This window comes from Choloepus didactylus, chromosome 13, assembly GCF_015220235.1.
Source record: "Choloepus didactylus isolate mChoDid1 chromosome 13, mChoDid1.pri, whole genome shotgun sequence".
In the NCBI taxonomy this organism is placed as follows: domain Eukaryota; kingdom Metazoa; phylum Chordata; class Mammalia; order Pilosa; family Megalonychidae; genus Choloepus; species Choloepus didactylus.
The window spans coordinates 78,683,622-78,827,800 of NC_051319.1; the positions used below are offsets into that span (position 1 = coordinate 78,683,622).

A 144,179-nucleotide genomic window follows, 5' to 3' on the forward strand; every position below is an offset into this window, starting at 1 on the left:
CATGTTGTATAAATTCCAACATGAACCCACATGAGGGCAGGCTTGTGACCATGAGATTCCCCCTTGGGACACTTCCTGGATAATTCTCACTCAGAGCCAAGGTTAAAGGCACCAAGCTTCCTGGCTGTGTCCCTTCCCAGTGGTGGATTGGAGAAGAGCCCTTCAAGAGTCCTGATCCAGGAAGAATTGTCAGTTTGCCCTCCCTCCTTATGCAAGCCAAAGGCTTTCTGGGCTTGGCAGGTGTGCCTGGGGCAGCCCGAGGCTTCAGTGCTCATGTGAGTTTCTGTCTTCAGCCCTCTCCTTACTTTTAGCAATTGTGCATTTCAATTACCTACCTTCCTTTCTTCCCCCTCTTTTTTTTTTAAATTTAGCCTTACATTTAAAGTTTATGGTGTCTTATCCAGCATTTCTAGATGTTTGTAGTGGGAGAGTGGCCTGCCACGTTGTCAGGAGCAGAAGTCTCCACTCTACTGTATCGGTCTCATTTGGCCCCCAGATACACAGTAAGCATTTGGGGCACAGCCCAGGACTCAGCCTGGGGTGCATCCAGCAAAAGGAAAAGGCCCAATTCCTGTCTCTGGAGGTTCTGGTCAGACAGAGGACAGGGCACACATGAGAGTGAAGAGGAATAGTGACCTACTGTGTGCAAGATCCCGTGTCAGTGCTTTGCTTATCTACTCTTACATATAATTTATTTAATCCTCACAACAACCTTGTGAGGTGTATTGACAGATGAGGAAACTGAAGCTCAGAAATGTCACTTGATGGCCCAAGGTCATACATCTAGTAGGTGGCTGGACTGAGAACCCAAGTCTGCCCAGCTCTGAAGCTGACCCCCTTTCCACTGGCCTGGGCTCCTCCAGAAAACAAGGCCTGGGTGTGCTTGGCTGGGGAAGCAGCATGTACAGAGTGATCCCTGTGGATGAAACTTGGCACAGCCGTGTCTGTGCATGCGCGTGTGCAAGCTGACAGTGGACATCAACGAATGGTGGATAATGAGGGGATTTCCCCGTCTTCCCTTTTCATGATGGTTCTAAAAATTCAAACAATACAGAAAATTATGCCTCTTGAAGTGGGCATTGGGGCTGATACTCGCATGGGCAGAGGGCTGTGGGACAAATCAGTGTGTGGTTGGGGCCGGTGATTCAGGCATTGTCTTCATTCAAGTCAGCCTTTGGAGATACTGGTGATGGAGCACAGAGGCTCAGGGTTGAGAGACAAGTATGTGTGTGGAAGGGAGGCTGTGGGGCTGGGGATAGGGTGTGCTGAGTACACTCCAGACCTCTGCAGGGGTGGTAATTGGCATTTTGTTGAGGCACTCCCAAAGCACCCACCACCAAGGACTCCCACGCCTGAGCTTGACAGATTGTGCCTCCCCCTCATACTACTATTCAGAAAGTCACGTTTCTGTCTCTGCTCCCTGGCACTATCCCCAGTCCCCATGCAATCTTCTCCTCTACACTGGTCGCCTCTTCTGATACCAGGAGGTCTCTGTCACTGAGAGGTGAGGCTCCAGCTGGTGTTAGTGTCAAAGCAGAAGGAAGCTGCTCAGAGCAGCCCAATAGCACACTTCACCTCCAGCCTCGGGACTTAGAGGGGCCCTTAGGCTGTGCTCAGCCTCAGCTTTCCCAGGCAGGCAGGGGCAGGAGTGTCCGGCGCTGCCCCGCTCGGTCCCCGGTTCCCGGCCGGCGAGGGGAAACAGGGAAGGAGAGAGAGAGATGCAGACTGCGCGAACTAACCTGGTCATGAATCACGACTCGAACCACACGGCAGTTGTGAAAGCAAGCCCTTTACTACAGCTAGATGAACATTCTGTGTTACTGGTTCCCACACGGGGCACGGCGCCTCGTGGGAGAGCAGCCTCGATGTGGCCGTCAGGCACGGCTCCTTGTGGGCTGTCTCACCCTACCCCGTCCGGGTAAGACCTTTTATACACAATTAACAACCAATAAGCTTCTAGGCTAGTATCGCGTATACAGGATTTCGATTGGTAGGAGCGGGTGGCGGATACATGCGTCACTATGCGGAAACAGGATGCAGGCGCCATCTTGGCTCACTCGATGGGCGGGGGTAACTCTAGAGCAGGCTGCAGCGCATACGCTAGGCCCGATTCGGGAGGCGGCTTTCCACACAGGAGGCTGCACTGGGAGCAGGGAAGGGCCTGGGGGAGCTCAGCCACTGGATACAGTGGTTGACCAGGCTTCAGGTTCTGGAAGATACTCTGCTCACAGCAGCCTTAAAGCTGACACCTCCGGGAGGAGTTCTGTGCCTGGAGGGAAAACACCACATGCAATATGAGCATAGAGATTTAGAAAGTGGAGTCTGATGGATGGAACCCAGATGGCCATCAACAGATAAGTGGGCAAGTTCAGTGTGGCATGTCCATGCAATACTAGTTAGCAGTGAAATGGAATGAAGTTCTGTTATGTGTGATAACACGGGGGGACTTTGAAAACATGCTGAGTGAAAAAGCCAGCCACAGAAGACCACACATTATATGATTCCATTTATGTGAAATGCTCACAGTGGGCAAATCCATAGAGGCAGGAAGTAGATTCATGGTTGCTTAGGTTTTGTGGGAGCAGAGAGATGATAGCTAACGGGTACAGGGTTTCTTTTTGAGGTGATGAAAATTTTCTAACATTGACTGTGGTGATGGTTGTGCATATCCTTGAATATACTAAAAACCATTAAATTGTACACTTTAAATGGGTGAATTATATGGTATGTGAAGTATATCTCAATAAAGCTGTTTAAAAAAGAGGGAGAGGAAAGAAAAAGACAGTGGACTCAAGTCAGACAGACCTGGATTCAAGTTCCCACTCTGTCCCTTACCGGCCTGACCCTGGGCAAGTTCCTTAAATTCCCAAAGCCTCAGTTCTCTCACCTCAGAATGAGGCTGGTAATAGTACCTACCTCAGTAGGCAACCAATAAATGCTACCTATTGTCATTATTGTTGCTGAAGAGACCCCTGAAGTCCATGAAGCCGTGTTTTGTTGGCTCTGGCCTGAGTGAGAGAGGAAAGCCCAATAATTCTTCATAGAAGCTGAATTACCAGTACTGGTGAGACAGTGACCCTTCAACTTTGGGAGGAGGGTGTAGTTTTATGTGGGTTTCTCAGGGTGATTTGAATTTACAAGGGCCTTTCCTAAATGAGGGCTGGAGAGGAGCCTGGATTGCTGGGGTCAGAATCCGAAGAGAAGGCAGGCAGGCAGGCAAGCATGCCAGGACCCCAGAGAGAATCAGGAGAAAACCACCAAGCTCAGTGTTTGGAAAAGGATAGCTGTCAGAGCAATTAGGCAAGAAAAAGAAATAAAAGGCATCCAAATTGGAGAGGAAGAAGTAAAACTTTCACTATTTGCAGATGACATGATTCTATATGTAGGAAATCCAGAAAAATCTACAGCAAAGCTACTAGAACTAGTCAATGAATACAGCAGAGTAGCAGGCTACAAGATCAACATGGAAAAATCTGTAGTGTTCCTATACACAAGTAATGTGCAACAAGAGGAGGAAATCAAGAAAAAAATCCCATTTACAATAGCAACCAAAAGAACCAAGTATTTAGGAATAAACTTAACCAAGGACACAAAAGACCTTTACATAGAAAACTATAAGAAACTGCTAAAAGAAATTGAACAAGACCTAAAAAAATGGAAGAACATACCATGTTCATGGATTGGAAGACTAAATAAAGTTAAGATGGCAATTTTACCTAAACTGATTTACAGATTCAATGCAATACCAATTCAAATCCCAACAACTTACTTTACAGAAATAGAAAAACCAATAACTAAATTTATTTGGAAGAGTAAGGTGCCCTGAATAGCCAAAAATATCTTGAGAAAGAGGAATGAAGTGGGAGGTCTCACACTACCTGTCTTTGAAGCATATTACAAAGCTACAGTGCTCAAAACAGCATGATACTGGCATAAGGACAGATATACTGATCAATGGAATCGAATTGAGTGTTCAGTAGTAGACCCTCGCATCTACGGACAACTGACCTTTGATAAGGCAGTGAAGCCAAAGCGACTGGGAAAGAGCAGCCTGTTCAATAAATGGTGTTTGGAGAACTGGATATCCATTTCCAAAAGAATGAAAGAGGATGTCCATCTCACACCTTATACCAAAATTAACTCAAAGTGGATCAAAGACCTAAACATTAGCACCAAGACCATAAAACTCTTAGAAGAAAATGTAGGGCAATATCTTAAAGATCTTGTGATAGGAGGTGGTTTCTTAGACCTCACACCCAAGGCATAAGCAACCAAAGAACAAATAGACAAATGGGATCTCCTCAAAATTAAACACTTTTGTACATCAAAGGACTTTGTCAGAAAAGTAAAAAGGCAGCCTACACAATGGGAGATGATATTTGGAAACCACATATCAGATAAGGGTTTAATGTCCCGAATATATAAAGGAATCCTGCATCTCAATAACAGAAAGACAAACAATCCAATTAAAAAATGGGCAAAAGACATGAACAGACATTTTTCTGAAGAGGAAATACAAATGGCTCAAAAACATGAAAAGATGCTCAACTTCACTGGCTATTAAGGAAATGCAAATCAAAACCACAATGAGATATCATCTCACACCTACCAGAATGGCCATTATCCAAAAAACAGAAAATGACAAGTGCTGGAGAGGATGTGGAGAAAGAGGCACACTTATTCATTGTTGGTGGGACTGTAGAATGGTGCAACCACTCTGGAAGACAGTGTGGAGGTTCCTCAGGAAGCTAAATATAGATTTGCCATATGACCCAGCTATTCCATTGCTAGGTATATACTCAGAGGAACTGAAACTTAAGACACAAACAGACATTTGTAAACCGATGTTTATTGCAGCATTATTCACAATTGCCAAGAGATGGAAACAGCCCAAATGTCCATCAAAGGACGAGTGGATAAACAAACTGTGGTGTATACACATGATGGAATATTATGCAGCTGTAAGACAGAACAAAGACATGGATCATGTAATAATGTGGATGAACCTTGAGGACATTATGTTGAGTGAAGTTAGCCAGAAACAAAAGGACAGATTCTGCATGGTCTCACTAATATGAACAGACATTAATGAACAAACTTTGGAAGTTAAAAGCTGACACCACAGGCGACCAGGAGATAGAAACAGGGCAGAGACCAGCCATTTGATGCTGAAGGACTACAGAATGTTTAGGATTGATTGTATAGATCCAGAAATAGATAGCATAATACTGTGTGATGGTAGCACGGTATTGTAAGTACACTGAACAAAGATGTCTGTGAGTAAAGCTGAAAGAGGTGGGATAGGAGAATGTATGACACCAGAGGTAAAGATAGATGATAAAGACTGGGGCTGTATAAAGTGGCAAAAACTGGAGTGGCTAATGACTGTTACTAAATATACAAATATAAAAATGTTTTTGCATGTGGGAAAGCACATGAATGTCAACCATGTAGAGAGTTGAAAAGGGGATGGTATTCAGGAAAAAATAATCAAAGCAAATTGGAGTCTGTGGTCAACAGTAACATTGTAATATACCTCCATTAAATGTAACAAAGGCAATATGCCAATGCTAAATGTATATGAGAGGGGGATATAGGGGAGGAATATGGGATTCTTGGTAGTGGTGTTATTTGCTGTCCTTACTAGTATATTGTATTGTATGACATGTTATTTTTCTTTTTATCATTTTTTTTCTTATTGCTAAAAAAAAAAACAATTTTTCTTGTAATCAATATGTCCAAGTGCTGATTGTGGTGATAGATGTACAACTTTATGATGATACCATGAACAACTGATTGTACACTGTGGATAAATGTATGGTATGTGAATATAACTCTATAAAATTGTAGGAAAATATATATAGGAGTAAAAGTGTTGGAGAAAACATGGTGAGAGGGATGATGCCTCACCAATATGGACTAACTACAATGTGTAAACTCAGAATTGAATCTTAGAACACAGCCTAACGTGGACATAATAATTGTAATAGTCCCTAGATTGTAAGCTCTTATAGCAGTTAACTCTATCCCTGAATTGTAATGCCTATCTCTAAACTTTGAGATGCTGATCCCCTAGCATATAACCTGATTGGTCTCTGGAACAATGCATATCTCTGAGACACCTGAAACTCAGAGCTAGAGCTCGGCAGATATGAATGTCAGCATTAGTGCATACAGCCACTGTCAAAAAAAAAACAAAAAAAAACTGAAAAAGAGCCCAGACGTCAATTAGTGATACGAATGAAGCAGGTCTGGTTAAGACCAGGGCAAGCCAGGCCAAAGGGTAAAGGTTGAAACTGATTGCGTTTTAAAACTTCAACTTCCATATGAGACCAAGGGAAGAGAGATCTATTTGGTACAAGATCTAAATTTTCTAAACGGTACAACTCTACAGTCGATTTGTTCAAGCACCACAGTTGCATGGAACTTTAAATAGGAAGTGAGATATGGTAGGTTAGTATAGGCTGGAGTGAAATAGTGACACATCCCAGAGTAATTTGGGCAGATAATAAAAAATATATTTACAGCCTCCCCCTCCCCAGCCCCGAGGATCTGGGGGAAGGTGCGGATGTGTTGCACATCCTCACCTGGACTGGTGTTGATGTTGTCACAAACATTGGGACTGGCAGTTTGATGTGCTGAGCGCTCTATCATGGGACTTGCCCTTATGAAGCTCGTTACTGCAAAGGAGAGTCTAAACTTGCATGTAATTGTGCCTAAGAATCTCCCCCTGAGTACCTCTTTGTTGCTCAGAGGTGGCCCTCTCTCTCTCTAACTGAGCCATCTCGACAGGTGAACTTGCTGCCCTCCCCCCTACGTGGGACCCGACTCCCAGGGGTGTAAATCTCCCTGGCAACGCAGAGTATGACTCCCGGGGATTAATGTGGACCCGGCATCGTGGGACTGAGAGTATCTTCTTGACCAAAAGGGGGATGCAAAATGAGACAAAATAGTTTCAGTGGCTGAGAGATTTCAAATGGAGTCGAGAGGTCACTCTGGTGGACATTCTTATGCACTATATAGATAACACCTCTTAGGTTTTAATGTATTGGAATAGTTAGAAGTAAATACCTGAAACTACCAAACTCCAACTCAGCAGTCTGGACTCCTGAAGACAATTATATAATAATGTAGATTACAAGGGGTGTCAGTGTGATTGTGAAGAGCTTGTGGATCACACCCCCTTTATCTAGTGTATGGATGAGTAGAAAAATGGGGATGGAAACTGGAGGACAAATGGGGTGGGATGGGGGATGATTTGGGTGTTCTTTTTTCACTTTTATTTTTTGTTCTTGTTCTGGTTCTTTCTGATGTAGGGAAAGTGTTCAGAGATAGATTGTGGTGATGAACGCATAACTGTGTTATCATACTGTGGATGGTGGATTGTATACCATGGATGATTGTATGGTGTGTGAATTTATTTCAATAAAACTGAATTTAATTTAAAAAAAAAAAAAAAAGGATAGCTGTCCATCCCTGGGGCTGCACGGTAACTGTGATTCGGGCATGTTGGGGCCCATAGACTCAGCCTGGGAGGAGTACTCTGACACTCACTTGGGAAGGCTGATGGGGTGTCTTAAGGCCATAAGAATGCCGCCTCCAAGGAGGCTTGGGCTGTCCACATCACCCCCTCATCCCAGGCAGCTTTTGCCTCCCCAGATGGGCTGCTTGCCTGCTAGCCAGGAATGACCACCCTTGTCTGGACACACGGGGAGGGAGGAAGAGAGGGAGCTGGTGGGAGATTAGGGGGTAGGGGAGTGTCTCAAGCCAAGAGGACCATGCTAGTCCAGAGGCCAAAGAAGACAACGAGCATTTTCTGATACATGAACTTTTATTCAGGGCTTACTTACAGGGTGAGAAGTCATGGAGAGATCATGATGGCTCTCTCAGGCTGGGCAGGCATCGCATTTGCAAGGAAGGCCAACAAGCAATGCAAAGAGGACAGAAAGCCTTTTATAAGGGTTTAAGACAAAGGCCTTCATAAGGGTGGGGGGAGCATAGAAGCAGGAACAGGTCACTCTGACCTGGGGGGTGGTGCAGGAAGGACTAGAATAACACTTGAACAATTACATTTTGCCCTTTTTGTGAGACTGAGAGCCCCTCACTTCCTGCCTGCTTCCCATAAAGTTATATTTTAAGGTCAATTTACCCTTTTTCTCTTTACTGGTTTAGAAAGACAATAGGTTAAACATTCAGCTGCCTAGGTCATGCAGACTGCTGTGCACCAAAGATCTGCAGGCCTGTTTTGCTCAGGCCACAGCTTGCCACAGGGAGTCTCCCCCATCTCCCCTATCTGCCTTGCAGTCTATGCAGCCCATCTGGGATGCCTGCCCCCTCCTTTTCAGTGCAAGGTCCTGGCTAGAGGAGGACACAGACCCCTTCTCAAGGGGGATCCCTTTTGGGTGTGGGTGCTCACCCTACCCACTTTTCAGGCAGCACAGTTCAGGCTTCATGGGCACCACCACCACCACTCATCTGGGAGAGAACACATTAAATGAAAAATACAAAGCCTTTTCCCTGTAAAATAGCTAATAGCAAATACATATGCACTTGTGGCAGGTTCCCTGCCAAAAGATCATGATTAAAAACATAAAACAAGTCACTCCCACTCACAGTACTGTCAGTCCCCTCCCCTGCTTTACGCCCATCCCTCATTGTAAGTTACCATCCTCACTGCACACAGGAGGAAACTGCATCCCAGAGAGCTACGATCTGTACCCCAAGGTGCCAGAGCTAAACCGTGGCAGAAGTAGGACTCGAACCCAGGTCCGTGGACTCCAGAGCCCTGTTCTCACCCAGCACACTGTTCTGTGTTCTGGGGAGCACCAGTGACTGACACTGAGACAAGGGGCTGCCCTGCTGCTGTGAGAGAGCCCTGAGCTGAGCACATTCCCTGGCCATCTGAGGCTCTGCTTCACCTGTATTGCATCCCCTACCATAAATCTGCAGCATCAGGAACTGATTCAAAATCAACAACTTGTGACTGGAGCCCACACTTGGAGCTTTCTTAGGTGGATACTGTGAAAAGTGTGAGTGGGGCAGGCAGCCTGGGTGAGGGGGATTATGTTCCTAATCCCAGTGAGGAGAAGGGCGTGCTTGGCCCTCAGGCCAGTCCAGCCACAGGAGAGGGGCTTTGAGCTCCTTGGCTCACAGGTGCCCATCAAGGCACATGCATCCCAGGGGGCAAGGGATCTTGCAGCGTCATCTACTGGATTTTCTTTCTTGGGCAAGCACAACCTGTGGATTCCGTTTGACCCTTTCCTGAAGGTGATAGTTCATTTTCCTCTGTTTCCAGTGGTATGAGGTACATTTAGGTCCCAAGGTCTGTGAGCACACTGTGGTAGGTAGAATAATGACTCCCAAAGATGTGCTAATCTCCCAAGTCTGTGAATATATTCCCAGCCATGGCCCAAGGGAGTCTGCAGGTGTGGTTGAGATGGAGCGATGATACTGGATTGTCTGTGTGGGCTCAATGTGATCCAAGGGTTTTCCTGAGAGGGAGGCAGGAGGGTCAGAGTAAGAGGAGGAGAGGTGGTGATGGAATCAAACGTTAGAGAGAGAGATTTGAAGATAGTAACTACTGGCTTTGAAGATGGAGGAAGGAGCCATGAGTCAAATAATGCAGGCAGATTCTAGCAACTAGAAAAGAGAAGGACACAGATGCTCCTGTAGAACCTCCAGAAGGAAGAATGTCCTGCTGACATCTTGATTTTAGTAAAGAAGAGCCATTTTGTACCTCTGACCTCCAGAACTGTAAGATAGTAAAACTGTGTTGTTTTGAGCCGCTAAGTTTGTGGTCATTTGTTATAGCAGCCACAGGACACTAACACAGAGACTGTGACCCGAGGTTAGGTTAAATGGGATAACGAGGAGAGGGCCTGGTCCTTGGTACATACTAGAGCTCTTCCTCCTTCCCCATTCCCAGTTTTCACATTGAAATGTCCCAGACTACTGTTCCTGCAGTTTTTGTATAGGTTTACTGTCTCTTCCCTTGCTGTTAGCTTACACTTTGCTGGTTTGTCTTCTCCAGCATCCACCATCCTCTCGGCATTCATTTCCCATGGAGATACATCTAACAGCAGATCAGGACAAACAGAAGGAGTCTCAGGTGAGTGGAGTGGCAGTAATCTTTGACTTCCTGACGTGGGATGGTGCCACTTTTCTCCTGTGGAATCATGATTGTGAGCCTTGTGACAACTATTTCTCTCCATTTGGCTCAACTAGTTGCCTAAACTAGCTCTGGCATCCTGGCTGCGCCCCAGAGAGCGGGGGTTGGCAGAAGGCGAATGCCAGACAAAAGATGGGTTATGAGTGGTATCAGGGAACAACAAGAAGAAATCACTCTTCTTTCATGCCTGTATAGACAGCTAAAAGAGTTGTGGGTTCTGTGAGCTTTTTCAGAAATACTTTTTTGCTTTGGTGGTCCTCGGGGCAAGCATGCGAAGATGGTTTAGCTGTGTGATTGGCAGTTGACTTTGCTGAGAGAAACAATCCTGCGATGATGGACAAGGGATGGGATGGTAGGAGGCACTGAGCGTTGGTGTTTCATTTTTTCTAAGGCCTCAGGCAGCTTCCAGGTACATGCCAGCTTTCCTCTCTGCGGGCCTCCTCCCAGAACCTGATCGATCCTCACGTTTCCAGGCCTTTGAGAAACTTAGAAAAACAAATCAGCTCTTTGTTCAAAGAGGAATTTGAACAAAGGAGATTTGTGGCATTACAAAGCTGCTGTAAAAGAAGGTGAGGCCAAGACAGAAAGGCAGACAGACTGAGACAGAGGGACCAGGAATGAAACTTAGCTTCCTGGCGTTGACACAAGTCTGATAACAGGCTATTGAGCAAGTTCTGGGCCTCAGTTTCCCCGTCTGCGACCCAGATGTTCACCACGAGTCCATCTGCTTCTGACTTGTTCGATTGATTGGTTCCAGGCTGGAACATTGTCCCAGGCCTGTGCTTAATATTACATTACAGTGAGGAGGCCTCAATCCATTCAGAAACAAAGAGAAAGTATTTCATGAATGATTCCATAAAAGTTGTCCTAGAAAGTAAGAATTCCACAGAGATAATTAGCAGACAGTTCTCAGAATTTGCAAAGAGACATAAATTTTCCCGAGAATTCCAGATCAGGATGTGGCAGAGAGATGTCAGCCTTTTCAGAGAGGCACCCGACAGCATTGGCTCCTGCCTGCACCCTGCTCCTCCCAACCCTCCCCTCAATTCTCATCCAGACAAAGAGCTTTCCTGGGCCCAGCCCCCATGGGAGGCTGCGGGTCTGACTTCTCAAGAGCTCCCTTGAGTTAACCGGCTCTAGAGTAATGGGCTGATCTTTTGCAGCAAACAAAAATTTGGTCCCCTGCACTAGACTGACTCCTCGAAGAACTGAATCCATGATACCAACCCCACCACCACCACCACCCTTGCCAGTGTTTAATTCAAAATAAAAACACCATTAAACCATAAATTAGGAAACTTGGTGATGGCTGAAATGAAAATATTCTTTTGTGGATTTGCTGATTGCAAAGTTCTAGGTACATTTATTGACATCAAACTATTCTCATTTATTTAGGGTGCCTGCTTTGCATCTCAAACCTGGAGTGTTTTGCACTACAGTGGTTAAGCTTATGGGCTTTGGAGTCTGGGAGAGCTGGGATTCAAACCCAGTTCTGTCTCATACTCGCCGTGGGACCTTGGGCAAATTTAACCTCCCAAGGCTCAATTCTCTCACTCTCCTAGAGGGGCTGATGACAGTATCTTCCTCGCAGAGTTGTTAGAGCTCCAAGCTGTTGAGTCCTTTCTGTGCCAGTTTGAATGTATTGTGTCCGCCAAACGCCATTATCTTCGATGTAGTCTTGTGGGGCAGACGTTTTGGTGCTAATTAGATTTGCTTGGACTGTGCCCCACCCAGCTGTGGGTGATGACTCTGATGAGATATTCCCATGGAGGCATGGCCCCACCCATTCAGGGTGGGCCTTGATCAGTAGAGCCATATAAATGAGCTGACTCAAAGAGAAGGAACTCAATGCAGCTGTGAGTGATGTTTTGAAGAGGTGCTACAGCCAAGAGAGACACTTGAAGAAAGCACAGGAGCTGCAGAAGAGAGACATTTTGAAGATGGCCGTTCAAAGTAGACTCTTGCTCTGGAGAAGCTAAGAGAGGACAAATACCCCAAGTGCAACTAAGAGTGACATTTTGAAGAGGAGCTGCGGCCTGGAGAGGAACGTCCTGGGAGAAAGCCATTTCGAAACCAGAACTTTGGAGCAGACGCCAGCCACATGCCTTCCAGCTAACAGAGGTTTTCCGGACGCCATTGGCCATCCTCCAGTGAAGGTACCCGATTGTTGATGCATTACCTTGGACACTTTATGGCCTTAAGACTGTAACTGTGTAACCAAATAAACCCCCTTTTTATAAAAGCCAATCCATCTTTGGTGTTTTGCATTCCAGCAGCATTAGCAAACTAGAACACTTACCATACGTATGCCTAGCTTGAGTCTCATCTCATTTCATCCTCATGCAGGCCTCAAGGTGTGTGCTAGAGGAGGGAGCGTAAGAACAGTCTTCCTTTATAGATAAGTTATGGACTCAGAGGAGCTAACTCACTCCACCCAAGATGACACAGCTAGAAAGTGGCAGAGCTGGAACTCAAATCCAGAAACTGACTCTGGTACCCTCATTCTTTACCACTGAGATAATACCTGTCAAGCACCCTGAAAGGCCCAGTCAGTGATGGCTGATGTCAGCTAATAACTAATCACTAATGAGTCAGTCCTTGCACACAGCATGTGCCCAGTGCAAATGAGTGAATGAACAGATTGCTGTGCACCAAGGTCAGCAAACCCAACCCTGAGGAAGGTGTCAGGTCTCAGGCATAAAACCTGGATTCCCGTGCTCCTGAGGTGACCTTAGGGACCGTCCAGGGTGGGACTGGGCCATAGAATGCCCTCTGGATGCCTCTACCACCCTCTTCCCCTTCCTCCTGGGCAGGCGGGCAGGCAGGCGGGCAGCTCTGGCGTTTGAGCCCGGATCTGGATCCTGGAGGTGGGCATGGAGTTGCGTAGATTTAAGGGGTAAGTTCAAAGCTGAAAGGAAGCGCTCTTAAAAATGAAGGGCGGCATGAGTGTTGCGGCCAAAGGAGGGATGGTTGAAAATTCCTAGTAAAACTTTACTGCTTCCGCATTTCCCCTTCTCTAAATCTTCCCATGAAAACCATGTGTCTGGGGGCCCGTCTTGGCCCAGTGAGGGCAGGAGCCACCACTTTCCAGCTTTGTTAGTGCCGGCCCATGGCCCTGGTAGGCAGAAGGCCTGCTAAATAGGGGCCAAGTGCCAGGCCCGTGAGCAGGGAGGAAGCAGCCGCGAGAGTCGGGATGGCACTGACGCTGCCCTCCAGCACCGGACAGACTGCGTCAGGGCAGGGGAAGCTCAGCTGTTGCCCTTTTATGCATATTGACTTAGTAGAGGGCACACATGTTAAAAGTTCACTTTCTCCTTTATGGGAGTCTATAAAACGGCTCTTAAACTGGAGTCCTAGGGCTTCATGAGACAAACACAGGGTCAGGCTTTGGGGAGGGTGCAGTGCTCCCCTCTGACTTCAGTGTGGAAGTGTGAGCCCGTTTAAGAAGTTCTTTGGGCTTGGAGCCTTGGAGCCTTGGCGTGGCTGATGCAACCACAGCAGAGTCATGCCAGTGGGCAGAGGGGTTGGGGAGTGGAGGGTGCCCCGAGGCCTAAGGGCTCTTGCTGGAGAGTCCGTGGTGAAGGCTGGCTGGCCTGCGTGGCTCTCTGGGGGGTGAGAGTGAGAGGGTGGGCCTGTTGGAGTTCCTGAGATCCTGGGGTTTCTAAACAAGCAGGTATCTGTAGGAGAGGCCACATCCTAATCCACAGGACTCAGGCCAAGTGAGCTCAGCAGTAATGTCCCATGGTGACCAGGGTCCTGGGGTGGGCTGTGGTGTTGGAGAGAGGATGGAGACCTGGGCTGGACAGGAGGGCAGCCTGAAAATGCAGCCTCTGGTATCTTTGTTTGGCCCTCTGAGCCACCAAGCCCATAACACAGCCCTGTACACATCAAACAAGGCTTCAAGGATGTCCCAGTCAGCAGGTGCTGAGCCTTTCCAGGCTTTGGGTAGCCATTTGCAGCTCAAGCCTCGGTTTCCCCATGTGTCAATTTGGGGGGCAGTCCTAACCTCTACCTGCCAGCCTCTTGGGGTTGACAGCATGTAATAGAGAGAGATTTGGGGATGGTGGGAGAGGCGTTTTGTGACCCAGCCGGGTGACCCTGGCATTGAGTCCAGTGCCTGGCATTCATTTGTTCGTGAGCCTCTCACGAGTGGATGAAGGAAGGTGCAGAGCGCCCTCAGAGAGCCTGGCCACAGCCACTGGGTCCTGCTCCATGTGTCTCGGTGCACGTTACGGCTGCGGCTTTGAGCAGGGGCATGTGGGCCACTCCTGCTCCCGGGCACATGTGTTGGGGTGTCTACCCAGCACCTGGACTCCCTTTAGCTGTGCTGACGTGACCCCACAGAGGGCTGTGCTCCTCTTACCCCTCATGGTGCCAGGCCTTGGGTGGGCCTGGAGTGAAGCAGTGTGTAGATCCCCTCTGGGAACTTGGGAGTGGGAAGTTGGGGGAGCGGGGCCAGGGCAGCCCCTCAAGGGCCTATCCAGGGCATGAAATTCCACTCAGCCAGTAAGGTCTTGAGTGACCCTAAGCCCAGATTCAAACAAATCCAAGCTTTCCTGAGAGGAGGAATTGTTCAAAGCTAAGTGAAAGGCTGGAAGGAAAACCCAGACACCTTTAGGAAAGAACAGTCATCCCTCCTGTGAAGGGAGAGGCTGGGCCCCGCACCCGAGGGCCAGGCTGGCTTGGACGTCAGGCAGAGCTGGTTTTGCCACTCTTTCTCTCCTCCTTGCTCAAGTCCCTTCTGTAAACGGGAGATATGTCACTCACTGTGAAACTGTCTTGGGGGAATTAAATGTAATGGCAAATGTGAGGCACCCAGCACAGGGCCCGAAATGTAGAGATGGTCGTTAAATGGGTATCGTCGTCTCCACCGTTCGAATTTTCACTGTATTTATTGCAGCACAGAACCACTTGATCGTGGAAATGCCTTGGCTGTGGTTTTTGCTCCATATGTTTAATCAAATAGCGTGAACAGTCTGAAGGGCTCCATAGACTCGATGTCCCGGAACAGAGCTGCCCTGTACCACCTTCCGCTGCTCTGGAGACTTCCAGCACTGTCCAATCTGGCAGCCACAGCCATGTGTGGCCACTGAGCACTTGAAATGTGGCCAGTGCTGATGAATAGAATTTTTAAAGTTTTATTTAATTTTAATTCATTTAAATAGTTGCATGTGGATAGTGGCTTCTTTATTGGACAGCAAAGTTCTAGAAGTTTCCCTCAAGCTCCTGAGCCATGACAGATCCAGATGGAGATGGACAGACAGACGGCTCCAGCACGGTCAGCCACATATAGCGAGGCCTGGGCCCCAGTGGTGCCTGGTGTTAACTACCCCACACAGCAACCTTGAACTTGACCCACATGGGGATGAGCCAGTTGCTCTCAAACACTGACCATGTTTGGATTTATCCAGAGCAGGTACATGGCTTCTAACAGGTATGGGTATAAGAGCAATAGAAATTTATAGCCCACATTTATTAAGCGCTTGTGGCTAACGCAGTGCTGCCAGCTCTATTTTACAGGAGAGGAAACCAACCCGGAAGAAGTCGGTGGCCTGCCCCAAGCCCACACGGCAGTGTGCCCGCCTCTTCATGTCCCTGCCAGTTCTTCAGGCCCAGAAATAAAGGACAAGGCAGGTTGTGTCCTGCAGGAAAGCCAAAGTAGAGGCTCATGGCCACCAAGCTGTGTTTTCCCCGTCTAGGGCACCTCGACAGTGCTTCCCCAATTAGAAGACACCTGCCCTCCGTCCTGTCATTTGCTCCTGACAGCGCCCCTGACCGTGGGGTGGCCAGCACAGGTAAGAGCTTCCGGTTTTAGAGAGCAGGTGGGCCTTGCCCAAGACCCCACGGGGAGTTGCCAATCCACCAGCCAGCCAGGGTGATGCTCGGGGCTTTCTGTCTCTGAGCCCAGTTCTCCCACCACCCAAATTCACCCTGCCTTGCTTTGACTTCCGGTGACCAGTCCCTGGAGTGCCTTCCAGAGGCACTGTCCTCCAGAGTGTGGGCAGGGCCCAGCGTGGGGTGGTCCTGCCTGGCGGGGCGGGGCGGGCTGCAGGGGCTGGCCGGCCTTAATAGGCACATTGTCCCCGGGCTGCCGAGAGCGCGCCCGGCCACTTCCTCCCACGCTGCGCGCTGGATGAGCTCATGTCTGAGGCTGCGGGCGGCTCGGGGCAGCAGGACCCGGCTGCAGGGAGGCCTGCCTGCCCAGCGAGGCCTGCGCGAGCTGGGGTCGGCAAGTCATGAAGCGGAACGTTGTAATGAGCGACGCCGGCTGGATTTATGGGGCTGTGCACGTGCGCCTGGCCTTCCTGCGAGGGCCTCCGCATGGGAACGAAAACAAGTCTTGGCCCGAGAATGGCGCGACTGGGTCTTAACAGGAGCCCACTAATTACTGGAAGGCCTGGCCAGGACCCCAACCTGGGGAGGAATGGAGCTTGGCGCTGGTGCGTGTGCCTGTTTAGGCATTGTGGGAGCCCTGGGTGTCCCCCCAGGAGGCACGCGGGCCTGGGCTCCCCCACTTACCAGCGTGTAGCCTTGGATGAGGCATTGCTCTCTCCTCTCCTCACTTTTCCTCATCTGTAAAATGGGATAACATGCCTTGCAAGGTTGTTTAGAGGCTGCATGCCAGAGTGAACAAGAGCATGGGCTGTAGTTGCCCAGTTCCTGGTTTTGAATGCTGGTTCTTGCTGTGTGGCCTGGGTGGATCACTTCACCTCTCTGATCCCAGCTTCCTCGGCTGGAAAACAGGGATGATGATGTTCACTCCACAGTGTTGTTAAGAGGGTCTGTGAGCTCTGCAGATTCCTTCCTTCACCGTGCACTGCCCCAGGATCTCGAAGGCCCTGCCTCCATTGTGCACCTGCCTCTGTGCTGGGGTGGTCTGGACAGCAGAGGGCACTCACCTTGTCAGGGGCATGTTGGAGACTCACAAGGCCACTCTGCCTGGGCTTGTGACCAGAGCCTCTTTCTACTGGTGTAGGAGCCTGGCAGGCCCATGGCTCAGGCTTATGACTGAGCTGGCAGCAGGACCCAGTCCTTCCATCCCAGGAAGGGGTTATGAGGAGACCCTGACTCAGGTCATGCTGCTGGTGGCCCACCAAGGACAAATGCCCTGTGGCTCTCACCCTGGCCTATAAAGTTTACACACCCAAGCTCACCCAAGCCATGGGCCAGGGCTCTCCAGCTGCAGTAACTCACAGGTCTGTCCTGCAAACACTTCCCAATGTTCTCCCTATTTATTGATAATGTGGATTTAGCATCCAGCCAGAAAGGTCCCATGTCCACTCCCTTTTCTGGTCAGAAGCCAGGGAAAGCAGAAGCACCAGATGCTATGTGATCCGGGCTGTGGTTAGCAGGTGTGGCAAGAGGGTGCTGGGCTGGGCCCTGGTGCCAACATCAGACTTCCCTCTAAAGCTACCTTGTGCCCACATGATGCAAGAGATCCAGGGTGGTGGGGGGCTCTGATCTCACCAGGGCTAGAGTGTCAGGAATGTCCTCAGGGTGGGCCTGAGGGGAGACCACATGCCCCCCAACCTTCCCACACCTGAGTCAGGCACTCTGCCCGGTGGCCTGTGGGTCCCAGCAGGCTCAGCTTGACCAGTGACTCATGCAGCCACCATGAGAGGGCATCTGCCCTGCCCAGGCCCTCTGGTAGAGGCACTGAGGGTGCACCTTTGTCTTGCTCACCATGGTATCCCCAGAGCTGGGCACAGAGGGCTCAGGGAATGTGTGCGAGTGGACGCCACTCACTGTCTGCTGGGGAGGACCGTCACCTAAATGCAGGGAAGTGGTCCAGTGGGCACAGTGCTGTGATGGGGAGAGGAGTTGTGGGCAGGGCAAACCACAACAGGGCACCCAGCCCAGGCTGCCGGGTCAGGGAAGGCTTCTTGGAGGTGGAGGTGGGAGAAGGGGTGGGGGAGGGGGAGGGGGAGCCTCAGGGCAACGCAGAGGGCTGAGTAGGACTCCAGATAAGAGAAAGCAGTAGCATGGTCCGGGCCGGGGAACCCGCGTGTGCTAAAGGCCACAAGTTAGATATAAATGACCCATTACAGAGTAGGGGAGGAGAGCGTGTGAGGGACAGAGGTGTGAGGTGGGGCTGGAAGGGTGACCAGCCTTTCTCGATTCCCAGGCCTATTGAGGCAGCTTCCAAAGTTCCCTGGGCCTCAGTTTCCTTATCTATAAAACGGAGACCCAGATACCATCATCCCAAGCTTCCGTGAGAATTAAACTGAGCAGTGTACACACATGTGTTTTGCATGCTGTTAAGGGCCAGGTGGGGTGTGGGAATGGTTTGGGGGGATCGTGCTGCCCTTGAAAAGCCGTGGGGTGACTGGGGAAATGCTTGAGGAGGCCAGGAGGGCATAGGTGAGGGCACTTGGGAAATGATGTCTCTTGGGTGGAACCTCTGGAAGTCACGGACACCCTTCCAGTTGTTCGGGTTTGTCCACTTTGAAGTCCTGAAGGGGCTGTCAATGGCTGTTGACAAATATGTTATAAGCACTTGAGGTTAAGCGAAAGTTCCTTATAATTAACCAAGCCCTTGCCCAAGGGACACATTTCCCTGTGGAGAAGTGTGCCAGCAGATCCAAGTACATTTCCTCCAAGGGTTCAGACCTCCTCAATGTGGGACTCTGCAGCCAGGACCTACGTGGGACCTAATGAGGAGCTGCCGGCTTTCAGTTATGCGCCTGGCCCCGGCTCTGCACCACTTGACTGACAGCTCATTACCCCGCTGCCGTTTTTGGGCAGTGGAACTTAATCTCCCAGATGGGAAGCAAATCAATTTGCCCATCGGCCGCAGCTGAGCCTACTTGAACTCAACTTTAATTTATTCTCTTAAGCTTAGGAAGCCTTGTTCCTTCAAGGTACAGAAATATCAGGTTTCCCAGCTAGCCTGGCCAGGGAGTACACAGGCGAATGTGTCGAGAGGGGTGTCCCTGGGTCCTGGCCAGGGTGGGGGTGGTTGGTGGGGGCTGTGCCTGGAGCCCGTTACCCAGGAGCCGGACTCTCAACGTGAGGGTTGCACGAGGGAATGACAAGTGGGCATGACACCTGATGTCCTCAGGTGCAGAGTCATCTCCCAAAGGCTCAGAGTGGGAAGGACCAAAGGGTCTTTGGAGCATGGGACCCTACCAGCCTCCTACCCAAGGGACAGATATGACCTCCTGCTTCAAGCACTGTGGGGGGCGTTATTCCCCATTGAGGTTATCACTCTGCTCTCAGGGCTTGGGGGACAACAAGGATGTGGTTCTGGGGCTCTGAGGTTTTTGGCCTGTTTAAAAGGCAGTCGTAAACCTAGGACCTTTTTTCCCTGTGACCTTGGAACACTTTTCCTCCACCTGCCCTGCAGATCCGGTTCCCCCGTGAGCACATTCCTCGATGTCTGTGCTTTCAGGGACACCCAGTGTGATCGCCGCATGCTCGTGTCGTAACAGTGCTGTCCTCTGCTGCTGGCGCCCCATCTCCCATTGGGCTCTGGAGGGGGGTCCCAGGTGCCCTGGTCTGAGGACCCTCAAGGGGGCTCTTAGCAGATCCGCAGACAGTCAGATCGGCCAAGGAGGGTCTCTTCGTGGAGACGGTCCTGGTGTTTTCCACTCAGGTTCTCAGGATGTTTCTTTGCATGTCTCTTGATTCTGCACTTGGCTGACACAGGGGGTCTCTGGAGTTTCATCATGGGTAGGTGGTGAGTGCGCGCGGGTGTGTGTGTGGGGGGGGGAGTGAGGAGGAAAGTGCCTTCTATGGAGAGAGTGTATCTAGGACATTCCCATTCTCTGCGTGTGACAAAGCAGCCCAGGCCCAGTTGGCTGTTAGGGGTCAGGGAAAGGCCAATCTGTTTACACACCTTTACCAAGGAGTGCGGAGGGGCAGCGAAGGGGCCAGGGAATAATGAGTAGTTTTATTGCCTCACCTGTCAGGAGGGTCATGCGATATTATTTTGATATCAGGGCCCACAGAAGCAAACACAACAGGCCAGGTTATAAATGAAAGAAAAAACCAAAGAATAGGCAGCCTCGCCCTGGCCATTGAGCGTGTCTCTTTCTTCTCAGCCGGGGCTGGGCCCCAGGACCCTCCTCCCTCGCCCAGCGCCTTCAGGTGGGTCACTATAAGGCTGCACCAAGGCCAGCTCCCAAGATAACAGGCGGTCAGCACTAGCAGTGAAAATTAAACATCTCTGTTGCTAATGAATAAATCAACCCAGCCAGCCACCCCTCCTGCCCCACAGCTGCCCGTCATGAGTGGGGAGTGGGACCACCGCAGGTGACTGACAGTGCAGCAGGTGACTGACAGTGCAGCCTAAGGGACAGGAAACGGGGCCACCCTGGCCGGCCCACTCAAGTCCCACCCTCCTGAGAAAGGCAGACTTGGTAGTACCCAACAGCCCTGGGCACGGGATTGGGAGGGGCGTGATGCTGCCTGAGAACAGGACATTGACTGCTCATCTCTTGCCATCCTTCCCCCCTTTTTTTCTTTTTTGCCTCAGTGTGAGCCAGTTTCTCTGTCAGGACCAACTGTAGCTGTGGCCAAATACAGCCGCCTGACCTTGGATGTGAGGGAGGAATTCCATCAGATAAACAAATCCCTGGATGGACAGCTCCACATGAGGGGGCAGGGCTGCAGACCAGGGAGCAGGGCTGCAGTGGCTGTGTTCTGGCTGAGGGGTTCAGACCTGGGCTTCTCAGTGGAGGAACATAGGAAGCCCCCTGGCTGGGGCTGAGAAAGTGGCCTACCTGCCATCTTGCCACATCCCACCTGTCACCTTGCTCTCTTGGCCTAGAAGATTCCACCCCCTCCTACAAATTCCAGCCACGGATGATCTCCCAAGAAACCCTCCTTGAGCCCTCTGAGTCAGGGAGCAAACTCCCTCCCCTGAGCTCCCAAACCTGTTTAGAAGGCACTCCTCCGTGGGTCCCCTATTTTCCCAGACAGAGGCAAAGTCTCTCCTGCCTCTGCACGAGGCACCCAATCTGAGGCCTCGTTCATGGTAAACAGTCAGTAAACTCTTGTTGGCCTCTGCATTGCTTTAAATCCATGTTTCTGTTTGTTTGTTATCCCACGGTTTCTATATATCCCCCGCAGGGCTGGCCCCCTGCCTCACTTAAGAACAAAATATTGGGGGGAGGTGAATACCAAAGGAAGGTCCTGCTCCAGGGTGAGTGGGGAGAGTTCTGGTTGTAGTCGGACAGAGCTGGGTTCAAACCCCAGCTCTACCATTCATAGCTGTGTGACCTTGGGGAATATGCTTCCCTTCCTGTGTCATAATTTCCTCTTCTATAAAATGGGGATAGTGTTACCTACCTCGTAGGGTTGCTATGAGTAGATAAATTTGATGCATGTAGGACAAGTGTGTGCATGTACACACAGACACACATACAGAGAAGTTGTTTTTGTCAGTTTAGCCTGTGTTGGAGCCATGGAGCTGTGCTTGATCTCAGATGTCATTTAGAAAGGCTCATGGAGGAGTACTGAGGAAATCATATTGACAACTCAGGGCAGAGCCCTGCTACCTACCGAGGGCAAGGATAGTTTCCTCAGAAACAAGTGGGAGGGGGATTTTGCTGCCTTGGACCACTGTCAGATCACAGGGTGCATGGGCCTGAGGTTGCAGGGAATGGAGGGGACGCAGGCACAGTAACAGTGGGATATCAAGGCAGCTCTGCTCCATAGCATTCGCTGTCAGTCCAGCTCCAACATGGCTCACAGTGAACGGGAGACCTGGGAAATACCAGTTTCCTCTCTAGAAACTGGGATTTTCCTCCTCGCAAAATAATTTCAATTTTGGTAAATTTCACTAACTGCAGACTTTGGAATAGAGTGCAGTTCAAGAGATTCCTTGCAGTTGCACCAATATCTTAAAAGTCATGAGCGTCCCCCTGCCCCCAAACATGAGGCTGACATCAGAGAACAATTTTTGATCCTAGTTTTAAAAACTAACTGGGTGGTTTAGAGATAATGGGAATCCCAGGCAGTTTGTTGGCTCTCAGTCCCTCAGTTTCATTGAAAAGTTATTTCTTTAGTGAGCCTACATCTCAAGCACACGGTGCACTTTGGATTATTGTAAGTTTAGAAATATTTAGGTGATTATGGTAAATAATTCATGCAAACCCTGACAAATACAATTTATTCTTTTGTGCAATCACAAGAGCAGAAACTGGCTGCACTTTCTCTATTTACTTCCCAGTCCTCTCAGCGACATCTAGTGGATGATCTTTGCCAAATACAGAATTTGGCTCCCTGGTGTTCCTTCTCCAAAGGCAGGGAAATGCGATTCACAGGAAACCTTGTTTCCATCCAGATGTTCATCTGTTTCAGTCTCTGAGTTAGAAACACCACCAAGGACAAATGAACTCTTTTGTTGCTGACTAGATGGTACTGTCAGGGACCCTATCCCATGGTGGTCATTGCACTTGAATCTGGTTGCCACTTATTAGCAGGGTGGCCAAGGGCAAGTAACCTCTCAGCCTCAGTGTTCTCAACTGTAAAATGGATCTAATAATAGGATCTGCCTTATAGGGTATTTCAAAGACAAGATGAAATGATGCCATAATGGGCTCAGCACAGTGCCTGGCACACAGTAAATCAGTATTTCCAGCTAACAGCAGTCATTGTTTCTTTCTCTTCTCTCTCCCTGCACACTGCAGATTCTCCCTATAGAACAGTGCTTTGGGGTGGATGGCTGTACTGCATAGTTTGTCCAAGCAGGCAGTTTACAGAATTACATGCGTGTGCTTGAAAAGACAATGCAAATTTTTTTCTTGCTTTTTTTGGTCAAATGCTAGTCAAGAAATAGGAATACGTAATCTAGACCCAGCAAACATCTTGGAAAAAAGAAGTTAAGTCTTAGCACCTTATATTTAGAAGAAATTTGGAAAAGTCATCTTTCAGGTTTGAGTTAGAAGTAGTTGCCTTTTTGTTGAAAAGGAGATTGGTCACGATGGTTTAGTATTTCTTTTTTTATTTCATTAGGCACAGTTTCAAAAGGAAAAATGATATTTTACATTGATTCATGATATGCAGTGTACTGCAAATTTCTTCCTCGTTAAACTCTGTTTTAGAAGTAGGTACTTTTCTTTTTAAAGATATAGGAGTCTTCTGTGCATTTAACAAATTTAGATTAAGGCAAAAGTGCCCTCTTGAAGTAAAAAAAATGTATTTGGCTAACATGTTTTAGCTACTCTGGCCCAGCTGGGAACTTTCTAAATAATCTATAACCCTAAACACCCTCAGCTGTGAGAAGGCACCTAAAAGCTGGCAGCACATCCTGGGACCTGGGTGGTGCCAGAAAGCTTCAGGCACCCTCTTTCCTGGCCTTCTGGGATGACAGGCCCAACACAGAGGGCTCGAGGCTCCTCCAACTCCTTCTGGCAAGGGGCCCAGGGGCCTCCAGGCCCAGCCATTAGCCAGAGAGACTGTCAGGAGGCAGGAGGAGGTGGTAGGAGAGAGCTGTGCTGAGAGCCTGGAGACAGCCCTGCCACTTGCTCCCACCTGGCTGTGTCCATCCACTTCCCTATTTGTGAAAGGGGAATAATCCCCCCTTGACCAACTATCACAAAGATGAAGGGGGAGACTGTCCGTGTACTCCCGCTGCAAACCATGAAGGGTCTGAGGATTGCCCCCCCCCCCCCCAGGCTACAAGGGCCAGTGTGGTGCTTCCTGGGAGTGGGCCACCCCACCCGGACCCCCCACCCCCTCTCTGGTCTGAGATGCTTAGCACTCAGTTACAGTAACTCAAGACACAGCAGTCACAACAACATTTTAACATTTTACTAAATCAATTCACACAAATTCCAAATTGCAAATATAATTCAGGACAACAGGTTCTGTTCTGTTTTTTAAATCTTTCATTTTCAAATCCATTATTAAGACAGTAAGTAAACAAAAATTAGGTCCATTGCAAATTCATGATTTTTCTTTTCTTCTTGAGGGGAAAAAAAAAAAACATTACAGTAAAAAGAATGCCACTGGATGTACAATAAAGCACCACAACACACAGTTACAAAATGGGGCTTCCTGGATTCTGCCATATGTAAAAGACACTGCTTTTTTTCCACTGCTCTGTGCCGATCAGGATTTCATTAAAATAAAACTATAAAATCTCCTAGGTTACACTACAAGTCAGACACGGTCTGGAACACAGTGCTTAACAACAGTAATGCCAACTATCAGTGCTAACGTAAAAACATTTTAGAAGGTCAAAAACAATTAGACTGAAAACCAAAACCTTATTTTCCCTAGATGAGCAAAATTGAAAATGAAAGGGTTCCCGCCTCCAATAGGAGTGAAGGGGATTTTTTCTTTTCTTTCTTGCAAATTGGAGGCGGGGGACACGGTGTGGACCGGTGCTGCAGCTCCTCAGCCTAGTTGGCATCCAGCTTGGCCATTTCCTGCACGTAGATGCCTATACTCTCGCTGTCAAAAAGCACGAAATACACCGTTTTGATTGAAGAGGACATTGTTGACACAAAGTAACTGGAGATGGCCTTCAGGATCAGCTGGGCCGCTGTCTGCTTTGGGAAGCCGTTCCTGTGGGAGAGACAACAGGCCCTCAGAAACCTGGGGGCGACAGTGGCTGCATGACCCACCCCTCCCCATACCCCCACCTGCCCAGGGCCACCTGGGCTACAGTTTGCCTCATGTGGGGTCCCGGTGTCTGTGAGAAGTGCTGGGCCCTTCGCTGCTCAGGCACAGGTGCGAGGGAGCAGGTACCTCTGGACGGGAGGCAGACAAGTGGGCCGAGTTCTGGGGCCTGAGGGAGGATGTGCCCAGTGCCTTCAGAGAAAGGAGTGCCAGGAAGTTTTCTGAAAGGCAGCCGGCAGGTGTGACAGAGTATGCTTTTAAGGTGAGTGGTGTGCTTCAGAGGAGCGTGAGCTCCTGCATTTCTTTTCCCCAACCTCACTGTGTCTAGCACAGCGTAGGAGACCCCACAGGGTCCTGAGACATTCCAGATGAGTCTTGGCTGGAGGCTGGGGGTTGTCCAGGAAGGAACTGGCCTCCAGCCACACAAGAGGTTCCTACTGTCTTCAGTTTTCATGGTGCAGGGTGGATAGCCAAGACCCCAGCCCCCACACCAGCTTGGCCCACCACAGACTGGGTGTCAGGGGGCTGTGGGTGCAGGGGAGAAACCTGGGCCACGTGATCTCCTCACTCCAAGGGAAACAGCCAGTTCTTCACACCAAACTCACTTGAATTTACTTGTGGCCATTTAAAGTAAATGTTGTGTGGCAATTTTTGTACGTAGGGGCTCAGAATTTAAACAAGAATCTAGAATCAGGACTGGAAGAACCGGTGTTGCCGCCCTGTGTGCCAAGGGGTTCCTGGTCAATGCTGCACATGCACAGCCTGGGTGACCGGGGCGGGGGCTCTGGAGCCAGTAGCCCTGGATTCAAATCCCTTACTGGTCCCAATCACAGTTAAGGATATGAGGGTGGGAGTTGTGGGCCAGCTTCTGTGGGGATGTCTTTGTTCATCTGGCAGATCTAGAGTTTTCTGTTGTGCTGGTCCATGAACTATCAGCCACCTGGGTGCTGGACCCACCTGGCAGTTTGGCTGGTACTCTCAATGGGGTACCTGCTGCCAGGTGGACAGGTTTTCAGATGCCTGGGGAGTGGGATTTCTTGTCACCCTTCCAGCCTCGCTCATGACATGCCAAGTCTGGCTCATCCGCTTGGCTCCCTTGGAGAGCCACTCCTACTCTACGGTTAGTGCTTACAGCATCTCAGAGCATTTCGCTCAAGAGAAAACCATCCTGGTGGCTCTAATCATCAAACATGGCTTTACCCAGCTCAATGATGGGGCCCTAGTAACTTCCAGATTCTTCAGAAATGGAGCCCATTTGTAGACAGTAGGGGGTGTCTCCCAGGGCATGTTCCCAGCCTGTATGGAGGAGCCTGCAGGCGATTAATGGGGTGTGACCCAGGGTCGGGGGTTCCATCACATATGGCTGCTGCTCCTCATACAGTGAACCTACAAAGCAGGCAGCATACGGGACATCACCACTGAGGAAAGGGAGGCTGAAAGAGAGCTTCAGAGATGATCGGGCAAGGATGGTGGTGGTAGCTGTCTGCAGCTTTCTCCGAAGGACACCCCTGTGCTCTATCACTTCTGGCTGACTTCGCAGGTTCAGTGGTGGTCTCACCAGGGAGGACAGGATGGAGGGTGGCGGTCACAGCGCAGGAAGAAGGGTGCCTCGCTAGGAATGGGGAGGGGCAGATATTCCATGAGGAAGGGCTCTCTCCTCACACCCATTTCCCTTCTCGGAGCTGACAGCTTGGTCTAGGGATAAGCTTTTCTTACCACCCCTGGCACAGCTGCCTTGACTATTTTTACAGGAGCTGCGGAGCACAGAGTATAGGTTATTCTGAACAAGACACACCTTGGCAATTACTTAGGGGAGTAAACTTGGCCTTCCACTTTTAGGGGTCATTTCTATGGGCGTGTTCCTAAGGGAGTGCGTGCAAGTCTTTGGGGAGCCCAATTCATACCCCCTGTGGGATGCAGTAGGGGGGACGGGCTGCCATTCCTCCACCCAGACCCTGTTCCTGAGAGGAGGGACCAGAGTCAGCTTTTGGGGGAGGCTGTACACGCAGGGTCACTAGAATAAGGGCCCATTTTAAGTGTCTCACAAAGAGCAAATGTTTATTTTCCTGCTGTAAATACAGCTGCTGCCCAAAAGACTGATCAGATTACAACAACCCCCATTAATTTCATCCCTGGTGAGAAGAACTGGAGCAGGAGGGTGTGAGCTGCCAGACAGGCAGGAGTGGGGCATGTCTTCTAGCTCCAGCAGGACAGGGAGCTGGGCCCACAGCTGGAAGCAGCTTGTGCTCAGCTGAGGGGCTCCCAGGGGCTTCTGAACTGGGAAGAACCCAGTCGGGGGATGTGACCTGCGTGGGGGCCAAGAGGGGCTGTGAAGATCGTGCTCTCTGCAGGTAAAGCCTGAGCCCGTGCCCCACCTGTTCCACATTCCAGCTCCCAATGGTGCCCTCCTGCCTACTTCCCTGCACAGTCTGTTGTGTGACCTGATGGCTGCAGCCTGTCTCCTCTTGTGCTCCCCAGTACCATCCCACCTGAGCTGGCCCCAGTGCAAGCTTCTTGAGTTGCCACCTGCTGCTGCTCTGCCGGTGCCACTGCACACCTCCAACACTCACTCACTCGGGACCCAGCCAGGTGAGAAGTGGTGCGATGCAGACGCACAGCACGTGGCCCTGCCCATCTGCCCCTGCCCATCTGCCCTTGCTCGGTATGAGACCCAAGTTGTGCCCTGGGGCACCAAAGGTGCACAGTCACTCTTACCTATGCCCAGTGCTTTCTAACACAGACCCTTCTCCCATGACTCCATTCCCCTGCAGTGGACCCCTGAAAAAGGATCTGTGACTTCCAGTGATGCAATGTTCTTTCCTGTTGCTCTATATCAATAGTTCTCAAACTGTAGCCCGTATCACAATCACTGAAGACTTGCCAAAACACAGATCCTGGCTCACCCCAGTTTCTGATTCAGCAGGTCTGGGGACCACCTTTGAGAACCACTGTTCTACATGTAGCTAACAATGACTTTATAATCTGAGCTTGCAGAGTGGGCCCAAAGGTTAAGAACCAGCCAATGGGGGAGAAGGGGAGGGATTAAAGGATTTGGGCCTGCAGTGCCCACGCTGCATGTCCTACTATTAACAGAGAGCGGATGTTCTCCCCCACAGCATGCCTGGCCCTGTCCTTCATGCTGTACAGGGTGAATGTGAATCTGGATTTGTTTCCAGGAAGACCTCATGTTGGCAAACCTATCCCTCTCTTCTAGGCAGCCACAGGGTCTAAAGAAGAAACCTGGGCATGGAGCTGTGGCCACCCTGGACCACGAAGACGAACAGCAAAGGTAATGGCTTTCCTAGAGTGGTCAGGTGAGGACCAAAATGGTCTCTAGGCTCCACAGTTAGAAGTCGGTTTGTGACAAACTGGAACGTACAAGCAGATGATCTAGCAAGAGTGCTTTACCCGTGGAGCCCTGAGCCCTCAGGTCAGGGGCAGCTGAGGCACAGGCAGTGACCTGGGCAGCCAGGCTCAGGTCTGCCTCTGACGCATGGCGGCTCCCACCCCTCTCCAGGCAGGAAAGCAGAGCAGCAGGTGCTCAGGCCCTGGGGCCACCCAGGCTTGGGTTTGAATCCTGCCTCTGTCTCTGTGCCTGTTTCCTCACCCTGTGAAATGAGGTAGTCAGAGGACCTATTATGGGATGGCTGTGAAGACTGAACAAGATAATCCATATTAGGGACTGGGACATAAGAGTCCTCAGTCAACAGTAGTTATTTCAGAAGGGGGTGGTCTCAAAGGGTCTTTTCAAGGGTGTGTGCAGGGGAGAACTGCCTCCCTGACCCCAGGCCCCATGGCAGCTGTGACTGGTGGCCGTTACCATCACTGCCCCACACGTGGTTACGCTGGGCTATGATGTGGGCCTCCAGCCCCCGAAGAGCTGCTGTCTGTGTCTGTGATGCCCAGTCCCCTCAGAGGACTGGAAGCCATCACTGTTGGCTGGCCGGGGTGTGAAGGGACTATGGAGGGGCTCCCTGCCCAAGCGCTGACTGCATTTAGGAAAGACGCTTGCCTTCTGGCATCTCATTCATCATCTTGGCTTCTCAAAGCTAGCTGGGTTTCTTTCTTTGTTGCATAACCAGAGTCTCTCAAAGTGACCATTCCTGTTTGGTCAAATCTTTGTGTTTTCCTTCCCCATCTTAGGCTTACTGCCTTTGAGGCCATCACTCTGTCCTATAGCCATGCTGTGGCTGCCTTCCAGACCAGACCAGCTGCCACCTCCTCCAAGACACAATATAGCCCTAAGCAGACTAAGGAGATAGCTGGAGCTTTCTTCAGCCACTCCAACTGTATCTGGAACTGCCTTCACCAAATGTCCTGGGCCTCAGTTTCCATAGGTGCAAGGGGTCCCCATGGGCAACCCCAGTCTGGTGCCCACTTGGGCCAGGGGCTGTGCACGTTTGCCTGCCCCACTGTCCTGTCTAGATCTGTACCAAGGGCCACACTCCAGAAAAGGTTTACATGCTTATACCTTCTGCTGAGCCCCTCCCATGGGTGAGGCATCTCCATGCATCCCTGCTCTCAGTGAGCTCACCCTCCAGAGACGGGTGGGGCAGGCATGGGGAATTCAGGCTAAGAGCAGAAAGGAGCAAGTGGAGTCACAGGGGAAAGGCTGTGTCATGTGGGGGAACCTGGGTCAATTTTCTGGAGGAGACAGACTGGGAGCTTGCCCTCAAAGGCAGGGTAGGAGGAAAGGTGGGCCAATACAACGGTACAGTCAAGTTAATTGTCTTTGCAGTTTGGGAGATGGGTAGGGCTGGATGTCTTGGACCCTTTTCTGCTAGGATTAGGTCCTCCTCCCACTGTTGTGCTGGCTGCTCCCCGGCCTTTCAGTCTGCCCATGCTCTGTCTGGCTTTTAAGCCTCCAGGGGTAAAGACCAGGCCATGAGAGTCCTGGTGGGAGAGCAGTGGATTGCAGGAGGGAGATGCTGACGTTCAGGAGGGGAGGATGAGGGATCCAGCATCCCTGATGGGTTCTGCTCCTGCAGCTGCAGGGGCAGGGCAGCCCAGCCCCAAATTGGTCTCTTCCCTTCTTTCATTCCAGGGCTCATTCACATGCTTTGGGTTAATAAATCCCCCAATTCAAAGGCCTTTGAGTTGTTTCTGTCCTTACATTTCTCTTCTCAGGCCAGTTCCTAAGGAGTACAGGCTGACGGCTGTTTCTGTGTTCCTGGGCAGGGCAGGGAATTTCAAGGTGTTTCCACAGGTTTCCTATAAAATCCATGCACACAGAAAGTCTGCAGGCAGCAGTCTTTTGGCTGAGTGAGAGGAGATGGGAGCAAGGGCCTGTCTGACCCCGGGGAACAGGAGGCAGGGTTTCCTTGTGCCTGACATCATGGCCTCTGAGGTCAAATTCTGCCTTTACCAAGGACAAGCTGTATGACCTCAGATGACTTACTTAACCCCTCTAAGGCTTCCGTATCTTCACCTTTGGAGTAGAATCAGCAACAGTGCTCCCCCTGAGGAATGTTGTGAGATAATGCAGATAAAGGGGTCAGCCTGGTGCTATAAATGGTCGCTTGAAAAAAGCAAACTGGCTTTCCTTTTAAGCTCATAAATCTAAGGAGAGTTTAATCAAAGCCCCAAACTAGCTATTCCCTATGTATTGGCTCTCTGGAAGGGGTCTCCCCCTAATGTCAAACAGAGCTGAGGGAGTGTGGGTGTCAATAAATAGTGCGACCAGACTGGGTGAGGACAGGATGTCCAGATGCCAAAGGTGTTTTCCAAGACTGGGGTTACACTGCGGGGTCTCACTCGCCCCAAGTGTGCTTTTGGGTTTGTCTGGGACCAGTGGGCTAGAGGGAGCCGACTGGGGGTCATCCCTCCTGAGATGCCAAAGATGATGGGCCTCGGCTAAGAGAAAAAGGTCCCTAGTTCTTTACCAACATGTCTGTGTTTATGTTGTTTTAATTCCAACATGACTTTTATGTCGGAGACACTAGATGCCACAAACAAGCCGTTTTATTTCCCCTCCTAAAACCCACTGTGAGTTACTGGCCAGCTCTAGTGTAATCCCACTCTTTACTCATGAAAGAGAGGGCAGCTGTTTACACGGCTCTGTGGGGCAATGTCTGCCTGGCAGATGTTGGGCCCAGGCGGCTGTGCACATGTGCTGCCTTTGGCATTCCACCCTCTTAAAAGCTTTCAATTTATTATTTTTTAAAACTTTTTACTCCATGAAAAATGTAAATAAGTTTGTAATAACACATGCTCTTTTATGGGAATTACTTTTATGCTCCAATTAAAAATCTCCCCATAGCCATATGAAAGAGCGTGAAATTATTGCCTCCAATAAAGACTCCTATTGCCTCTCTCTTTGGAAGCACCTTTCATCAGAGGAGATCAAAGTGCAACCAAAGCATTAATTAACTGTGCCTCGTAACTGTCTGTGAGGAAGGGCAGTCCTTGTAGCCTCGTTTACTGATAAGAAAGTCCAGGGACAGAGAGGTTGACTAATTTAGTAAAGGTCACACAGCAGCACAGTGGCAAAGAACAGACTTTTTGTGGGAGGTGAGGATAAGTAGGGGTGGGAGAAGCAGGAAGCATGGTTATTTAATCTCTGAATCTAAAGCATTTGGAAAAGAATGTCTTTAATCCCTCTGGGACTGGGCCCTGGCACCTATAATACAGCTCTAAAAGTTCCAGGGAAAGTTTAATCTTCTGGGTGTTTACTGACCCTCTTATGAAGTATTGCTTATCTTTGCCAGGTGCTGTTAGAGCATCTAAAAGCCCTTTTAATTGACTCTATCTCTGTTAGCTTTTCTTTCATTATGCATTTGAATGATACCCTTTAAAAATGATATTCATCATATGCTCTTGGCAAACGAGAATGAAAAAGTATAGTTGCTTAAAACGTAGACAGCAATCTGAAACAATGCATGTGTGATCAGGGAGTCTTGTCAGCTTTCAACTGGGTGCATTTGGGTTGTCCCTACACTTGGGAGTAAAGTTGAACTCAGTGCAGAGCAGAGTGTATGTTCACGTGCAGGCATGCATGAGTGTGTGGGTACAGCATGGTTTACACTCACCCTGGGGACATGCAATTGTTCTGGCACTACAGCTTCCTTTGCCAATAGGCTCAAGGAGAAAGCCTGCTCTCACAGGGCAGTGTGGACTGAGGGGACCCTGCTCCAAGGAGCACCTGGTCAGGAGGCCCTCACTTCCCAGAACTGCAGGGCTAGGAAAGGGGGAGGTGAGCCAGCCTACAGCTCGCTAACTACTGAGAGACTGCCAGGCAAATGCTCATTCTGCTGTCAATGGAGGTGGATAGTGGCACCAGAGGAGAAGTTCAGGCATAACCAGAGATCTTTCCCAGAGCCAGGGACTCTGGCAGGTCCTGCTGGTCATATGCAGCCTCCTTGGCCCACTGCAAGCCCTAGGGAATGGTGGCAGTGCCTATCTGCCTGTGGGCAAGGACTTCTGTTAGGTCTAAACTCTGCTGGAGGAGAAATCCCAGTGTGGCTTGACAGGAAGCTCACCCAAGACTAGCTCTGTCACTGTTAGAAGGCCTGCCTGAGATGAAAACAGCAAACTCTACTCTCTATCCTCTCATGGGTTTGGAAGGAAAGTGCTTTGAAAGGAGAAGTCTTCTATACTACAAGGACTGGTTATGAGGACTGTGACACGGTTTCACCCAGGAGGGCAGTGCAGCCTGCTCGTGCCCAGCCTTTACCACAGGAAGTGGTGCCGTAAGATGTCAGCCTGCTGGGAATCTGTGCTGCCGCTGTACAACCTTGCTTTCCTTGAGCTCTGGGAGGGACTGGTGGGCAGAGACCCCAGAAGGTTCACCATCTGGGATAGGAAGCCCCAGGTATGGCAGCAGCTACTCTGTCCAAACCAAGCCACCTGCCCATACAGAACCCAGGGTTATGACCCCCCCCCCCCACTTAGTCCCAAGATACAAACAGCTGTAGCCTCCTGAAGGCAGTTTCCCTTTGCTTTAGTGCCCAATCCAGATCCCAAGCCCTCTGGAGGCCTGCAACTTGGACCCTTGGCAAGGAGGACCCTGGTGATGTAATGGGAGGTGGGACACACCTCATAGGCAGGCTGTCTCCACAAGCCCTACATCTGGATCATGACAGAGAGTTCTCAAAGCATTCTCCCCTCTAGGAGCACCTTTAATTTCCAGAGCAACTGTGAGCCACTGCGTGGGGGATTATGATGTCCATCTTATAGAGCAGAAGATTGGGCTCAGAGTGGGTATTAATTTATGTACCATCACTCAGCTGGTTAGTAGCTCAGCCAGGACTCGACTCCCGCTCAGGCTCAGTCCCACTCTGAGGGGCAGGAACCTGATAGACTATTTACTGACATTTGAGGGTGTGCAACCAGGTAGGCAGTCTGGGGGTCACTACTGAGTCCTATCTACCCACCAGTGTTAAAAGACGAGACTCTTTAGTGGTGGCCCTCTGGGTTGCATAACTGTCTTAGGGGCAATTGTGCAGCTCCTGAAGGGCTCAGTGAGGCCTCCTGGGGGTATTTCAGGGATGGAGGTGGGGTTGAAGCCTAACCCTGTTTCCCAGTTCCTTCACCTTATTAGTGGCCATCAGGGTCACCTAAGGTGGCTAGGATAATAGGATAGAGGTAGGTCATGTTTGGGGAGGTGAAGGATGCATGGGAATAAAAAAGCAGGGAGCTCTGGCCAAAGAATGCTACAGTTTTGGATACAGAACTCTAAGTTGTCTACAGGCTGGACTGGGGAGGCTCTCTCTCTTTTTAGTATCCCTGCAGTCATCGCTCCTGTCCTCCTGACTAAATCTGACTGTCCAAGACTCACTCCCTGAGGCACCATCTCTGACAGTCCCAGAGCACACTGAGGTCTCTTCTGTGAGGACACATGCTATCACAATTCACGTTGCATACTGTCCTCAAGCCTCGTGTCTCACTCTGTCTCTCAAAATGCTCCTCGTTGTTGTGTATTTTGGCAAGTGCTTTCAGGCAGCCTCACAGGCTCTGCACAGTCAGAACTCCACAATTATGGGTGAGTATACGCGAGACATATCCACGACTGACACAGGAACACGTGTGCACCCTCACCTGCCACTGCCAATGGATGGAAATGCAATGGATTTCAGCTTCTTATCATCTGCCAGGGCCAAGCAGTTCTTCACCGTCTTTTCCAGAAGTTCCTCACACTTGTCCACACCCCAGACTGGACTGTTACAGTGGATCACAAACTTGGCGGGCAGGCCATGGCCGGTACTGACGGCGGCTGGAGGGGACAAGACAGCAATAGTGAGTTCGGTACCTCTGTACAGCATGTGCGCAAAACACCAAACAGACCCATTCTCCAGCTACAGTGCATTTTCCTGGGCCCACCTACAGCTGTGTAATAGGAAAGGACCCAGGTGCCTACTGTGCTGTCATTCCAACATAAGTTCTGGGGCTGGAAACTGCTCATCATTTGGTCTTCTCACTCAGGACGACACTCATTCCAAGACCCCCCCTTGGGAAGCTGGCATTTGGGATACATCACCAGAATTTTGGCCATGATTATAGAAAGCCCTCTCTCTACCCTCAGAAAACATGTGGGGTTCTCCCAGAAAATAGAACATTAACCATCCAACTTGACTGAATGTGTCAGAATGTTTGTGGCCACATATTAATTGCCTTTTTTGGTCTTCTACCTCCTTTCAAGTGGATTCACGTGCAAATAATTATGAAGTATCTATAAATCTCCTAGACACAATTCAGGATAAACCTATTAGGAAAGCAACACCTTTTAATGAGTGGCTAAGCAGTCTTACTAGTGTCACTGCTGCCACTGATCCCTGCTAAGGACAACTTTTGATGGGCTGTGTAACTAACTGAGCCTGCATAATTTTGCCAGAATTAGATTTTTTTTTTTTTTTTTTTTTTTTTTAAGGATGGAACTGTTTCTATTCCTGGAAGAGGAGCCATTTTTGGCTATCCATCTCTGCAGCAGACCCGCCTGTCCAGGGTCCCTCTCAATCTTTACCCCTTGTCAGAGTTAAGAACCCAACTTCAGGTCTGGCTGCACACCAGGAAATGTAACATGCCAGCCCAGTGTCTCCCAGGATGTATTCCAAGGATCCGTGTTTCCTAAGATGCTCTGCAAAGAAGAGGGCCCTGGGTCCATGGTGGCAAGCGCAGCACTGTGTGGAAGCACACACAGGAGCATGTCAATGTCCCCACACTACTGCTACCATAAGACACCCAAGACTTCTTTTGTTGTTTGGCCAAGTGTTTCCTAAACCTACTGGAACTACAGAACCCATTTTTGAGGAATACCCATCAGTACTTTCCAAAAGGTACAGGTTGTTACAGTCATTCTTAATAGATATTGAAGAAAGTGATTTGTGGGTGGTATCTCTTGTGATGTAGTAGAAACAGCTCTGAACTAAGAGTCTTTGCTCTGCTCCCTGACTGGGTTCAAGAACTCAGGACTGGTGCCAACCTATAGAAACCTGGGAATGGGGGCTTAATTCACTGGTCTGTCCCATGGAAGGCACTGCTAAACTATGCATGGGAAAAGACTAGAAAGATACATGTTAACAGTGACTATCTTTGGGCAGTGAGGCAAGGTTATGTTTTATTATCTTCATTATACTTTTTAAAATATTTTAAAACATTTTCTAAAATAGCTCCTAAAATCAGAACAACAAAAATATCTTAAGCCATAGTAAATCTAATGAGTTTGCATAAGCTGAGGCTCAGGTTTCACCAGCAAAGTTAAGTGGCAGAACCATGACCTCCCCTCTTCAGACCATGTACTAAGAGTCATCCACTGGGCTTAAACTTGGCCTGGTTTGAGAAGCACCAATGGGCAAGGACCTCTGGGCTGGAAAGGCCAGGTGCCTCTAGCTGTGTACCTAATGTGTGTGGCCTCCCTTGTATATTGTGACTCGAGTGGTAACTGCCCAGAGGAACTTGATAATGAGTGGTTCCCGCAACCCCCAGCATTCCATGCCCTTTGCAGGCAAAACAGACATGGCAGATAAGAGGCAATGTCCCTCTCTCAGCCCTACTGGGCCCCCTGCTAGCCAAAGATGAGCCGTCGAGGCCAGTGTGGGCACCGGGGAAGAGGCGCAAGGCCTGGTGAACCTTCTGCTCTGCTCAGCCCTGGGCCCTGAGTGGGTGTGAGATAGGACGCTGTGTAGAAATTACTGATTTCCTTATTTAATTGAGGTTGATTTTTGAAACAGGATTTGAAAGACAGGATGGGCACTTTGGGATCATCTTGCAAGAAGAGAAAACTGGAACCCACAGAGAGGAAGGGGATGGCCTGTCCTCACACAGCTGGTCAGGTGAGTTGGGTGACCCCCTGCTCTGGACAATCAGGCCCTCAGCAGGTCCCTGGCCATGCATGTCCTACTGACCACCAAAAATTACAAAATTCTCCCCACATCAGATTACAATTATAAGTCAGCATTTTTCCTTGCCCCTATCAGGAAAGGTGTAACTGACAAATGAGAAATGCATATTTATATTTTTCCAATTAAAAACACAGATGGCTGCTGAAGAGTATTAATTTGAATCTCTCACCAGCAGTTTTGCACATGGCTCAGTATCACCATTTGTAATTCTCAGCTCTTAAATTCCTGAAAATTTGAGGTCTAGACATCAAATATTTAGGAGCTATTTTAAGTAATAAAAATTTACAGTATTTTGCAGGAACCTCTCCCGACAATGTGCATGTGATGAAATTCTAGGTTGTAAGGCTAACAGGCTTTCCTACATTTGCATCACCTCTGAATTCTAAGCTGTCTCCTAAAACGGTTTCCCTAATACTGCAAGTGCCACACTAAATAAGCACAGCAGCTTCCCCACCTCACCTCCAGCTACTTCCAAGGGCCCATTCTTTTTCCGGAGTTCCAGAACAGCCTCCACAAACTCCTTGCCACCTTTCTTCTCCAGCGTGTTTCCTAAACAAGGATAGGGCTAGATCAGATGGCCATTCGTGTGCCTCTGGGCACACACAGATGCTTTAGTATGTCAAGTGATTACATATTTCAAATGATCTAACCAGCTAAATTTCCATAAGGCTGCAAAACAGGAACTAAACCTTGGCTGAGTTAGTAAAGTGAAATTTAGAAGGGATTTATCAGCAGCCAGTTACCTCTCTGTGACATTTTGGTTTCACATGGCTGTCTTTGCTGGCTGTTATTTGGGTTCAACTTGGGGTGATCTTAGATGTGCCAGGCATGTAAGACAGGACACGCCTGTTCTTTGCAAGCCTGCCTGACCTGCATACTTCTCATTGGCCTGAGAAGCCAGATGGTACTGCTTCGAAGGTTGCCTCCTTTGGGTTTTCTTCTCTGTATCTGGGGAAAACCCACCAAATAAGGAGGTTTTAGAGGAAGCATACCATGCTCCCATCAAGCAGCTAGCTCTCTTCTTGGCAACGGGCCCAGAAGAAAGTGTTGAGATCTGGCCCCCTTTGGACCAGCATAATCACCATGCTTAGCTCCTGTTTTGCAGCTTTGGTCTCATATGCAAATACAAAAAAAAAAAAAAAAAAAGGCCTAACATAGTATTTCCTTAATTATACTAATGATTCAGAATCATTTTAGGTAAAGAAGAACATCAGAAGCAGAGCTTAAAGATGAACTTGCCTTATAGAAAGGCTTGGGAAGAAGCATGTCAACTGCTCAGAACTAAATTTTTAAAAAGACAAATCCAATGGAGGTGGGAGCATTGTGTTTTCTTGATTTAGGGTACATGCTAAGTAGTCAGTTCCTGCTGTGGAAGCCAATTTCCCAAACGAGATTACCAACCCCTGTAAGATCTTTGGGTTAAACATCTCATGTGGAATAATGATCAGCAATAGAAGTTAATAACAATGTTATCCTTTTAAGTTTGGCCAGAATGGCTTCTGATTTTTCCTTAAGCTCTGATTCCTCAGCTTTGCACATTTTAAAGAACTTTTCCTCAGGAGAGGATAAAATACTCCCCTTAAGATTCACCATTTGTCTTGGAAAATTCAAGGTGCACCTGGCACAATTCTGATAGGGTAGGTCAGGGTGCACTGGAATGCACCAGCCCAAATTCTCTTTGGATTCACCCTGTAATGACTAAGTCTAATTATCTTAGAGAGACCTGCCTCATTTGCATGCTTGTTCGGCATGGGTGAACTAACCCTAGAAAGTGTCTAGAAGGAAAGCAAACAGCCCAAGCACTGTCACAAGACAGAACCAGAGCTAATGGTGGGGCTAGACCTGTAAGCCACCTGTCCAGCCATAGGAAGGGTGGGTGCATGAATGAATGTGACCCATTGCCCACAAGGAGCGCTCAGCTGAGTGGAGGCTGGGCTTTTGGAGAGAGATTAATTTAGGGTCCCTGAGGTGGGATCCTGTGCCCCCTCTTCATTAGCCAAGACTGCCTTCATACTGTCGCCTGTCTTGAACAGCAGCAAAATAGCCTTTACGTGGCTGAGGCATCGGGAGGAAAACCATATTCTACTTTCAGAGACTTTTCATCTGCTGCTGCTGTGTGTTTCTGTTAAAGCTCAGCATCAGAGATGGCAGCTGAATGGAGCATATGCTTGAGGGAGGAGGCTTGGGGCCTCGTCATTCAGTTACGTCCACTAGGAAGTAGTGCCTTTAAGACACAACCCAGGTTGAGTGACACCCAAATACAGGTTCACCTGAGATATCCATGCAGCTGAAAAAAAGGAATCTGGGGTCTGAATCAGCTAGAGGGTCCCATGTGCTCTGTCCCTGCTGCCCCTGACCTAGCCTTCCCTCTTCCTCTAAGGGACGTAAGTACATATGCCACAGCCGGGACTGAGTAAGGTCCTCATTCTCTATCACATCTACTCTTTGGTGAGAACTGGGCTATTTGGAAAGTAAAAGAAAATTAGTACCATATTAATATTATCAACTACTTTCTTAAATATAAAATATTTCTTAAGAAAATGGGCTGATTTATAATTAAAGGTGTTTTATCTTAGGAAGAGTGTTTACTTTAAAACTTTTACTTATCATTAAGTATTGCTTCAATTAGAAGTGAAACTTGCAAGTTAAAATACACTTAATGCATTTCCCAAACTTAAATTCAACCCTAGGTTGCAGGCAATCAACCCACTCAGGACTTGACTCCTACACACACATATGTATGCACATGTTCATGTAGACACATGTGTACTTTTTAACAAGAAACAGGCCCATTTTCAACTGTATTGTCAACACTCTTAATGTAAGACTCTTGTTTTTTAGGCTTAACTTCAGGGTTAATCATGAAGCAATTGGCTTATTTGCCCCCAAGCATAAACATGTGTTACTCCCATGAGAACAAGAACATTATTTCATGCTTAGAAAGCAGGCATAAGTATCAGTGTTCAAAACAGCCTAAGCGAAAATTTAGGCTTGGACAAATGTCAGGCTAAGCCTGTGGTCTATTTCACTGTTAGAAAGAACTTTTGATGGGTAAAAGTTAATCACTGGGGCTAAGCATTCCTGCACTCGCATTCCTTCTTCCAGCAGTCTCAGGACTCAGGAATTCACACCAAGTATGAGAGATGGAGTGATTACATCCTAGCTTCCCCCTTTCCCCTCTAACACATCAAAGTGGGAGCTGGAACCAATTCAGACCACGTATGAATCTGGTTTATCACTGTTTTGATATTGTAAAAAAAAAATCTGGGTTCAGCTAGTTTGGACTGGTTCACTGGGCAGAAAATGCACTAAGGTGGGCTTTGGAAGACCTGGATTCTGGACCTGGCACTCTCTTTCCTCCTCTCTGCCAGCTCTGGCAGTGTTGGTGAGTGATGTGTGGTGTGCCCTTGGGCAAGCTCTGAAACTCAGGTTGCTCATGTGCCAACCAAAGCTGATAATCCCTGCCCTGTGCCTATCGCTAGGCTGAGAGCAAGCATTGCAGGGAGAAGCAGTAACACCAACTGGGCGCTTCTGGGTTAGCACAGCTGGTTCAAGCCTGTCTCAAAGGCCTCCAGCTCTACATGGTGTGGTTGCCCCTGCTGGACACACGCCTTCCATGAGCCCAGCAGGTCGCAGACTTTCTCCTCTCCCTGAGCCTGGGAGAAGTTTCATAATTTCCATCTCACTAAATGTCCTGGATGGTAGGATGAACCCAGGCCTTAGTCACTCCTGGCTGAAAGAAAGACAAGCCCTTAGTTGTTCGTTTATTTCCTTTTCTCCAAATAAGTACTTCCCACCCATCAAATTTTCACTTGGCTAAGAAAGGAATTACCTTTCTCCTAAGCTGCCTGACTTAGGAACTCTTAAACTTCTCCAAAATCTCGTGAAAGGAAAGTTTATTTTAGTTGCCTGATTTTATTTTGGCCTGGCAGACTTGCTGAAGCCTTTCTGTCCGGTTTGTTTTGCCATCCATGTCCGAAATCCAAAATGCCCAGGAGAGTAATTAGCCCAATTCCCAGTGGTTGGGGAAGATGTAAACAGCAGTCTTTCGTAGTGATACTAACCAGAGCTAGACAGCCACAGATTGCTGAATTCTTGTACATCTAGTGCCTGGGACACTAGAAAAGCCTGTTACCCTCATCCTTCAAGATGACTTCACTTTTGTACTCGTTAGAAATGTAATCACTGTCTTTGGAAGCTGGTGTGAGTATGCACTGAGTACTATTCCCAGGACACCTACTGTAAAAATCATATACATAGACAATAGACGATAGCAAGATCACATGGTAAATACAATCAGAAGCCAGCACAACAAGGTGCTTTGCTTATGTTATTTAATACAATCCTCCACAATTAACACTATTTTATAGTTGGAGAAACCAAGGCCCAAAGGAGTTAAGTGACTTGCACAAGCCCCACTGCCAGTAAATGCCGAGGCGAGGAGTCATGCTCCTTCTACCTAGCTCCAACCCTGTGCTTTTTGCCATTACACCTGGATACCTTCTCATTAGATAAGCCCCTCAGTGTAGTCCCATATAAGCGGACACTACGTGGTACTCATGCTGGCAAATCTGCAGCTATGGGATCCAGCATCTCGAGTGCTCTCTCTGCCTCACCCCACCCTCAGCTGTTTAGCGTGCCGGAAGCCAACTAAACAATGCATCATCAGCTACCAGGGGAGAGGAAGGTGCTTTCTGGTTCTAGGATAATATTTCTCAAGAGCAGTCTAGGGACACCACATCAGAATGGGGTGATTTTCTTAAAGCCTGAGAACCCCTGGGTGTGGGAGAGTGCTCTGAAAGGGTACACCATGAGAACCTGTGGCTTTAGGGCCATTTTCAGGATTGGGTGTGCTTCTGACACAGACAGAGGTGTGTGTGGGCAGAGACCCATGCACAGCATTTGTGGGTGTCTCTTCCCAGAGGACACAGAAGCAGTCTTGGATGCCACTCAGCCAATCTGACTGCTTCCTCCTGGAAGCTGAAATAGTCTATGAACCCAGTTTCCAACAAAGCCTGTGCCTCTTGAGGAAAATGAATAAATGATGTTGCTGAACCAGTTCCCAAACCAGCAGCACCCATTTGTGAGCTGTGTGATGCTTCCTGGCTGCAGGTAGCCAGAGTTCTATGTTCACAACCCAGGGACAGGAGCCCTTGGGGAGGTCAGGACAGCTGGAAGTGTGAAATGAATGCAGCCCTGCATAGCTGTCAAAGATCAAGCTGTCTGCAGCGGCCGACTGACCATGCACACACACACTCGGCAGCACCCGGCTAGGCATTACCTACTTCACCACCGATGTAGAAGTCAGTGTTTGTCGGGTGAACGACAGCATCACTGTCGATCGAGGCAATGTCAGCCTGTACAACTTGCAACTATAACAGGTAAACAAATGTATATCAACTCTGTTGGACCGAGACCCACACACAGGCACATTTACTAACGCCCCAATGGCAGGGCTGGCCTACCTGGTCGATTCCAAAAAATGAGCCAAAGGGGCAATCAGTCCACGCAGTGTGCGCACATGTGGATGGGGGTGAGGAGAGGAGGAGGAATATCAAATGTGACATGTTTAAATTAAACATTTGAATGACAAGTCCAAAGAAAGAGAAACACACACGAGATCATTTGCAACGGTTAAAAGAAATAACAAAACAACGAATGCCCCATTTCACTTCGCAAAAGCCTATAAAACTGGCACCCCACTGAGAAGACTACTAAAACATGGCAGTCTGTTTTAAAAAAATGTGGACTATCAGGCCAACCAAAAACAACAAGTTTCTCCATTTTGTCCACAACAGTCAACTTGCAGGCTTTAAATTTTATTCTTGTGACATGCATCTTGTCTACCTTCAAAGGATGTCTCTTGTAAGCCGAGAAAATAGAGGGATGTGTAGGTGACTGGGTTTGTTTTTCCCCGCAAAGTACGGAAATATTTTCCCAGGTCTGCCTCTTATCCTGCCCAATCCTACTTTAATGTATTTTACGTTTATGATGTACTCTGGTTAGGATCCTTGCTTTTTCTAGCTTGTGCCCTCTTTTAAGAAATTATCTGTAAAGGGCAGTTAGAGAACAGGTTTGAGTGGAGGCTTTCCTGAGTCCCATTCCCATGTCTTCAGCCCACTCTTGCAGTCAGCGTGTGAGATCGTGCCCAGGCTCTAGACTGCATGTCTCTCCTAGTAAGGAAGTCTGCCATCTTACAAAAGCAGCAGCACCTAGGAGCTAAAGGCACTCAAGGGATGAGACCACCTTTGGGGGCCTGTGTTGCCTGTTTCACATAGCAAGGCCCTCTTCCATGCCATGAGCTGGCAGTTGAAGCCACAGAAGTGGGACACCCAAGAGGTGCCTCTCAGCTTGCCCTGACCATCAGCCCTCCTGAGCGGGGAGACACCTCCATAGGAAGTGCTTCAGAAGCAATACTGCCCTTCACTTTCATATCATCCTCTAGCCAAATAACTCATGAACTCATTTCTAGAACTCATGAGATAACTCACGCTGTCATATACTATTTTCAGTTGTAGAAAAGTTGAAGTGACAGTAGGTGGTAAATTTGGGGAAAACCATTTTGTTCGCAGATTATGCAGAGCTTAATGGTATACTAATGCAATTTAACAGTCTCCCTTTCCAAGTGCTTTCAAGCTTTGTTTGAGTGTCATTTCTAATCAAGGCTTAAATGGAGAAACTATCATTTTGTAGTTACCTGAGTTTTTTCAGTTCTAAAAAAAAAAACAAACACATTAAAAAAAAAATCCCCCCAAGTAACCAGCAGTCAGTTTGATCATTATGGAAAAGAATTTAGACAACAGTATATTTGCAACTGGAGGGGAAAGGAGCCAATCACACTTAATGGAACATATCAGACCTTTTCCATCTGGAATGACTTGGAGGAAGTAGACATTCAATTTCTACCTCAAATGTCAATGTTGAATTTGGGCATTTGGCTTGACCACTCTGAAGTTTGAGATGCTGCAGAGCCTAAATTCTGGGTTCCATAACTTTTCATCTGACAGCTGGTGGTGCCGAACCCCATCCCCAATTACCTAGGTCATCTTTAAGGTCAATGTCAGCATTGGTAGGATTGATTATGGCCTCCACCTCAAAGCCGGCTAAATTACTGATTTCACTGTGAATAAGGTTCAGCTGAAAAGAAAAGCATGAGGTGGGAAATAACAGGACAGCCGGGAAGTCACAGAAGTGAGCCTTGGGACACAGATGAAGGGTAATGGACACTCAAAGAGCAGGGGGCACAAAAAGGGGAGGGAGTTGCTGGCTAAAACGAATCCACTGCAATGTAAGACTCAAATGCTGCTCAAGATGCTGAAAGGAAGCAAGCTAGGCTGAGAGTTCAGAACCTGTTGAGTGATGCTTGAGGCAAGAGAGAGGCGTAAGCCACATTGGACCCATGGATCGACTTCCCTTTAAAGGAACTTGTAATATGGGGTCCTCTTCTTTGAGTCATAGGATGGTATAAAAGTCCCATGTGGTTTGGGTGAACCCCAAGTAGCTCTTTCAAGTGGCTACAGGTCTGTAATGCTGTCCTGTCACTGTGACTACTGGCTGCCTGCCTGCCTGCCCTGCCCTAGTTGGGGGTGACAAGGAGCTAAAATGGTCTGTTGCTTATTAATATCTCATTTTTCATGCCCATTAGTCATGTAATGCTGAAGTTCTGGTAAAACCCAAAAAGAGAAAAAGCAGTTCTCTGGCAAGACAATGTGTCTTTTGAACTGTTTTCACCTTGTTGGCGGTTACTCTGAGGCCCAGGAGCCAGCTTATTGATCATTTTCCCTGAGTGAGTTTTAGGACTATCCAACCAACTGGTTCTTTCTGAAGAGCCAAGAGAACATCCTCCCTCCTCACTGTCCTTTTATTCTGTTGCCACAGCACCCCCAAGCATCTGCATATGAGGATACCTGAGTTCCAGACTGTGCTGTCAGAGGGGCAAGGGAAGTTAACTAGCCTAGGGCTGCTTTCCAGGTTCCCTCTTTTCCCCCTTCCTGTTCTTTAGGTATAAGTGCCTGCAGTCAAATACACGCTCCATTCTTTTAATGAAGATGCTCATTCTTCAGGGACACAAATTCATAACTGCTGCATCAAAAAGAGATGTCAAAGCAGCCCTCAGCAGAGCAAGTGTCCAAGACTGATCCAGGCTGGGAATGTGGACTGTGGCCTGCAGGGCCCTCACTCCAAGAAGACAGCCATACGCAGACACTTGGCAGGGAGGCTCCTGGCAACTGAGCTCCATGTCACTGAATTTCTGGAGCCAAACACTTCATTGAAAACAAAACCAAACAAAAACCCTGACACTCTAAAAGCATGAGAAATATAAACTCACATTTCTGATTCTCAGAAGCAGCCAATACATTCTCACAAGAGGACCCTGCTTAAATTAAAAGTCATCCTTTGTGAGAAAGAAATTGTGGCAATAAATTTGGGCCCTGCCACAGGGTGGTGGGCGTTATTCTTAGCTAAAGACTCAGAGGGAGAAGAGGAACACATTTTCAGTACTTGGACTTTCCGTTTATTGTTTCTAGCACTGCCCGGTGATTTCAGGCCACCCACATCCTAGAGGCTGAAAGAAGCCCATCGGGGGTGATCTCCCTTAGCGAGGTCTGAGAAGCACAGGACCCTGGTGCCAGGAGAGAGCCACAGAAAGGAGGCAAGAATCAGAGCCGGGGCAGCAACTGCTCCGGGTGAAGCGGTCAAGGTAGGCACAGACTGGGGGGTCTCAGGTGAGGCAGAGCAAAGGTTGAGGATGCAGAACAAGGTAAAGGACTCTACTGTAATATTATTTAAGCAAATCCTGCTTTAAAAAACTCAAATTACGCCAAGACTCCCTGCCCTCCCCCTCACCAAAAAGTAATCCCCACACTATGTGAAGGGGCAGGAGGTTGGTGAGGGAGGAACAACATAAAGAAAAAAGCGGAGAAATACTTCACTCCCTGCAGTGGTAGATAAGCGTACTTTTAAGACATGTATCAGATTCCTTTTTTGTTTAAAAAACATACATGTTCAAATTCTTAAAATTCACACTTTTTTCCCAATTGTACTTTTCCCAATTGTATAAATGCCTCATTGGAAAATCACCTATTCAACTAGCTTTCTGGGAAAGCCCCCACTAGCCTGCCTCTAGTTCTGTCTTGGGGAGCACCACTTCTCTGTTCTGGGGAATGGGATTCTCTTGGGAAGCTGTGGAGTTGCATGGCTCTACTGAAGCAAACAGAACTCAAGTTCCCTGGAGAATTCCCAGTTCACTCTGGGCTCATCTGCCTCTGCTCTGACCAGAGGCAGCCCCTGCTCTTGGAAGCACGAAACAGGGAACCTCAAGGAGTAACTTCTCCTCAGCATGGAGCATCTCCAGCTAAGTGCTGCTTCACTTCCTCACTCACATCTTGCAGATAAGACTAGAGTTGTGAGTTTCTAACTGTGCTTTTCCCTGCTCCAGGATTCAGCGGATGTCCTCAGGATATGGGAACTGAACCTCAAAATGGTTTTGCTGCTATTAAATATGAACAAATATGCATTTTAAAAAATTCCACAGGACGAGAAAGCATGTGCTTTGGGGAGGGGGTCTTTGTGGGGGTGAGCAGGAGAGGTTGGAGAGGGGAGAGAAGACTGGAAAATTGATTCGGGTACATGGGAAAGACCAGTGGGCAGAAGCCAACAGTGATCACGAACAAAGACAGTAGTCCCCCTGAACAGAAGAGCCCATGGACAGAGGGTGCAAGTAATCACGTATGTGCATGTCTGTAAAGGTTCCCACCATCCAATAGGTCACAAGTGAAGAGGCACAGTAGGGGAAAGACAGTGCCCAATCATAGGGAGACCAGGGCCCCTCCCACCACCCAAGTGAAAGCCAACTGCCGTCTCAGCCAAAGGGGTGTGTGGCTGCCTGAAACACATGGCCGAGAGGCGGCATCTGTGGGTTGGGAAATCAGATTTCTGGGAAGCTATGAAAATGCTCAAGATTAGGCTGATTTGGGGGGAGGAGGAGGGTTGTTAATAAATTTCAGAATTTGAACAAGGTGATTACTTCTTTGTTCCATTGCTGGGAAAGATGGAAAACAGTTTTAAAGCACAGCAGAGGGAATTTAAAGTGGCTGTGTAGATTGTTGGCCACTGGAGAGAGTGACCAAAGGGAATTGTCAGCAGCAGAGCAGAAGGGGGTCCCACTTGGCTGCCAGAGCTAGGGGAAAGGGACTTAGCCAAGTGACCTTCATGAAGACTTCCAGCTCTGGGATTTGATCATCCTAACCTCAGATGGCTCTGCTAAAGCCAGCCTCTGGGGACAACAGTACCCAAATCTTCCCTGTCATGGTTATGTCCATGTTAATCCTTATTCTCTACTCTTGGTGTGAGATCATTTGTGTATATGTTTCTTAAAGGCAGGGAATGTATTGCCTGCTACTTGCTCAGTGCCATACTATGCCTAAGGCATTGCTACGGTTTTTGTAGGCAAATAATAGATTTGAAATTGGATGTCGAGATCCTCGGCTATAATTTTGAGATGAAATGAACACCCTCTCTTGCCCCTTCTCTTAAAGTAGGGCTAATCAAAAGCCCAGAGCTCAGGTTCTAGGTCCTTGGCCTGGCTTGGACCCAAAGGGAAGGGAGGCTGGTGCCCGCCATTTAAGGCAGACCAGGAGGCAGTTTGCTGCTGATGATAGGGAAGGGGCCCGAGACTTGGGACCACTGGTTAGATGTCCAGGCTGCTTTGACATGGCCTATTTGGCTATAGTAAATAGCATAATCCTTTTTTTTTTTTTCTTTTACATAACAGGATCAGAAATTCGATTTTAGGAAATGAAAGTGATTTTTGAAGACTAAGTGATATGCTGATTTTAGCCCGTACTTGTCCAATTTTGGTGCGCTCTCATTCCCTCAGGGATGGAAGACTGATTGGCTACATACGGTACAACCCTTTGCTTGTTTCCAAAGTCCATTTCAACTAAGTGGGATGGAGAGGGCAATGTTTTCCACAGAATTTGTTCTTGAGTCCTCATGGAGAATGACATTTTCCCTGTGTCCCACTCGAGGGCCTCCTCCTGCCTTGCCTCTGGGGCACAGGGGCTCCTTCATCCGGGCTGTGCTGCCTGCCCCATACACATCCCCAGGCTAAACTCCTCGGGATCTTTGGGCTTGGCAGTGGGATCTGATGGGCTTCAGGCTAGAACGTGTCTCACAAAGAAAGGGCACTCATCTTATGTGTGGGCACTACCAGGAAGTCCAGCTGTTGAGTCACTCGGCACAGCTTCATCAGTTTCCTAAACTGTCTCAGAAGCTAATCGTCAGACATAGCGGTATAGGGGCGTAAGGAGCCATTTCTTCCTTCCTGCTGCTTCAAAATCTCCCTCTCTCCTTAGAGTCTCCTAGCCCCAGGAGAAGGGAGCTGAGGCCAGAGGGAGAATGCCCACAGGACCCTGCCTCTGCTTTTAGTGGCAAAGGGCCAAGGCTGTGACCTGATATGTCTGGGAGGTGTGCAGATTCACTCACACCCTTGTTTGCCTGCCCAACTGCTCTAAATATTACAGACTCTAACAAGGAAATGTACATTATTTACTAGCGGTTGACACAGACTTAGACCAAAACACATTGGGAAGGGTTTTTGGACATAGAAGTGTTGGGTTTTAAAACCTCTGTAAATCTTTTGCTTTAAACCACAAAGCAAAAACATTAGGTGATTCAGATTCACAGCACTGTGTTGGTTTTTTAAAACAACTCAACAATGTGTGTGAACATTGGGTAAAATCATAGCGTAATGAGGGCAATTACTCCTGAGACTTCAGTATGTGAAATACAGCATCATCAGCAACAATTAGCTCCCAGGCTCCTAAGCCCTGGACACATATTCTCCCATGAGTAGCTTAGCAACCAAGCTTTAAAGAGCTGTAGTCAGCATGATATATCACCCTTCTCTACCCCTTGCTTGCTGGCAATAGTCAAGCATTGGTTTCACTCTCACAGATGAAAAATAAGATTCCTGGAACTCAGGGTACCATACAGTCATCATTCTAAAGTATCGTTTTTGAAACATTTGCTAAAATCCAAGTAAAATAATGTCTAACATTTTAAAATGTGCTTTGTATAAAAATTTATATGGCTCTTTCCCCTTTTGCTCTATATGGCACATCTTTTGCCTGACAGTAATAGCCAATATAGGGCCAGAAAGTATTGCTTCAAAAATGAGACTCCAAAATAGAAACACTCCTCTAATCCATGCTGCAGGGGTGTAGGGTTCCAGAAAGGGCAGCTGACACCCTAGTTTCTAACACTGGTTCTCAGACTGACATGAGAAACCGCTTCACTCTATATAGCCACATTTGGAGAGACTAAGCTAAATAAAAGGCACCTGCAGTGAATTTGGGGGTACCTCCTCCCAGGTTTGAACCTTGGATCAATAAGTTGGAAGCACATTTAACCAGAAGGGCAGTCTCGTGGTAGCTTGGTGTTTTGTTTTCACAATTAACACACTTACATGTGTGATAGGGGAAAGAAGGCTGGGTGGTCAGTCTCATTTTGCATTCAGCCCCTCCTCTTACAGATTACCAATTTACAATGCGCTGTGGCTTAACTAATTCTTTCAGATTCTCTCGCCAAAATTCAAGACATCAAATAAGGACATTAGTTTTATTATCAAGTTTACTTCTTTCACTTTCTTCTGTATCTTAAATGTTATTAGATGACATATCTATAAATTATTACAGAGTATCAACGCTTCTCTATGGATTTTTGGAGCCCCTCACCCCTACTCCGAGTAGGGCAGAGTATTAGCCAGATTTGTACTTTATGGAACTTTTATTCTTGTGGCACCTGGTCCTGCACCTGAGACCAGGTATACCAAAATGGAGAAAAGTACGATGCTGGCTTTGTTGCAGGCAGCTGGCAGGTACCCAGCTCTGCAGGAGTGCCACTGAGGTGTGTGCAGCCTCTGCCTGCCTCCCTTCAGGGCTCACGGGCAACTGAGCCCAGACAAGAGCAGAGGATAGAAGGGCATTTCCATTTATACATGGATATCTGTATGGCAGAATGCTATTTTAGAGCTGTTTGAGTTCATCCAGTGAGGAGGTGAGGATTTCCGGTTTGTGGCTGCCTCTGGGGTGGCCAACAGGAGGAAGCAAGAAGAACACAGGAAAGGAAGAGGCCAGGAGGGTCAGAGCTGCCCAAGGGGAAGGAGTCAGGGGAGAAAGAAGGAGGGGGGGGCCCAGGGGCTGAATATTTCTACCTGCTTAACAGGCCTCCAAGTCCTTGACACCATCAGCATTAAGGATCTAGAACACACTGAAGCTAGTCCCAAGTAGCTGGGGTCTTTAGTTCAAACTGAAGCAATTTGGATGACAGGTCACATTAACTTTCACTGTTTTACCCAAAGGACATGTTAAAGGCTGTGAAACTAGACCCAGGTGGTTGCCTTCACTGAGTTAAAAATTTTTAAATGAATAAAAAAAATTTTCAACAAAAACTTTCAAAGCCCCCGACCTTAAGATGACAACTAGTGCTATTTTTTTCTTTTGAAAAATGCATACAAAATACAGATAATGGTTATAAAATGTAAACTATAATGGTTATTTTCTGGAACACAGAGTCCATCACAGAAATTGCATCATGAAAGACTGAGTGCAATTAGTGATAGAAAGAGGGGAAGGGATAGAAGGAGAACTTGCAATGACGTGACCAGGAAGACTGTGTCACTGTGATGCAAAAGAAAATTGACAGTGAGGATTTAAAAATGATGCAGCTTCAGAACCAAGGTGTTACCACATTAAAACTAAACACAATATGGAAGATCAAATTCAGGCTTTTAATGTAAGATAAAATATTAAGAAAGTTTAATTCCCTTTCTCCACCCCCTTTTTGAGTATTAATAGAGAAATAGTAACCCTCATCTCAGGTCTTAAAAGCCTTGCATCATTTTTATTTTCAATAAAAGTGAATCATCTTTTACAAAACCATGGCGTCCTTGCAAAGTTGCATCACTGGGGTGGCTGAAAATATATTGCCCAAGGTTAAAACAAACAAACAATTGGTTTGAAGTCATCTGGTGGTTTAATGAAGAAACCCCAGTGCGCCCACTTCGTATGTCTAAAAACAACCCCATCCTCTGGGGTGGGGGGTCTACCTTCAGTGCCCATCAGAAAGAATATGCTGCCTGCTAGACCTTCCCCTTTCCCGGATGGAGTCATACTTCTGGCTATTTTCCTGGTTGGGGCCATCTGATGCCCAGGCTATCCCATATAAGTGGTTCCTCCCCCAGACTAACCCCAGGGCTCCCTGAACCCCCCAGGAGACCTCTTTCCCTCTTCTTTATCACTAAGCCTGCTTCCCCCACCTGCCAAAAGGCCCCTCAGCCTCATGGCCTTCGTGCAACCCTCCAGGAGAGGCCTACCATGGAGATGACCTGCACCCATGAGTCCTGGGGCCCCTGAAGCAGACTATAGCACCATTTGCCTACCTTCTGGCCGAGGAAGAGGCTCTTTGTGGAGAGGACAGTGAAGCCATCAGCAGGCGTGCCCTCGGTGGTGCTGTCGGCGCTGGCTGCCTTGCTGACTTCTCCCTGTTTCTTCTTGCACAAATACAGAAGTCAGTACATGATCCACACAGGCAGAGGCCATACAAGACTGGGCTTTGCTACCAGTGAGGCTGAACCACAACCAATTCAATTCTAATCAGCAGTTCTTAAGGTAGGGGCTGCGGACTTAAAATTTTGAGGGTCTGAGAGTTCTATGAGGAGTGTTAAATGGTGTTTTCCTCACTTTATAATCTTTTAAAAAAGTCACTTTAAGTCAAAACTTTGCTTTTACAGTGATTAATTTAGAATAGAAACATTTCCATAAATTCAAGCCAAGTAAATATCTCTTAGAATGTCTTCAAGTCTCTCTCCTTTCTAGATGTCTATACACTAATCAAGTTTGAGAGAGAGAGAGAGAAGCTGTTCTAGGTCATTAGTTCTCAAAAAGCAGACCAAGGGCCACAGCCCTCCCCACTCCAGGAGCAACTACTCTCTTCTCCTCTCCTTCATTGAAGTCAGCCCTGGAGAAGGGTCCCTGTGGTGGCTGCTGCTGAGTCTACCTGTCTCCCTGGGGACCGCTCCCCACTGAGGGCATGGGTCACAGCACACTCTGTGGCCTTGTCCCTGGCAACATTCAAACTGAAGTAGGTGAACCTTGGCCCTTCCAAGGGGTATGTGGGCATAGAGAGTTTTAAATAAATCAATTTCCAGATCCTCAATTTCCCTATGTACTTTTTCCTACAACTGACTTGCCCTACAAGTGATACATGCCTGTGGTCAAGGTTTCATGCTGGGTTTCATCATAACCCCTTCTCCCACTTCCCAAGGGGAATATTAGTATGGTGTGCTGCCCTAGGGAGGAGGGCTGCATGTCTTCCTCAGTTTTTTGTATATTTCTGTTAAGAATGAATTTATTTAAAAAAATGGATATTTGGGCTCATTTGGGGACTTTCTACATTCAGATATATTGTGGGAACAATGGCAATTTTTGTGTAAACTCTTCACTTTTAGTCTAAAAAAGTTCATCACTCCTGAGGGAGGGACCTATGGGAGTAAATCAGGAAAGTAAGGGTGAGAAATATCAAAGATGGCTATGCCTGCCTTCTTCTAGGTAGTAAACTCAGGGCAAGGCCCACGCCAGATCCATCTGTTATCTTAGGATGCAAATTCATTAATATTAACATAAACATTTTTACTTACATTGAAAATTGAGGTCTAATTTTGCTGACTGCTTTAACAATAAGGACTGCTTTGACAATTAGGTTATGTGGCTGACATTTTCCATAAATCAGTTAAATCTAAGCTCTGCTGTTTTGATACAAAAGGTATGGTTAGGAGTAAAAGTGTTTTATCAAGAAACATTGACCTGGCAAAGACATTACAATTACCACTATTTTGATTCTAATACTTTGAGTGTATCAAAATTAACTAGGTGCCTCTAAGTGAAAGGGAAAAATCTTTGTAAGGTCTTTTTTGATATACTTCCCAAGAACCAAGAAAGAAAAAGGCTGCATAACAAATCCTTTTGCAAGTCAGGTGTCTCTCAACAAAACTGAACATGTACCTAATTGAGTTAACAGCTGATAGATCATTTAAAAACAGAATGATGAAGTTTAGTTAATAGCAATGCCCCAATTTTGGTTTCTTAGTTGTGACAAATGTACCCTGATTATATAAGGTGTTAGCAATGGGAAACTGGGTCAGAGATATTAGACAACTCTCTATACAGTCTTTGTGATTTTTCTCTAAATCTAAAACTACTCTAAAAGAAAATGTTTACTAAAACAAATTGATGATAGATTGCTTTGTAATTGTTGGTATATAATTCCATTTACTTGTGAACAAGATTTTCCAGGCACTTATATCTATAAATTTGTAAAAATACAATGTCAAACCCTGTCTCGTTTTAGCAATAAATAACATTCATTGTTGGATACAGAGCTAATTGGAGAAAACCTTCTGTCATCCATCCCATGACAAGATGCACTTCCAATACAATCTTACTTTTTCCTTAATTATCAATGGTTGCTTTAATCAACTGTGCATTATTAATAACTATGGTAACTATCCAATCCTGTAGAATCCATAACCATTTAGTGCTGTATGGTCATAAGAAATATTTTTAATATAAATTTAAATGTATACATATTACTTGTGTTGCAGAGATCAATAAAATATTAGAAGCATAAAAAAGGATAAGAATAAAATAACATAAGGATAAAATTTTCTGGGGCAAGTGAAAAGAAAATAAGGAATCAAGGATGTGATTAAGTTCATATGTCAACTTGACCAGATTATGTTGTTCTGTTGTTTGGTTAAGGAAGCACTGGCCTGATTGTTACTGTGAGAATATTTTGTGGATTCAAATCATCAGTAAGTTGATTGCATCTATGGCTGATTACACCTACAGTCAACTGAGGGGATTGCCCTCAACAGCGAGAGAAGTCTCATACTATCAGTTAAAGGCCTTAAAAGAAGTACTGATGATTTTAGCACTCAGAAGGAAGAATTTCCATCTCTACTTCAGCCAGCCAGCTTCTCCTGGGGAATTTTTTGGAAACCGTCTTTGGAATTCCCAACTTGCAGCCTGCTCTTCAGAATTTGGACTTGCCCATCACCATAGTCGTGTGAGACAATACTCATAAAAATCTCATAATATTTGCATTTATCTGTCAGCTCTGTTTCCCTAGAGAACCCTCTCTTCAAGATCCAAGAGGCTGGTTTTCATATGGGGGGTAGGGGAGAGTGGGTGATACGGGTTTGTGTTTTAAAAATCCTAGGTGAGAGAATTTTTTTAGCCAAAATTTTGGCAAAAACCATCTTCTGAGAGATGCACTATAGATTATCTTATATTCTTAGTAAAACACTCTTATAGGGGTCTTAGCCTAGGAGGTTTCTTATAAATAGTTTCCTTTGAATCTTATGTATCTTATTTTATGCATTGGAAAACCTTATCTTGAGAAGGGATCCATGTTATGGAAATGTTAGGGGCCCTGAGCTATACGTTCTTTTCCAGGAGGAGCCGATCATGCCCCTGCTTTAGCCACGAGGGGGCACTGGCTGTCCCTCTGCCAAGAGCTCTCCTCTCAGTCGCTGAAGGACTGGATACCTTACTCCCTGCAGGTCTCCATTCAAGAGTCACCTTACCAGAGAAACCTCACCTGAACACCTACATAAAACAACATGGCCCACGCCATCACCACATGCCCCTTCCTCCGCTTTATTTTTGTCGTAGCATCTAGTCCCTCCCATCTTTTAGAAAGAATCTGTCCCCCCGCACTAGACCAAAGCTCATTGAGGGAAGGCAGGACTTTCTGTTCTGCTGTAGCCCCAGTCCCTAGGAAGAATAGCAGCTAGCACAAGTAGGCACTCAGTATTATTGGTCGAATGAATGACTCTTCCCTTAAACAACTGGTGTTAAATGTTAAATCACAAGGCAGCTTTGAAATTTCTTAATGGCGTAAAATATTTTGTATGTGAGCAAGAGCCATCAAAATTAAAAATATACTTACTCTCTGCCTCAGCAGTGGTTCACTTTGAAGAATTTATCCTATAGATACACTGGCACATGAGCACAGAGACTCATGTCTAAGAATAGTCACTGCAGCACTGTCATAGAAAAATACTAGAAATAATCTCCAAGTCCATTCATAGGGGCTGATCACATTGTTTTTTACATCATATAAGTAAGTACATCCACACTATGAAATACTAGGGCAGCTCTACGCATAGAGATATGGATGAATGGCCAAGATAATCAACAACAGCAGCAGCTAATGTATGTGCCAGATACTGTTCTAAGTACTTCACATGAATTCTCATTCAGCCTTGTAACCACACTATGTTATATCCCCACTTTACAGATACGGAAACTGAGACACCAGAAGAAGTTAAGTAACTTGCCAAGATCATACCATTAGGAAATGGCAGGACTGGAATACAAAGCCAGGTGGCTGGCCTCAGAGCTTGTACTCTTAACCACTACACCACCTGGCCAAAACAGTGGGTAATGTGATTTATATTTAAAAAAAAAAAAGGTAGGATCAGGAAAGGATTTATATATCTATCTGCTTTTATAGACATAGACTTTCTGAAAGATATACACAAAAACTCATTACAAAGACTGTCCCGGGGATGAGTGGGCAATAAGGGGACTGTGATAGGAATGAGATTTTTTGACGGCATACTCTTTTGCACTGTCCAAACTCTTGTACATTTTACATTTCCAAAATCACATTATGCAAATATTTAGAGAGCAAGTCATTGAATTCTAAGACTGTAATGGACCCAACTGTCTTTATGGGAGAGGAGAAACTGAGGTACAGAGAGGGAGACAGACTTGTCAGAGGACACCCAGGTAGGAAGAACAAGCTATAGGGCACAGCCAGGGCTCCAGCCTCCCAGCTCTCAGTGTGTTTTGTTGCCTGTCTCTAACTGTTTCCACTATAGCTGACTCAGCTGTCAAAACTGGAGATTTTCAAAACCTTCAAATTATATAGAATTGGGGAGAAAATTATGATTTGGAATTCAAGAGTTGACACTTGAAAAATACCAATTCCCTTTCACAACAAGTACTTTAGCATGTTACTAAGGCTTTCTTTGCATGTCCCTGGAAAGTTTATTTTCAGAACATTCCACTTAAACTTGGAGTTGCAGGCTTCTCCGCTGTTTCTGGGAGCTGACACCACAATTTACATTAAACAAATGTTTTGAAAATTAGCTGTTCACGGTTCCAATTTCAGCTTCCCCCAGGGTTTAATGTTAGCCAAATACTGGTACAGTAAGCAGACAATGTGTTTTATTGTGTGGAAGAAAAACAGACCACCATAACAGACTTCCTGCTTTTGTAATCAAGGGAAAATTTGAGCGTTTGAGTGATTATTGGCATATGGTTATTAGAAACACAGAATTCCAAATATAGCTAGTAGGAGCTACACACACACACACACACACACTACACACACACACACACCTATGTTTCAAATCCAAAAAGAAAAGAAAAAAAAATTCCTAGGGTTTGGTTAATTGTAAAGTTCAGAAAGACATGGGGCAAAAACTACCAGAGGAAAAACCAGGGGTGATGAGGGACCAGGGCCCAGCCCAGGTTTGCCACCAGACATTGGTGTGTGAAGGACAGGCTCAAACACCAACAAGCAGCATGTGTGCACAAAAGCAGGCAATGGCTGCCGCAAAAGCTGAGCTGAAGGAGGCGGTTCTACCCCCTGGGCCCCAGTACCAAGTGCCAAGGGCCTGTTCTGCAGGCAGCTGAGTCTCTGTTGACCATTTTCAAAAGTTGGTGGGCTTGGCATCTCCTTTTTTTAACATTTGAAAAGGGATGCATAGGCACTTTTCCCCCTGCCTTTGTTCTACCCCAACCTACCCCCCAACTGCAAAGGTTGAAAGGGGAAAAAGAAACAGCTCAATCTGCTAATTTTATAGTTAGCAGCAATGAGTAACAGAACATTTTCTGAAATCTCTGCCCAGCCACAAGGCTCCTCCAGGACTTGTGAGCTAGGTGGAGTTCAAGCGTCTGGAAATAACTTGTAGGACACTCTTCAATTTCAGGTTTTTCTCAAAGACTGAGGAGTGATTTTGGGCCGAGGTGGGGTTCGTGGCACATTGGCAAGAGGACCTCAGGTGTTATTTTTAGGGAAGTTTGCACCCAGAATGCAAATACAGCCTCTTCCAACTCATCTAAAGAAGGCCCCACAAACTGTGAGGATGGGAGAAGAGGGCTAGAGGCAAACCAAGGTGCCCCCACCTGTGGGTGAAAGCCCAAGACACAGCTGGCCATGGGCCAGTCTCTGGAGCCCTCTCAGAGAAGGGGACGCTCTGGAGGACAGGGAGGAGCTTGGTTAACCTGGTCACTGCTGGTATCTGTCCTGGGAAGGGATCCCTACCATCTCACTCTTGTTTGAAGATTTGGATCTGATGTGGGAAGAACTTCCTGACACTGCATTATTGGATCCCACAAGACCTTTCTGAGGAGTTGTTGTGGAGGTTCTTACAAAACAGGAAGGTCACCTTCTGCCAGAAGGAATTTTCTCCTAGGCTGGCTTGAGGTCAGAAGGAGGCCACCTTAAGGGGCTCATGAGGGCAGCCTGGAGACCCCAGTTTATTGGAGATGCTGAAAGCCAAAGCTTTGGCTGTACTGTCCCTTGTTTATTTGCCCTGGAGGCTGTGACGACAGCTGATGGGCCAGGGCCAGCAGGCAAGGAACAAAGGAGTATTTGGTTGCCTTGAGGTTTCTGCCCATGCTCAGACAGATGAGCACGACCACCCACAGGCCTGACCTCCTGAGGGTGGACTGCTGCTCCCCCATGTTGTGAGGGAGATGGCTTGGCCTTCCTCACCCAAAAAGACAATAGCTCACACTAACGAGAAGCTTTCACTAAACACAGAATACATCAGCACTGAGGACCTAGTCCTAGTCCAAGGATGGTCCAGCAGCAAGCACCTCAGGAATTCATCTGTTTTCCTACTTGACAGAGGCAACCCTGCCAAAGAGCAAACTGCCCTGCTGCAACATGCTTGGAAGAGTATGCAGTGATCTTTCTGCTGAGCCTTAGGGCAAGCAAGCAGCTGGCAACCCTGGGCAGGACTTGGTGGCAACTGTTTCCTAGCACACGGAAGCTCCTCCACAGGCAGGTTCCTTCCCACAGGCCAGGCACAGGGTCCTTCCAGCCTGGGCCGTCTGACTCAGCTCTCTGCTCCCTGCAAGCTGGTCTATCCACCCTTCCCCCAAGGATTCAGCCCTCTAATTGTGTCCAGACTCTGGGAATCCCTGCCTGACTCTGGACACTTGAACTGGACTAAGCCCTATGAAACTGGCTCTTACATGTTGCTCCCTCAGTCCCCTATCCCCAAAACTGGGCTATAAGCCTTCAGAAGAGGGGAGCCCCTCACAACCCCATCTATCTGCACCCCGCCCCACTCCGCTTGTCTCCAACCAATCACATACCTTGGATTTCCGGGCCCCTTTCTTGCCTCCTGCTTTCTTAGATGCAGGCTTCTTCTGGGATGGAGACTTGGCCTTCTTGGCAGGGGGTGGTGTAATGATGGCTTCCAATTTTCCTTTGGATCCTCGCTTCTTCGCTAGCAATTCAGGGTGGATGTTTGGTAACACCCCCCCACTGGCTATGGTGACTCCTTTTAGCAGCTTGTAGGAAAACCAAAGTGGCAGATGGTGAACCAGACTACCCTGTCCCTGGCCTTCCAGAAGCCAGCCCTTCCCACCCATACTCCTGTTACTGGTTGGTACAGCTCCTTCCTCTGTGGCATCTCCTAGGATGCTGCCAGAACCCAAACTCACTACCCAGAGGCCAAGTCCTCACAGTCCCTCACTCAGGTGGAATTTAGGTACTATCTTTCCTTCAGGGGCAGCCAGATACCTTGTTTCATCCCACTTCCCCACATACGCATACCCCCAACAAAGCCTTCAGGAAAAACTGCCATGGAGGGAAGAGGAGCTAATCGTCCAAATTATGGTCCACACCATTGAGAGCCAGCCAAACACTAACCTCTCTTTAGATAAGATAGATGGCTCTGTCTCCCTGGCAGCATCACTGCTTGCTGAAGTGTCTCTACGGGGTGGGGAGAAGAGCCCCATACCTGATTTAGCTCTTCATCATTGGCCACCGCCAGCAGGATGTGCCGAGGCGTAACCCGCCCTTTCTTGTTGTCTCTTGCTGCGTTGCCAGCCAGCTCCAGAATCTCCGCTGTGGGAAGCACAGGGGGAGAGAATATGTTAGAGCATCAGAGGACTACAAACACCCCCTGGTACCCTCCTTTCAGGGAGAATTGGGCACTGATTCAGGCAGCTGCTGCTTCACAGAGCAGCTACCCTGGGGCACGAAGCTGAGATGGGTCTTGCTGGCAATCCTATGGGCCAAGTCACAGGAGTATTGAATGGCAAGGCTGAGTGGGACCTAGGAGGCCCACTGCTGCAGCCTCTTTATTTTGGAGTTCAAGAAACTGTGGCCTATGAGGGGAAGGGACCAGCTGAAGGTCACTCAGTAAGTGGTAGAGCTGAGATTTGAAACCAGGCTCCTCTCTCTCATTTCCCAGGATGGGGCTGGTTGCAGTCAGCAAACCAAATGTCACCAAGCTAACTCTGCAGAGTCCCAAGCAAGACAGGACCAGCCTGAGTGTATACTGTGCATCTTGGGCAACAGGTCAGGGATTTGAGGTTTTAAAGGAGAGGGTGGCAAATCTCTTAAAGGAGAGATTGACAAATCTCTGGTAACTGTATCAATTTTGAATGCCTACACATTTGGATTCAAAACTACAAGGGTGGTTGTGACCCTGACCCACAGTTGGTGCTAAATTAGTTATTTTAACCTGCCCTTCAGGGCAGAGTCTCACAACACAAGAAGACAGATTTCCTACAGCACAAGATGGCAGAAATTAGGAGGTGTCCTGGGACAAGAGATTTTCTCTCCTTGGCAAAATAGTTCTCTCAATAACCTGTCACCTCATCACCATCTCCTCACTTCCTTAACGAGGTGTGCAGACTGTCCTAGAATTTATCCTACACTCCCCCACAATTTTGCTCATGCTATGCCCCTGCCTGGGATGTCCTTCCAGCCCGTAAATCTGGGCCCAACTCAAGTCTAAACCTCTCTATTGTACTAAAGAATTTTCAATAATCTGCATCATGTTGTAAACATGAGATTTCTCCAGCAAAGTCAGAATTTACAATCTTCAAGATATAATTAGGTAAAAAATTCTAGCTACATAAAAATGGTATCTTTGGGGAGTTTCCAGGGAAGATGGCAGATTCGGGTAAAGAACACACTCCTCCCATGAAAACAGCCACTGTACAGGCAGAAACTGTCTGAATCAATGATTCTGGAACTCCAGAGCCAAGGGGAGTACTGTACAGAATCCAGGAATGAGCAGGATAGGGAGACTGAGAAGATATAGCAAAAATTGTGAGTGAACTGCTCCTGTGGCAGTGGCCGGGCCTTGGGTACAGTCCATGGCTGGCTGCCCCGGACAGAGATGGGCACAAAGGTCTCCGTCCCCAGGAAGAGTAGGGGGACGTGACTGAGTACTGAGCATGGCTTCTGAGGGGCCAGTTCTGAATCACAGTTCTATCCTGCCCAGCACAGGCATCCCCAGAGCCACTGTTTCAACACCACCCAGTGAAAGTTGAAAAAATACCCTCCTTCCCTAAGGCTGCAAGGGAAGGTTTGCCAAAGGGCACCACCTGCTGGGCAGGCCTGGAAAGTGCAGCTTAGGGGAAGTGAAAGGAAAAAAATGAATGCTTTTTGGTGTCTTTCCTGACCCTCTCTCCAGGACCCTTTGCAACTGGACTGGGCCCCCATCGTGGGTCCCTGGCCCTATTTTGATAAGTTAAACACAAGCAATTCTAAAGATCTAGGATAAAGTTGAACCAAATGTCAAAGAAGAACCTTAACACAAAGTCAATAAATAATAAAACCTTAGGCAAGAGAGAAACAACCTATCAGAGTAAACACATCAAGATAATCAGATGTTTAGACATCAGCAAAAAATTACAAGCTATACTAAGAAACAGGAAGATATGGCCCAATCAAAGGAACACATTAAAAAGTTGGAGGAGACACAGAATTTGGAACAACTAATCAAAGCTGTTCAAACAAATCTCCTGAATCAGTTCAAGATGAAGGAAAACATGGCCAAAGTGAAAAAAGAATATTAATGAGACACTGGGTGAGCATAAAGAAGAATTTGAAAGCATGCAAAGAAAAATAACAGAACTTACTGGAATGAAAGGCACAACAGATGAGATTTAAAATACACTAGAGGTATATATACAACAGCAGGTTTGAACAGGCAGAAGAAAGGATCAGTGAATTAAAAGACAGGACATCTGAAACCATATCAACAGAAGAACTGAGCTTGGAAAATGTGGAAAAAATTGAGCTGGGCATCAGGGAATTCAGTGAAAGCATGAAGCACACAAACATATGGATCACAGGTGTCCCAGAAGGAAAAGAGAAAGGAAAAGGGGCAGAAAGAATATTTGAGGAAATAATGGCCGAAAATTTCCCAACTCTTATGAAAGATACAAATATACATGTCCAAAAAGCAACAAAATACTCCAACAGAATAAATCCTAATAGATCTACTCTAAGACACATACTATTTAGAATATCAAATGTCAAAGGTACAGAATTATGAAGTAGCAAGAGAAAGCGATCATCAAATACAAGGGACGTTTAGTAAGACTAACAGTGGATTTCTCATCAGAAACCATGGAGGAAAGAAGGCAATTGTATGATATTTTTAAGATATTGCCAGCCAAAAATTCTTTGTCTAGCAAAACTGTACTTCAAAAATGAGGGAGAAGATTGTTCCTATGCCAGATAAGTCCTGAAATCAAGAGGTACCAGTCTCTCCAAGAACATCAACCAGTTTCATTCCTCTACCCCATAAGGTCGACACCCCTTTCCAGCACAAAGAAGTTAAAATGGTCTTTGCCAAGCTATCCCTGAAGATTTAGAGGATGATCAAATAAGAGGGAGGAGTTGTAACTGAGAAATTAGGATTTAACAAATGATTATGACTTCTGACTCATTATATGGATATTTCTTTTTAGTTTCTACTGTATTAGATTAGCCAGAAGGAAATACCTGGAACTGCTGAACTGTAATCCAGTAGCCTTGATCTTTGATAATGATTGTATAACTATATAGCTTTTATCTTGTGGCCATGTGATTGCAAAAACTTTGTGACTGATGCTCCCTTCATCCAGTGTATAAATAAATTCATTTTATAAATTCATGCATGGAAAAAAAAAATAGGTCTGGAATATGGGGAAAAAATACCACTATGTAAACTATGGACAATATTATAGTACTATTTTAATAATCTTTCAATTGTAACAAATGTAACTACTGTTAAAAAAGTAGAATTTAAAAAAGTGTTATCAATTGTAACAAATTTTCCACACCAATCCAAGTGTCAATGCTGGGGTGGTTTATGGAAATCCTGTATTTTATGCATGATTGTTCTGTAAATCCATAACTTCTTTAATAAAAAAAAATTCTTTTAATGAAAAACAATGAGGGGGAGTTTAAAATAATCACAGATAAAGAGAAGCTAAGAGAGTTCATTAACAAGAGATCTAATCTACAAGAAATACTAAAGGGAGTTCTGCAGGCTGAAAGGAAAAGACAGGAGAGAGGCGAGGAGGAGTGTAGAAATAAAGATAGTAAGAGTAACTAAAAGGGTAAAAAGAAAGACAAAAATAAGACATGACATATAAAAGCAAAAGAATAAAATGGCTGAAGTACTGCTTTATAGTAATAACACTGAATGTTAATGGATTAAACTCCCCAATTAAATGACTCAGATTGGCAGAATGTATTTTAAAAAATATGATCCGTTTATATGCTGTCTGTAAGAAACTCACCTTAGACCTAAGGATACAAAAAGGTTGAACTTGAAAGATATTTCACACAACAGTTTCCAAAAATAAAAAATAAAAAAAGCAGTAGTAGCTATACTAATATTGGACAAATAGACTTTAAAGGCAAAGCTGTTACAAAAGATAAAGGAGGGGATTCTGGAAGATGGCGGCATAGAAAGAAGTGGAAGACTTAGTCTCCCCCAGAACAATTCATAAATGAACAAAAAACAGTAATAACAGGGAATAACAGCAGGGAGACAAACATGACTGTACATTCAACATCCACCAACATGAATTGGGAGGAATGCCCGAGATCACAGCATAAAATCTGTAAGTAAAACTGCAGACCCGCGCTGATAGCCAAGAACATAGAGCCGAGAGCCCCTCCCTCACGGAAGCTGCGCCGTGCACTTTCTCAGCCCAGCTCCAAGTGAGGTTTTAATATTAACTGCTCAATACAGACAGCGAATCCTCAACAAGCAGACAGAGGCTTTTGGTGACAACTGACCTTGGGAGAATCGGGGGACATTTCTGTCTCAGGATAGGGAGCCCAGAGGATCGGGTGCTATCTCTGGCTGACGGGTGAACCTGGGAGTTTTTCTGTCCCTCGCTCTCTCTCTGTGGAGAAAACCTCAGCTGTTCTCAGCCCACAAGGCATTGCAGTAAAGACAGCTTCAGACATTCTGCAATCTGAAACGAGCTGAGAGCCCCACGGCACAGCCCAGCAGCCCAGGGCTTCCCTTGAGGGACGGTGCACACTGATGACGTAGCACGGCATTCCCTCAGCTGAGGGAGGATCGCGGCTGGGAGGGGGGATCCGCTCGGAGAACCCAGGGGCGCTACGCCAAGTCCGGTGGTTTGTGGGACACCGACAGAGAAGGTCTGGGGCTGAACTGAAATGAAGGCTTAGACTCTTGCAGTGGCCTTGAATCTCCTGGAACCTGGGAGATTTGAATAGTAGAACTGCCCTTCCTCCCTGGCCACCCATACACACGCCCCACATTCAGGGCAGACAGCTCCAGCAACACACCCAAACCGAATGCACAAGAATCATTTCCCCATGCTCCATGGAAAAAAGGTTGAGAACTGACTTGAGGGATATAGGTGACTCACAGATGCCATCTGCTGGTTAGTTAGAGAAAGTGTACATCACCAAACTGTGTCTCTGAAAAATTAGATCGATATCCTTTTTTTTTGCTACAACTTGAAAGAACCCTATCAAGCAAAACAAATGCCAAGAGGCCAAAAACAACAGAAAATCTTAATGCATTTGATAAAACCAGACGATATGGAGAATCCAGCTCCAAACACACAAATCAAGATTTCGGAAGAAACACTGTACCTTGCAAAATTAATCAAAGAACTACAATTGAAGAACGAAAACATGGCAAAGGATTTAAAGGACATCAAGAGGACCATGGCCCAGGATATAAGTGCCATAAAGAACACCCTAGAAGAGCATAAAGAAGACATTGCAAGAGTAAATTAAAAAAATAGAAGATCTTATGGAAATAAAAGAAACTGTTGGCCAAATTAAAAAGACTCTGGATATTCACAATACAAGACTAGAGGAAGCTGAACAACATCTCAGTGTCCTAGAAATCCATAGAACAGAAGATGAAAGAACAAAAAAAAGAATGGAGAAAAAAATCGAAAAAATCGCAATGGATCTCAGGGATACGATAGATAAAATAAAACGTCCAAACTTAAGACTCATTGGTGTCCCAGAAGGGGAAGAGAAGGGTAAAGGTCTAGAAAGAGTATTCAAAGAAACTGTTGGGGAAAACTCCCAAACCTTCTACACACTATAAACACACAAAGCATAAATGCCCAGCGAACTCCAAATAGAATAAATCCAAATAAACCCACCCCAAGACATATTCTGATCAGACTCTCAAATACTGAAGAGAACGAGCAAGTTCTGAAAGCAGCAAGAGAAAAGCAATTCACCACATACAAAGGAAACAATATAAGACTAAGTTGTGACTACTCAGTGGCCACTACAGAGGCGAGAAGGCAGTGGCATGACATATTTAAAATTCTGAGAGAAAAATTTCCAGCCAAGAGTACTTTATCCAGCAAAACTCTCCTTCAAATTTGAGGGAAAGCTTAAATTTTTCACAGACAAAGAAATGCTGAGAGACTTTGCCAATAAAAGACCTGCCCTATTTCAGATTCTAAAGGAAGCCCTACCAACAGAGAAACAAAGAAAGGAGAAAGAGATATAGAGAATTTTAACAGACGTATATAGTACCTTACATCCCAAATCACCAGGACACTCATTTTTCTCTAGTGATCACAGATCTTTCCCCAGAAGGGACCGTAAGTTGGGACATAAAACAAACCTCAAGGAATTAAAAAAAAAAAAAAATTGAATATACTCAAAGAACATTCTCCAAACACAATGGAATACAAATAGAAGTCAATAATTTTTTGAACTATAACTCCACTATTTACTTCCTACATGATAAAAAATACACAAACTCTAAGAACAAATCAGTGGTTTTGAACTCAATGTAAAATATGTAATTTTAGACAACTATATAAAGGTGGGGGAATGAAGGCGTATAGGAACATAGTTTATGTGCCCTATTGAAGTGAAGGTGGTATCAAAGAAAAACAAGATTGATAGGGATTTAAGAGGTTAATTTTAAGCCCCACAGTAAACACAAAGAAATTATGAGAGAATATAACCATAGAGATGAAAAGTAGAGTTTGGGTTAAGAGAAATTGGGGAAGGGGCAATGGGGAGTTAAGAAAGAAGTGTAGGGTTGCTGTTTGAGGTGAAGGGAAATTTCTAGTAATGGATGGTGGGAAAGAGCATAACATCATTCTAAATGTGATTAATCCCACTAATGGAAGTCTAGGGAGGGGGTGGAATGGGAAGATTTAGGCTGTATATATGTTTCCACAATTGAAAAAAAGAAAAAAAAAAAAAAAGACAGTCTAACTAGACAATTGAATGCTAAGGATGAACTTGGATGGGATTGGAGGGTGGAGGACAGGTGGCTCGAAGGGACACAGTTGAGACATAAGGAAAAGGAAATATACAATGTAAGCATTGTATCATTGTTGAATCTCTTATACTTCTTAGCTGCACTTAATGAAATTACATAAAAGAATGTTCTTGTTCATGGGAAGTACATACGTGAATTATAGTGTATGCTCAAGGATGTGTGCAGCTAACTCTCATATGTTCAGAAGACAGAGAAATAGATGATGGATGATAGATAAGGAGGGAGGGAGGGAGGGAAATAAATAGCGATGTGACAGCATGTTAAAGTTGGTGGATTGAGCTATCAGGGGAGAGGGGTCAGGGTATGATGGAATTCTGTGTATGGGGCTAGTATTGTTTTTGCAACTATTCATGTAACTTTGAATTTATTTCAAAATAAAAAAAAACTATCAAAAAAAAAAAAGATAAAGGAGGACATTATATATTAATAAAAGGGGCAATCCACCAAGAAGAAATAACAATCATAAATTTTTATGAACCTAACCAGGGTGACTCCAAAATATATGATGCAAACACTGGCAACACTGAAGGAGAAAACAGACATCTCTACAATAACAGTGAGAGCCTTCAATATACCACTCTCATCAACAGATAGAACATCTAGACCGAGGATCAATAAGGAAACAAAGAACTTGAATAATACGATAAATGAATGAGACCTAACAGACACATACAAAATACTGCACCCCAAGACAGCAGGAAATGCATTCTTCTCAAGAGCTCATGGGTCACTCTCCAACAGACCACATGTTGGCTCACAAAACAGGTCTCAATAAATTTAAAAAGACTGAAATTATACACAGAACTTTCTCTGATCATAGTGGAATGAAGCTAGACCTAACAGGTGGAGAACTGAAAAATTGACAGATATATCGAGGTTAAACAACACATTCTTAAACAATCAGTTGAGTCAATGAAGAAATCACAAGATAAATCAGTAAATATTTCAAGACAAATGAAACCAAGAACACATGATATCAAAATATGGGATGTAGCAAAAGCAGTGCTGAGAGGGAAATTTATAGCCCTAAATGCCTACATTAAAAGGAAGAAAGAGCTAAAATCAAAGACCTAACTGCACACCTGAAGGAAACCAGAAAAAGAACAGTGAAACTAATCCCAAAAGCAAGCAGAAGGAAAGAAAATAACAAGATTAGAGGGGAAATAAATGAAATTGAAAACAACAACAAAACAATAGAATAAAACCAAAAGTTAGTATTTGAGAAGATCAATAAAATTGACAAAACTTTAGCTAGACTAACAAAGAAAAAAAGAGAGAAGGTGCAAATAAAATCAAAATTAAAGAGGGGACATTACTCTGACCCAAGACAAATTAAAAGGATCATAAAAGGATACTATGAACAACTGTATGCCAAAAAACTAGACAATTTAGATGAATTGGACAATTTCCTAGAAAACACAATGAACAACCTACACTGACTCTAGAAGAAACAGAAGACCTCAACAAACCAATCACAAGTAAAGAGATTGAATCAGTCATCAAAAACCTACCAACAAAAAAAGCCCAGGACCAGATGGCTTCACAGATGAATACTACCGATCATTCCAAGAAGAATTAATACCATTCCTGATCAAATTCTTCCAAAACACTGAAGAGGAGGGAGCACTACCTAACTCATTCTGAGGCCAACATCAATAATACCAAAGCCAGATAAAGATACAAGAAAGGAAAATTGCAGACCAATTTCTCTTATGAATATAGAGGCAAAAATCCTCAACAAAATACTTGAAAATCAAATCCAACACACATTAAAAGAATATACACCATGATCAAGTGGGTTTTATCCTAGGGTATGCAAGGGTGGTTCCAGATAAGAAATTCAATCAATGTAATACTCCACATTAATGAAACAGGAAAAACCACATGATTATCTTGATTGATACAGAAAAGGCATCTGATAAAATCCAGCATCACTTCTTGATGAAAACATTAAAAGATAGTAATAGAAGGAACCTTTCTCAACAAGATAAAGGACATATATGAGAAACCCACAGCTAACATTGTACTCCATGGTGAAAGACTGAAAGCTTTCCCACTGAGATCTGGAATAAGACAAGGATGCCCACTTTCTCCACTGTTATTCAACATTGTGCTGGAAGTTCTAGCCAGAGCAATTAGACAAGAAAAAGAAATAAAAGGCATCAAAATCAGAAAGGAAGAAGTAAAACTTTCACTATTTGCAGATGACATGATTCTATATAGGGAAAGTCCAGAAAAATTTACAACAAAGCTAATAAATTCAACCAAGTGGTAGGATACAAGATCAACATGCAAAAATCAGTTGCGTTGGTATGATACTGGCACAGAGAGTTGACAACATAAAGGGTACATGGGAAAAATCTTCACATTGCATACTAGGGACTATAATTAATAGGAATACCATACTATTATTACACAAATACTAGGGACAAGTAATTGGGGGCTGACAAGAGCCGCGAGATATTTTGGGTCATGAGAATTGTTTAAAATGGAGAGTGATGAGGATTGCACAACTGAGTGATAGTATGAGATAATGGATGGATGACCGTGGATATAACATATGCTATATGAACTTAGCTACCCACTACTTTGTAAGTCAGGCCCTCAATATTGAGGCTTGCTCAGGTGAAACTTATGGCTATAAAGAGGAGGCTGAGCCCACCCGCAATTATGCCTAGGAGTCACCTCCAGAGAACCTCTTTTCTTGCTCAAATGTGGACTTTCTCTCTCAAAGCCTAACTCCACAAATGAATTCATCACCCTCCCCCAACATGGCACAGGACCCCCAAGATAAAGGAGCCTTCCTGGTGTTGTGGGACATGGATTCCGGGAATGAGCCTGACCTGGCACCGAGGCATTGAGAATGCTTTTTGACCAAAAGGGAGAAAAGAAAGACAACAAAATAAAGTTTCAGAGGCTAACAGAATTCAAATAGAGTCGAGAGGTTATCCTGGAGGTTACTCATATGCAGGCTTCACCTAGATATGCCAAATGTCCACAATATGAGACACCCAAGTCAACAGCAGTCCCAAAAACCTTAAAGAATACCCAGATCCCTATCTGATACTCTATAAAAGTTTCACTCACTAAATTTATTTGTCAGAAACTTAAATCCTTCAGAGTGCCCCTATGCCAGCTAAGTCCCAAAACCCAAAGGCAACAGCCTCTTCAAGAACATCAACTAGATGTGTTCCCTTTGCTCATAAAGTTGACACCCCTTTTCAACATGAACAGGTTAGGGTGGTCACTGCCTAGACATCCCTGAAGATTGGGAAAGTGATTAAACTAGAGGAAGGGGTAGCAACAGACAAGGTGGAATTTAATAAAGGATTATGAATACTGAATCTCCATATAATTTTCTTTTTCTTTGTTGCTAGGCTTTTAGAATAGTTAGAAGGAAAGAACTGAAATGATGGAACTGTAACTCGGCATCATTTGACATTTGTTCTATAGCTACTTGTTAACTGTAATTTGAAAGCAATAACCTTTTTGAATGTGTTACATTGCCCAATAAGGAAATAACGTGAAACTATGGTACTGTAACTCATAATAACTTTGGAAATTTCCTGTATCTCTACTTGTTAAATCATAGTTTGAAAGCTATTACCTTTTGTATATATGTTATATTTCAGAATAAGGAAATAACTGAAACTATGGAATTGTAACCTGTAATATTCTTTAAAATTTGCTCTCTAGCAGAGACATGAATGAACATTGGCACACTGGTGTTTCTGGAGGCAGTATTCATGATTTGCAATGGGTGGAGGTGGTCTAAGGGTACATCAACTGAGAAACAGAATGGTGAACCATGGTGCATTCATAGAATGGAATATTGAGCAACTATGAGAAGGAGTGAGGCTGTGAGACACACCACGAGGTGAATACATGCTGTAGACAGCATTTTGAGTAAAGTACGTCAGAAACAAAGGCAAGCACTATAATGCTTCACCAATATGGACTAACCATAACGTGTAAACTGAGAATTGAATCTTAGAGCACAGCTTATCAGGGAAACGATTATTGTACTGGTCCCTAGATTGTGAGCTCTTACAGCAGTCAAATCTGTTTCTGAATTGTAATGGCTGTCTCCAAACTCTGAGATGCTGATCCCCTTGTGTATAACTGATCGGTCTCTGGAACATTGGGTATCTGTGTGACAGCTGAAACTAAGGGCTAGAGCTTGGCAGATATGAATGTCAGTATTAGTACATACAGCAACTATTAAACAACAACAACAACAAAAGCCAAAAAAAATGCCCAGACTTCAATTAGAGATATGAATGGAACAGATCTGGTTAAGACTAGGGCAAATTGGGCCAAAGGGTAAAGGTTGAAACTGTGTTTTAAAACTTCAAATTCCATGTGAGACCAAGGGAAGAGGTTTATTTGGTGCAGAATCTATATTTTCTAAACAATATACCTTCTACAGTCAGTTTGTTCAAACATCATAATTTTATACCAGGCCCCCCCTGAGGAGCTGGGGAGAAATGCGGAAGTGCTGGACTTCCTCACCTGCATTGTTGCTGATATTCTCACAAACATTGAGGACTGGTGGTTTGGTATGCCGTACACTCATCTTGGGGCTTTCCCTTATGAAGCTCTTTACTGCAAAGGAGAGACTAAACCTGCTTATAATTGTGCCTAAGGGTCTCCCCGAGTGCCTCTTTGTTGCTCAAATGTGGCCCTCTCTAGCTAAGCCAACTCGGCAGGTGAACGCACTGCCCACCCCCCTACATGGGACCTGACTCCTAGGGGTGTAAATCTCCCTGGCAACTCAGGATATGACTCCCAGGGATGAACCTGAACCCAGCATCGTGGGATTGAGAACATCTTCTTGACCAAAAGGGGGATGCGAAATGAAATAAAATCAGGTTTCACTGGCTCGGAGATTTCAAATGGAGTTGAGAGGTCACTCTGGTGGACATTCTTACGTACTACATAGATAACCCTTTTTAGGTTTTAATGTATTGGAATAGCTAGAAGTAAATAACTGAAACTATCAAACTCCAACCCAGTAGCCTTGACTTTTGAAGATGATTGTATAACAATGTAGCTTACAAGGGGTGACAGTGTGATCGCGAAAACCTTGCGGCTAACACTCCCTTTATCCAGTGTATGGATGGATGAGTAGAAAAAGGGAGACAAAACCTAAATGAAAAATAGGGTGGGATGGGGGGGATGATTTGGGTGTTCTTTTTTACTTTTATTTTTAATTCTTATTCTGATTCTTTCTGGTGTAAGGAAAATGTTCAAAAATAGATTGGGACGATGAATGCACAATTATAAGATGGTACTGTGAACAGGTGATTGTACACCACGGATGACTGTATGGTATGTGAATATATCTCAATAAAACTGAATTTAATTAAAAATTTAAAAATTTGCTAACTACTTGTTAAATTATACTTAGAAAGTTATTACTTTCATGTATATATGTTATATTCTACAATAAAAATGATTTAAAAAATCAGTTCTGTTTCTATACTCTCATAAGCAGCAATCTGAGGAGGAAATCAGAAAAAAAAAATTCCATTTACAATAGCAACTAAAAGAATCAAATACCTAGGAATAAATTTAACCGAGGATGTAAAGGACCTGTATTTAGAAAACTACAAAACATTGCTAAAAGAAATCAAAGAAGACCTAAATAAGTGGAAGGACATTCCATGTTCATGGATTGGAAGAGTAAATATCCTTAAGATGTCATTTTACCCAAATCGATTTACAGATTCAACACAATCTCAATCAAAATTCCAACAACCTACTAAGTAGAATTGGAATAGCTAATTATAAAATTCATTTGGAAGGGTATGGGGCCCGAACAGCCAAAAGCATCTTGAAAAAGAATGAAACTGGAGGACTCCCACTTCCTGACTTTAAAGCATAATACAAAGCTACAGTGATAAAAACAGCCTGGTACTAGCATAAAGGTAGACATATTGACCAATGGTATCGAATTGAGAGTTCAGAAACAGTCCCTCACATCTATGATCAACTGAATTTTTGACAAGGCTGCCAACGCCACTCAACTGAGACAGAGCACTCTCTTCAACAAATGGTGCTGGGAGAAATGGATATCCATATCCAAAAGAATGCAAGAGGACCCCTATCTCACAGCATACACAAAAATTAATTCAAAGTGGATTAAAAACCTAAAGATAAGAGCCAGGACCACAAAACTCCTAGAAGAAAATGTAGGGAAGCATCTTTAAGATCTTGTGGTGGGAGGTAGTTTCTTAGACTCTATAACCAAACCACAAGCAACAAAAGAAAAAAAATAGATAAATGGGACTTGAAAATCAATATTTTTTGTGCTTCAAAGGACTTTATCAAGAGAGTGAAAAGGCAACTGACGCAATGGGAGAAAATATTTGGAAACCACATATCCAATAAGGGTTTACTATCCAAAATACATAGAGAAATCCTATAATACAACAATAAAAAGACAAACAACCCAGCTAAAAATGGGCAAAAGATTTTAATAGCCTTTTCCTCTTTTCCAAAGAGAAAACACAAATGGCCAAAAAAACACATGAAAAGATGCTCAACATCACTAGCTTTTAGGGATATGCAAATCAAAACCACAAGATAACATTTCATACCTACTAGAATGGCTACTATTTAAAAAAACAAAAACTACAACTGTTGGAGAGGATGTAGAGAAATAGAAATGTCTCATTTCTGGTGGGAATGTAAAATGGTGTAGCTGCCACGGAAGACAGTCTGGCAGTTCCTCAGGAAGCTAAATATAGAATAACCATATGACCCAGCAATCCCCCTACTAGGTATATATCCTGAAGAATTGAAAGCAGGGACTCAAACAGATATTTGCACACCCATGTTCATAGTGGCATTATTCACAATTGCCAAAAGATGGACGCGATCCAAGTGTCTAACAACTGATGAATGGATAAACAAAATGTGGTATATACATACAATGAAATATTATTCAACTGTAAGAAAGAATGAAGTACTGATGCATGTGACAACATGGATGAACCCTGAAGACATTATGTTGGGTAAGAAAAGTCAGACACAAAAGGATAAATATGGTATGATCTCACTAATATGAACTAATTATGATGAGGAAACGCAAGAAGTCAATATCTATAATACAGGTTATCAGGAGATAGAATAAGGGTAAAGAATGGGGAGCTGATGTTTAATTTGTGCAGAATTTTTAATAAAGTTGACAGTAAATATTTGGAAATGGATAGAGGTGATGATAGCACATTATCGTAAGTGTAATTAACAGCAATGAATTGTGCACGTGATTATGGTTGAAAGGGGAAGTTTAGGGTCATATATGTCAGTAGAAGGAAAGCCTGAGGATGAAACATGGGACTGTAAAACATAGTGAAGCCTGCTGCAGATGATGAATGTGGTTAATAATAAAATATAAGAATGTTCTTCCATGAACTAGAGAAATGTACGTCACTGTTTCAAGGTGTTAATAATAGGGTGGTATACGGGAAAAAATACATCTAATGCAAACTAGGGACTATAGTTAACAGTAGTATTTCAATATTCTCTCATCAGCTATAACAAAGGTACCAGAGCAAGGCTAAGTGTCAATAGTGGGGAGAGCATAAGGGGTATGGGGTTTTGCTTTTTGGAGCAATTAAAATGGCCTGAGAGGATGTGTCCTGTTTCCTCTTCTTGTCGAGTATGAGTGGAAGGTTCCTCCCCAAGAGACAGCACAGGGGTCATTGGTGGTGGGGAAAGAGAGGGGAATGTCCTTATTTTCTGCAGAGCTGCCCCAACTTCTTTTGTGCAGGGAAAATGGTGATGATGGGTGCAAAGATCTGGGGACGGGAGGTCACTAGAACTCTGAGTGTATTTGGGCCCCTGATTTGGTGGCGGGGCTGGTAGTATGTAAAACCAGGAAATAAAGCAATGGAGTGGGCTGTAAGTTAGCACCCATGGCTGAGAAATCTGAAAACCAATTCTCCAGGACCTATAGGGAATTCTCCCTGGCTTCCAAGAGCTTTTCTTCCCCTGCTCTTTGCCTTTATGGCTGAAACTTCAATAGCCTCAGTTTCTCCACTTGGGAAATTTCAAAGACTGTTCTCATTTACTGCTAATTCAGCTTGGATTCAGGGATATCAAACTGGAAGTGACAATGAGTAGCTGAGTGAATGCAGAAGGGTGGACGGAGGTATGTAGACAGGGATAGGGAGCATTCAAGCTCCCTGGGAGGAGCTGAGCAGGTGAGTCATACCACTGCCCTCTTCAATAAGGTGCTGAAAAATCCAGGACTCCTTTTTTTTTTTGGCAAAACCCTAGCTCATCCATCCAAGATAACTGGTCCTCCCACACCCCTGCAGCCAAGTGAGGGCCCTGAGCTCTGTGGGGAGGGAGAGGAGTGAGCTGTGTCAAGTAGGGGAAACAAAGAGGGGCATAGATTCATACTCCAGCTAGCTGAGCAAGAGTGTTATCTTCTGTTTACTCTTGCATTTTTTCCAGATGGATAGTTACTATAGTGACTCCATTGTCAAGGGACATACAAGACAGAGCACCTCGGAGACACACCTTTTATGAGAAGCATGCTTCACCCCCACCCCTCCCCTGCACTGCACTGCAGCAGGCAGAGGGCTGGGGCATTTTACAACAGCCAAGAAAGATGGAGGACTCACTTTGCTAACAAAAGCAGCAACTCAGGGTACAAACTTACCCCTTGCTCAGTATTCAGTAATACCCACCCAGTCCAGTTTTAGAAACAGCAATTGTAAAAGGCTTTCCTGGATAAGGGAGAGCTTCCTGCTGTAGAGAAAGAGGAAAGGTACAAAATGCCAGCAGCCTGACAAGATGGAACAGTTCCCATCTGCTCCCCAGGGCATGTTCCAGGGAGGAAGAGAGGTTTAGCTGCGGAGGACTTGGGGCAAGACACGCAGCACCACCAAAGAATTCCTGATTAAGTTTTCTTCTGAGTAAGTGATCCTCTGCTTTGCAAATGCTACTGAGGGTAGAAAGTCATGGAAGCTCAAGACTCGAACTATACATGGAATCTTTGCTAATCTACCCCAGACACTGGGATGGGCCCCACACTCCCTGACCAACTCCGCCAGACCTGGGGGTACCAGCAAGAGACACGGCCTCCCGGGCAATACCAGAACTAGCCTCTGCCTCAACTTGAATGGAACCCAAGTCTTTCTACAAGGGGCGGGGTGCCCCAAATTCAATTCGTTTCTCACTTTGGAAGATTTTATGCATCTCTGAATTTTTTGCCATGTGGCTGGTTTACGAGAAGAGGAATTCTGAGGAGAACCAGAAAAGCACCACGTATACAGATACAAATCGTCTTATGGTTTCCAGAGCTCAACTCCGGGATATTCCCTTGGAGGGAATTTTCAGGAGCCACGGCCTAGAGGTTGTAACCAAAACAAATGGAATCCATAAGAAACCACAGGAGGAAACTGGGAAAAGTGCAATTAGGAGGAGGAAAAACAGGACCCTTTACTGGGTTCTCCACCCCCTCAAGCCAAGTCTTCTTGGCCAATGACAATCTGATTTCTGTTACCAATAACAAACACTGGTCTGGCTTAGGGCTCAAAGCACTGGAGAGGGCTGTGAGTGTGGTAAGATACCCCAATTAGAAGTTACAAAGGGAACAAGTTGCTTGATGAGCAACACTGGCCAGATCATTAGTTATTTTTTGCTTTAGGATCTAATTTGCAAAATGCCCAAGCATCTCTGGCTCCCTCACCTGGCCAGGGCCCATCTCTGGCAAATGGTATGTTGCTAGCTCCACCATTTGAAGTGTTCTAGACCAGCAATGGATCCTTATTCTCTCTCCTTCAGAGCACCCAAGTGCTGCAGAAGCCCCCCTGGGCCTAATGTTCCCCAGCCTCATTGAAAATGAAAATGATCGTTGTAAGGCCACTTGACAAAATCCCCACAGCCTTGAATAACGCATTATTTGGCAGCCTTTCAGCTATAGACCAGCTGTCTGAACGGGAATACCTTTGACATGTCTATTTTCCAAGTTCACGCAGAGACCAAAGGCTTAGGGTCTTTTTTTTTTTTTTCCAAATGTCTTGAACTAAACCATATCTGTTGTATTGAAGCATTCTGTCTATCTTCCTTTAGGGACATGAAGTCATGGTTTGCAGAATTAGACTCCTAACAGCTAACAGGTGATGCGTTGAGGCTGAGCCAAACTCTAAACACAAACCTTGCAATAGCAAAGAGTCAGGGACTTTTACAGAGCTGTTTGAAGCGTCTCATCTAACAAAAGAAATATTGAAAATAACAACCAGAAATCAAAGAAAAGCAAATGGTCATATAATCCCAAGGAGAAAACAGATATTTGCTACAAGGCCAACAACATGACAAGGAATCTGTTTATTGTATTTCTTTCAATTCATCATCTTTCCATCAGTTCATTGAGTTCAGAACTGTTTTACCCCATTCCAGAAGGCCTTAACCCAATCAACCCCAATTGGAGGGTGATTGCTACAAGTTTCCTGCATCCCAACCACACCACAGCCTCCTCCAATTCCCTTGGAGGCCCCAGTCACATCCCAGAATCCACCTTCCCACATCCCATGTTTTCAAATGAGTGGCAGGGTCTGAAGCTTGCTGAGCTGTCAGCTCAGAGCTCCGGTGACTAACTCTTGGGCCACAGCAAAGCTCCCCAGTCTGCCTGTCCCAGGAGCTCCAAGGGAAATCAGAGATTCCACAGAGAAAATAAAACCTACATCAGTAATCGAAGTTGGTATTTTCTGTGCAAAATACAAGGTATTTTGTACAAATAGGCCATTCCATTGCTTCTCCTTAGATGGTTTTAAGTCTGACACAAACGTTTGCATTTTTGGTTAAGCCCACATCACAGACTTTTCCTAAGGGTCCCTGAGCCAAGAAGGCGCAGAAGATATCATCTGGTCTAATCTCCTGCTTTCCCCACAAAGTCCCCCAATAAGAGAGAAACACAACTTAATTTGGTAATCTCTAGAGGAGGCTTCCTTGGCTGCTAATTGCTTTTTCATATTTCAAAGTAAAAAAATAAGTAATTTTACATTAAAAAGGGGGTATGATTCTTGACAAACATTAACTTCATCTAACCCACCAGCCCAGTCCAGTACCTCCTCATCAGGAAAGCCTTTCTTTACCCTGTCCAAAACTCAGGTGCTTCTGTTGAAACTTATGTCCTCTGTCTGTCTGCAGTGCAACTCATGGTCTGAGGTCAGAGAGCCTGGGTTTGAGTACCAGCTACTGCACTGAGCTGTGAGACTTGATCAAGATACATTTACATCTTAGTTTCCCATTCTATAAAAGGGGGATGATAACTGAGATTACTTCATAAACTTCTGAGGATTAAATGAGTTACCAAGTAGCATCCTTAGTCCAGCAGGCACTTGGTAAATGTAAGCTACCATTACTGAGCCTACAACCACTCCCCTTATTTAAGAAGTGTAGTAGGCTTGATTTCTGGGGGAAGAAAGCTATGGTTTATTTTCCTCTATCTAAATAACTAGATAATGGATGCATGGATGGATCTGTATGAGAGCCAAGAGGAGGAGGAGAAAAGCAACAGAAAACCTGGTGTTTCCTCCCCTGATAGTTTACTCTTTACTGTTACACTTAACAGTTTGCATATGTTTGAAAAATGCTCTTGAACCCGATTAACCTCGGTACTGCCAGAGCTGCCTTGATGGAACACAGCACCCAGGGCGGCCCCACAGGCAGGCTCTATCTTTAGATGGGGGTGTGGGGCTTTTGTCTGACCCCCACAGGGTGTGCCATGGCAGGGGTGGGACCAGAACAGCCAGCTGCAGAGGCAGCAGAGGTCAAGACCCCAGGAAGAAAGAGGGAAGGCCCAGAGAAACCTGTTATGACCTAACGCCTGCACTGGCTGCCAGGCAGGGCCCCCTGCCTCACCAATCACTTGCTTTCAAGGACTCTTAATTAATTTACAAGGAAATGGTTAATATGTATATTTATTTTGATATGGAAAATCAGACATTTGTTTTTAATTCATCTCAGGAAGCGGTGAACAATCAGGGATGTCTGCTGAATTGAAATGATTTGAAGAGTATAATGTAAAGAGGAAACTCATTTAAAAGAGTGCTGACATGGTACCACTTCCCATATGGACTTTTGAGGGGAAAAAACAAGGAGCAGAACAGTGTGTATGTAGGGTGGGCTGCCAGCATGTGGGGGGAGGCGGCGATCCCTGCCTACAGCTGCATCTGACGAGATGTGGGAACCGCATTTGCCTCCTGGGGATGCAATCGGGCACTACATCAATGGGAGACATTTTCTCTACCCTCTTTTGTGCTATCTGAATTTACTTTGGGCACACATTACCTTTTCAAAACGTAAAAAGTGAGGTAAAAATGCAGAGGAAATGAGATGACTGTGTTATGTGCCACTCCAACTGGCGCTTTTTAACTTTATATCACAGCATCCTACTGTCATCAGTCACTCTGTCCAGCCCACTCAAACCTGCTTCTTGCAAAAAAAGTTCAGAGCATATGAAAACCTTTAGGTTCTCTTTTTGTGAATGATGGCTTTAGAGCAATATGAGTGTGTCATAGGAGGAGCGGTCCCCCAGAGACCACTCCTGGGGGCATCTCTACCTGCCAGGCCCCGGCCCTGTCTGCCCAAGTGGGTCCCTGATGCTGTGGGCCACTTGTCTATGGATGATGTGCCTAAGCTCTGCCACCCAGGATTACATCTCCCCATTCGCTACGGGACAGTGAAGGGACATCGGCCAAGAGATTCTCACCCTCCAGCCCCTTCTCGGCCTTCCCGCTCCCGGAGCCCTGCTTGGGCCACCTGGGTGCTTTTCCTCAGGACCTCACTTGCCCTGCTGCTGCCACGGCCAAACCCTCCAACACTGACGGACTGCCCTTCCCAGTAACCAGCACACACCATCCCAACTACCATCACCGTCTTGTGCTCGTACCCATCTCCTGGCCTGCATGCTCTAGACTTTCCTCAGCTCTCTCCATGTCTACCCGTCCTCCAAGGCCCATGCCCTGCAGGACCCCTGTCCTCCCTGCACACCCCAGGCCACAGCAATGTCCCTCACCTTTGCAGTTCCATATCACGCCGCCTTTGGCAATGTGACTGCCTCAGAGCCTCTGCCCTCTTAGGGGTCCATGTCTGTCTCCTCAGTCAGGCTGTGGCTTCATTGAGGACGAGAGCCAGACATGGAGGGCTGGGCATACACCAAGTACTCTTAAGATGTCCACTGGCTGATTCAAGACTAAAAGGAAATGCAGGGTGGCTTAAATATTCCTAGGCCCCAGTTGTCTCTTCTGAACTGCTAAGGTTTCAGCCCCAGAAGAGAGCCTGCAGGAAATGCTACTATGGAGATGGGTTACTCTGCTGAGTGATGCTGGACAAGTTATATAAGCTCTCTGAGCATCAGTTTCCCCCTAAGCAAAATAGGTAGTTTGAGAATCAGTGAGCTACCTCCTGTGACGCACCAGCCAACACCATGACTGATGTTTTATAACTAAACTGCTCTGCCTTTGTCCAGACCACAAAGCACACCCTACACACACACACACACACTCTGAAACCAGTATTATAACAAGCCACAATGAGAATGTGGACTTGAGACTGCTGGGGCCCGAGGTGGTGCACCCAAGAGAAATGGTGCTGCTCAAGTTAAGTACCTTCATTTTCTGAATGAGCAGCTGATATTGACTTTTCGCAGTCAATATCCAGATTTGCAGAAGCAACAATAAACCAAATAAATACCTCAGCTAGCAATTACCACAAGGAGCACTAATCAAGAGTATCGATGGCAAGGGAAGTCCATAGATTAGCCATTGCCAGAGATCCTGGATTCCAAATGGCTCCCACAGCTCTGCAGATAAAAAACTGTGAACCATCGCAGGCAACGGGCCTTCTAAAAAGGCCCAGACTGTCCCCCTGTAGACATACGGGGGTGATGGATGGCTCCTATCCCAGACTTTCTCCTTGCCCCCACCTCCAACCCTTCAAGAGGCCACCTCAACATCAGACACTGTCACAAGCCTCTGAAGAAGCCAGCCCTGGGTCCTGGGGAACACACACTTCTAGCCACTAGATGGAAGACACACGTGCCCAAAAAGGAAGGAGACAGGGTGGGAAGAGGAAGAAGATGGAGAGGGAGGGAAGGTGGAGGCCAGGGTCAAGAGCTGTAGGCTGAGCCACACCGCCTGGCAAATCCGAGGAGAGTTTGTATCATCTTCTTGGCAACCAGTACCGGAGGCGGGGGGGGGCGGCAGGAAGAGGCAGGCACAGACAGAGGAGACTGACAGATTAATACCCTTTGGGTTTGTCTTCTTGCTAGAACTTATTTACAGCTCTGAGGAATGGCTGTTTGCTTTCATGGTATTTTACTCTGGGTTGACTAGACATAAAAGCCCTCAGGCAGGGGAAAAAAAGCAAGATGATTGTAAATATGTTCTATTAGTTGATATTTTAATGGGAAGATATTGGGAGAGAAGGTATTTGCAGAATTTCCCTTCTCCTCTGGTAAGCAACTTGTTCTCCTGGAAGTCGTTCCTGATGGTTGTCCCCAGAGGGGCCCTGGGGTGCCTCTCGCAGCCATCCTGAGGGCTGCTTTCTTTAGTCACCTGGGCAGCTCCCATCTTCGTCCGCTTCACGGTATAGCTGAGACATCCTTGGTGGCTTTTAGGGCAGGAGTGAAAGACCAGCCCTTGAAACACTCCCAAAGCCCCATTTGCCACCAGCAAGCAGCTCTGCCTCTAGCCTCTCCTCAGGTGTTTCTGGACCACAACTGGTGCTAATCTTGGTTACACCTCATTAGTAAACCCAGGGAGCTGGTTCAGCTCTCATCCTCCTCAATTCGGGCAACAACTGACATCATCCCTCCTCCTGAAACTCATCATAAACAACTCATCAATAAACGACCCCTTCCCTGGCACCTGAGGAAGGTCAGGCCTGTGCTGGGAGCAGGATGCACAATGGTGACGGGGTGCAGGAATGACATGGCCCCAGCCCTGGGGTGGCTGACAGCCCCTTAGACTCTGCTCTTTCCCAGGCACTTGTCTGTAGCCCTCGAGTCGAGCTCCTGGCTGAGCTCATTCACACCTACCATGGGCCAGGCAGAGGACACCACATTTCTCTGCTGATTCCCTGGTTCACTTTCAAACCTCCCTGTCTCCTGGTTCCCAGTGTTGGCGAGGGGCTCTATCCCACCATAGGTCCACAGGGGACCCTACAGAGCTTCTCCAGCTCTCCCTCCAGCCCTACTCACATGTACCCTAAGACCTAAGTTTCCTTTAACAATTAGTTATGAACCTTCACCTGAGACTGCCTAGATCGTTTTGAACATCTTTGTATTTCCACCTAGCACAGTCTGTGTTGGAAGAAGGAAGACACTCTTGCTGACCTGTCAGAACCAACAGCAACATTTTGGGTTTTTTCTTCATCTTTCCCTCCCTCTACAGTCACTTGCCTTCCCAGAGCTCTCAAGAAACTAACGTGTTCCTGGGGCCTACCTGTCCACTAAAAGACATGGATCTGATCTGCCAAACCAGCTGATAAACCCTAATGGTCTCGACCTCCCTTACCATTTACAATAAATAAATACATATGTGCTTATATCTTCATAGAGCATTTTGGAGAGCTAGAAGGAACAGCCAACTTTAGTCGCTTTTGAAGAAGAGAACTGGGAGTCAAGAGTAAGAAGGACACTTATTTAAATTGAAAAATTTACCAAAAAAAAATAAATGAAATCCCTAATGCCATAAAACCCACATAAAGGCAGGGACCACAGCAGTCTCAGCTACTTCCAAATCGACATGAAATTTTCCATTTGGAGGAAGTTTAGTCTTGCTGGTAAAACAAGTGTTCAAGTGGGTGGACTTGTGTGCCAAACACATTGTATGGTGACTTCTGTGAACATATCATGCCTCACCCAGTCCCGTAAGATCTAAAGGAACAAGGATCCCCAGACCTTGCCTCCCCAGTTTTCCCCAGCCCAGTAAATGGCCACTCCATCATTCCAGTTGTACAAATCAAAATCCTCCTTACTGGACTCATCTCTCTTTCTCTCATATCCCAAATCCAATCCATCAGCAAATCCTGTTGAGTCTACTCCCAAGACATATTTAGAATGTGGACCCTTCTCACTTCCTCCCCTGCTACCTCCGTCATCCAAGCTACTATCACCTTTTGCCTGGACCATTGCAAAAGCATCAGGTCTTCCTTGTCTCCCTGTAGTGTATTCGCAATTCAACAGCCAGATTATCCTTTTAAAACTGCTCAAAACTCTCCATTGGCCCCACTGCACTTGAAGTAAAAGTCAAAGTCCTCCATTACCATCCTAGCCTCATCTCCAACTCCTTGCCCCCTCAACTCAAGTCAAATAAGCCAATCCAGGCACACTCCCACTTTATGTACTTGTTGTTCCATCTTCCTGGAACAGTTTTCCCAGTGTGGCTTATTCCTTCATCTCCCTCTCAGTAAGGCTGCCTCTGGCTGTGCTGGTTTGAATCTATTATGCCCCCCACAAAAGCCATGTTCTTTAATGCAATCTTGTGGGGGCAGACTTATTAGTCTTTTGATTAGAGTAGGACATTTGATTGGGTTGTTTCCATGGAGACATGACCCAGGCAACTGTAGGTTAAACCTTTTGATTAGATCATTTCCATGGAGCTTAAATGGAAGTCAACACTGATGGCCAGAATTCTGGATGGGTCTTAATTAGATCACTGGAGTCCTTTAAGAGAGTTCACAGACAGAAGGAGCTCTGAGAAGCTGAGAGAGAGATTTTGGAGAGAAGCTAAGATATGTAAACTAGATTTTTGTCCCCAGGAGAAGCTAAGAGCTGACACAGACCAAGATGCTTAGAGATGCTATGAGATGCAGACAGAGGGACACTTGGAGATGCTAAGCTAAGAGATGAAGCCCAGAGTTTGCCTTTGAGAAGCTAAGAGAGGACCTCCAGATGCTTAGAGAGAAACGCCCCAGGAGAACCAAGCAAAGAGCTGAGAAAAGCCCAGAGACATTTTAAAGAAAGCCATTTTGAAATGCAACCTGGGAACAAAGGACCAGCAGATGCCAGCCACATGCCTTCCCAGCTGAGAGAGGTATTCCAGATGCCATCAGCTGTTTCCTTCAGTGCATGTATCCTCTTGTTGATGCCTTAGTTTGGACACTTTCATGGCCTTAGAACTGTAAATCTGTAACCTAATAAATCCCCTTTATGAAAGTCCATCCATTTCTGGTATTTTGCATAATAGCAGCTTTAGCAAACCAGAACACTGGCCATCATTGTTGACTTCCAAGCCCTGAGATCTGACCCACCATAACCTGCTGGCCATATGACACAACATCATCAGGGTGATGTCAAAGCCAAATAATGCTGAACTGTTTCTTCTTCAAGTGCTACTTAAATGTTGATCCACCATGGAATCAACTATTCCTCCTAGGACACCGATGGAAGATTGTATGTGGGGTGTACATCCTTAGTTACTTCACAGTTTGCTTTATAAGTGATGTATACTGATGATGTTCTGTGATTGGCTATCAATAAAGATCATCAGTAGCAGATGTTAAAAACAGACTAAAATCAAACTTTCTCTTTCTCACACACACAAATACACACACATACACACACAGGCATTTAGTACTAGCTATTATCTCTGGGCAGTGGAATTAAGAGTGGGTTTTAGCTTCTTGAATTTTCAAACATAAAGTACTCATATAAGCAGAAAAGGGAACAAGCATCTAAATACAGTTGTATACTGGGTACCCACCACACTGGACTTTCAATTTCAGTGTTTCCAGTTTTTTGCTACTTGTAGTCTCCTGGGTCTTTAAAATTCTCAGTTCTCCTTATCCTGCAGTTATTTAATTTAAGGAAAATGAGGATGGTGAGGGGATTTTCTGGGTACAGTGAATACTGTGGGGTGCTGAGAGACTCAGGGCAGCATAAATGCATGAGGAGGGTCTAATAAGAGTTAGCTGGGTGCTAGTTAGTCACACAAACAAGCAAGCAAGAGATGTAGGAATTTAGAGGGCCTTGGAGCATAAAGGAGGCTCCTTCTTGTTGCTCTACTTTTACCTGTTTCAATACAGGATACACTTGGATGTCCCAGATAGGAAGTGGTAAAGAGGCCTGAGTCTTATTTTCAAGGTAAGTGACAGAGCCAACTGTAGGTTCTGCTCACCCAAATCTTCCAAATTTACTGGCTTCCTTCCTTCCCAGGACAGAAATGCCAAGTGTGATAGATGTTTACTGGAATAGGTATCTGAGTAAAAGAATGTGCTGCTAGCAGGAGAGAGCTCTCCCTACTTCACTTAACAGGAGATGGGGCAGGGATGAAGACTGTAGCAGAATGACTAACACAAAAAGGAAGTGCAACATCTGACCCAAGTTATAGATCAGAAGCCAAACAAGCTGAAACTTGGGGTGAGAATGTTAATTTTATTAGCCAAAACCAGATAACAGATCATGGATGTAAGATGGCAGATTAGGGAGAGGCTGGGCTCACTTCTCTCCCAGAGGAACAACTAGAGATCAGGCAGAAACTGTCTGCAACATCGGATCTGGGGCTCTGGCAATCAGGGGGAGGGCCCTACGATACCCAGAAAAGGATAGAATGAGGAGACGGAGAAGTTGCGGTGAGAGATTGTGAGTAAACCCCCTCAACCCGGCTCCTGGTGCCCATCCCCCACTCTCGGGGTAGAAAGTTTCCTGTTCTCCAGACTCTAGGAAGTGGGCAGCTCCAGACAGAAAGGGCAGTGGACATCCACTCTCCCAAGAACAGAGTGGGACATGGTCTAGCACGGTGCCAGCTTTCGGCTGGCAAATTTGGACTGCTGGGACCACTGTGGTTTCAACTCATCCCACGTGGCATGGCTACACCATTGTCTGAAGTAGGCAGGGAGATAAGAGCCCACCTTCTAAGGGCTGAGGGGTATAGGTGGTCAAAGAGTGCCATCTACTGGCAGGTGAGGAAGACATCCAAAAGACTTTGGGGTGAAGAGAACCATATGCTGGAAAGGACAGGAAAGTGCACCCTTGCGTAGAATTAAAGGCTTTTAGGCTTCTTTACCTGACTTTCTCCCTGGAGCCCTGTGGAGCTAGAATGTGCCCCCTTTGTGACTCCCTGGCACAGCCCTGGTTGGGTAATACTGATGAATCAAGGTCAAAGAAGATCATTAACACAAAACCAATCAACAACAAAAGATTTGACAAGAAAAAGGATCTGATCTTCAGAGTAAACTCACCAAGATTATCCAATGACAAGACATCAGCAAAAAAATAAAAAGCCATATTAAGAAACAGGAAGATATGGCCAAAAGGAGCAAATCAGAAGTTGGAGGAGATAAAGAATCTTGGACAACTATTCAAAAATGGTCAAACAAATCTAAACAAATTTAATGAGATGGCTAAAGAGATAAACGATATTAAGAAGACACTGGGTGAGCATAAAGAATTTGAAAGCATGCAAAAAAGAACAAGACATCGTTTGGAATGGAAGGCACAATAGATGAAATTAAAAATACACTAGAAGCACACAACAGCAGATTTGAACAGGCAGAAGAAAGGATCAGCAAGCCAGAAGACAGAGCATCTGAATTAGATAGACAAAAGAACAAATAGAGAAAAGAATGGAAAAAATAAAGCAGGGTCTCCTGGAACTGATTGACAACAGGAAGAGCACAAATATTCATTACATAGGTGTCCCAGAAGAAGAGAAGGGAAAAGTAACAGAAGGAATATTTTAGGAAATAATGGCTGAGAACTTCCTAACTCTTATGAAAGGCATTGCTATCTGGGGCCAAAAAAATGCAATGTACCCCATACTGAAAAAAAATCCAAATAAACCTACAACAAGACACATACTAATCAGAATGCTGAATGCCAAAGTTAAATTTAAGAGAGAATTCTGAAAGCAGGAAAAGAAAAGCAATTCATCAGATATAAGGGATGCCCAATAAGACTAAGTGCCAATTTCTAATCAGAAACCTGGGGGCGACAAGGCAGTGGATGATACATTCAATATACTGAAAGAGAAAAATTGCCAGCCAAGAATTCTCTATGTCAAGACTGTCCTTGAAAAATGAGGGAAAGTTTAAGATATTCACAGATAAGCAGAAACTGAGAGTGTTAACAGGAGCCCTACCCTACAAGAAATACTAAAAGGAGTCCTACAGGATGAAAGCAAAGGAAAGGACAGGAGAGGCTTGGAGGACAGTATAGAAATGAAGCCTATCATTAAGGGTAAATAAAAGGGTAAAAAGAGAAACAAAAATAGAATATGACATAAATTAAAAAAAAAACAAAATATAAAGTGGTTGAAGTAAATACTGCCTTTAGAGTAATAAACATTGAATCTTAATGGATTAATTTCCTCAATCAAAAGACACAGACTGGCAGAAAGGATAAAAAAATGTGATCCATCTATATACTGTCTACAAGAGACTCACCTTAGACCCAAGGATACAGATAGGCTGAAACTGAAAGGCTGTATAAACAGTATACAACGAAAGTGGAGGTAGCCATATTAATATTGGACAAAATAGACTTTAATTGCAAATATGTTATGAGACAAAGAAGTGCATTATATATTAACATAAGGGGCAATCTATCAAGAAGAAATAATAATCATAAGTATACATGCACCAAACTAGGGTACCCCAAAATATATGATGCAAACGCTTGCAAAACTGAAGGGAGAAATAAACATCACTACAATAATAGAGACTTCAATATAACACATCAATGGATAGAAAATCTAGCAGAGGATTAGTAAGGAAGTGGAGAACTTGAATAATTTAATAAATGAACTAGACCTAACAGACATGTACAGAACAATGCACCCCAAGACAGCAGGATATACATTCTTCTAAAGAGCTCACGGATCACTCACCAGGACAGACCATATGTTGGGTCACAAAACAGGTCTTAATAAATTTTAAAAGATGGAAATTATACAAAGCACTTTTCTCACCATAATGAAACAATGCTGGACATCAATAACAAGCAGAGAACAGAAAATTTCACAAATTTATGGAAGTTAAACAACATGCTCTTAAACAATCAGTGGGCCAAAAAGAAATTGAAAGAAAAAGCAGTAAAAATCTTGAGACCAATGCAAACAAGAACAAAATATATCAAAATTTATGGTATGCAACAAAGGAACTGCTGAGAATGAAATTTATAGCCCCAAATGCCTACATGAAAAAGGAAGAAAGAGCTAAAACAAATGACCTAATGGAACAACTGATGAAACTAGAGAAAGAACAGCAAACTAATCCCAAAGCAAGCAGAAGGAAAGAAATAACAAAGATTAGAGCAGAGATTAATGAAATGGAGAATATAAAAACAATAGAATCAATAAAATCAAAAGTTGGTATTTTGAGAAGATCAATAAAATCTACAAATGATTAGCTAGACTTTAAAGACAAAAAGAGAAAAGCTGCAAATAAATAAAATCAGAAATGAGAGGCAAGGGTCATTACCACAGACACCAAAGAAATAAAAAAGATTATAAGAGGATAAAATGAACAACTGTAAGACAAAAAATCAGGCAACTTAGGTGAAAAGGACAATTTCTTAGAAACACATGGACAACCTACTCTGACTCTAGAGGAAATAGAAGACCTCAACAAACAAATCACAAGTAAAGACACTGAGTCAGTCATCAAAAAGCTCCCAATAAAGAAAAGCCCAGGACCAGATGGTTTCATGGCTGAATTTTACCAAGCATTCCAAGAAGAATTAATACCATTACTGTTCAAATTCTTCTAGGAAACTTAAGAAAAGGGAACACTGCTTAACTCATTCTATGAAGCCAACATCACCCTAATAACAAATCCAGATAAAGATACTACAAGAAAAGAAAACTACAGACCAATCTCACTAATGAAAAAAGATGCAAAAATCCTCAACAAAATGCTTGGAAATAGAATCCAACAGCACATTACAAGATTTATATACCCCATGACTAGGTAGGTTTTATCCCAGGTATGCAAGGGTGGTTCAACACAAGAAAGTCAATTAATGTGCTACAGCACATTAGCAAATTGAAAGGGAAAAGCCACATGATCATTTCAACTGATGCAGAAAAGGCATATGACAAAATTCAGTATCCCTTCTCCATAAAGACTCTTTGAAAAGTAGGAATCTAAGGAAACTTCCTCAACACAATAAAGGGCATATATGAAAACCCACAGTTAACATCATACTCAACGCTGAGAGACTGAAACCTTTCCTTCTAATATAGAGACCAAGACAAGGATGACCAGTGTCACCACTGTCATTCAACATTGTGTTAGAAGTTCTAGCTAGAGTAATTAGGCAAGAAAAGGAAATAAAAGGCATCCAAATTGGAAAGGAAGAAGTAAAACTTTCACTATTTGCAGATGACATGATCCTATAGTTAGAAAATTCAGAAAACAAACAAACATGACAAAATACTTGAGCTAAAAACAAATTTAGCAAAATGGCATGATTCAAGATCAACATGCAAAAATCAGTAGGGTTTCTATATATTAGTACTGAGGCACCAGAGGAGGTAATCAAGAAAAGAATTCCATTTACAATAGCAACTAAAAGAATCAAATACCTAGAAATAAATTTAACCAGAAATGTAAAGGATGTGCACACAGAAAACTACAAAATACTACTAAATGAAATCAAAGACCTGACCTAAATAAATGGAGGACATTTGTGGATTAGAAGGCTGAATGTCGAGACGTCAATTCTACCCAAATTGATCTACAGATTCAATGCAATACCAATCAAAATTCCAACAGCGTACTTTGCAGAAATAGAAAAGCTAATTATTCAATTTATTTGGAAGCCTAAGGGGTCTCAAATAGCCAAAAACTTGAAAAAGAAGAATGAAATTGGAGGACTCACACTTCCTGACTTTAAGAATATTATATAGCCACAGTGGTCAAAACAGCATGGTACTGGCATAAAGATACACCTACTGATCAATGAAATTGAATTGAAAGTTTATAAATAGACCCTCATATCTATGGTCAATTAATTTTTGACAAGGTTCCCAAGTCCACTCAGCCGGGACAGAAAAGTCTCTTCAACAAACGGTGTTGGGAGAACTGGATATCCATAAACAAAAGAATGAAAGAGGACCTCTATCTCACACCCTATACAAAAATTAACCAAATTGGATCAAAGGCCTAAATACAAGAGCCAGTAATATAAAACTCCTAGAAGAAAATATAGGGAAACATCTTCAAGACCTAGTGATAGGAGGTGGTTTCTTAAACCTTCCACCCAAAGCACAAGGAACAAAAGAAAAAAAAACAGATAAATGTGACCTCTTCAAATTTGAATACCTCAGTGCTTCAAAGGATTTTGTCAAGAGAGTAAAAAGGCAGCTGATTCAATGGGAGAAAATATTTGATAAGGATTTGATATCCAGAATATATAAAGATATCCTACAACTCAAAGATAAAAAGACAAAAACACCCACTTAACAAATGGGCCTAAAGGACATGAATATACATTTTTCCAAAGAGAAAATACAAATGGATAAAAAGCACAAGAAAAGATGCTCATATTCACTAGCTATTAGGGAAATGCTAATCAAAACCACATAAGATCATTTCACACCTACTAGCATGGCTGCTATTAAACAAACAGGAAATCACAAGTGTTGGAGAGGATGTGGAGAAATAGGAACACTTATTCACTGCTGGTGGGAATGTAAAATGGTAAAGCTGCTATGTAAGATGGTTTGGTGGTTCCTCAGAAAGCTAAGTGTAGAGTTGCCTTATGATATGGCAATTCCACTACTTAGTATATCCCCAGAAGATCGGAAAGCAGGGACTTGAACAGACACTTGTACACCAATGTTCATAGTCACATTCTTCACAATTACCAAAGGATGGAAAAAACTCAAGTGTCTTTCAACTGATGAATGGATAAACAAAATGTAGTATATACATATGATGGAATATTATACAGCATTAAGAAGGAAGGAAGTCCTGAAGCATGCGACAACATGGATGGACCCTGAGGACATTATGTTGAGTGAAATAAGTCAAGCATAAAAGGGTAAATATTGTATGATCTCATTAACATGAACTAATTATAATTAGCAAACACAAAGACATGAAATCTAGAATATATGTTAGCAGAATATAGAATGAGGCTAAAGAATGGAGAACAGTTGCTTAATATGTACAGAATTTTTAACTAGGTTGAACTTAAACTTTTGGAAATCGATAGAAGTGATAGTAGCATGTTATTGTGAGTATAATTAATAGTGCTGAATTGTATGTGAATGTGGTTGAATGGGGTAGTTTAGAGTCATGTATGTCACCAGTAGGAAAGCTAGAGGTTAAAACATGGAAATGTATAACACAGTGAATCTTGTGATAGACAATTACTGTTAACAGTACAAATATTAAAAAGTTCTTTCATGAACTAGAACGAATGTATGACACTATTACATGGAGTTAATAATAGAAGTATATGGGGGAAAAGTAGCTATTGCAAACTACAGACTTCAGTTAGAAGTAATATTTTTAATATTCTTTCAGCAACAGTAACAAATGTACCACACCAATACTAGAGGTCAACAATAGCAAGGGAATAAAAGATATGGGATGTTTTGGGTGTTCTTGTATATATATATTTTTTGGAGTAATGAAAATGTACTAAAATTGATTGTGGTGATGAATGTACAACTGTGATGATACTAACAGCCCCTGATGGTATACTCTGGATGGAATGAATGGCATATGAATATATCTTAATAAAATTGCATTAAAAAAAAAGACACTACAAGAAAGGAAAATTACAGACCCATCTCTAGTGAATACAGATACAAAAATCCTCAACAAAATACCTGAAAATCAAATCCAACTGAACATTAAAAGAAGCATATACCATTATCAAGTGGGTTTTACCCCAAGTATGCAAGGGTGGTTCAACACAAGAAAAATCCAACAATATAATACATCACATTAACAAGTTGAAGGATAACTACCCCCATGATCATCTCAATTGAGCAGAAAAGGCATTTGACAAAATCCAGCACCCCTTCTTGATAAAAAACACTTCGACAGATAGGAACAGAAGGAAACCTCAACAAGATAAAAGGGCATATACAAAAAACCCACAGTTAACAGCATACTCAACGGTGAGAAACCAAAACTTTCTAAGATCAGGAACAAGACAAAGATGCCCACTGTCACCAACGTCATTCAACATTGTGCTAGAAGTTATAGCTAGAGCAATTAGACAAGAAAAAGAAATAAAAGGCATCCAAATTGGAAATGAAGAAGTAAAACTTTCACTATTTGCAGATGACACGATCCCATAAATACCTGGGAAATTCCAAGAAATTACCACAAAGCTACTAGACCTAATAAATGAGTTCAGCAAAGTGACAGATACAAGATTAACATGCAAAAATCAGTAGTATTTCGATCCAGCTGACGCCACCAACCCAGAAGGAGTCCTAACGCTTCCTGCAGCATGCTGCTGCTCTTGCTGACAGATGCAAAAGTGATGCTCAAGAGGAGAGAGGAAGATGGCAGATTAGGAGAGACAGGGCAAAAAAATGTCTCCATGAAAAACACTAGATAAACGACAGAAAGCATTCCAGAATACCAGTTCCAGCAATGCACTGGCTGGTCAAGGTCTGTAAATCCACAGGGACTGTGCACTTGGTGAAACCGAGAGTCTGCATTCTGAAACGGGTGAGCGAGCCTGCTGGGGAACCAGCAGCCATGCCGCAGTCCAGAAAAACCAGGGGTTGGTGTTTGGAGAGGCATTAGTTTAAAAACACAAAAGAGGCTGCGGAGCCAGCAGCAAGAGCCACACAATCCAGCACGGCGGGAAGTCCAGCCCGTAAAATGCACAAGCCTCAGTAGCTGGCATGGATGATAGCCTTTTGCAAACCCACAGCTAACTGTCCCAGAGCTAGGAAGGCACAGGTCCAAGAAAAAGGGAAAATAACCATGCTCATACAGCCATCTTTTCAGCAGTCTGAGAACACCCCTGCACGATGCAGTGCCCCAGCACTTCCCTTGCGAACTGCGCTCACCTGTGACATTGCACTGTCTTCCCCCTGCAGAGGCCCCTGGAGGCGGGACTGCATGGAAGTCCCAGGGACCATACACCAATACAGGGATTTGCGGGGCAGTGGGGAGACTGAACCTAAAGTTTCGACTCCTACAACAGCTTTAAGTCTCCAGGAACACCTAGGAGATTTGATTATGAAAGACGCCCTCCTTTCCTAATCGCTCAGACACATCCCCTGCATTCAGGGCGGGCAGCACCAACTACACATGGAAATTTGGTGCCCCAAGTGGATTCATACAAGATATAGACCTCCACCCAAGACAAAGACAAAGTTGGGGAGAACTGGCTTGAGGGGAATAGGTGGCTTATGGACGCCACCTGCTGGTTAGTCAGAGAAAGTGTACTCCACCAAGCTGTAGCTCTGACAAATTAGAGATATTTGTTCAAAGAAGCCTGCATATCCTGAAAGAACCCCATCAAGATAAGCAAATGCGAAGAGGCCAAAAACAACAGAAAATTTTAAAGCATATGAAGAAACCAGAAGATATGGATAACCCAAACCCAAACACCCAAATCAAAAGATCAGAAGAGACACAATACTTGGAGCAATTAATCAAAGAACTAATGACAAACAACCAGATCATGGCAAAGGATATAAAGGACATGAAGAAGACCCTAGAAGAACATAAAGAAGAATTTGCAAGAGTAAATTAAAAAAATAGATGATCGTATGGAAAGAAAAGAAACTGTCGATCAAATAAAAAAGATCATGAATACTCACAGTACTAGACTGGAGAAAGCTGAACAGCGAATGAGCGAGCTCGAAGAGGACAGAACAGAGAGAGAAAGAATAAAAGAAAGAATGGGGGAAAAATTGAAAAAATCGTAACAGATCTCAGGGATATGATGGACAATGTAAAATGTACAAATATAAGACTCATTGGTGTTCCGGAAGAGGAAGAGAAGAGTAAAGGTCTAGGAAGAGTATTCAAAGAAATTGTTGGGAAAAACTTTCCAAACCTTCTAAACATAAATACACAAATCATAAATGCCTAGCGAACTCCAAACAGAATAAATCCAAATAAATCCACTCTGAGACATATTCTGATCAAATTGTCAAATGCTGAACAGAAGGAGCAAGTTCTGAAAGCAGCAAGAGAGAAGCACTTCACCACTTATAAGGAAAACAGCATAAAACTAAGCAGTGACTACTCAGCGGCTACCATGGAGGCGATAAGGCAGTGGCATGACATATTTAAAATTCTGAGAGAGAAAAATTGCCAACCAAGAATTCTTTACCCAGCAAAGCTCTCCTTCAAATTTGAGGGAGAGCTTAAAATTTTCACAGACAGACAAATGCTGAGAGAATTTGCTAACAAGAGACCTGCCCTACTTGAGATACTAAAAGAAGCCCTACTGACAGAGAAACAAAGAAAGGAGGGAGAGGTATGGAGAAACGTTCAGAACTAAAAAGATTCAGTATGGATACATTAAAGGACATTAAAAGAGAGGGGGGAAAATATATCTGACAAACATAAACCAAAGGATAGGATGACTGATTCAAGAAATGCCTTCACAATAATGTTGAATGTAAATGGATTAAACTCCCCCAATTAAAAGATACAGATTGGCAGAATGGATTTAAAAATATGAACCATCAATATGTTGCATACATGAGACTCATCTTAGACACAGGGACACAAAGAAATTGAAAGTGAAAGGATGGAAACTCATCTACAGATTCAATGCAATCCCTATCAGAATTCCAACAACCTACTTTGAAGACTTGGAAAAGCTGGTTGTCAAATTTATCTGGAGGGGGAAGATGCCTCAAATTGCTAAAACCATTCTAAAAAAGAAAAACGAAATGGGAGGACTTACACTCCCTGACTTTGAAGATTATAAAGTCACAGTAGTCAAAAAAGCATGGTGCTGGCACAAAGATAGACATATTGATCAATGGAATCAAATTGAGAAGTTGGAGATAAACCCCCAGATCTACAGTCAACTGATCTTTGATGAGGCCCCCAAAACCAATGAACTGGTCTTTTCAACAAATGGTACTTGGAGAGATGGATATCCATATCCAAAAGAATGAAAGAGGATCCCTACCTCACACCCTACACAAAAATTAACTCAAAATGGATTAAAGACTTCAACATAAGAGACAATACCATAAAACTCCTAGAAGATAATGTAGGGAAACATCTTCAGGACCTTGTATTAGGAGGTCACTCCCTAGACCTTACATCCAAAGCACAAGCAACAAAAGAAAAAAATAGATAAATGGGAACTCCTCAAACTTAAAAGCTCTGTACCTCAAAGGAATTTGTCAAAAAGGTGAAGAGGCAGCCAACTCAATGGGAAAAAATATTTGGAAACCATGTATCTGACAAAAGACTGACATCTTGCATATATGAAGAAATCCTACAACTCAACAACAGTACAGACAGCCCAATTATAAAATGGGCAAAAGATATGAAATAAAGATCTCTGAAGAGGAAATACAAATGGCCAAAAAAACACATGAAAAAATGTTCAGCTTCACTAGGTATTAGGGTGATGCAAATTAAGACCACAATGAGATACCATCTCACACCAATTAGAATGGCTGCCATTAAACAAACAGCTAACTACAAATACTGGAGAGGATGTGGAGAAATTGGAACTTTTATTCATTGTTGGTGGGACTGTATAATGATATATCCACTCCGGAAGACAGTCTGGCGGTTCCTTAGAAAACTAGGTATAGAGTTACCCTTCGATTCAGCAATCACACTTCTTGGTATATACCCAGAAGATCTGAAAGCAATGACATGAAGAGATATCTGCGTGCCAATGTCCATAGCAGCAATATTCACAATTGCCAAGAGATGGAAACAACTCAAATGTCCTTCAACAGATGAGTGGATAAATGAAATGTGGTATAGTCACACCATGGAATACTACGTGGCTGTAAGGAGGAACAATGTCGTGACACATTTGACAACATGGATAAATCCTGAAGACATAATGCTGAGCAAAATAAGCCAGGCATAAAAAGAGAAATACTATATGTTACCACTAATGTGAACACTGAAAAATGTAAAATAAATGGTTTATAATGTAGAATGTAGGGGCCCTAGCGACAGACAGCAATTAGTGAAGGGGGAATGATAATCTAATAAGAACAGATAAGTTATTGTGGGTAAATTTAACATTCTGGGAACGCTCAGGAATGACTACGGTCTGTTAATTTCTAGTGGGTATGGTAGGAACAAATTCACAGAAATGTAGTTATCTTAGGTTACCTGTTTTTCTTATTCCTTTTCTGGGTTATAGTCTGTATATTTTCTTGGGGTAGAATAGGAACATGTTGGAAGTAATTCTAGGACATTTATTATTCTAGAATATTTGTGTTTTTTTCTTATTCCTTTGCTTTGGTTTTGTCTGAAACGGTTTTTTATGGTCTGGTTTTGTGTGTGTGTTTGTTTTTTTTTTGTTTTTTGAGTTTTTTGAGAAAGTTAATTTAAAAAAAGAAAGAATGAAAAAAAATATGCAGAATCCCCGAGGAGCTGGGGGAAAATGCAGAGGTGTTGGGCTTCCTCACCTGGATGCTTGCTGATGTTCTCGTGAATACTGAGGAATGGCGGGTTGATGTGCTGAACCCTCTATCATTAGACTTGCCTTTAGGAGGTCTGTTATTGCAAAGGAAAAGCTGGGCCTGCTTATAATTGTGCCTAAGAGTCTCCCCCTGAGTCCCTCTTTGTTGCTAAGATGTGGCCCTCTCTTTCTAACTAAGCCACCTTGGCAGGTGATCTCACTGCCCTCCCCTCTATGTGGGATCTGACTCCCAGGGATGTAAATCTCCCTGGCAACACAAGATTTGACTCCTGGGGATGAATCTGGACCCAGCATCATGGGATCGAGAACATCTTCTTGACCAAAAAGGGGATGCGAAATGAAACAAAATAAAGCTTCAGTGGCTGAGAGAATACAAATGAAGTGGAGAGGTCACTCTGGTGGACATTCTTACACACTATATAGATAACACTTTTTAGGTTTTAATGTATTGGAATAGTTAGAAGTAAATAACTGAAACTATCAAACTCCAGCCCAGTGGCCTTGATTCTTGAAGATGACTGTATGACAATGTAGCTTACAAGGGGTGACAGGGTGATTTTGAAAACCTTGTGGATTGTACTCCTTCGATCCAGTGTATGGATGGATGAGTAGAAAAATGGAGGCAAAAAACCAAAGGAAAAATAGGGCGGGAGGGGGGGTGACGATTTAGGTGTTCTTTTTTCACTATTTTTTTTTATTTTTATTATCACTTTTTCTGGTACAAGGAAAATGTTAAAAAAATAGATCAGGGTGATCAATAAACAACTAATGATGGTAATGTGACCAATTGATTGTATACTTTGGATGATTGTATGGTATCCGAATAAATCTTAGTAAAAAAACAGTAGTGTTTCTATATACTAGTAATGAGTAATCTGAAGAGGAAATCAGAAAAAAATATCCCATTTACTACAGCATCTAAAACCGTCAAATACCTATGAATAAACTTAACCAAGGATGTAAAGGATCTGTATCAAGAAAACTATAAAACATTGCTAAAAGAAATCAAAGACCTAAATAAATGGAAGGACATTCCACGTTCATGGATTGAAAGACTAAATATTATTAAGATGTCAATTCTACCCAAACTGATTTACAGATTCAAGGCAATACCAATCAAAATTCTAACAGCCTACTAAGCAGAATTGGAAAAGCCAATTACCGAATTTATTTGGAAGGGTAAAGGGCCATGAATAGCCAAAAACATCTTGAAAAAAGAAAAACAAAGTTGCAGGGACTCCCACTTCCTGACTTTAAAGCATATTACAAAGCTATAGTGGTTAAAAAAAAAAAAAAAAACCAGCATGGTTTTGGCATAAAGATAGACACACTGACCAACAGAATCGAATTCAGAGTTCAGAAAGAGATCCTCACATCTATGGTCAATTGATTTTTGACAAGGCTTCCAAGTCCACTCAACTGGGACAGAGCAGTGTCTTCAACAAGTGCTGCTGGGAGAACTAGATACCCATATCCAAAAGAATGAAAGAGAACCCCTACCTTATACCTTACATAAAAATTAACTCAAAATGAATCAAAGATCTAAATATAAAAGCCAGAACCATAAAACTCCTAGAAGAAAATATTAGGGAAGCATCTTCAAGATCTTGTGGAAGGAGGTGGTTTCTTAGACCTTATATCCAAAGCACAAAGAAAGAAAAAACAGATAAATGCAATCTCCTCAAAATTGAATATTTCAGTGCTACAAAGGACTTTGTCAAGAGGGTGAAAAGGCAGCCTACTCAATGGGAGAAAATATTTGGAAACCACATATCCAATAAGGGATTAATATCCACAATATATAGTAATCCTACAACTCAACAATAAAAAGACAAAAAAAGCCAACTAAAAACTGGGCAAAACCACCCCACTACGTGGGATCTGACTCCCAGGGAAGTAAATCTCCCTGGCAACACAAGATATGACTCCAGAGGATGAATCTGGACCCTACATCATGGGACTGGGAACATCTTCTTGACCAAAAGGGGGATGCGAAAAGAAACAAAACAAAGTTTCAGTGCCTGAGAGATTCCAAACAGAGTTGAGAGGTCACTCTGGTGGGCACTCTTATGCACTATACAGATAACCCTTTTTAGGTTTTAATGTATTGGAATAGCTAGAAGTAAATACCTGAAACTATCAAACTCCAACCCAGTAGCCCTGACTCTTGAAGACGATTATGTAACAATGTAGCTTACAAGGGGTGACAGAGTGATTGTGAAAGCCTTGTGGATCACACTCCCTTTGTCCAGTGTCTGGATGGATGAGTAGAAAAATAGGGACAAAAACTAAATGAAAAACAGGGTGGCAGGGGATGATTTGGGTGTTCCTTTATATTTTTTTTATTCTTATTTTTACTTTTTTCTGGTATAAGGAAAATGTTCAAAAAAATAGATTGGGGTGATGAATGTGCAACTATCTGATGGTACTGTGAACAGTTGATTCCACACCACGGATGACTGTATGATATGTGACTATATCTCAATAAAACTGAATTTTTAAAAAATGGGCAAAAAACATGAACAGACATTTTTACAAAGAGGAAATAAAAATGGCTAGAAAGCACACGAAAATATGTTCAACATCACTAGCTATTAGGGAAATGCAAATTAAAACTATAATGAGTTTAACATTTCACACCTACTATAATGGCCACTATTTAAAAAAATAGGAAGCTGCAAGTGTTGGAGAGGATGTAGAGAAATAGGAACACTTATTCACTGTTGGTGGGAATGTAAAATGGTGCAGCTGCTGTGGAAGACAGTTTGGCGGTTCCACAGGAAGCTAAGTAGCAAACTGCCATATGATCCAGGAATCCTGCCACTAAATGTATACTCAGAAGAACAGAAAACAGGGATGCAAACAGACATTTGCACATTGGTGCTCAAAGCAGTATTATTTTCAATTGCCAAAATATGGAAACAACTCAGGTGTCCATCAACCGAAGAATGGATAAACAATGAGAAATGAAATCATGATGTATGTGACTACATGGTTGAACCTTAAAGACATTATGTTGAGTGAAATAGTTCAGACACAAGAGGGCAAGTGTTGTATGACCTCATTAATAGGAACTAAATATAACCAGCAAACTCATGGTGGTAATATCTAGAACACAGGTCAGAAGATAAAATGAGGGCAAAGGATAGGGAGCTGATGCTTAATTAGTGCAAAATATGCAATAAGATTTATTGTAAATGTCTGGAAATGGATAGAGGTGATGGGAGCACATAGTGAGTACAACTGACAGTGATGATGTGTGGGTGTGATTGTGGTACAAAGGGAAAGTTTAGGGTTGTGTACGTTACTAGAAGGAAAACCAGAAGATAAAACATGGGACTATATAACATAGTGAACCCTCTTCATGGTGAAAATGTTCTAGAATTGACTGTGTGGTGTATGCACAAATCTGTGAATATACTAGAAGACAATGATTGTACATTTAGATGGATTGTATGGTATGTGAATTTATCTCAATGAAGCTGCTCAAAAAAAAAAAAACACCAGACAACAAGGTACATTTTTAACAACCACCCCATTTCCTTAGGGTTTTATTGCAGGATGCGGTCAAGCCCAAGAGCTGCACCTCATCCAGTCTGTAAAATTGAAGCACTGGCTATCAGAGGGTGCTGGGTGCCTGTTAGAAGAGTGTGGAAGTTCTGGTCATTGACAAGAGAGAGGAGAAGGAAGAAACATGGGGGAGGGGGGGTGGTCACGGTGCAGGGCTTGGGAAAACGGAAAAGAAGGAGTGGGGGATTAAAACACACAAATCCAGATGTTTTCATCATTTTGTAGATTAGATCCAAGCAAGACAGAAAAAACAATATTCTAGCCACAGCCTTACCTTGTCTGGAAGAGGTGGAGATGCAATACTATGACACTGGGTTTTTTAAACAGATCAGAGCTTAGATGTCCAAATCAACACACTTCTCAGAGTGATCACCTCAGGAGGATCTATGTTTACTACAAAGATGTTGACATTCAGTCTTAAGGGCTGGTAGCCAGTGTTTTTCATCCTCTTTAATGTTGAGAAATCCTCTGAGGGGGGATTTGATTTGTGAAAATAGGTTTAAGTCATTAGAAAATAAGTTAGTAGAGTAAGGTATGTGAGCAGGCTATGTTACAGGGTTGCTGGATAAGGAAAAAGAAAAAGTCATCATGAAGGAATTAATCTCATATGTCAAGTAAACTGATCCAAAGGTATGTCCTTCTATGGTGAGCTCCTTGAAGGCAGAGAATCTTGTCTTGTCTCTCAGTGACTAGCACAGGGCCTGGAGTGTGGTAGGTCCTCCCCAGGTTAGCGTGAGCAACCTAACAGAGCAGAATAAGCATACAGCTTCCCAAAGGGACACCCTCACTTACTAAATATTTAATCACTTTCTTTGTGCCAGACCCTGCAGGGAGGAGGGTCTCCTTACTTACTAGTCAAGCTTTGTGCTTCAGTGTCACAACAAATTAGGCCAAAGCCCATTCTTTACAGTGGCTTTTGGTTATGCTTCTTCACTTAACCCATCTCATAGTTCCATTTCTAATGAGTTTAACACACAAGTGTCCCTACACTGTATCGTGAAAGGTGTCTCTATATGTATTCCTTGAAAGTACTTTGTGATAAAATTTGGGAACCACTACATTTCACATGTCCTTCCCTTGAGGAGTCACAGTGACACCAGCATGTTATAGGCTCTGAGAATTCCTTGGTAAAGAAAGCTGTTTTACTCAGTGGTTCCCAAACTTAAAACAAGTTTATTTACTGAGACATTCATTAAGTCATTCATATATCCATCTCCAAAAAGAGAACAGGAATCTGGTTGTCTGCTAATTTCAGTCATAGAACCCTATTTCTGCTGGAAAACCTCTTAAATTTCACCAAACAGCTAGGTTTTGCTGAACAGTTTGAGCAATGCTGAATGCCTTGGTCCCATAATTTAAGATCATCCCATCACCAGTGTGCTTGCTCTTTGCCCTTCCTAACCATCCACACACTTCTCATTTCCTCCAATACTGTGAGACTCAGGTACTTTTAACTTTTCCCTTGTTTCTTCCCCATTATCTTAGTGGTCTGTGTGCTTGTGTGTCCCTAACATCTATGGGAATTCCACTGGGGCAAAAGCCATGTCAAGTTTTTTTATTTTATGTCTCGTGCACCCCCTAGCACTGTGCTGCATTATGCTAAGCACAGGGGAGAGTCTCCAACGAGGCTTTCTAAGCCGAACTCAAGTCACGTTCCCTTTAAGTACCATTAAAGAAAAAGGAGCCACAGTATTACGGGGAAAAAGATGATGGCTGGGCAGAGGCTGCCCCTCGGTTTCCCCAACACTTATTTTTATCTACCATGTATTGAGTGTTTACTATGCATGCTTGCTGAATGTTTTAAATTCAGTTTCATTCCTCACTGCAACCCTGAGATGTGGGGCTACTATAATCCCCCAAGATAGAAGATCAAGGACCCAGGGAGGTGTGTGTGTGTGGTGGGGGGGTGGTAAATAAGGTCCAGACAGTACTGAGGAGATGAGCAGGCAGCATCACATTTCTCAGGAAGAGGCTCTGGGAAGAGTCCAGCAGGGCGCCAGAGCTAGACGCACAGAGACACAGAAAAGTTGTCTGGTCGCCAGACCCATGCTTATTCCAGATGTCGCTTTTTCCTTTTAAGTTTGGCGGATGATTGGGCTCTGCACCCAAGAGTACAAACAGATGCCAGCTTCAAATTTCAGAACAGGATGCAAGGCCACCATCTCCTCCCCACATCCATTCCAGCCTTGAGTAGACCCTAAGGGAGAGCACTTGCATGGCTGGCGCTTGAGAACATGCCCTTCACTCCTCACCTGGATCTAGAGAGCATGCAACTGGACTCTGGCCGCTCCTGACCTGCAGGGCTGCTGCCAGTTCAGACACTCTTGGACTGGTTTGTCCTCAGCTCCGCCTAGTACAGCCCCAGAGCTGGACATGCTCAGGTCTCACTAACCTGGAAAATCCCCCAAGAAAGTTTACATGAATGTGGCAGAAGCTCAGGACAGAAGTGGCCTTCGACACCTGTATTAGTTAGGGTTCTCTAGGGAAACACAATCAATGAGAGGTGTCTGTGACTATCAGATTTGTAAAAGTGACTCACGCAACTGTGGGTATGCACGAGTCCAAATTCTGTAGAGCAGTCAACAAACTGTCGACTCCAAGGAAGATGTCCGATGAACTCCTCAGGAAAAGAACCGGCAAGTTCGACAAACTCCTCAGGAAATGAACTGGGATCTTTGACAAATGGGTTTGATGAACTCCTCAGGAAACGAACTTGCAACTTCGACGAACTTCTCAGGAAATGCTTCACTGGGCAGCCGAAGAAGAAGGGAAGGTCCTCTATCTGTCTTGCTTATAAGCCTTCAACTGATTAATTGGATTAAATCCAGCCAATTGCATTCTCTCATTGTGGAAGGCACGCCCTTTGGTGAGTCATCAGTCACAGCTGCAGTCAATTGACTGATGATTTAATAAACCAGCCTGTTGGTTTACTAACCAGCCACAAATGTCCTCACAGCAATTGTTAGGCCAGTGTTTGCTTGACCAGACAGCTGGGTACTATCACCTGGCCAAGTTGACACATGAACCTAACCATCACAACACCCAACAGAACAGTCTGGTAACAGGGCATCTTGAGCTGTTGGGGTGAGGTAGGCCTTGGGAGGAGAAGGCAGGTGGCAGCTTGAAATAAACTAGAGGGCATAGGCCTGAGGCTGTCAAGACAGTTTACAGGTGTAGGTTTTGATCAGCAGAAAAGACAGCAAATATGAGTGGGCAGTGACAGCTCCCACCATCATCCCTAACAGTGGACAATCCACAGTCACCTCTGCAGCCAGAATAGGATTACTGGGAACTCACTTCTTCTCTTGCACTCTACTCCTAATGTTAATAGTTGACATTTGGGCACTTACAATGTGTCAGACACAGATGAGCACTTTACGTGCAGTCTCTCACTTCAGCCTCATAATAATCCTATGAGACAAATATTGTTATCCCCAAATTACAGACAATAAAACCACCAGAGATGTGAGTGACCTGCAGGTCTGGCATCAAGGTTCACACTTTTAACCATCCAGCTCTACTGCTTCTACCTGATTTGCACTGAACTTGGTATCAAACAGTGGAATCCCAAGTAGTCCCCAGAGCTGGTCACCAAGGAGATGTCAGCTCTCTGCTCTAGGTGGTCCTTCTAGCTCAGCAGTCCTATTAAACCTCTAAGCATCCAGACCTTCTCCAGTCCTTCCACTGGGGCCTTTGCAAGGCAGAAGGCCTGCCCTAGTATGACAGTTTGGAGCTATGTACCCCAGAAAAACATGTTCTTAAACTTAATCCATTCATGTGCATGTGAACCCACTGTAAGGACCTTTTGATGAGGTTGCTTCAGTCAAGGTGTGGCCCAACTGAATCAGGATGGGTTTTAATCCTACTGCTGGAGTATTTTATAAGCTGAGTTAAATTCAGGCAGAAAGGGAGAAAGCCACAGAAGGAACAGCCAGAAATTGAACATCAACTGAACCTGAAAGAGAATGGAGAGGCCAGGGGAGGACAGGAGAGGCCAGTAGAGGCCACCATGTGCATTGCCATGTGACAGAGAAGCCAAGGACCAAGGATCACTGGAAGCCAGTCCCAGAATGTGAGTCTTCAGGAAGAAAGCATTGATTGATGATGACTTGATTTGGACTTTTAGTCTCAAAACTGTGAGCAAATAAATTCCCATTATTTAAGCCAACCACTGCATGGTATTTGCCTGAGCAGTCCAGGAAACTAAAACACCTGGTTATTTCAAACGGGCCCCTATCACCATGCCTGCAATTGTATATGCCACCTATAAGAGTCTGGGCCAAAGAGAGAAGAAAAATATCCCTTCACAGGACCCTTTAGGTGACAACTAGATAAGAAGAACAGCTGTGGTTAACTGGTTAACAGGTCCTTAGAGGTCATGCTCCCAAGCCTGGACTAGCCACCATTCGTACAAGCTGACTTTGGGAGCCCCTTTAGAAGGGCGTAATATCCAAGAGGACAACCATTCGGTGGATGTGTCAGCCTGTGTCAATGCAGGGATGTGTGCAAAGACTGAATAAAGTAAACATGGTAGAACATGGCAGAGCATGCACACTGGTCACAGCCTCATCTAAACATAAAGGTTAAAAACATTCTGAGTCACTGAAAAAAAAAAAACCAAGGCTGTCACAGGAGGGAGTATCAGCCTATCAGGTCAAAATGAGGACCTAGTAAGAAAAAACCTAATTCTCATTTGGCTTAACCCTTTACAGTTTCAGACCTCTTTCACACCTCATCCACACAGTGACCCCAAGGGCTCAAGGGCTTATCTACATTTTAGAAAACAGGACTCTTAAAGTTTAGAGGCATGGCGTGATTTCTCCAAGATTGCACAACTGATGAGCAGCAGAGTCAGAGTGTAAATAAATCCAGAACACTCAACTACACTGCCTGTGAGCTTTCCACTCTCTGACTTGGATCCCACACACTGGACTTGAGAACTTTCTAAAGCCTGGAGTTTGTTCCAGCCCAGGCTACATCAGGGACCAGCAGCTTGGCATCACAGGTGGTGGCCTCCAGCCCCACTGTTACTGAGCCTCAAGCTCTGTGGCCCAGGAATCACAGGGGATCCAGAGACTTTCAGGAGAAGGAGGGTCCTCAGGAGCCAGGAGCAAAGGCAAACCCAGGAGGGCAACCTGGAACGTGGCTGTGGGCTGGGTCTCTGACAACTGTCAGCTCAGAGCCAACTAACTCCTCTGTGAAGTCATCCCTGCCTGCACAGGTCCCCAGGAATGTCATCCTTGCTCTGAATCCCCTGATTACCTGGCTAGCTCCTCCCTTGCATACTTCAGGTCTCATCTCCAAGGAAACATTTTCTGACACCCACTCGAAGGCCCCTCAGTTTTTCCCACTGCACCACATATGGTCCTGTATCATCACTGCCTCTTTCTTGCCTTTACTGTTCTCTGGACAGGAAGTTCTTAGAAGTGGGGACAGGTCTTGTTCTGGGCTGTATCCCAGTGCCAGGCACATTATAGCTCTCAGGAGCACCTGCCAGACAGACAGCGCTTCCCTTAGATGTCTGCCTTGTCTTAGAGAACGCTCTTTATCACATCTTCGACAAGACCCTAAGCTGCTGGAGGCTGGCTTTCCAGCTCCTCCCTCTTTTCATATCTTTCCTGAGCTCTGGGAAGGGGCTGGTACCCAGTAGGTGCAGCAAGCACAGACGAGAGGATGGCAGAGCCCCCCTCTCCGCTCTCAGCAGGGCTGGCTGTCACCATCTTCTTTTCCAGGTCTTAGCTAATGTCTCCTCCTCAGAGAACCCTTCCCTGGCTAGTTAATCCCTTTTGCCTGTTTATGCCCTCTATGGCACTTACCACAGTCTAATCACTTGGGCTGGATGGTTGTCCCTCTCCCAGACTAGACTGAGAGCTCCATGGAGAGACTTTTTCTGACCTGATTATTCCTGTGCTCTCATAGAGAACCTAACACAGTGCCCAGCATGCAGCAGGTGCTCAGTAAGTGTTTGGAATGAATGAAAAAGGGTGTTCAGTGAAACAAAAGCAAAGGGAAGATCTTTGTTGCTCAGATGTGGCCCTCTCTCTCTGGCTAAGCCAACTTGAAAGGTGAAATCACTGCCCTCCCCCCTACGTGGGATCGGACACCCAGGGGAGTGAATCTCCCTGGCAACGTGGAATATGACTCCCGGGGAGGAATGTAGACCCGGCATCATGGGACGGAGAACATCTTCTTGACCAAAAGGGAGATGTGAAAGGAAATGAAATAAGCTTCAGTGGCAGAGAGATTCCAAAACGAGCCGAGAGGTCACTCTGGAGGGCACTCTTACGCACACTTTAGACAACCCTTTTTAGGTTCTAAAGAATTGGGGTAGCTGGTGGTGGATACCTGAAACTATCAAACTACAACCCAGAACCCATGAATCGCGAAGACAGTTGTATAAAAATGTAGCTTATGAGGGGTGACAATGGGATTGGGAAAGCCATAAGGACCACACTCCCCTTTGTCTAGTTTATGGATGGATGAGTAGAAAAATAGGGGAAGGAAACAGACAGACAAAGGTACCCAGTGTTCTTTTTTACTTCAATTGCTCTTTTTCACTCTAATTATTATTCTTGTTATTTTTGTGTGTGTGCTAATGAAGGTGTCAGGGATTGATTTAGGTGATGAATGTACAACTATGTAATGGTACTGTAAACAATCGAAAGTACGATTTGTTTTGTATGACTGCGTGGTATGTGAATATATCTCAATAAAATGATGATTTTAAAAAAAAAAAAAAAAAAAGCAAAGGGAAGAGCATAAAGAGGGCTTGAACCACCCTTCCTTCTCATTCTGGGACCAAAACCAAAATTCTGAGCGAGCTGATGACCTAGAACTTCCACTCACCCATGAGATCCATGTTCCCCATCCAATGGGCTTAAGCTGGTCACCTTCCAAGAGTGGTGAGTAGGGCACATAGTGCTGTTTTGAGAGATGGAGCAGAGCAGCGTTTTCATTGGACATGGCCCCAGAGTTCAGCTCCCACCCCATCAGGAAACAGGACGCAAGGGTCCATAGCACTGACTGAGCACAGCACTGACCACTCAGGCCAGACACTGTGGTGGGGATGAACACTGGGCAATGCTCACGCCAGTGACTCAGTGCTACAAACAGGCATAGGAAATGACTCAGTCAGCTAACAATCTCTCTGCTGGAAGGACCTTATAAAACTTTAAAAATATAAATGTATTATTCTTTAATGTACAGGAGTTGCCATAACTGACCTCCCAATAAGGATTTGCTTTGAGCTACTTTCCAGCTATAGTGATGGGCTGCCCTGAGCATTCCCATTCCCCTTTGTGACCACTACCATACACCACCTATAGCTGTGGAGAGGGACAATGAGTGTGAGTATAAGCAGAGTCATGGTTTCAGGCCCCCACAAGGACTGACCCTCTGACTTCAACCTCACAAGCACTGTGCTCAGATTCAGAACTAGCCAAGCACAGAAATTAACTGCCTGAGATATGATGTAGCAATGGTAACTGTCTCTTGCCCCTACAACCAAAAAAGAGGAAGCTGGCAAGAGAAATGAAATTTATATTGTACTTGGCCTAATGATGGTGATAGTGTCCCAAGAACAGGGATATCATGGTGTTCAGGAACTAGGAAACATGGGCTGGTTGGGTTGCAAAGCACACCAGCTTTCCCATTATGCGCAAACAAAACCCCTTTGGCTCTCACAGCAGCATGGAGCTGGTGGAGCAGGGACTGTTGTCTCCATTTGATCTGTAAGAAAACTGGGGCCCAGAGAGGTTAAGTGACTCACTCTAAGTCGCACAGCATGTAAACTGCCAGGGAGAACTAGAGAATATCCTCTGCTTCCTCTCCAGTGACTTCTCCCTTGGTCTCCCTGGCTAACTAAATGTCATATGTGACTTCCCTGGATGTGTCATCCAAATTCTGGTTTCTCTGTTTTCTCAACTATAAAGTGAGAATAATGCCCAGTTATGGAGTCCCCCATTGTGGTGTGCACCCACTATCAGGCAGACCACCCGTAAGAGTCTCTGTCAAGCAGAGGGGCCAAGGTCCCAAAACGCCTCCCAACTGTAACTCCTATTACTTCCTGTGACTAAATACTTTCAACAAAAACTTTACATGCCCTATGACTGTGTAGGAGAGGTTTCTCCCTCTGGTTGCCTATAGACCTACCCTGATCATGCATTGAGCATTAACTGGTAAAAGCATTAAGATAGGAAAGCAGCATCTAGGCCCTTCTGAATCCCTTACCGGTTGTATGAGACTCCAAGCAAGCCCTTTGATGCTCTGAGAGCTGGCTTTCTCATCTTTAAAAATGGAGTTAGTATTCCTGCCCAGTTGGCCTCCTAGGATTGCTATGGAGCCGCAGATACGATCGTATCTGTGAAAAGGACCCAGGACTCGTGGAAGAGATGGCAGATTCCAGGACCAGGGCAGGGAAAGTCCAAGGTGAGACTGAAACATCTTATTGGGTCAGAAAGCAAAGAAATGTACTGAAACCGACAGAGAAATGCAGAAGGACACAAGAAGCAGCTTGAAGGACTTCCACTGGAGAAATGAGAGACAATTTGTGCATCAAAATAAGAAAGGACAAGAATTGATTATAACCTACTAAATTAAAAAGTCCATGAGCCATTCTAACTAAGCCACCTTGGCAGGTGATCTCACTGCCCTCCCCCCTACGTGGGACCTGACTCCCAGGGGTGTAAATCTCCCTGGCAACACAGGATATGACTCCCGGGGATGAATCTGGACCCGGCATCGTGGGATTAAAAACATCTTCTTGACCAAAAGGGGTAGTGAAATGAAATGAAATAAAGCTTCAGTGGCTGGGAGATTTCAAATGGAGTCGAGAGGTCACTCTGGTGGACATTCTTACACACTATAACACCTTTTAGGTTTTAATGTATTGGAATAGCTAGAAGTAAATACCTGAAACTACCAAACTCCAGCCCAGTAGCCTTGACTCTTAAAGACGATTGTATAACAATATAGCTTACAAGGGGTGACAGTGTGATTGTGAAAACCTTGTGGATTGCACTCCCTTTATCCAGTGTGTGGATGGATGAGTAGAAAAAGGGGGACAAAAACTAAATGAAAAATAGGGTGGTTTGGGGGGAATGATTTGAGTGTTCTTTTTTACATTTATTTTTAATTCTTATTCTGATTCTTTCTGGTGTAAGGAAAATGTTCAAAAATAGATTGAGGTAATGAATGCACAACTATATGATGGTACTGTGAGCAGCTGATTGTACACCATGGATGATTGTATGGTATGTGAATATATCTCAATAATACTGAATTTTTTTAAAAAAGTAATGTTGAAGACCTGAGCCAAAATTCCCAGGAAAAGCTGACAGGCTGGAAATTCCAGCAAGAGTTAATTCTTAAGATGGAAGTTTTTCTGACCTCTGGAACCCTCAACTGGTTGGGTGAGGTCCACCCACATTATGGAGGGTAATTCCATAATGATGGTAGATGCATATCCTGTCTACAAAATTCTTCCACTGACAACTAATACAGTATTTGACCAAGCAACTGGACACCCTAACCTAGCCAAGTTGACATATAAGATTAACCATCATACTGTAATTCCAATTTATGCAGTCACTGCTGAAAAGAATAAAACATGGATTTAAATATGAAAAAAAAAAAAAAAAGTCCACGAGCCAGCACTGATACTAAAAAATATAAATAAAAAGAAGGGGTGGACTTTAGACAACCTTTTTTAGGTTCTAAAGAATTGGGGTAGCTGGTGGTGGATACCTGAAACTATTAAACTACAACCCAGAACCCATGAATCTCGAAGACAGTTGTATAAAAATGTAGCTTATGAGGGGTGACAATGGGATTGGGAATGCCATAAGGACCAAACTCCACTTTGTCTAGTTTATGGATGGATGTGTAGAAAAGTAGGGGAAGGAAACAAACAGACAAAGGTACCCAGTGTTCTTTTTTACTTCAATTGCTCTTTTTCACTCTAATTATTATTCTTGTTATCTTTGTGTGTGTGCTAATGAAGGTGTCAGGGATTGATTTAGGTGATGAATGTACAACTATGTAATGGTACTGTAAACAATCGAAAGTACAATTTGTTTTGTATGACTGTGTGGTATGTGAATATATCTCAATAAAATGATGATTAAAAAAAAAAAAAAAAAAAAAAAGAAGGGGTGGGCCTGGAGAAGGCTCTTCTTTACAGAAGAGTGCCAACTAGGAAGGAATGACAGAAATGGAAATTTCACTATTTTATAACCACCATAGTAATAAAAGGTTCAGGTAAGATCATCACTGGATCTTACAGCCAACAAGTGAAAGACCACTGTGGTGCAGGATATACAGAAAGCTGGCAGACACTACCTTAACCAAACAACCAAACTGAACTCCCCAATGACAGGACAAGCCAACATTATGTGCCTCCTGATGAGATGCACAGAGAAGGACTCAACATCACCAAAGCAATTCTCCTGACAAAAATGTTTAGCTTGAATCTGACCATGAGACCAACCCAGATTGAGGAATGTTTTGTAAAACAATAGGCCCCAGGCTCTTTGAAATGTCAGTGTCATTAAAAATTTAAAAAAAAAAAAAAAGCTGGGGAATTATTCTAGCCTAAATAAAGCTAAAGAAACCTGAAAACCAAATGCAATATGTAATCCTGACAAGGATTCTAGACCAGGAAACAAAACAAACAAAATTACAAAGGACATTAATGGGACTCTTAGAAAAATCTAAACATAGAGTACATATTCTGTATCTCACACACACACACACACACACACACACACACACAGAAACACACAAAAACTCTAGGCAGGGTATGGGGCTATGGAGGTGGGGGTGAGAGGATAAAGCAAACATGGCAAAATGTTAACAAACAGTGAATGTAGGTCAAAGATACATGAGTGTTCATCATACTCTTCTTGTAACTTTTCTGAAGGTTTGAAATGTCTCAAAATAAAAAGTTGGGAGAAACAAAAAAAGGTCATCTCAGTCCTTGGAGAGCTATGAGAACTCAGCAATCTGAAGTGGTGACCACGGGTTGAGTCAGACACACTCACCTGTCAGATACTCCAGCACAGCAGCCATGTACACAGGTGCCCCCACTCCAATCCTGTACTTGGGGTGGCCTTTCTTAATGTACCGCAGCATCCGCCCCACAGGGAATATGACTCCCGCCTTGGCGGACCGCGAGGTTTTGGTAGACTTCTTCTTCCCGCCCCGGCTCGACATGGCAGTGGTCCCAGAGCTGGATCAGCAAGCACACTGTGAAGGCAAGAGGATGGCCTGTCAGGATCACTGGGGACGATGCACCTGGATTCCCCCTTCTCCAACATTCCAGCCCCCTAGAAGGCACAGGTGCTGCCTTCAGGTGGCATTGCCCTGCAGCCACCGAGCTGGCCAAGCCCAGCTTATACACACCGCTGGAGTGGTTTGGCCCCCGAAGAGGATGGCTCAGCTTTTCACATTTTATACCGTGACATCAATTTTATCAGCCACTTCCATTTAAAAGTTATGCTGAAAATGACTGCTCTTAAGTGCCTTGCCTTTATGCCACACAATGTAAAAGAAAATGGGATTTCTTGGCTACATTCTATACACCTGTTTAATAATTGCATTTTTATACACTTGAGACCAGGGCTGATAAATGTGTCAAAGACTTCATAAAAGAAAAGAAAATTATGTCACTTGCCCTGACAATGAAGATATAAAGCCAGACACCTAAGTTCTTTGGCAAAAGCAGCATGCCCAACTTACAATTCTTTATCTGCAAGAGGCAAGAACAGCTACAAGAGTTCAGTGTATAGCCTTGTTGGAATAATAGGCCCTCTGAACATTTCCTGGCGGCTGCACAGGTCTGTCTCCAGAGAAAAGGAAGAGGTGTTGGGTCTTTTCCTTCCCCTGCTTCTACCCTGAATCCCCATCCAAATTGCCACCCAGTCCTGCGGATGCCCCTTCCCCAACAGCTCCTGTGCTGGTCCCTTGCTCTGCACCTCTACTGTGCCTGGGTCCAAGCCATCACTATGTTAACCAAATGATCACAAAAGTCTCCTCTCTCCTCTAGCCCACCCTCCGCTCCGTGGGCAGGGCCATCTTTGTACACACAGCCCTGAATATGCCAAGGCCCTGTCCCAAAAGCTTTCTATAGCCACCCACGGTCCCCAAAATAAAATCAGGCCTCTGTGGCAATCAGACAATGTTCTGCTCCAGAGAGCAGCCATTAGCGTGCAGGGACCAGGCAGGTTCTAGATACACTTAAAAGGGATGGCCTACTATGCAAAGGCCCTAGAAATCCAGGTGCGGCCCCCTCTTTCCAGCTTTGCCTGTGCCACTCTGGTCTAACTCAGATACAGGGAACCATACAAATGTTGTTTTTTTCCCTGCTTTTGCAGTAGCAGTTCCCTTTTGTCAGGACCTCACATGGACATTCTGCCCTCTGCCAAACCTTCCCTGAGTGCTCAGATCAGCTGCTCCATCCTTTGGGCTCCCATGGGCTTTATGCCACAATAGCAGAGTGCACATACCTCTGTCTGTCCCATCTTAGAGGGCAAACTCATTGAGGGCTGCCCCTGACTAAATCACTAGTGTAGCACCACAACTGAGATCTCAAATGCCTGCTAAAAGCATTCAGCTCATTCATGTATTCGCTTCAGGAACTATCTTAGCACAGTGCATAAGACACATGTGGTTCCTGCTCTCACAGAGCTAGTTGAGGAGGTGGACAACAAATAACCCCACAGTTATTTAAATCATAATCATGATGAGAGCTTCAAAGAGAAAGTGCAGGGTTTTGAGAGATGGCATGTGAGGGGGCCCTCAGCCTGATCTGGGGACACCAGGGAAGTCTTCCCTAAAGGACACTGATACTCACACTACTTGAATGAAGTGGGCGACCTCCCATGGTGCATGGGACCCCTCCAGCTCCAATATGACAGCTCCAGGCCTCTATGACCAAGGAGGCTGCAGAGCTAGGAGTCCTTGTTACTCTGATCCCCAACCCTATACTGGGGGCATTGTCAGAAAATGCCATAGTCCACCCCTAATATCTCTGTGACACCTAGAGTATCTCAAATAGTCTGTCCCAAAGAGCAAGAACTCAAACAGCAGAGGAGAACTCCTGGGTACTCTGAGGCAGCTGTGCTGACAGGTCCCACAGAGTTTATGCAGCTCTAGCACTGCTTCTGGAGAGATACTGGCAGGGCAGCAAAAGCTCTGTGATAAGACCTTCCATCTCATCCTTCTAAAGAAGGCACCAAGTTATAATTGCTCACTGAGTGCTAGAAAGAATCCCAGAAGGGTCTGAGTTTTCTGAAACAATTAGCTGGCTCCATTTCTTGCCATAATGAGCACGATTTTAAAATATTCCCTGCAAACAGGTGCCCATGCTCATTTTGAGCAGGAAAAGGTATGTGTGAGTGCTGTGTGTGTGTGTGCCTGTGCACACAGGCCTGGGCTTTCAGGGAAATCTGTCACTGGAATTCCTAGCAGTATTTTGCCATCTACTAAAAAGCTTTACTACAAATGCATTCCACAGACCAAAGACGCAACGCCTGTGGACTAACAGCTTTCAAATTTAAACATTGTTGTTCTTCAGCTGGAGAGGCCCGTGGTCAGTGATTAATGCCACTCAGCCCCTTTCTTACTGGAGCACAGACTTCAGCTCTGTCCCCCAACAGACCTATCCAGGTATGTTTAGGGCTGTCTCTGTGGGAATCAGACAATGTTCTGCTCCAGAGAGCAGCCATTAGCATGCAGAGACCAGGCAGATTCTAGATACACTTAAAAGTGATGCTCCTGGGTTTCCCTGCTCTGACTCTGGCCAAGAGTCTTTACATCAACATGCTGGTGACTCCCAGTCTCCATCCCAGTGCACACGTTGCTGCTGAGCCCAAGTGCTGTTCCAACTGCCCCCAGCCAGGGCCCACTTCTAAGTCCCTGGGCACCTTTAACTCCTCTGGGTTTCCTGGTCCCCATTAGTGGCAACATCACGCACTAAGCAGCTACCCACTTCTCTACCTGCCCTGGCAGTGTCCAGTCATCAGCCAAGCTCTGTTGAACCCACCTTGGGAACCTCTCAAGCCTCTTTGCTTCGCTTCACACTCCCTGCCTTGGTTTAGCCCTCCTTGGTTCTCCATGGACACCAGAGGCATCTTTGTCTAGAATTCTCTGGTGGTTCCCCATCACCCTGAGCTGCTCAGCTAGCCACAAACAACATCCTTCAACTACTTCCACAGCAGATCTTCCTGCCACCCCTGCCTGGGCTCAGATACCCCCAGCCACCCCTAACTTCCTGAGCCCTATCATACTGTTTCAGGGATGTCTTTGTACAAGTTGTTTTTCCTGCTTGGAATGCCCTTTGTCCTCTTACCAACCTGCTGAGCTAAGGCTCAGACATCCTCTCTGCCATGGAAGCTTCTTGAGCCATGCACTGGAACTGCTCCCTACTCCATGTTCCTATAGCATAAATCCTGGCACCTATCGGTAGGTCTGCCTCCCCAAATTGACTCAACTGCAAGCTACTTAAGGCCAGGCATGGCATCAACCCATCCCTAAATCCCTGGGTCCCTGGAAGTCTGAAACATCATGGACCCTCAAGTGCCACTCTGCTGATAGAAGCACTCCTTCATTCTCATTTTGAGTCAGGCTCCAACCCAAGAAAGCAGCCCCAAGTTTTCATCCCCCCCCCCCAGAGATTGTCTTACTGAAATTTGGTTTCCTCACCCCTCTCCGTGTTCTTTTTGCACTTCTAACTATAGATCCCGAGCCACAGGAAGAGCTATGAAAGAATTCTGACTAAGCCATGCAGCTACATGCATCCAAAAATGTGTGGTGGTTTTTTAAATATCACTTTGGAAAAACACTTTATCTGGAGCTGTGCAGTCTCCAGATAAACTCATAAACGTGCCATGACTACCCTTCTCTTCAGAAGTCTATGGAGATGTGGGCAGCTATGGCCAAGCACCAACATGGGGAGAGAGAATAGTTATGAGTAAAGTGGCTGTTGAGCATCAAGGTTAATAATTATTGAGTTTCAAAGCCAGACTAACCTGATTCAAATCATGGCACTGTCACTTACTGGCTATGTGATTTTGGGCAAGTTATTTAACCCCTCTTAGCCTATTTTCTCATCTGCCATGTGGAGACGATGATAGAGAAAATGGACCTCAAATGGTTGGTAGGAGGATTGAATAGAAAAGCACATGGAAAGGGCCTGACATTCACTCACTGAATGAGTGCTCAGTAAAGTTAACAACAATGACAATGTGTGTAAGGAGTAAAAAAGGCCACCTTGTTGCAGAACTGATCTTGGGCACTTGGATTAGGGAAGGAAGTGTTAGCTGCTCTAACAGATAAGCCCCTGGAGCACATATCTCACCCATGAAAAGTCTAAAACAGGTTCCCATGATTGGCTGGGGCTGCTCCTCCACTGCTGATTCCTGGACCCAGACTCTTGACATCTTGTGATTTTGGTATCTTCAGTGCATGATTTCCATGGTTGCCATGGAAGGGAAAATACCACGGAGGATACCACATGGGAGGTTTTCATAGGCCAGGCCTGGAAGTGGGGCACATCACTTCTGACCATGATCTATTGAATAGAAATTGCTCACATGGCCACACCTAATTGCAAGAGAGATTGAGAAATGTACCCTCGCTATTTGCTCTGAAGAAAAGAGGAAACAGCCAGTCTGTCACATGGTCCAGATCAACTTGAAAGCTGACCCCAAAGCCAGGGTCTGAATGCAACCCGCCAAACCTGCTGGGCCATTTGACCCATGTTCTGCATCCAGCCTGATCTGAAAGAAGGACAATCCTATGCGATACAAAACGTGCCTTCGCAACCACTCAGCTTCTTTTCAGGGCACTGAAGTTGCTCACAGGAGAAACAGCTGTACCATCTGGTCAAAACTAACCAAGTTGTTTCCTTCCTTCTTGGGCTAACTGTCCATGAGGGCACCCCTTTCAGTAAACCAGGAGACTCACCCCTGCTGGGGGCCCCTCATGCTCTGAAGACAGTTCAGGCAACCCTGGAATCCATTTATCATTGTAATGTTAGCCTGGCTGCTCTTTTAGCTGTTATCAGATCAGGAAGTGAAGACTCTGTGGTTGTTCCTGGAGGGATCTCTGTGGTCTTTAGCTCTGCAACTCCTCAAACTATAAATCAATCACAATAAACATGAACATTGTTTGCAGAGCCTCAAAGCTTACCCCAAAGGCACACTATTGGAGAGGGGCTGTACAGAGAGGTAAGCCGGGGTTGAGAATGAAACAAGTCTCTGACCACAGGCCCCTCAACAACCAAGATGTGACCAGAACCACATCATCTGTCTTTGTAGCACAGGACTAATTAGAAGACTGGCTTGGGGATCCCATGAATTAAGATGGACATGAAAGCAACAAACCTTCTACTACTAGGAGGTGCAGTGGGAATGAGGAAAGATAAAGGCCACAGAGTACCCCGCCCCCATTCCCTCCTACTCCTCCCCAACAGGGAACCTAACTGGCTTCTCACCTTCATTCCTACCGCCACCCCTTAGCACAGGTTACTTGCTAGGCCTGGCTGGAATGGCCTCTCCAGCCCACTGTTTTAACTAATCCTACCAGCACCTTCTCTGGTAATACAGATCCATCTAGGAGTTGCCTTCTCTGCATTCCTGCTATTGCTGTACCTTATGCCTCTCAGTCTAGTTCAGGGCAGTCCCATGCCTGGACTCCAGCGTTGCACACAAGTCCCTGCTTTCTTTCAGCCCATCTCCCCCTACTTCCAAAAACCAGGGCTCTATCAGGCTGAATTGCTCACAGTTCCCAGAAGGGACATTCCTGCTGTGGCCCCTAGGCCTTACAGTCTCCCTCAGCCTGCCTCTATTGTTTAATATGTCCAATTACTTTCCTCAATTTTGTGTAAAGTGCTCTGCAAATGAAGTTTCCAGTCCTTCCTTCCAACCTGATTGCCACACTAGCTCTCATTTATACATAAATTCTAAGGCCTTAGTAGCACTTGTTGCATTCCATTATCACTGCCTATTTATTTCTCTGTCTAGAAGGGACCAACCAGTCTGCTCTACTCACCACCATATCTCCAAGCACCCACCACCCTGCCTGGTACTGGCAGGCCCTCAAACATTGGCTGGATGGTGGCTGATTAGTTGGCATTTACACTGGATGACAAAGATGATGTCAGAACTTCTAAAGGCCACAGGTCTCAGAGCTATAGCAAATGGGACACCCAGTTAGGGACCTTCTCTGGGGTCGATCATATCCACACACCTTGTCAAGTCCCTGTGGGAGCCCAGACCCTCAAAATTCAGGGACCTTGTGGAGCCACCTTGGGGATTCCCAGGAAGGGATCACCCCAACTGTTCCAATACCTGGGGCGTGAAACACAGAAATCTTGACCCTGTAACAATCCCATGGCTCTGAGGACCTTTTCCCTTGCCACAAGACCCCTTCAGTAACGTAAACCAGAGGCAAATATCTACCTTACACCTCTAAGAGACTGGCTCCTGTTAAAGTTGTAGCCATAGAAAGTCCTTAAATAATCACGGCACTCACAAAACCACTGGAATGGTCGATCATGAAGCCTTTTATTATCTAAGCAATGGATGTGTGCATATTGATCCCAATCAAAACATTGATTAGAACTGCTTGGGAGCTGCTAGTCAGACAGCCCTATTCTCCAGCACACAAGGATGGAGGAATCTGAGCTATAAGCCCTCAAATCGCTATTGACCAGGGATGACTGCTCCATCCATTCCCTGTAGCTGGATAAATACCCACATATCCATATTCATTTGTCACCTTCCAATCTTCAATCACAAAGGCAAACCTGAAACACTTCATTCTGAAGCATAGGACACTAATCCTGTTTATAGCATTTTCTTCTGTTTACTCCTATGGCACCAAATGATTAACGGTGTCACTGCTGTCAAGTCTCCAGAGGCATGTGGATATACTACACAACAATCACTCAGAGCTGGGTTGACAAGGTGCGTTCTGATTGGCTTAGAACACAGACCTGCTCTTATACTCTAGCCAATCAGGAAAGAAACATTGCTCTCCATTCATAAAAACACTATATTATAAAGTGAGCCACATGATTAAGGAATCCAGTCTACTGTTTGTGAACCAATGCTTTGCAAACAGACAGAGGAGAAGCATAAACTGAGACAGTAAATAAATCCTAAACTAGGCATTTTGTTCCAGCAGACTTATCTTCCTCATGTGCTAGGTTTTTAGAGGCAGAAAACAAACAAGCAAACATGAGTGTCATCCACCACAAGCAGGGAAACCATTTGTGGAGACCTAGTCTGGGATTGAAATTTTTCACTTCAGCAAACCCACTTCATGGTGTGCTTTATGAGCAAAACTAAAAGGAAGTGGCACTATATTTCAGTTGCAAGGCCCTGTCTGCCCACTTCACAAAGAAACTTTCCTCCATATTGTGTCTTCCTTTTAAAGGTTGTGTCAAACTCAGAATATACGATAACCACTTTAATGGAAGGCCATCAAAAGAAAAGTTAAAATGTAAGCTTTGGGAGGGCAGGACTCTGACCAGATTTGGCCCTGTGCTTGATCTTTAGAAGCCAGTCAATATTTTCAGACTAGACAAAGCTTCCAGCAAGAATAAAAGAACACCTGATTATGTCTCATGCCTGCTTGAAACCTTCAATGATTCCTCACTGTTCTTAGATAAAGCCTAAATCCCTCTCAGTGTGGTTCTGATCAGGATTCTCTGTGCTCTGGCCTATTTGCCCCTCCAGCATCAACCAATTCCCTACCAAAATCCAGCCATCCTGATCCACAAATGACTGGATTCCCGTATGACTCTGCACATGTTGTTCCTCAGGCCACAAATGCTCGCGCCCCACCCCCCGCTCCCCCCACACACACCTCCTTTGGCCAGTCAAGTCCTTCTTGGCCTTTCCACATCAGGTAAGGGCTCACTCTCCACTGTGGGCTCCTGCACTAACCTCTCAACAGCTGCTTGCCTGTCTTCTCCTAATGTCAGCTTCCTGAGGGCAAGGACGGGGCTTTTCTTGATTACGGCTGTGTCCTCAGTGCCTGAACTACAGCTGACTCTCAGGAAATATGAATTGAAAGAATGCAAGACATCGATCTGGCAGGCCTGATCCAAGCACACAAGCTATACAACTCTTTAGAATAAAGATCAGGCTTGCTTATAAAAGTGGAGGCGGGAGCCCAGTGTATCTCTAAGAGGGACCCATAGGAAAGGTCTGGGCTCTACTCACCCTTTCCCAGCCCAGGTCCCAGGAATGAGGCTCTTAAAGGGCCAACACAAATCCTTGGGGGACACTCAAACAAGAAAGAGAAGCTGCTATAATTCTGAGAAACACCATATATAGTCTCTTACTAGGATTTTTCAGCTGGGGTTTTCAGTTTGTGCTTTGTTTATTTAAATAAATATCCTTCAAGTGACTTGGGTCAACATTAGCTCTGAAGTTATTAGAGGTAGGTCCCAGAATACATGTACTCAGAGCCACTCTATGGGGAAGAAATGAGGGGCTCTTCCAGGAGCTCTGTTGTCTTCTGCACCAGAAAAACAAAACAAACAAACAAAATGGCAGACAGACATGCACCACCACCTCACTCTGGCCCATTTGGTATAAACCAAGCCAGCGATTTATGGTTGTGTATTAGAATGTCATGTGTGATGTTCCAGACAAGTTTACTAAAGTGTGAGCCATACCTGCCTCATTCTAAAGGCCCTGCCTCTAACAATTTCCACTTACCTTTCCACCCACTCCTCCTTAATATCCGTATCTAGGAACCAACATTAACAAACAAAGCATTAAAAACAAAAGTACAGATTGGGGGGGAGGGACAGATTAAAGTCTTGAGATTGTTTTTGTTTTGGGGTTTTTTTAAGGAAAAAAAATAGGTTTAAAACATAGTCATCCTTATTGGAGCGATTCTTGTGCAAGATTGAGACATCACCCAAATTTGGTTAGATGGGCACAAGGGATATTCCAGTTGCAGGCATGAGGTGTCCATTTCAGACTTAATATCACCTCTGACAGTACTACCTAAAGATGGCCTACAGTGGATTCCACCTAATTTACAACTTGAGTCTCCCACTCAAACCTAAAGCTGTTCAAAACTCCCTGACTCCCTGAAGAAAGCACCTCCCTTCCTCTTTAAGTTGGTAAAACCTCAAACCACAAAGGTGTGTGAAAACAGGGAAGCTATCAGGAGTGCTCCTTTTATGGTCTATTCTCATATACTGTTTATTGGATCATTAAAAATCTTACAAGGACTACATGGAAATTGTAACTGTTGAATTCAGGGTTTGTCTCAGTTGTTTCTAAGGAAGCCTCTCACTTTTAAATCTGAAATATTTTCCCTAGCATCTTATCCAAAAGAACCTTAAAAGCAACCTACTGACAAGATTCTTGAGTGATCTGTGGTCTCTGCAGGAGTGGGGGTGGGGCACGCCATCTTGCACACCTGTTGTCAGGTGACCCAGCTGGCAACACCCAGCTCACTCACCTCCCCACTCTACCCCACCCCCAGCGAGTCTCGTCTCTCCTGGCCTTCTTCAGGAGGAGGAAAGTCTCCAAGCAGCCTACGGCCTTCCCGAGTTACGTTTAAACAAAAAACAAAAAAAAAAGAAAAAGAAACACACAAAAAACTCCCAACCACAAAGCAAACAAAAGGCCGATCTGGAGACCAGCTAGAGCAACGGGGGTTCTCATGGCCTGCCCAGCCCATCCCCAAACAAGCCCCCACCCCCACCCCACCCTGCCCCTCCGGCCTGGCCTGGCTTCAATCCGGCGAGTACTCCCACCCACCCCGCCAGCAGACACTGAGCCAGAGGACAACGCACGTCCCTCTGGGTCTTGGGCTGGACTTATTGTGCCCGCGAAGGCAACTCGCTAGCCGGCGGGCGCCTCACCAAGTACAACTCGGTACACAACAGCTCCCGGGCGCCCAGGCCTAGGTTGGCCAGCCAGTGCCGCGGGGCCTCCTCCGGCCCAGCCCGTCTGTCCCCTTAGGGCAGGGTCCGTCGGGAGAGGGACCAGAACTGTCCCCTTCCCACAAAAGCGCCAAGACGCGGGCAAGAGAATGCATTTGTAAGAGAAGTTGGTTTCCGGGTTTGCTTTCTGAACAAAATCCAAGGGAATTCCGCGCGGCCCGGCAAGGCCTGGGAGGGCGCCGGGCTCGCGCGAGGCCCCAGCGTGGGCCGCACCAAGCCTGGCGGCTAGAGCCCAGGCGAGCGCCGCCCCTGTGCATGCCAGGCCGAGCAGCAGCAAGGCACCGCGGCCAAAAGGCGCGCGACGGCCGGACCCGAGCTGCAGGGACAAGTCGCGCAGCGAGGGAGCCCGCGCGGCACTTACGGGGGCAGCTCGGCGGCAGCAGCAAGGTGTCTCGGCCTGTGCCCTCTCGGCCGCTCGCGCCTTTTCTCTCCGCGCTTCTCTCTGGCCCGCCCGCCTGCCTCCTCGTTTCCCGCCCGCGCGCCCCGCGCTCGCCCCCTACGCCCGGCTCCGCTGCCGAGTGAACTGGAACCAGTAGCGGCGGCCCCGGGATTCCCACAATGCATAGCGCGCCACTCGTCACATCCCATCCCGTCCCCGCGCGTCCGGCCACCCCTCCTCGCCCCACCCGGGTGCCCCGGCCTTGACCCCAGTCGCGCGGCCGCGCCCGTGGGTGCCCTCCGCGCTCTGCCCCCCTGGACGTCGCTCTGTGTGTCCCCGGAATGGAAGCCCCGGGGCGCTCCTTGAGTTAAGTCCTGGGAATGAGTCCGGCCCCCGAAGAAGCGGTTTTGCAAGGCGCGTCCCAGCCTCTGAGTCTCGAGTAACACTTACCGAGCCTACTGTGTGCCTGGCCCTGAGCACGAGACTTTCGCTGCTCATCCCTAGTAACCTTCCTATTCACCCAGGGAGGACGGCACAATTGCTGTTACCTGTGAGCACTTCTCCCTCCCCAACCAAGCGCAAATCTCGCGCGCACTTCAGCGCCCCCGCAGTCCTTGGATATAAGACACTAGCTTGTCTGCCCCGTGACTGCATACCCAGCTCCCCCAGAGTTCTTAGTCATCTGCAGAAGTCTGGACCTGTGTTGCGCGTTAAAGCGGTTAGCTACTTCGATTCAGCAAACGTTCGCTATTGGGTTCAAGCTGGGATTTACTAATATAAACAGTGATTCTTTGTCTTCTCACATGTTTTTTTAAAACTGCAGTCAAGCAGGACGAGGGGCCTCCTCAAACTTCATCCAGGTATTCCTAAATTGGTTGTTCACCCCAAGGCATTAGTGCCCCACCCCAGTTACTAAATAGGGTCGTCTCCTCTGCTCCAACCACCACCACCAAACTGTTGAGAGGAAGTCCCTCTCCTCCAGCTGCGGACCAAATTTGGATAATCATACAAAGCCTGCAGGGTTGATAGGTTTAAATGAGGTCTCTGTGCTAGATGGGCTGTGGGCAGCTGGGGGTTCTAGAGCTAATGAAAGCCCTCAGGCTGCCTCTGAATAGCAGGTATCCTAACCTCTTCCCCCTTATCAGATGATTTGCACCATACTGTAAAAGTTTGCAAAGCAGACTCCAATACATGCTGTTGATGCATTCATTAATTCAGTTAATAAGTACTGAGAATGTGTTACGTGCCACACACCCATTGAGGTGCTAGGGATGAAACAGTGAAGAGAACAGGTAAAAATCCCTGCCCTCCAGGAGTTTTAAGTCTAGTGGAGAAAGAAAGAAAAGAGATAATATGTCATATGGTGTAAATGCTGTGAAGAAAAATAAGGCAGGGAAGGGGTATAGGGAGTGGGAGGTAGGGGTGGAGTTTCAAATTTTAGAGGCGTCCCTGAGAAGGTAACATTTAGGCAATAACCTGAAGGACTTGAGGGAGCAAGAGTGTTCCAGACTTGAGGAACAGCAAGTGCAAAGGCAGGAGCGTGCCCCCAGATCTCAAGGAATAGTGAGTGTGAAGCTGAAATGGAATGCAAAAAAGGGAGAGTAACAGGAGATGAGGCTGTAGAAATGATGGTGCTTCAGGTCCCAAGACAAAGTCTCAAAGATGTGTGAAGATTCCCAAGGAAAGCTGGGAAGGGATGTCATGGAAGTTACCGAGATGCCCTTGTTGGTCTGTTCTTCCCTAAGTCCTTGGGGCAGGCACCTTTGGTTCTGTAGGGGCCACCAGGTGAGGTTTCTGTGGGCCACAGCAAGTAGGGAGGATGCCAGACTTCATTTATTCACTCAACAAACATGCTGAGCACCTGCTGTGTGCCAGGCCCATGCCAGGCTCCTTCCCTGGGAGAGATACCTTCTAGGTGTGTTTCTGATACTGCACAGGTCCTAGTTCAAAATGTAAGCCAGACTCCTGGAAAGCATAACAAGCGATAACAGCTAGACTGCAGGAAAGACCAAGCCTGTGTGGAAAGGAGAAACTTGTGCAGCTTGCTGCTGCCCTGGCAGTGGGCAGACTTGAGACTTCTTGATCCCCAGGGCCTCAGTGGTGGGCAAGGCCGGATGCAGAGGGTGATTGTCTAATAGACAATCTATAACCTGTAACACCTGAGGCCAGGAAGTAAAGCACTCACCTCCACCCCAGCATTGATTTCTAACTCAGTTGACTTCTTTGGTGACTTGGAAGTGGGTAATCTTCGAAAACCATTTTTTGGTCTCCATCTTATTTGGCACTCTTCATGTGCCAGGTCATAAACCTCATGTCATTTCATCCTCACAACAGCCCCAGCAGGCAGGCTATTTCCAGGACGTTACTATCTGTATTTTACAGGTCAGGACACTATAGATTCAGGAAGCCAAGACATCTGCCCAACGTCACAGAGAAGGTAGGCTGGAGCTGGAGTTCAAACCCAGGTCCATCTGGTACCTGGGCCCTCATGGTTGAGCCTGGAAGAAAGGCCTTTGGGGGTCTTGGTTTCCTCTGTGCCCAGCACTCACCCCTCATCCCCTCATTCAGAGAAGCTTTTTTTGTGTCCTTTCAGGAACTCACCACTGCCATCGGGTTAGAGTCTGCACTCTTCCAGGAGCTGATGTTGGTGCCCATTCCCTCCCCAAGTCCCTCCACAGGGTACCATTCTTATAGAATATACAAGGAACATTTTCACCTAGATTTTTTCAATGCAGCAACCCTGTCCCCACTTCTCTCCAGAAGGTTCTGCTTCTCTCTCTCCATTCTCTCCTCCTGGACTTTGCCTGCCCTCCTCTTCCACCTCAGTGTCCTGTCTGCTACCAGTCTGGTTCATGGGGTTTCAGCTGCTGCTGTTTTGTTTTGTTTTGTTCTGTTCTGTTCTGTTTTGTTTTGTTTCCAATTGCAAAATAAACTCATACTCACCAGGAAAATTTGGAAAAGAAAATTCTCAAGAATAAAAATCTCCCTAATCACACCAGTGGGAGAAAACCACTGCTTCCTTTGTACCTTCATGTTCATTTCTATTTGGTATTAAACATATATGGGTTCCTACTGTATTTAGTGCTTGTCATCTGCTTTTTAAACTTAATGGTCCTTTATGAACATTTTACCAGGTATTCTTCTACAGTAGCAGTTCTCAAGCTTTTTGGATACAGAACTCCCTTATCCTTTTAAAAATAATCGAGGATTGATGAATCTGGACCTGACATCATGGAATTGAGAACATCTTCTTGACCAAAAGGGGGATGCAAAATGAAACGAAATCAAGTTTCAGTGGCTGAGAGATTCCAAATGGAGCTGAGGTCACCCTTATGCACTACATAAATAACCCTTCTTAGGTTTTAATGTACTGGAATAGCTAGAAGTCAATACCTGAAACTACCAAACTCCAACCCAGTAGCCTTGACTCTTGAAGATGATTGTATAATAATGTAGCTTACAAGGGGTGACAGTGTGATTGTGAAAGCCTTGTGAATCACACTCTCTTTATCCAGTGTATGGATGGATGAGTAGAAAAAGGGGGACAAAAACTAGAGGAAAAATAGGATGGGAAGGGATGATTTGGGTGTTCTTTTTTACTTTTATTTTTTATTCTTATTTTTACTTTTTCTGGTATAAGGAAAATGTTCAAAAAATAGATTGGGGTGTTGAATGCACAGCTAAATGATGGTACTGTGAACAGTTGATTGTACACCATGGATGATTGTATGATATGTGAATATATCTCAATAACACTGAATAAAAAAATAATCGAGGGCCTCAAGGAGCTTTTGTTTATGTGAGTTATATTTATCAATATTTGTCCTATTAGAAATTAAAATTGAGGGAAACTTTTAATATGTATTAATTTATTATTTTTACAATATTAACATGTAGACCTGTTACATTTTAACACAAGTAACATATATTTAAGAAAATACATTCCAATAAAAAAATTAGTGAACAGAATGGCATTGTTTTACAATTGTACTCATCTCTTTAATGTCTGGCTTAATAGAAGATAGCTAGATTCTCATATCTCCTTGTGTATGAAATTGGTTGCCCTATGTTGTTTTGGTTGAAACATATGAAGAAAATCCAGTCTCATGCAGATATGTATTGGGGAAAGAATAGAAGATTTTGATTACCTTTCAAATAATTATGAATATTCTTCTTTGATACTATACCAAAAATTCAAGATCTGATAGACAATGTAGAATCTAAAACTAATCAATAAACTTTTTGAGCTCAGTTATATTAAATCCATTGGTTTATCATGTAATTTGAATGATTCTTTTAGCCATGAATGCTTTTGTAACATCAAACATTGGTCTGAGTTATACAGGTCTTCCAAATGTTGACATATTTCATTGCACAATCATAGAAAATCCTTATAATATAGCCAGCAATCTCATCAGAAAGTGTTTAAGTATTGGGAAGCTGTCAAGCTTATGGTGCCAGATACAAGTTTCCCAAAAATTATAATTTCTGCTTGAAAGCTCAAATTTTTCATTGGCAGCATAATATCACAGTAATTTTCCTTGAAGTGACACATTCACTTTATTCATTTCTAAGAAAATATCTACCACATTCACAGGGCTGCATTCTGACTCTCGTGGGCCGGTGGCACTTCTGCCGTCGTGGGCCTCTTCCTCCATAAAAATAACTGCATTGGATAATAACAAATATATTAATGTTATGTATTAAAACTGTGCCCACTGGAGAATTTGGACCTGAACATACCCAAGTCTGAAAACTGTAGTTTGTCTGTCAGGGCCAACTTATCCATTAGGCTGACATACTTTGAGAACCATTGTTCTATAACATCCTGGGGCTGAACCATCAATTATTTAACCAATTCCTTAATTTATTTTTTCAGACTGCTTTCAACTTTATTTTAATGATGTGATGAATATCCTTGGAGATACATCTTTGTGCACATCTGACTCTTGAGAGTAAACTCTTAGAAGTGAAATTGCTGGATCCAATAAATGCACATTTTAACACCTGGAACCAAATGGCCCTCCAGAGAAGAGGGGACAGGAGGGTATTGGCCCATGGACAGGGCTGAGCATCCCTGCATTTCACTATTACCTTGTTGCCCCACCCTGAGTAATGTTCTATTAGATCTTTGATGATTTGAGAGCCAAACAACGGGGATGCCACCCTTTCCCTGTGCTTATCTTGACCTTGGTAACACATCAAGCTGAGAAGAGAGTCCATGTGTGGCAGAGGGATGTAGAAGCGGAAGGAATCCCAAGGACAGAAGCCTCTTGTAAACCTCTTCTACTCTTCACCAACCTCTGCTCCCACAAACAAACTGATGTGCTTTATTCTGTGTCATGGATTTATTCGACATCTTTGCCTGCTGAAGTCATTCTTCCTTACCCGATTACTTTAGAGAGATGTTCTCTTTCTTTGATCTGCAGTTGGCAGGGACATCTGACACTTCTCCTTGTTTTCATCAACCCCTCAATCTTTGTTAAGGATTTAATGCCTTTTAATCAGTAGCTTTGGTTATCTTAGCCTTTTTCTTTGTACTTTCTCGTTCTCTTTATTTGTTCTTGTGTATTTGAGTTACCATCTGCAGTCATTTCCTTAGCCTAATTGAGCTTTGCTCCCACCCACCTCCTTTGTGCCATTATTGCAAATACATTGCATTATTATGTTATATGCCCAATAATGAATTATATACGTATTGTTTTTTACAATTGCTTTTAAAAATCATTTAAGAGAAGAAATGTGCATTTATACTGTGATTTATTATTGCATATCTACCTTTACTGATGTTCTTTGATATTTTGAGTGGATTCAATTTATCACCTGGGGTCACATGTTTTCAGTCTGAAGAACTTCCTTTAGTATTTTTTGTAAGTTGGGTCTGCTAGCAATATAACTCTCAGTTTTTGTTTATCTGGGGATGTCTTTATTTCATCTTCATTTTTAAAAGCTAGCTTAGCTGGATACAGGATTATTAGATGACAGTTTGTTTTCCTGTAAGCATTTTGAATATATTATCCCACTGACTTTCTGCTGAGAAGTCAGTTCTTAATCTTATTGGGGTTCCCTTGTAAGTGACCAGTTGTTTTTCTCTTGCTTCTTTCAAGATTTTATCCTTGTCTACGGTTTTAAGCATTCAACAGTGTCCCACATTTCTCTGAGGTTCCCTTTATTGTTCTTCATTACTTTTTTTATCTCTGTTCTATGGATTGCATATTCTCTCTCAATGTATCTTCAAGGTCACTAATTCTTTCTTTTGCCAGTTCAAATCTGTTGATCCTCTCTAGTGAATTTCTTCATTTCAGTTATTGTACTTTTAAAGTTCAGATTTTCCATTTGGTTCTTTTTTTTTATAATTTCTATCTATTGATAATTTCTATTTGATGTGACGTTGTCATCACAACTTCCTTTACTTCTTTAATCATGGTCTACTCTAGTTCTATGAACATATTTGTAATGGCTACTTTATTTTGGTGGAGTCTATTTCACCCCCCACAAACAATGTGAAGCCTCTGATGTTGCTCCTTAGGGGAGCATAGCCTCTGGAATACTCACAGTCACCCTGGGATGATAGAGGTTTTGGTAGAATCTTCTTGACTGTCTCTTTCCCTAGCTGCTAAACACCACTAATTGCCGGATGATTTTCTATTGTTTTCAACAACGTTATGGAGTATAATTTCCTCCACAGACTAGATCAATAGAATTTGGGCTCCTTTGAAGCGATAGTTCCTGAGATTTGTTCTGATTTTAAGAAGGCTCCTCCCTGGGGCTGGGAGAGTTGGATATCCATATCCAAAAGAATGAAAGAGGACCCCTACCTCACCCCCTACACAAAAATTAACTCAAAATGGACCAAAGATCTCAATATAAAAGAAAGTACCATAAAACTCCTAGAAGATAATGTAGGAAAACATCTTCAAGACCTTGTATTAGGAGGCCACTTCCTAGACTTTACACCCAAAGCACAAGCAACAAAAGAGAAAATAGATAAATGGGAACTCCTCAAGCTTAGAAGTTTCTGCACCTCAAAGGAATTTCTCAAAAAGGTAAAGAGGCAGCCAACTCAATGGGAAAAAATTTTTGGAAACCATGTATCTGACAAAAGACTGATATCTTGCATATACAAAGAAATCCTACAACTCAATGACAAAGGTACAGACAGCCCAATTATAAAATGGGCAAAAGATATGAAAAGACAGTTCTCTGAAGAGGAAATACAAATGGCCAAGAAACACATGAAAAAATGTTCAGCTTCACTAGCTATTAGAGAGATGCAAATTAAGACCACAATGAGATACCATCTAACACCAGTTAGAATGGCTGCCATTAAACAAACAGGAAACTACAAATGCTGGAGGGGATGTGGAGAAATTGGAACTCTTATTCATTGTTGGTGGGACTGTATAATGGTTCAGCCACTCTGGAAGTCAGTCTGGCGGTTCCTTAGAAAACTAGATATAGAGCTACCATTCGATCCAGCGATTGCACTTCTCGGTATATACCCGGAAGATCGGAAAGCAGTGACACAAACAGATATCTGCACGCCAATGTTCATAGCAGCATTATTCACAATTGCCAAGAGATGGAAACAACCCAAATGTCCTTCAACAGATGAGTGGATAAATAAAATGTGGTATATACACACGATGGAATACTACGCGGCAGTAAGAAGGAACGATCTGGTGAAACATATGACAACATGGATGAACCTTGAAGACATAATGCTGAGCGAAATAAGCCAGGCACAAAAAGAGAAATATTATATGCTACCACTAATGTGAACTTTGAAAAATGTAAAACAAATGGTTTATAATGTAGAATGTAGGGGAACTAGCAGTAGAGAGCAATTAAGGAAGGGGGAACAATAATCCAAGAAGAACAGATAAGCTATTTAACGTTCTGGGGATGCCCAGAAATGACTATGGTTTGTTAATTTCTGATGGATGTAGTAGGAACAAGTTCACTGAAATGTTGCTATATTATGTAACTTTCTTGGGGTAAAGTAGGAACATGTTGGAAGTTAAGCAGTTATCTTAGGTTAGTTGTCTTTTTCTTACTCCCTTGTTATGGTCTCTTTGAAATGTTCTTTTATTGTATGTTTGTTTTCTTTTTAACTTTTTTTTCATACAGTTGATTTAAAAAAGAAGGGAAAGTTAAAAAAAAAAAAAAAGAAAAACAAGGAAAAAAAAAAAAGATGCAGTGCCCCCTTGAGGAGCCTGTGGAGAATGCAGGGGTATTCGCCTACCCCACCTCCATGGTTGCTAACATCACCACAGACATAGGGGACTGGTGTTTTGATGGGTGCGGGATACTGATTACGTGCTTCAACTTGGCGGGCCTGGGCCAGGGGACCGGATCCGCCCCTGGGGAGGGTGGTGGGCACGGGTGACAGCGCCCTCCACAGCCCCCCAGGCCTGGGAAAGTGAGGCCGGAGGCAGGCCCCATTTCCTCACCCAAAATACCACTGTTAGGGGAGGCTTGCCGGAAGGAACCGCCTTTTCCCCACCCCGTTATCTTGCCCGGACACTCCCCATTGCCAGTGCAACTCCCATCACCACCAGTGCGCATACATTGTTGCCAGACACCGTTGCCAGAGCAACTCCTGCCCCTTTTCAAACAACCTCCGTGCCCTCTTAGAACCAATCCTAACCTCCGCACCCTCTCAGAACCAATCCTAGCCTTTATCCCCTCAGCATTGGCTTGTAACAACCCCCGCCCTCTATGCCACTCTATATAACCTGTGCTCACCCCTGAATAAAGGTCCTTTTGTTCTACCCCTACTGGAGGAAGAGTGTCTTGTCTTTCCCTTCTCGCCGCCCTCCACACCTTGCACGCCTCCGCCGGGGACTCGGCCAAGTTCCCCGCCTCGCCTTCGCCTCCGGGAAAGAGCCCCCGCCGCCGGTACCCTCCGAGCAACGCCGAGAGCCGAGGGTTCAGCAACCGGCCGCCCCCCCCCCCCCCAGACGAATCAACTGCGACCGCAGATGGGTTGAGCCCTCTACCATAAGTTTTACCCTTGGGAAGACGGTTGCTGCAAAGGAGAGGCTAGGCCTCCCTATATTTGTGCCTAAGAGTCTCCTCCTGAATGCCTCTTTGTTGCTCAGATGTGGCCCTCTCTCTCTGGCTAAGCCAACTTGAAAGGTGAAATCACTGCCTTCCCCCCTACGTGGGATCAGACACCCAGGGGGGTGAATCTCCCTGGCAACGTGGAATATGACTCCCGGGGAGGAATGTAGACCCGGCATCGTGGGACGGAGAACATCTTCTTGACCAAAAGGGGGATGTGAAAGGAAATGAAATAAGCTTCAGTGGCAGAGAGATTCCAAAAGGAGCCGAGAGGTCACTCTGGTGGGCACTCTTATGCACACTTTAGACAACCCTTTTTAGGTTCTAAAGAATTGGGGTAGCTGGTGGTGGAGACCTGGAACTATCAGACTACAACCCAGAACCCATGAATCTTGAAGACAGTTGTATAAAAATGTAGCTTATGAGGGGTGACAATGGGATTGGGAAAGCCATAAGGACCAAACTCCACTTTGTCTAGTTTATGGATGGATGTGTAGAAAAGTAGGGGAAGGAAACAAACAGACAAAGGTACCCAGTGTTCTTTTTTACTTCAATTGCTCTTTTTCACTCTAATTATTATTCTTGTTATTTTTGTGTGTGTGCTAATGAAGGTATCAGGGATTGATTTAGGTGATGAATGTACAACTATGTAATGGTACTGTAAACAATCGAAAGTACGATTTGTTTTGTATGTCTGCGTGGTATGTGAATATATCTCAATAAAATGATGATTAAAAAAAAAAAAAAAGAAGGCTCCTCCCTGCTATTTCTCCAGTTTTCTTGAGAACTGGCCTACAAGTTAGCCTATATGTCCAATAAATCTACCTTTCTCTTCCCACTTGCCTTTCACCACAACCTCCACTGTCTTTGAGAGTGCTCTTGGTCTTCAATTTCTCCACACTTTTCCTCCAGGAAAAATCTCTGAGCCATGGAACTGGAAGTAGGGATAATGACTTGCTTCTGTCTGAGAGCCACCCCCACTTTAAGGGCTGAGTGCTTAATGTAGGGGAAGACAGTGGTCTCAGGTCTCCTTGTTTGCCTCTCCTGGTGTGGAGCCACCACCTTATGAGCTGGGACAAACACAATTGAGGCTGCAGTGTTCTCAGTGGTGCTGCACCCAAGGTAGAATCTCCATCCCAGGAGTAGGGGCTATTGAGAAGGGAGCCCCCACCTCTTGGCTGCACCCTCCCAGCAATTACCCTCAGCAACCAGTAGCTGGGAGAAGGATGAGAAATTCCGACATCCTGCCTCTCCCAGGAAAACAGCCCTCTGACTAGGAGCTGAAGTGAGAGGAAGCCCTGTGTTCTTGGCTGCAGCAGTCTGAGTAGTTTCCATCTTGCTGATTGGGAGGGAAGAAGGATCAGATACCACAGACTCTTAATTTTAGCAGATTTTCTTGAGTAAATATTCCTTCATTGCTTGGGACCATTTCTAGAAACTTTAAATCATTGCTTTTTTTAAAAAAAAATAATTTTCACTAGTTTCAATGGAGAATAGATCCACAGAACTTCTCACACTGTCATGCAGGAAGTCCCTCCCATTTTTGATCTCTTCATGTCATCTTTTGATGATGAAAATTTCCTAAGTTAATGTAAGCCAGTTTATCAACTTCTGTTCACCATTCAGAACTACATTCTACCTGGACTTGATTTGTGTGCATGTTGTTATGCAGGACTCAAGATTAATTTTTTCACATATGATTTCCAACCATCCCTATACCATTCTTTCTCCACTACACTGTAGTGTTACCTGTGTCATAATCAGATGACTGTATATGTGTGGGTCTTTCCAGATTTGGTATTCAGTCCCATTGGTCTATTTGTCTATTCTTGTGCCATTATCACACTGTCTTATTTACAGTGACTTTCTACTCTGCCTTGATATCCGGTAATTTAAGTCCTCCAACTTTGTTCTTCTCGTTCAAAATTGTCTTGGATAATCTTGAGCCTTTGCATTTCCTTATGATTTTAGAATCATCTTATCAATCTCCACAGGCAAACTCATGGAAAGTAAAATTAGGTTTGAATTGACTCTGGAAATTTTGGAGTATAATTGACATCTTTACAATATTGTGTCTTCTGATCCATGATCATGGTGTTATACTATTTTAGTTTTCTGTGTAGAAAATCTTTTGTTAGATTTTTCCTAGATGTCTGATACTTTCAATGCTGTCGTAAATAATATTGTTGTTAAATCACATTTTTCCTATGTACATAGCAAGCCGTCGGTAAATGATGACAGCTTTATTTCTTCTTTTTCCAATCATTATATCCTTCTTTTCTTGCCTTACTGCACTGGCTGGGAACTGCCAGTCAATACTGAATACAAGTGATGATAGCACTCTTTTTCCTACTTCTTAGGAAAGCTTTCAACATTTCATCTTTAAATATGATGTTAGCTGTACATAATGTTTATTACATTTTATACCTATTCCTTCTATTCCTAATTTGCTGGAGCTTTAAAAAAATCATAAGTAGACGGTGAATTTATATAATACATTTTCTGCCAAAATTGAAATAATATGATTTTTTCTCTTTTATTCTGTTAATATAGTGAATTGCACTGATTTTGAAATATTAACTCAGTTTTGTATCATAATGTGCTATCTTATTTAATGATAAGTAATATTTTGTTTAGAATTTTGGCACCTGTTTTCATGAGAGAGATCTATTTTCATGAGAGATTTTAGCCTTTAATTTTCCTTTCTGGTAATATTCTTTTCAGGTTTTAGTATCAAAGTTATGCTAGCTCATAAAATGAGTTGATATAGCCCTCCTTTTAAATTTGCTGGAAGAGTTTGTATTGAATTGTTATTATTTACTCTCTATAGATTTTATAGAACTTACTGGTAAAGTGTCTGGGCCTGGGGTTTTGCTTGGTCAGAAGATTTTTAATTATAGAGTCTATGTCTTAAATAGATAAAATACTATTTAAATCATCTATCAATTCCTGTGTAAATTGTGTTTTTCCAGACATTTGTTCATTTTCAAATGCATTTCAAAATTATTGGCATTAAGTAATTTATAATATTATATGATTCTCTTTTTTAATGTCTGTAGTATCTGTAGTGATAGGCCTTCTTAAAAATTCCAAATATTGTTTTTCTTTGTGTGCCATTTCTAATCAGTTTTGCCAAAGTTTGTCAATTTTATTAGTCTTTTCCAAGAACAATTCTGCCAACTCTTTTACTGTGCTTTGCTTCCTACTTTATTATTTTTTGTTCTGTTCTTTATTGTTCATTTCTTTCTATATTCCTTGAGGTTAATTTTTAAACTTCTTTTGATGTATAACTATGTGCAGAGAAGTGCACAAATCGTAAGTATATAGCTCCATGAATCCTATATCCAGCAAAACTGTCCTTCAAAACTGAGGGAGAGTTTAAAATATTTGCAGATAAACAGACACTGCAAGAGTTCATGAACAGGAGCTCTCCTCTATAAGAAATACTAAAGGGAGTGCTACGGACAGATACGAAAAGACAGGAGAGAGAGGTTTGGAGAAGAGTGTAGAAATGAAGATACCAGGAGCTAGAAAGAGGGTAAAGATCAGGCATTTGATGCTGAAGGAGTATAGAATGTTCAGCAGGATTGATTGTATAGATTCAGCACAATACTGGATGATGGTAGCACAACATTGTAAGGACACTGAACAAAGACGAGTGTGTGTACGGTTGAAAGAGGAAGTCTAGGGGCATGTATGACACCAGAAGGAAAGACAGAAGATAAGGACTGGGACTATAACTTAGTGAAACCTAGAGTGGTCAGTGATGGTGATTAAATGTACAAATATAAGAATGTTTTTACATGAGGGAGAACAAATAAATATCAACTTTGCAAGGTTTTGAAAATGGGATGGTATAGGGGAAAAATACAATCAATGCAAACTAGAGTCTATAGTTAACAGTAACATTGTAATATGCTTTCATTAATTTTAACAAAGGCAATTTGCCAAAGCTAAATGTCAACAGAGGAGAACATAAGGAAGGGATTCTTGGTGCTATTGTTGTCTGACCTTTTTATTTTATTTTTTCTTTTCTTTTTTTTTATTTTTTTTTCTTCATTTATTTGTTCTCCTCTTCCTCTTTCTTTGTGGAAGAAATGGAAATTTCCTCATATAGATTGTGGTGGAGAATGCATAACTTTGTGATTATACTGAAAACCATTGATTGTTTAATTAGGGTGGATTGTATGGTGTGTGAATAAAACTGTTGGAAAAATAAACAGAGGGATACAAGTGTTTGAGAAAAAGTGGAGAGAGGGATGTACCTATTCACTATTGATAGATAGGCAGAATGGCACAGCCCAGCTAGAGGGAACTGTGGTAGTTCCACAGGAAGCTAATATGGGTTGCCATATGGTGCTGCAACCACATTATTGGGTATATACTTGGAAGAACTGAGAGCAGGGGCATGACTGGACATTTGCACACTGGTGTTTATGCTGGCAGTATCCATGGTTTGCAATGGACGGAGGTGGCCTTAGGGTATATCGACGATAAAAAGGAATGGTGAACTGTAGTATACGCATACAATGGAACATTGGGTGGCTGCAAGAAGGAATGAAGTTGTGAGGCATGCAACTAGGCGAATGCACCTTGAGGACTGTATGTTGAGTAAAATAAGCCAGAAACAAAAAGATAAACATCATAATCACTCACTAACGTGGACTAAATACATTGTGCAAACTTTGAGAACTGAATCTGAGAGCATAGCTTATAACGGGAAGGCTTATTGTAAAGGTTCCTAGACTGTAAGCTCTTACAGCAGTCACATCTATTCCTAAATTGTAATGGTTATTTCTAAATTCTGAGATGCTGAGCTCTTTGTGTATAACCTGGTCGTTCCGTGAAACTTCGCATATCTGTGTGACACATTTTGTTTATCCATTCATCTGCTGATGCATATTTAGGTTGCTTTCACCTTTTGGCTATTGTGATTAAGTCTGATGTTAATATTGGTGTTCAAATATCTGTCCGAATCCCTGCTTTCAATTCTTTTGGGTATATAACTAGAAGTGGAATTGCTGGGTCATGTAGTAGTTCTATACTTTACTTCCTGAGGAACCACCAAACTATTTTCCACAGAAGCTGCACCATTTTCCATTCCACCACCAAAGTATGAGGGTTCCTATTTCTCTGCAACCTTGTTAGCACTTCTTATTTTTTGTTTTCTTAAAATAACAACCATTCTAGTGGATGCGAGATGGCCAAGCTTATTTTTGTCTACTAAGCATCCTGGGACTGTAGAAAATTCTATTCAGCTTTTCCAAGGTTTTGGCTTAATTCTTTAGCCTCCTGACCTGTGCAGTTTGGGAAGGAAACTAGTCACATGTTTGAGGCCCTCAAGTCTCCAGCTGTGTCTCTCCAGCCCCATATGACTTCTAAAGCTCCACAGGTTTCTCTGTCTCTAGAAGCCACCCCTCGCCTGTAGAGGAGTGCCCAACCTATAGCCTGGTACCAGATCTATGAATACTTCTCAGACAGAGGTAAATCTTTAGCTTCCTTCACCTTACGTTCTCCCCTCTCTGGAATTTTACTTCCTTTAATCTTTGTTGCTTCTGTACTTCTCCGATGCTTTTGAATATATGTCTTTTATAAGCTGCCTGATGTTTCTAGGTTTTCTTAGTGGAAGTGTTGCCTTGCCACAAACTCCTTCATCTAATAGAACTCCTTGAGTTTAATTTGCTGTTGTTTATCTAACTTCCTGGAGATTGATGTTCTTTTTTCTTTTTTTATATGAATTCAAGGGGCATAAATTTTCTATTAAATCCAGGTTGGCTGCATCCCACAAGCTTTAGTAAGTTGTATTTTCATTAGTATTCAGCTAGTTTCTCCTTTCTATTGTGATTGCTTTTCTGACATGATTTATTCAGAAGTGTATTGCTTAATTTCAAAGCGTTTGAGGATCTTCTAGTAATCTTATTGTTATTGATTTCTAGATTAATTCCACGGTGGTTAGAGACTACATTAAGTATGGTTTCAATTCTTTGAGACTTTTTGAAATTTGCTTTATGGCCCAACATATATTCAATTTTGGTGTATGTCCATGTGTACTTGGAAATGTATATTCATTCTCTTACTGTTGGGATGTGATATTCTACCTATGTATGTCAATTAGGTCCATTTTTTAATTGTTGTGTTCAAATCTTCTAAATCTTTAAGGATATTTTTCTGTTTGTTCTATGAATTATTAAAATCTCCTGATATAGTTGTAGATTTGTCTCTTTACCCTTTTAGCTCTGTCATATTTTTCTTTTCATGTTTTCAACCTCTATTATAAAGCACATACAAATTTAGGATTGTTAAATATTTCTAGTGGATTAATTAACACTTTGGTCATATATTATCACTCTTTGTCTCTAGTAATGCTTTGTTTTAAAGTTCACTTTGATATTAGTATAGAAACACCAGCTTTCTTTCAGTTAGTGTTTGAAATGAATGCCTTTTTTCCATCTCATTTTTGTTAATAATTCTGTATTCTTGTATTTAAAGTGTGTTACTTATAAGCAGCATTTGTTGTTGTTGTTTGTAAATCTGGTCTAACAGACTTTTTAATTGGAGCATTTTCTTCATTTATATTTAATCTTTTAACTGATGATATTTGGATTTAAGTCCAACAGTTTACTATTTATTTTATATTTGTCCTATCTCTTTTATGCTTCTTTTCTTACCTATTTTTTTAATTTAAAAATTTTTTATTTATTGAGATTGTTCACATACCATACTATTATCCAAAGATCCAAAGTGTACAATCAAACAATCAATTGCCCTGGTACCATCACACAGCTGTGCATCCATCATCACAATTAATTTTTTTTTCAATTTTTAGAACATTTTCATTACTCCAGAAAAGAAATACAGACAAAAAAAGAAAAGGAAATTCAAATCCTCCCATACTCCTAACTACCCCCCCTCCATTGTTGACTCATAGTATTGTCTTACCTATTTTTATATTATTTTTACTATTCTATTTTCTTTCTTCTTATTGTATATTTTAATTACATGTAAATATAAAATAATAATATATAATTATTTCTCTTGATATTTATTAGTATTTAATGAGTATGATTTAATTTTATGTAATATTAAATGTATATTTAGAATCCCACAAGACATTATTACTGATGTTTTCAACAGTGAAAATTCATTTGGATTAATTCACTCATCAACACTTTTTGTTTTAAATAAAAGTTTTGTTTTAGAATAATTTTGGATTTACAGAAAGTTTACAAAGTTAGTACAGTGATTTCCCATATCCCCCATGCCTAGTTTACCCTGTAGTTAACAATTTTCATGATTATGTTACATTTGTCACATCTAAGGAATTGATGTATAACTATTGACAAAACTTCACACTTGTCTTAGTTTCTCAGGGCTGCTATGACAAATACCACGTGCTGGTTGGCTTAGACAACAGGAATTTATTATATCATGATTTTGGAGAGGTCCAACATCAAAATATTGGCATGCTTTCTCTCAGAGTCTGGAGTGTTCTGGCATCTTCTGCCACCTGGAGATCTCTCTCCTTATGTCTGCCCTCTCTGGTTTCCACTAACTTCTGGCTTTCTTCTTCCACGTCCAATTTCCTTTGCTTAAAAGGACTTCAGCCCTATGGACTAAAGCCCACCCTCATTCAGTCTGGCCACATCTTAACTAATAATAGGATCTTCAAAGGGTTCACAATCACAGTAACATGGATTAAGACTTGAGCATGTCTTGTGTGGGAAACATGATTCAATGCCCAATAACACTTTGAATTTCATTACTTTTCCCATACTGTCCTTTTTCTGTTCTAGGATACCACATTACATTTAGTTGTCACATCTCAGCCTCCATGACAATTTCTCAGATTTTCTTTGTCTTTTGACCTTGGGAGTTTTGAGGAGTACTGGTCAGAGAGTTTATAGAGTGTCCCTTGGTTGGGATCCATCTAATGTTTTTCTCATGGTTAGACAAGGATTGTGGGGATGGGGGAGGAAAATTGCAGAGGTGAAGTGTGTCATTCTCATTCTCATTCTGTCATATCAAGGGTACATGCTATCACCGTTACTTATCACTGACAATACTAACCTTGGTCAACTGGCTAAGGGACTATTTGCCAGGTTTCTCAACGGTAAAGTTAATTTTCCTCCTCATACTCTACTTTTGGAAAGCAATTCACAAATGCGGTCTACACTGAACAGGAAGTAGGGAGTTAAGTCTCACCTTCTGGAAGAGGGACTCTCTACATAAGTTTTTTGAAATTATTTTGGAAGGGAAATTTGTCTCTTCTCATTTATTTATTCAGTAGATGTATGAGTTCATGGATATTTATTTGATACTTTGGGTTATAATAAAATACTATGTTATTTTGTTGCTGCTCAAAATATTCTAACTGGCTATTGGGAACTCTTTTTGGTTGACTCCTGTGTACTTTTAACATGTCCCCATTTTTTTTTTTTTAGCAATTCCTTATTTTCTGGCATTATAAAATGAGCCAGGCTCATCTTGTATATTCCCCTCTCTAGCCTGAGAACCAGCCATTTCTCCAAGGAGCCCTGGTTTCTTTTATTTGAGGATAGTATTAGAAACCAAGATCTGGAAACTGGACAGAGCTAGGGAAAAAAAAAAATATATATATATATACACACACACACACACACACACACACACACACACACACACAATAATAGCCCATGTATATATACATGTATCTGTGATTATTTCTGTATCTATCCATCTGTATCTATATTAAGCTAAACATGAGTTCATACTGATGTGTCTAACACTAATCCAGTACTACATGGTTCATTCTAGCCTTTTATCCCTTGCTTATCTGTAACCTCCCTCTACAAGAGTGAGAAACCTGTCTTCCATCATCTCTCATCCATTTACATATTTGTTCAGTCACATTATACATGTGCAACAGTTTCAGAATGGTTAACCTGTACCCCCGTAAGAAACAACTTTCCCAACTGGAGTACTGTGTTTCTGTATAGTTCCTTTGGTCTTTTCTTACAGTTTCTAGTCAAAACACCACTTTCCAAAAAATGGCGATATTTGGTTCATCATACATTTTTTGCATTAATTTTGATTTTTAAATATATTGCAATTAGGACTGGGGAAGATGGCGGCATAGAGAGGAGTGGAAGCTAAGTAGTCCCCCTGGAACAACTAAAAAAAAACAGAAACAACTAGTAAACAATCCAGAATAACTGCGGGGGGACAAACGAGACTGTCCACTCATCATACACCAACCTGAATTGGGAGGAATGCCCGAGAACACAGCATAAAATCTGTAAGTAAAACCTGTGGATCCAAGTCCTGAGACACCCTCCCCCATAGCCTGAGCTGCAAAGCCTCATGGTGCCAGAGAGAAGCTTTCTCCCAGCAAGCGAATATAGCTCAGCTGAGCTCCAACTGGGGTTTTAAGTAGTGAGTGTGAACTGCTCACTACAGGTACAAATCCCCAAAAAACAGAGGCTTTGGGTGACGACTGACCTTGGAGAGCCGGAGGGTCGCTTGGACTGGGTCTGAAGGGGACTATCTGTTTCTTTTTTGGCTCAGTGGAGAAAGCCCCAGTCATTTCCAGTTCCCAGGACTGTGACTCAGAGAAGGGTGGAGACAGCACAAGCAGAGAGAGAGACCATTGAAATGCTAATGACCTCCCCCTAGGGGGTCTATCTTCTCTAAGAGGAAAGGGGTGGGGCCCTTTCCATTCAGAACCAGACCCCAGAGCCTGGGGGAACATGGCCATACCTCCTCACACCAGTCAAGAATTATAGGCTAACAGGCATCACCTGCTGGGCAGAAAAGCACAGTGACCTGAGGCAACACAGGGTGGAGCAATTTTCTAAGACACACCAGCAGGGAAACCAGATACTGAATATTTCTTCCCTCTGGGACCTGAGCCTGTTCTGGTCTGGGAAAGCCTGATGTGGATAACGAAGGAAACCATGCCTAGACAACAGAAGATTACAACCTACACTAAGAGGAACAAAGTTATGGTTCAGTCAAAGGAACAAACATACACTTCAACTGGAATTTAAACAACTAATGCTAAATCAATTAAAAAAGTTTAGAGAAGATATTGCAAAAGAGATAGAGGCTGTAAAGAAAACACTGGGCATGTATATGGCAGAAATCAAAAGTTCAAAAAAACAACTAGTAGAATCTATGGAAACGAAAGGCACAACACAAGAGATGAAAGACACAATGGAAACATACAACAGCAGATCTCAAGAGGCAGAAGAAAACACTCAGGAACTGGAGAACAAAACACCTGAAAGCCTACATGCAAAGGAGCAGATGGAGAAAAGAATGAAAAAATATGAGCAATGTCTCCGGGAACTTAAGGATGAAACAAAATTCAATAGTGTATGTATCACTGGTGTTCCAGAAGGAGAAGAAAAGGGAAAATGGACAGAAGCAATAATAGAGGAAATAATTAATGAAAATTTCCCATCTCTTATGAAAGACATAAAATTACAGATCCAAGAAGCGCAGCGTACTCCAAACAGAATAGATCTGAATAGGCCTACACCAAGACACTTAATAATCAGATTGTCAAAGGTCAAAGACAAAGAGAGAATCCTGGAAGCAGCAAGAGAAAAGCAATCCATCACATACAAAGGAAGCTTAACAAGACTATGTGCAGATCTCTCAGCAGAAACCATGAAGGCAAGAAGGAAGTGGTGTGATATATTTGGGATACTGAAAGAGAAAAACCGCCAACCAAGAATCCTATATCCAGCAAATCTGTCCTTCAAATATGAGGAAGAGCTCAAAATATTTTCCGACAAACAGACAATGAGAGACTTTGTGAACAAGACACCCGCCCTACAGGAAATTCTAAAGGGAGCACTACAGAGTGATAGAAGACAGGAGTGTGTGGTTTGGAACACAATTTTGGGAGATGGTGGCACAACAATGTAAGTACACTGAACAAAGATAACCATAAATACAGTTGGGAGAGGAAGGTTGGGAGCGTGTGAGTCACCAGAAAGGAGGAAAGATAAAGACTGGGACTGTGTAACTTCGTGAAATCTAGAGTGTTCAATGGTTGTAATAAGATGTACAAATACGTTCTTTTATGAGGGAGAATGGGTAAATGTCAACCTTGTAGGGTGTTAGAAGTGGGGAGGCATTGGGAGAGGGATGCAATCAACATAAACTAGAGACTGTAACTAATAGAATCATTGTGTTATGCTTCCTTTGATCTGACAAGGTGATATACCAAGGTAAATGTAGATAAGAGGGGGGGATAGGGGAGACATGTTGGACACTTGACATTGGTGGTGTTGTCTGATTCTTTGCTCTGCTTTGATTTGAGGTTATTTTTCCTTTTGCTGCTTCTTAGCTGTCATTTTTTTTCCTCTTTCTTTTGCCTCTCTACCTTCTTTGACTCTCCCTCCTGCCTTGTGAAAGAAATGTAGATGCCCTTATATAGATAGTGGTGAAGGTGGGGAACACATATATATATGACCATACAGAGAACCATCGATTATTTACTTAGGATGGAATGTATGGTGAGTGAACAAAACCATATTAAAAGAAAAAAAAATGGGTTGATAACCAAAACTTGAGGGCAATATACTGAGTGAAATAAGCCAGACACATTAGGACAATTATTGCAGGGTCTCACTGATAGGAACTAATTATAATATGTAAACTCATAGACATGAAATATAATGTACCAGGATATAGAATGAGGCTTAAGAATGGAGCAGTTGCTTAGCATGAGTGAAATGTTCAACTAGGATGAACTTGAATATTTGGAAATGAACAGACGTGTTGGTAGCAAGATGTGAGAATAACTAACGGCGCTGAATGGTGTGTGAATGAGGTGGAAGGGGGAAGCTCAGAGTCATATATGTTACCAGAAGGAAAGTTGGAGGTCAAAAGATGGGAATGTATAAAACTGAATCCTATGGTGGGCAATGTCCATCATTAACTGTGCAAATATTGGAAATCGCTTCCATGAACCAGAACAAATGTATGACAATATAATTGGAAGTTAATAATAGAGGGGTATATAGGGAGAAAATATATACCTATTGCAGACTGTATACTGCAGTTAGTTGTATTTCAGCATTTTTTCATGGACAGTAACAAATGTACTATACCAACACTACGAGTCAACAATTGAGGGGGGTTGGTTGGGGGTGGGGAGGATCCAAGTTTCCTTTTCTTTTTTTCTTTTCTCATCTTTCACTTTATTTCTTGTCTGGAGTAATGAAAAGTTTCTAAAAATTGAACAGAAATTAAGTGTGGTATGGATGCACAGCTATATGAGGGTACCCAGGGGCAACTGATTGTAATGGTAAAATTATGTCACTTGATTTATTCATTAATGAAAAATATTTTCTTTTATTTAAAAAAAAAAAGTAAATGTACAATGGGGGGAGGAAGGGAATGGGATATTTTGAATGCTCTTTTCTATTTAATTTTTATTTTATTTTTTGGAGTAAAGAAAATGTTCAAAGATTGATTGTGGTGATGAATGCACAGCTATATGACAATACAGTGAACAACTGATTGTACACTTGGAATGACTGTATGTTATGTGATCATATCTCAATAAAATTGCATTAAAAACATTGCAATTAAATATTATTTATCTTGATTACTGAGTTTCTTGGTGCCCCCTTAAATTTTATGTCTGAGGGGAGTCCCTCACTTGGCGTTACCGTAGCCCTGGATCTTCTAGGGTAAGATTACCATAATCCAGTCAGGGATTGAACTGGTTCTGATATTGGGCACTAGATCCCTGCTATTTTTGTTTCACTCGTTGTATCAAATATGGTCTCCCCAGATCCTACTACTTCACCTGTCTCCAACGCTGCTGTCATTTGTTTGGCCCCAGCCAACACAAGGGTTACTGACGGTCTGAGGCATCCAACAGATCAGAATATCAGCATATTCTGATACCCATGCCTGCTGTCAGGTGTCTCTGGCTCCTCCCATAACTTCTAGACCCAGGTGAAGAAAAGGGAGTGGAATATGTCTGCCTCAGTGTCTGCTGATGGGGTCAGATGGAACAATCTGGAAATGAAGGAATTACTCTCTATGGAGTGAACTTTTATCCTAGGGGACAAAAGCACAGAGAGCACTGCCATAAAGTTCTCAACCATTTCTCCCTTGGATGGACAGTTTGGTGACATGGTAGCATAGTCCATGAGACGGAGCAAACAGATGTGCTTGTTAGGAAGCTGTGGCCAGCTCATTTATACACTCCCTTTTGTATGTTCTCCCTCTTCTCTGCGTCACTCTCCTTTCTTCCTCACTCCACCTTCCATTGTGAGTGTCAGCATGCAAGTTTTTGCCTTAGGTCCTGTCTTCTATGGTCTTGGACTAAGACTCTCTTATTACTAAGTTGTAGATCTTTGGGGCCCCAACTGAAAACCTGAGCTGCTTATAATATCCTCTTCTGATCGGCAGGTCTTGAACTCCAAGTTTTGTTCCTCCAACCCTGTGAGAGATTGTCAAAAGTTCTGCTCAGCTTCTCAACTGCCAATTTCTAGTCAGCCTTTCAACCACAGTGTTTGAATTGGCAAATATCTTGGGGAGAAAAAGGGATCCAAATATTGGGCTCAGCTCTCTGGGCTTCCCTTTCCTTTGGGATTTCGCTTTACAAATCCTTGTTTGCTTCTTTGGTGCCATCAAACAGATTTAAATATATATATATTTGTGTCCTTCTTTTCCAGTTATTTTCAGCTAGAGGCTCATTCTGAAAAGAGGCTGGCTCCACATTACAGGAAGCAGGACGCACAACACTGGTTTTAAATAGGAAACCACAGGTTAATGCTGTTTTCTCGGTCTCTTGCAGGCGTCAGGCCCCACAAAGAACAAAAAAGGGCTGTGCCCCCTCATGTGCCCCTCTTTTTATTTCCGTTTTATTCTTGGTGTCTTCCTTTTCTAACAGCTCTACACATTTGGATATTTTGGTAGCAGGTAACTTCTACCGTTCCTTTTCCTTGCTTCATGCAGCTGGATCATTGAGCTGGAAAATGTTTACACATACAGGAAAAATACAGGCAGGGTTAGTCCTTGGAACAGCTTCAAGGGAGGTGGAGGTAGGAGGGGCATGTCTCAAAGAAACTTTCCTTGCTGCTCCCCATCCCAGCACTGAGAGGCCTTTCCAAAATCCTGGTCTCTGCCTCCTGCCCCTTTCATAAATGTTGATTCCCCCTTTCATGATGATTTGAAGTTATCATCATACGCACCAGCTATTATACTGAGAATATATCACAGTATTGCCCTCTGGTGGTACAGAACCGTTAGCCCCTGTGCTAACTAGGCCCAGAATGCAGCTTTCCTGAGCCCTTTGTCAACAAGAGAGGAGATAGAACCATTAAAAACAAACAACAACAACAAAAAGTACTGCCCAACGATCACATATTATAAAAATGAGTCTGCCTCTCTTGAGCTATCACCATAAATGACCCAGGGAACCAGTGAATCAAGCTTGTTAGAACTATTTCTGAATTAAAGAGTCGCTATGTAATAACAGGCAAGAGGCCACTTTGGCTTCTCAGAAAGATTATGAAGGAGGTACTTTTCAATTAAAATGTGGAAGGTTTTCCTGGTCCTGGGGGAGGTCTGATCAGCCACATTTTCTTAAATAAGTTCTTTGTTGCTGTTTGACACAATATAGAAAAATGCGCAAACCATAAATATCCAGCTCAGTGATTTTGCACCACATCAATATGGCCATGTAACCAGCACCTAGATTGAGAAACAGAATATTACTGTTATCTCAGATGCTGCCAGCAAGTTCCTAGGGGTGGGGGAGTTCTTGGTGATGAGGGAGGGTCTTCAGGGGATACTGACTTGCTGGTAAATGATTTGAGCTATAATGCCTCTTCTTTCAAATATTAACTCCAAAGTTGAAGACAGGATGAGGCAGCCTGGGTATGCCCGCCCCTTGATTCTAGCCATCTGAATTACCTCTAGCAGATTACTTCCTCTCTAAGAATCTCTGTTTCTCCATTTGGGCAATGGGAGGGTGGACTAGCAGACGATTAAGGTTTCTCAAACTGGAGTAATGTGGTTCTAGGACTTGCCCCAAGTCCCACAGGATGGGGGAGTGGGGGATGTGTGGTGGTCCTGGAAGGAATCACTGGTTACAGAGATCCCCTGGCCCCGTTATTCCCAGGCCTGCTGGAGCCATCTCCACTGAGCTCTTTGGACTGGGGCACTGGGAGTCAGTCGCCGCTGCTGTGCCACAAGCAGTTGCCATCAAGCTGACGTTCAGTCCTTTTGGTTTAATCCAGTTCGTACGTTCTGAGAGAGGCTGCTGGAAACTGCAGTTCAAGGAGGCGTATACCCAGCCAGGGGTTAAGAATTTTGGCAGACTTGGGTCTAACTTCGGCTTCACCAGAAACTTGGGCAAGTCTTTTACCCTTCGTGAGATCTAATTTCCTTATCTATAAAATACAAAGGAGACAATGACGGCCTCACAGGGTTGTTGTGAGGATGAAATGAGCTAACATGGGTGGTGTGTTTAGCCTGGCGCCTGGCACCCAAGTGCCGATAAGTGTTAGCTGTGAGTATTGCTCTCCACTGCTCATCCACAAAAATGCTGCAATTGGATTCCCCAGCCCACCCCAGTGCAGGGGGCGAAGAACCTCGATCC

The 144,179-nt window shown here is 44.3% G+C and overlaps 1 protein-coding gene across 5 annotated transcripts; it reads right to left on the minus strand.

Annotated features, from left to right (window-relative positions):
- Positions 1 to 24,462: 24,462 nt before the first annotated feature.
- Positions 24,463 to 120,097, minus strand: LOC119507572 (core histone macro-H2A.1). 5 transcript variants are annotated; one of them, XM_037800733.1, is made up of 9 exons: positions 119,951 to 120,097; positions 109,187 to 109,391; positions 58,187 to 58,293; positions 57,537 to 57,734; positions 50,519 to 50,629; positions 43,113 to 43,212; positions 36,535 to 36,624; positions 33,776 to 33,950; positions 24,463 to 24,685 (listed from the first exon to the last, which is right to left on the minus strand). In XM_037800733.1, the coding sequence occupies exons 2-9, from the start codon at positions 109,356 to 109,358 to the stop codon at positions 24,520 to 24,522; spliced, it is 1,119 nt and encodes a 372-aa protein (XP_037656661.1). In that variant the 5' UTR covers positions 109,359 to 109,391; positions 119,951 to 120,097; the 3' UTR covers positions 24,463 to 24,519. The 5 variants fall into 5 exon arrangements, with proteins under 5 accessions (XP_037656661.1, XP_037656660.1, XP_037656663.1 ...); XM_037800732.1 differs by lacking the exon at positions 119,951 to 120,097 and adding an exon at positions 119,483 to 119,644; XM_037800735.1 differs by lacking the exons at positions 43,113 to 43,212; positions 119,951 to 120,097 and adding exons at positions 41,357 to 41,447; positions 119,483 to 119,643.
- Positions 120,098 to 144,179: the final 24,082 nt, after the last annotated feature.

What these genes read in the sequence shown, in the direction of transcription:
- LOC119507572 (XM_037800733.1), bottom strand. Translation starts at nt 109,358, where the DNA reads ATGTCGAGCCGGGGCGGGAAGAAGAAGTCTACCAAAACCTCGCGGTCC. An exon ending in ATGATGAAGAGCTAAATCAG is followed by an intron (nt 57,735 to 58,186) that starts GTATGGGGCTCT and finishes TTTTCCTACAAG; the next exon opens with CTGCTAAAAGGAGTCACCAT. An exon ending in GCCCTTGGAAGTAGCTGGAG is followed by an intron (nt 33,951 to 36,534) that starts GTGAGGTGGGGA and finishes TGTCCCCTCCAG; the next exon opens with CCGCCGTCAGTACCGGCCAT.